The following is a 144,179-nucleotide window of genomic DNA, read 5'->3' on the forward strand; positions in this document are numbered from 1 at the left end:
GGTCCTGAGTTCAATCCCCAGTACTGGAAAAAAAAAAAAAATGAACAGGTTAAGTCTTGTAAATCTAGTAAATGTTATATTATTATTTTCCATACATTTCTATAGGTTTAAAACATCGGAAGATAATTATTTTTAAAGGAATGTTACTACTTGTCACTCCAATAATTTGTAAACAAAAAAGGCAGTTTTAAACTTCTCTATCATCGAGCAGAAATGCTCAATACATAGTGAGTTTGAAATAAATAATTGTTCATTAACAAACTGATTTGTAATTTATTTCAATGATCTTTCATTTGAGAGGACACAATACTCAACACCACAGGCCTTATTTCTCCTACCAAATATTCAGTCCAGGCAAGGAAACTTTGGAACTCGCTGCCTCTAGTACCCAGGTAGCTCCTCCTCAGCTTGCTGAAAGGCTGGTTGCTTTTTGTCAGTTGATAAGTTGGTTGATAAGTCCCTTTTCAGAGAAAGGCTCCCTGTGGTATTCAGCATTCTCTACCTAGAGTCCAACTTTATTATATCTTCTTTTTGCTTTTTTCAGTAATTACTATTTAAAATCATATTTACATTTTTCATCTGTAAAGATGACTGGCAAACAGTAGACATACAATAAATATTTGTTGGGTAAATGACTCAGTTGAAACTAATAGAATTTTACTATGCATTTCATTGTATTGACATTATCTATATAATTGAGGAATAAAAGATGAACTTGGAACATTTGTCAGACTGCAGCTATCAGTTTTTACCACAAGCTAAAATAATTGTAATCAGCATTTCAGATCAATTTCAAAAGAAACTTTTTAAATGCTTTTTTTTTTTTTAACCCAGAAGGGAAAGCAGTTAAACATAGAGTTATTTGGGGCCGGGGATTTAGCTCAGTGGTTTCGTCGCCTGCTGTGCAGGCACAAGGATCTGAGTTCGATCACCGGTACCAAAAAAAATAGAGTCATTTGGCAACTAGCTAATGCATTCTTTATATCCAACAAGGCAATGCCATCTCTTAAAACCATATTCCAAAACATATGAGATAATAAACTATAGGGATACCTTGAACGAAATAAACATTTTATAAAATGACTCGAAGAATAAATATCCTCTAAATTTTGCTAGTCTGAAAGAAGCCCTTTCTTTTTTTAATTCTTAATCTTAAATCATTTTATTCTTGTTTGAGTTTTTAAAAAAATCTTGTTCTCTCATACTTTTCCTCACAAACTGCAGTTCTTAGGGTTCGATTTTTTTTTTTTTTTTATGTAATTACTTCTCTCCGCACAGTAAACAAAGGCACTCAGCTGGTCTCATTTAAAAGTCCTCCCATATTCACAGGAAACTAGCGCCTTATACAGTGCTTTACATTAAACTAACAACTGTGATAGTCGTTAACTTAGTGTGATAATAGACAGTGTGCCCCATTTGTTTTCGTACGTATTAGAAGCTTGTTGCAAAAGGAATTCGCTGATTATTAACTGGATTTGGTTGGGAGTCAAGGCTCACTTTATTCATTAATATTTATTGGCTGCATATAATCAGCATGGCTCAGTCTTAAGCAATGAGAATTTAAAAAAAAAAAAAAAGACACTACTGTACCTCTCCTTTCAAGGGAATCAATGTCTACTGGCAGAGTGTGACATATGATTAGAAAATTGTCATACAATGGAGAAAGCAAATGACCAATGGAAGGATGTAAGTAAAAATCAAATTCTGAGGGTTAAAAAAAAAACTCCTTAGGTTATTCTATCCATAAAAGTTTAAATAGCTTGGTTCATCCCATCTTCAAAACAAAACAAAATGCAACAAATAAATACCCTTCTTGGTTCCTACATAGTCTTTCAACCACTGTCGCATATCTTTCCACCTTCCTTTATCCACATTTTTCTGAATGCGGTCTAGACTTGCTGCCACAATTTCATGGGTTTAGAGCATTTTCTTTCCACTTACTCCAAACCCAAGTCCATCCTCTCCATTTCATCGGAGTGGTCCACAAGTCATCAGCTCAGTAGATGTGATTTCAGCATTCATCCTACTTCCCTTCAGCAACATTTGACATTCGAGGACATGCTTGCAGACTTATACTATTTCCTTTTACCCTGGCCTTTATCCTGTACTGTATTTCTTACTCCTACCTTGTCTTATTCTCTATTTACTCCATGTATGCCTTCTCCTCTACTAACTATTGAATGTAGCTGTTCCTCAGGACTATACTTCCTGCCTCCTGGGTGGCCTTCTCCATCCCCTGGTGGCATCAATAACATCCTAAGGGCTCTCAAATTTGGATCATTAGCCCAGATTACAGTTCTAAGAATAGGATCTATTTATGTAACTGATTTCTATAACATCTCTACATTTAAGCCAAAATTCCTTCAATATAAAATATCTGTAGCAGTAGTCACACAAGCTTTCCCCCAAGACAATTGTTCAATCATTTCACTTTCCTTATCTCTCTTCAGAAAACTGCATTACAAGTTGAATGTAGTGATGCATACCTGTAATTCCAGCACTCGGGAGACAGAGGCAGGAGGATTGCCATGAGTTCAAGGCCAGCTTGGACTGTATAGTGAGCTCAAAGCCAGCCTGAACTACATAGTGAGACCCTGTCTAAAATTGAAAAAAAAAAACCAGGGAATATTGCATTACAATTTAGCCTGTTGCTTTGGAATGAAAGTTGAGAGCCACCCTCCAGAGCTCTCCCCACTCTTACCACCGCTCATACCAAGTCCATCACCAAAGTCTGTCTATCCTACCACCAAAGTATCTGTGAAACTGATTCATTTTCTGGCATTTCCTCGGCTACCACCATAGTGCATAACCCCATAACCTCATTCCTAGACTTCATTAACTCTCTTCCCATCTTGATACTTCCAGCTCTTTAGTGATTTCCTCTCACTACATGACGAGAACTTGCTCTTATAGCATTACTACATCACTATGTTGATAAAGCCCTTTAGTAACTTTCTGTTGCTATGAGACACAAAGAGGAGTTGGGTTTAGAGATATTTCTGAAGTACAATAAATAGGATTTGATGTACACAGTAATGAAGAAGAATGTAAGTTGTTTTCAAAATTATCTTGAGATATTAGATGTTACGGTTTGTGTCTAGATGTCCCTCCAAAGCCTCATGCAGTCATGGGTGGGTAGGATGGTTCTTTTCAGAGGTGGCTGGATATAAATTGTGTGGTGCTGGGATCAAGGATGTGTGATTACTAAATCAGTCCACTGATTAGTTTGGCATACTTCTGGCTAGGATTAAGGGCGTGAGTGCTACACCACCCTAATCCCCAGTAACTTGGTTATAATATAAGGAACGCAAAGAGGGATAATGTTTCTCCTCTGCAATGCCCCTCTCCCATGCCACTTTGTCTTGGAGCCAGCCAACTAAGGACTGAAACCTCTACAAGCTGTGAGCCAAATAAATCTTTCCTCCTTTAACTCTGGGTGTTGGGTATTCTGTCTCAGCAACGAGAAAAGTAACTAAGACATTAGAGTACTATAATTTCGAAAGAACAAGGAAATGTAGAAATGTAGAAAGAAAAAGGAAATGTAGGTTCAGTACCAGACCTACTGAATTTAGAGCATATATGAGAAATTGCAGATCAACAGCCAGTGGGAAAGTGGAAGCTAGAGACAAATTCAGTTTCAGAAGCCATAGGCATGAATCAAATTCCCAGGAAATGTTTGTAGAGCAAGAAATGACGAGCAAGACTGGAAGCCTGAGAAATATAAACATTCACCAGGGAAAGGGGACAGGAAACGTAAAGGAAAATAAGAATGAGAAGGGGAAAACCGAGACAGTTATTTGAGAAAAAGAATGAGGTAAAAGTATATGTTGTCTTTTATTTTACACTGAACTCAGCTCTAAATGATATCTTTCAGGGGAAAACATTGAACTGTGGCAAAAAATACACCTAGTAATTTATTTTTTTTTTAAATGGACTTTGTGTTTTTAGACCTCAAGTGAACAAGACTGAATTACACTTGTTTCTTATTTTATTATATATTACCATTAATCCATGTAAAGCCCTCTGCTATTTTATTTGTTTATTTATATATTTATTCATTTCCTTCTTAATGCCACATCACTGTTCTAATACATGACTATTCTGCTGTTTAGTGTATCCTGTTTTATATGTGTTCTTGTAAATTAGTCTCTGATTTATGAGCAGATATGTCTTTGGTTGGTTCCTGGTATTTTTCTTGGCTTTTTAATTTTTTCCCTATATAATAAAAACACAACCAGGGAAATTCTATTTCTAAATAAAGTCACAATTTGAGGTTCAGGGTAAAATGAATTTGGAGAGAGAAGGATACTCTCCAATGCCATGCCATGTCTTGCTTTAAGTACTTTTCTGATAAAATGACCTTCAGTCTAAATACTTACTAAATAAGATTGATATAAAAAAAAAACGATACAGCAAGATTTACTGTCCATATGTGTGTGACATAAGACTGTTGATTGCCTTCCCAGCATATAGCTGGGATTCATGTGCCATGAAAGAAGCAAACTGTAACTCTAAAATTAATCTTTACTGATCTAATCTCTATGATCATATTAATTTATTCAGACCTGTACATGTTATTTAACTGCAGACTACACACATTTGCTGAGAATATCTAAGAAGAAGCTTCACCGCTATTCTAAAAGAATCACAGAAGAGTCTCTCTCTTCTACTCAGAAGTAACTAAATTGGAGACTTACAGCCCCTTGAAGTTCCCAACACCCAATTATTAACATGGTGGAAACCAGCCTGGGAATTAAGTGGTACAAATTTGGCAAAAGCCTTGAGCAATGCAGAAAAATTGATGCTGAGTCTTAAATTTTGAACTTCCATTTAAGTTGAAATAATTTTTTCTATGTGCATAAATAGATTCTGAGTTCTACCACTCTCAAGCTGTATTGCTTTAGACAAGTTACTTGATTCTCTAAGATTTTCCTGTAAAATGGGATTTCCATAGTATCTAATTCATGTTTTATGATGACTAAATAAAACAATGCATGTAAGACAATAAAGAGTTGATCAGTTTTAAGCTTGCAATAATGCTTAAGATACTCTTTTATTGTATTTATTATTATTATATTATAATTTTTAGAACATCAGTGATATTATTATTATTATTAAACTATATGGTACTCTCAACTCAGAAAGGGAGGCTTCCTACATATTCAGCATAAAACCTGTAGGTCATATGTTAGTCAGAATTCATCACTACGACAAAATACCTGAAAAAAAGAAAAGAGAAAAGATTGAATTCAGCTCACAGTTTCAGAGGTTTCAGTCTATACTCACATGGCAGCCAGAAAAGGGGTGGGGGGTGGGGGGCAAAGACTGATTCACAATAATCAAATGTCAAAAGAGGCTAATGATTTTAGTGAAAGCTATTTCTCAATCAAGGTGATGATACCAGCCAAGTGGATCAAATCATCCTTTTTATCTGGTCAGAACATTTTGTTTCTTATAGCAAAATGTTTATGGACAAGCAATTACTTTAAGTGGGTTTCTTAGTAGGTGCTGAATCAAGGCAAATGGAATCATCAAGGAATTTTCTAATGGATAGAACTATTAAGCTTAGATAGCCTGATAGACTCATGCCAATCATGGAATAAAACTGACAAGGAAGCTAAGTGTACTCATTCTGCTGACAGTTTAGAATAATTCTCCCTGTATATAACTGGAACAAATGGATGTATTCTTACACTTCAAGATTTCTATTTTTCTACACTCCATGTGTAGAACAATGACATATATCTAATATATCCTTTATATAATTTATTCTATGCCATAAATGGTTTCTGCTACTACCCTCTTTATTGTGTTCCTGTCCTAAGAAGGAAGGCATCAGAGCATTAGATGACTGGGGGAGGTGACTGAATCAAGGCTGCCAAGAGAAGTAATTAATGATGTTCTCTCACAGTGGGTTTTCCTGTACAAAAGTAGAATATTTCCCACAAGACTAGGTATTATTAAAGAACTAGGCTGGCCCTGTCCTGTTCTTTTGCCTTCTCTCTTGCCATGCAATCTCTTCCACACGCACTTCTCTCCACTTTCACATGAGCTCCTGCTACATGATGTTATCTGTCATGTTGTGATTAGCCAGATGGTTTTTACCAATGACAAATAGATGGAGCCACACAATCTTGGACTTTTACCCCCTAAAATTGTGAGCTACATAAACCTCATTTCTCCGTACATTACCCAAACCTCAGTATTTTGTTATAGCGTATAAAACAGACTAAGATAGTAGCCATGATCCTTAGAGATTCTGAAGGAGATGATAGCTTTCAAAATCACCAGACAGCACATATCCACAGTATGACTATGTAGACATCACTATGTCAATCTCCCAGTCAGACCCTAAGAAAAGATGAAACTTTCACAGTGATATTCTAAGTCACATCTCTGTAAGATTCTGGTTTCTTTTACAACCTCTTTGAAACTATAACCACCCTCATCACCACACCATTCTTATGACAAAGGGTCTAAGGAAAATTTCTCCAACACAATCTTAACCTAGAGCATTTTTTTCTGCATCTTCCACAACTGAAAGTACCAATACATTCACCAAGAACTTAGGAAGATTGTAAATCACTCAAATTTAACATATCAGTGACATAGATATCTATGTCTCATCCAAAGTCCAGTGTGCTGGAGCAGTGCAATGGGTTTTCAAGATATGGTAGAAAATACACAGAGGTTGCTTTTGCAGTAGATAACGTTCGTTAAGGCTAACAGGCACCAACAGGAAAGCCCCAGGCTTAATTCCAACTTATTAGTGAGGGAGGGTCCACTAGAAGTGCATACTGGTCCAAAAGCACTTCCGGGTAAAAATCCCATGTTGGGTTAGTACAAGGTCAGCAGCCCCTCCTGGCCAGAATTCTATGAGATGTACAGACAGCAGCCCCTTCTGGCCAAAACCCCACAGGATATGTATACAGATCAACAGCATTACCCACAAAATCCGTGAGAGACACATACCAGTCAACAGTGTCATCCAGCAGCTTTAATGGCAGCCAGTTAGTAGAATTGCTCAGCAGCAACTCTAGGTTACTGCACAGAAAGGGTTTTTTGGATTGAACTATTTAGCAGTGACATCACTAGCACTCTTTGTCCCACTGTATGACCAGCTGACTTAGCACATGGGCAGAAGGTAGATGCTACAGATAACACTACTTTGCCCAATTCCCAGCATCCTTCAGCTAAAACTTTTCCAGACATTCTGGTCCCTGTCTACTTAGAATGCCCCTTGGCTTGACAAGAGTCTTCAGAATTTTTTTTTTTTTAAAAAAAAAAAGGTGTTTCAGGAACATGGTGTCAAATATCCTAGTTTTCCTCAAGGATGATCCATATGAGAAAAATTCAGAAAAATGGAAATTCTTGCAAAGCACTTATTCTCAAACTCCAATTTCTACATCATTGCATTGAAGTTTCCAGCACACTTTTTAACTTCATTTATTTATTTAGAAAACAGACAATTTTTGTTTTGTGCAATGAATTGGGGTAAGCATCAAAGACACAGTGGTGAAGATGAAAGATTAAGGAGAGAGGCATGGAGGGTCCCAGCTTAGGACACCATCCATTGCTAATGAGTCAGCAATCCAAGGATCCAAGAACTAGTCATTTTTGACTAGCAGATCAAGTAAATCAGGATTTCCATCAGGATTTCCATGTTTGGAAACCATTGTTATAAAGCAATTAGTTTGAAAATAACATGAACAAAAGAAACTAGAAAAGAACAATTATGGAAATTGTAGCCATTCAAAACCATTGTGCTTTGAAAAGATAATGAAAGATACCTAGTGGAGAAGGGGGGCTTTGGGACAGGGTCAAGCATATGCCCTTTCCAATTGAATACCCTCTAATTTTATTTAAATAATAGTTCTCTGTGATTATTATTCTGCTATTGCATGAGGACTCTGTAACCTTAACTTATTAATATTCCTCAATATAAAACAAAGCATTATACCTAAAAATGGAAATGTCAAGAAATAGGCACTTACTGACTTTGGTAAATGAGGTATATTCCAGTAAAATTCTGAAATAAGTTGATTACTTTTATGACTTACAAATAAATAACTTATTTTCTGTATGTGAATTTCCGACGGAAGTAGTATAAGTATTTTATCATAGATAACAAGTACATGAGAGGTAAAATGTTGCAGAAAAAGATGTTTGAAAACTGTTTTATTTTAGGAGGGGGCACGGAAGTAACAGAGAAAAACATTTTCTTCTTCACAAATGAAATAGCAAGAACTGAAACAAGCAAGCAAACAAAGAAAGAAAATGGGGGAAAATAAAACACACCTACACACCCTGAGGCGCAAGAGACAGAAAATCTATGTAGCCAATAAATAACATCCTTGTCAGAGAATCTATACCAGCCTAAAGAGTCTGATTTGGGAAGTGGAAACAAAGACAGAAAAAGCTGAATCACACGAGTTACTGAATAGGGAAAAAATCAACTTCTAAAAGACAGTGTGCACCCAACTGTTCTGTGAAAACGATTACAATTTGAATTTACAAATTTCCATATTACCAAGGAGTTTTGACTTAGGAGGCTTGAGATTAAGTAAAAAAGGAAAGACCTTTTCCTTACCTCTAGAGCTCTAATTCCTTTCTGAGTGGCCAGAAACTACCTCTTTGAGTTCCACCAAACAGCTTTTTCCCCTTTGTTTGTAGCACAGGGGATTGAATCCAGGGTATCACATATGCTAGGCCATTGCTTTACCAATGAGCCAAATGCTCAGCCCTTACAACTTCTGTCATTTTATGTCTAATCCCTAATTTTTCCTTTCCTGAACTATTGTGCCCCAATCTCTCTTGTTGAGACTTGTACTGTTTAGACTGGAAAGATGATAGGTAAAATAAAAGCATAAAGTGAAGACTAGAGAAGTTTCCACTAACTGCAGAGGAAAGAAGTGTAGGATTTAAGTGTCTCATACACCCTCTGTCTCCTTGTCACTGTAGTAATGACAATTTGTTTACTTGTCTGTGTGATAGTTTTATCTGTCAACTTGACCCACTAAGGGATACTCAGATAACCATTAAAATATTATTTCTGTGAGAGTGTTTTCAAAAGAGATTAACATTTCAATCGATAGACTGAACAATGAAGAGCCACCTTCAGCAGTGTGGGCGGGCATCATCCAATTCCATCAGGCCCAGTGGAACAAAAAGTCTGAGGAAGAGCAAATTTTCCCTCCCTACTCTTGAGGTGAATCAGCCTTCCTCTCATGCCCTTAGGCATCTGGCCTTAGATTGAAAATTATACCATTTATCAAGCCTTCAGAGGTGTGTTGAATTAACTGCCAGTTCTTCTTTGGATGGAAGAAAGAAAGCATTTGGTGGTATTTCTGGGCTTCCATAGGAGCCAACAACCATAATAAATGTATCTCTCTCTCTCTCTCTCTCTCTCTCTCTCTCTATATATATATATATATATATATATATATATATATATATATATATATACACACACACACACACACACACACACACACACACATTGTATTGGTTCTGTTTATCTGGAGAAACTTGACTAACTCGATCCATATCTCTTCTACATGTACACATCATTCTGTATAGTTGTTTATTTTCTTTTAATTATTGAATACTACCCAATAGCAAAGTACCACATAGATTTTATGATATTTGATATTGTGAGAGCGATCAGACTCCCTGAAAAGTACACCAAGTAAAGAAAATCTTTTCCTCCAAACTAACTATCCAGTACTTAAGAGTCTGAGTCGCATATTCACAATATCAATAAGTGCTTTCTGAGACCAGACTATATTACATTAAAATCCTGACTGATGGGCCAGGATTTAGTTCAGTGGTTCCGCCGCTTGCCTCACAAGCACAAGGACCCACGTTTGATCCCCAGTACCAAAAAAAAAAAAAAATCTGACTGATATAATGTACATGTTTGCAAAGGATCCAGGCAGGCCCTGAAAACTTTACAATAAAACAGAGAAATAAGATGAAACATGCAACAATTAACAAACTAGGCAATATTATACATGTAGATAGCAGATGGAAAATATAAGGAAAGTAATAAGTAATTACACTTTACACAAATTACATGATAAAGGGGAGGAGATTTTCCCAAGATAGAGCAAAAGTTAGATTGACTTGGTTAATCAAAATTTACACATAGCAGGAAATACCATTATATCAATAAAAATGAAATGAGAATGTGAAGTATCATTCTTCATGATATAAGTTTTGGTCATATTTAAGACATCCCAGAGATCTGCAAAAGTAAGGGGAAGACTTGTGACTTTATTAGGTGTTTGCATCTGGCAATAGCCTATTTATTGCCAACACATCTACCTTAATGATGATGAAATAAAAACCATTCTGGAAGAAAAAGATACATTTAAGCAGTTGGCCCTGAGTTTAACCAATAAAAAAACTTTAAAACACAACTATAATTACTATGGGTATCTTACACTTAAAGCACCTGACTAAATTAATATATTAGGGAATATATAGTAGAAAAATTACTGGACATCCTACATTTAGTAGAAAAATGTTCGTATATGACTAGCTTCCCATTAGTCATTTGACAACTATGTCCATTTTAGCCATTAGCAATAAACTAACTAGAAAAAGTAGATAGATTTATAAGAGAATGAAAAGTCCCAAGGGATAAAGTTGATGGGCAGTAAAATGAAGAATTTTTAAGATACTAGCATGAAACCAACTCAAACTCCAAAATTAATCCACAAGGGAAAAACAACTAGGAAACAAGATTATGAAACATAGTATTCTTAAGTAAAATACATAAAACTAAATGGGGCATGAGAGACCCCCAATTTAAGAAGGCTGAACTCTCCTTAACAAAGAGTTGGTAAAGTATTAGGAAAAATATATCCCAGATGAAATCACTTACAAAATACAGAAAATTGAATGTTTTGTTGAATGAAATTAATATCTAAATCATGTTCTTATCAAATAAATATCACTTTAAACTGTAAAACTCTCCAATTCCAGTTCTAGTCATGACAGAACAATCTGAATTGTATTTTTTTTGGTACCGGGGATCGAACTTGGGTCCTTGTGCGTTCGAGGCAGGCAGCAGAACCACTGAGCTAAATACCCAGATGTGTGAATTGCATTAATGTGCACCTTAAACAATTGTTAACCATGTGAATCAGACATTTTTTAAAAAATTACATGACAAATATACCAGGTGTGTGTTTTTTATAATAAAGGTACATGTAAAATGATCTCCAAATTGTAGCATAAAGAAATAACCCAAACAAAAAACAATAGTATCTCTGTCCTGATAGAAAGAGATCTGAGTTAAGGCCTCCTGAGATTTTAGAAACTTTGGGGGTGGGAAATGTGTAGAGAAGGCTCTTGAGATGTCTGCAGAGATGTCCCTCAAAATCCAATAGACTTTGGCCCACTACCAACCTGCAAGTACACAGGGCAAGACTCTGTGAGACATAGTAGAGCACAGCAACTGGTAACTGTGAGCTGAATGGAAGTCACAGAGATCAGACAGGGCTGAAAGATACTGAATTTCTGATTATCTATAATGAGGGGCAGCATTGACTTCCATATACATTTAGGTAAGAGTCCTCTCCCAAGAAATCATATATTAAGTCATATAGCTTTGGCTCTAATGTAGTGACTATTGTAGGTCTACCCAAACACAAACCATAGTGAAACTTTTGGGTAAATAAATTGGTTGGCCACCATACAACCAGCCCCAATGCCGAGGAGCAGAACTGCCCCCAGTGCAGAGGAGGTGAACCTTCCGAGCCACCATACCACTGCCCCCGGGGCCAAGGAGCAGAGCTGCCCCCAGCACAGAAGAGGTGAACTTTCTGGGCACACAACACTAGCCTCTTTACAGGTACCTGGTTCCACACTACAGAGGCACAGGGGGCATAAAGGTCATTGTCTTGAGCTGCAGAAGTAAACAAAAGAGAGAGGGGCTTTCTCAGGCTCCCTGACAAAAACTGAAGCCCACTGGAAAAGTGAAGAGAATCTCTGCAATAAAGGCACACCAGACCACCATACTTGGTAAGTGGGAGGGATCATCACCTTGCATCAGAACCTGGACTTCCTTTAGGGGAAAGGCAGCTGAAACCTGCAATAGAACTTTTCAGAGTGCAACCCTGCAGGAGGACAGGGAGCTCAACTTGAGACTTGCAGCCAGAAATCTGCCTGAAACTCACAGGTCTGGGACTAGCTTACTGAGACTCATTGACTTACACACTGCTCCCCACATTGTCTATCGTGACAGCAGACATATCCTGAAGGAGGCCCTTCATTTTTATTTGTTGTTTGTCACTTTCAAAATTATTACTATTTTTTTATTCTTATTTTTGATTTTTTTCTTCTTTTTCTAATATTTTAAAATTTTTATCTTTCTCACATTTTTTCTCTTTTCTTTCTCTCTTTCTCTCTCCCGCATTCCCTTGCCATCCCACATTGTTTTTCATCTCCCTTTGTGTTCTTCTTCTGGGCCTAATTCATAATTCTTCTTTATTTTTCTTTTCTTCTCTCTACTCTCACCTATGCCCTCTGGCCTCACTAATAACCTGCCTCTATCCTTCTATCTACCCATTCCTCCCTCCCCAACTACTTCTAACTCCCCATCCTGAAGGGTAAAGTTGCTATATTGAACAGTTTATCCAATATAAGCATATGTTGGGTTGGTCCTTGATTTTTATTTAATTCACACAGTTAAAGGGGATAGATAAATAACTATTACAAATTGTCATTTGCTAAGAGGTACTTGATGCTACTGTGTTGCTGATTGTATCACTTGGGCTAAGGTGTTGTGATTCATCTAATCAGTTGTCTTTCCTGGTATAATGAAAATGAGATAGCCTCAGAGCCATTAGACTCAAAACCTAAAGACCAGCAATATCTGATAGAAACCTCTGAGAAGCAATCATTCCACAAAGGTTCTAAATACATCAACAAAGATACTTATAATAAGCAACTTCAAAGTAACAGCCCAGGAAATAAACCAAGAACAGTACCAAAAACAAAAATGAGAAGACATTTAAGCAAGTCACAAACTCAGACTTCCACCCCACAAAAGGCAAATTCTGAGGGAAACAAGGTGAAAAACTCTGATAATCAACCACCTGGACACCATGAGGTAATAGCACAGGAAGTATCAAAAGAGAGGAATGAGGCTCTAGAAAAATTCAAAGCAGAAATAATCTCCCAAATAACCACAGACTGGGTGAGCAGAGAGAAAGACATGATTAGAGGCTCTAGAACAGAAACAGATAAAAAAAAATAGATGAGCTCAGAAACATGCTGGAAGCCATGAATGCCCAGCATAAAAAAGAAATGGAAACCATGATTGCTCAACATAAGAAATAAATGAAATCCATGAAATGAATTAAAACAGATATTCAGGAGATTAAAAACTCCACTGAGGCTGGGGATTTAGCTCAGTGGATCTGGTGCCTGCCTGGAAAGTGCAAGGTCCCAAGCTTGATCCCTGGTATCAAAAAAAAAAAAAACTCCATTGAAAGCATGCACAGCAGATTAAGGAAATCTGAAGATAGAATATCAGACATAGAAGACAGGATTGTGCTTAAAGACCATAAAAACAGATGTCTCCCAGCACCCAGAAGGAAGCTCCCCGCCTCCATCCCAGGCTCCTAGGGCAGAGAAGGTGAGCCGGTCCCACCACCCAGAAGGAAGCTCCCCCACTGCCATCCCAAGCTCCTAGGGCAGAAAAGGTGAGCCCCGTGGGCGCCAGAAGCACCCCCCCAACACACACCCCGTGGAAATGAGAAAGCACATAAACAAGCCTCAAAAACAGAGTTCCAGATCATCTACAGCAACCCCAAAGGGAAACAAGATGGAAAAATCTGATACTCAACCACCTGGACTCTCTGAACTGGCAACAAAAGAGGATCTGGGAAAAATGAAATCAGAAATAATTTCTCACATAACAGCAAAGATTTTGCTCATGGTGTAAGACATGATTAATAAATCTAGAGAGGACACAGATAAAAAAAATAGAGGATCTGAGGAACATGATGGAATCCCAACATAGGAAACAAATGGAATCGATAAAATCGATACAAAAAGATTTCCAAGAGATTAAAATCTCCATCGAAAGTCTGCACAGCAGAATGAACCAATGTGAGGATAGAATTTCACATATAGAAGATAAGATTGCAATTAGTGAGGAGGAAAAGCAAAATTGCTTTAAAATTGTAAGGGAACACGAGAAATCAATCCAGCAGCTGCTAGATGATGCAAAGAAGAATAACATAAGACTGATTGGAGTCAATGAAGAAAGAGGAGAGAGTGCAGATGACATAAAAAAACTGTTCACAGAAGTGATGGCAGAAAACTTCCCAAGGAGGGAGAAAGAACTTGACATACAGATAAGTGAGGCATATAGGACTTCAGCTAACTTTAATCCAAAAAAAATCTACACATAGGCATATAATAGTTAGGATTCCAGAATCCAACAGAAGAACAAAATTCTACAAGCTGTGAGAGAAAAGAAACAAATCACATACAAAGGAAAGCCCATGAGAATCACAGCAGACTTCTCAATGCAAACCCTCAAGGCAAGAAGAGCTTGGAATGATGTATTTCAAGCCCTAAAGGAAAACAGCCTCCAATCCACATTGATGTACCCTACAAAATTATCTTTCAAAATTGATGGAAAAATAAGATACTTTGATGATAAAGAGCACCTCAGGAACTTCATGAATACCAAATCGGCACTCCAAAATATTTTAGACAATACCCTAGGAAAACACAATGAGGATCACAACCCCAGGAAACACAGCAGAATGAATCCATTGGGCGTGACAAGTTAAACACAAAGGGGGAGAATCCAACAAAAAGAAAAAGTCATGACAAGGCTTTTAAAACTTTTAACTTCATCTCCCTAATGAGTGTATAATTCAATCTTATTATTCTACTGATTAGTATTTTTCTGATTCTAGAGTTGCACACCATTCCTTTTGCTATACTGGATATTTATCATCTTCTTATGTCTACATTTTAATTGGGTTGTCTATTAATGAGCTCTAAGAATTCTTTATATGTTCTGGTCATAGGTTATATGCATTGTAAATATGGTCTGTTTAAGGACTACTTTTCATTTTAATGATGTCATTTAAAGTTCTAAATTTTGATGGAATCTCATTTATCAATTTTTTTCTTTTATACATCATGGTTTTTGCATCCTAGGTAGTTCTTGCCTACCCTGAATTCAAAAATATTTTCCCTTATAATTTCTTCTTAAAGTTTTATACTTTTAGGCTTTCTTATCTAGGTTCATAGGTCCCTTCAAGTTATTTTCCTGTATGGAAAAAAAGGGTTGAGGTTAATTTTTTATATATGGATACCAGGTGTTCTAGTGCCATTTGCTGAAAACAGTATCTCTTCCTCTGCTCTTGAACTGAGTTTATATTCTATAAAATGCTAATGTTAAATAATCTTTCAAAACTCAGTGGACCATATATGTGTACTTCTATTTCTAGATTCTCTGTTTTATTCCAATGATCTATATGTCTTTCCTTACACCAACACTGCCTTGATTACTGTAGCTTTAGAAGAAGTCTTAAAATTAGGTACTAAACGTCTTCCAACACTGTTTTTGTTTTTAACTTTTCTAGGTCCTTTGTACTCCTACATAACTTTTAAATTTCAATATCTAATTCTTCATTTATAGCAAGTATACACAGACCTGAATTTTTATATATACCTTGTGTTTTCTAATCCTGCTAAATTTAAGTACAAGTTCTAGGGGCTTCTAGAAATTTCTTAGTATTTTCTCTGTAGATGATCATTTCATGTACATATAAAGATTTTGCTTCTGCTGTGCCAATCCTATACTAGTTGTTTCATTTTATTGCCAGACTATTTTGGTGGGGACTAGGTTTCAAAGTTTAATGGACAGATAAAGAGTAAGCATATCCGCCCTTGTTCCCCACCTTAAGGAGAAAGCATTGTATCTTCTCCATTTATATAAGACGTTCTCACTGGAAGTATGGAATCCATCTCTTTAAACTGTTGAGAAGTTTCTGTTCTACTTCTAGTCACCTGATAGCTTTTACCACGAACAGCTGTAGAATTTAGTCCAATACTTTTCTCCAACTAGTGACAAGATCATATGGCTTTTTCCTTTCCTCTGTTAAAATGATGACTTTTGGGGGTGGATCTTCCAATGCTGAACCAACACTGCCATCCCTATAACAAAACCACTTTCTACATCCTGCCAGATCTGACTTCCAACAGTTTGTTTTGTTAAACAAATTTCTATCTATGTTCATACCTTTTTCTTCTATTTTCTTTATCCAGTTTTAGTATCAGCACAATGTTGAGTTCCTAAAATGAGAGGAGAAGTGCTCCTTCTTTTCTCTGCTTTAATTGTTTGATATAATTTATCAGTCAAATTGTTTATGAGCCTGCTGTTGCCATATAGGTAGGTTTTCAAGCTAGGAATATACTTTCTTTAATAAGTGCTATTCAAATTTTATATTTCCTCCAGAGATAGTTTCATTAATTTGTCTTCCAATTTACTTCATACAAGTTGTCAAATTTATTTCAAAAATATTTTTGTAATATTATGTAATATATCCTTTTAAATTCTGTAAAAGCTGTGGTAATATCTCCTAGATCTCAATATTGTAATTTAAGAAATGTATAACTGATATTGTGTAACAGGAAGAAAAGGTCTAAACGATCAGGGGAATTGGGAGGGGTAGGGGAAGGGAAAAAAGGGAAAGAAAAAATATGAGAAGAGAAAAAAAATGGAAACAAGGTCTTTGCAAATAGGGAAGGGTGGAGGGGGTGAAAGGAGGGCAAGGGAAGGGGGAAAAGAATAAGAACCAAGAGACTCATGTAATGGTACAAGATCCCAATGATGAATGTAACTGTATTTTATACAGAAAATGTACCAATAAACTTAATGGGGAAAAAAACACACAGAAATCTCTTCAAAATAGTAAGAGACCCTGAGAAATCAATCCAGCAGCTGCTAGATGAAGCAAAGAAGAATAACATAAGACTGATAGGAGTCCATGAAAAAACAGGAGAAAGTGCAATTGACATAAAAAAAAAAAAAACTGTTCACAGAAATAATAGTAGAAAACTTCCCAGACAGAGGTGGGGAATTGGACACACAGATAAGTGAGGCATATAGAACTACAACCAGCTATGATAAAAAAAATCTACATCTAGACATCTAATAGTCAAGATCCCAGAAACCCAACAGAAGAACTAAATCCTACAGACAGTTAGAGAAAAGAAACAAATCACCTATAAAGGAAAGCCCATCAAAATCACAACAGACATCTCAGCACAAACCCTCAAATGAAGGACAGCATGGAGTGAATTATTTCAAGCCCTAAAAGAAAAAAACTTCCAAACTAGACTGTTGCATCCTGCAAAATTATAAGTTAAATAAATAGGACACACATGTGTAAATACTGAATAGTTTCTCTAGTGTAAGAAACTGAAAGTGTAAATAATGATTAAAATGAATAATTGATAATTTGAAATAGGAAAAGGTCCAAAGGTGTGTGGGTGGTGGGAGGGGAAGGGGAAAGGGAGGAAGGGAAAGGAAAAATTATGAGAAAAGAAAAAAACATGGAAACAAAATCTATGTAAATAGGGAAGGGTGGAGGGGGTGAAGGGTGCACAGGTAATGGGGGAAAAAATAAGAACCAAGATTCATCATGTAAAGGTACAAGCACCCAATGATAAATGTAAACGTAGTGTATACCTAAAATGTACCAACAAAAGAATTAGAAAGAAAAAAAAAATCTTTCAAAACCAATGGGGAAACTAGATACTTCCATGACAAAGAACACCTGAGAAATTTCATGAACACCAAACCATCACTCCGAACAATTCTAAGCAATATTCTAGAAAAAGACAATGAAGGTCACAACTCCATGATGTCCAACAGAGGGAAGCCACCAGGCAAGGTAAGAAACAAAAGGGAAAGGGGGAAAGAGAAATAAGAAATAAAAGAGCCAACAACAGTAAAACATCATGACAAGGATGACTCAATATCTATCAATTATAACTATCAATGTTGATGGGCTCAATTCACCAATCAAAAGAAATAGACTGACAGAATGGATTAAGAAACAAAATCCAACAATATGCTGTACACAAGAAACACACCTAACTCAAAAAGAAATTCATAGACTGAAAGTAAAAGAACGGAAAGCAGTTCTCCACTTGACAGGAACCCAGAAAAAAGCAGGGGTAGCAATCTTATTTGCAGACAAAGTAGATTTCAAACCAAAACTAATAAAGAGAGACAAAGACATTCATTACATCCTTGTAAAGGGAACAATCCAAAAGGAAGAGATGACAATCCTAAATATATATGCAACAAATAAAAATGCCCACAACTATACAAAACAAATATCAATGGGCATGAAAAATCAAATAAGCACTAATACAATTGTAGTGGGGGACCTCAATACCCCATCATCACAAATAGACAGATCATCTACAACAAAAATTAACAAGGAAATTCTAGAACTGAACCAAGCTGTTGAACAAATGGACTTAATAGATGTTTACAGAGTGTTCCACAAAATCAGAATACACATTCTTTTTGGCTGCGCATGGGTCATTCTCCAAAAGAGACCACATGCTAGCTCATAGGACATGTCTAAGTAAATAAAAGAAATGAAATTACCCCCTGTATATTATCAGACCATAGTGCAATAAAAATGGAGATCAATAACATAAGAAACTGCAAAAATTACATAAACACATGGAAATTGAACAACACACTTCTGAATAACCTATCAGTGACAGAGGAAATTAAAGAAGAAATGAGACAGTTTCTACAAGAAATGATAATGCCAGTACAACATAGAGGAATCTATGGGACACAATGAAAGCAGTTCTATGTGGGAAATTCATAGCAGTGAATGCCCATATTAGGAAAACAGAGAGAACTCAGATAAATAACCTAATGTAGAACCTCAAGCTGCTAGAAAAAGAAGAGCATAACAAACCCAAAGTTCTTACAAGAAAGGAAACTATAAAGATACAAGAAGAAATCAATTCAATGGAGACTAAGAGAATGATACACAAAATTAATGAAACAAAGAGTTGGTTTTTTGAAAGAATAAATAAAATTGATAAACCTTTAACCAACCTTATCAAAAAAAGGAAAGAAAAGGCTCAAATCCATGCAATTAAGAATGAAAAAGTTGAGGTCACAACAGTCCCAGCAGAAATCCAGAGCATCATCAATACCTACTTCAAGAACCTGTACTCTAATAAAATGGAAAACACAGAACAAATGGACAGATTCCTACATACATATGAATTGGCAAAGTTAAATGAAGAAGATATAGAAATTCTAAACACCCCAATTATAATAAGTGAAATTGAAAAGGTAATAAAAAATTTACCAACAAAGAAAAGCCCAGGTCCTGATGGCTTCACTGCTGAATTCTACAAGACATTCAAAGAAGAACTATTGTCATTACTCTTTAAACTCATCAATGAAATTGAAAGGGAAGCAAGGCTTCCAAATTCATTCCTGGGAGCAAGTATTACTTTGATTCCAAAACCAGGGAAAGACCCAATCCAAAAAGAGAACTACAGGCCAATCTCCCTAATGAACATAGATGCAAAATTCATCAACAAAATAATGGCAAACAGAATACAGAGGGTCATCAAGAAGATCACACACCCTGACCAAGTTGGATTTATCCCTGGGATCCAAGGATGTTTCAATATCCATAAATCAATAAATGTAATACACTATATTAACAGAATCAAGGACAAACAAACATATGATCATCTCAATAGATGCAGAAAAGGCATTCAACAAAATCCAACATCCATTCATGATAAAAACCCTAGAAAAATTGGCATGGAAAATCTTTATCTCAACCTGACTAAGGCTATCTATGAAAATCCAACAGCCAACATCATACTAAATGATCAAAAACTGAAAACTTTCATGCTAAAATCAGAAACGAGACAAGGATGCCCACTATCACCACTCCTGTTCAATATAGTTTTGGAAACATTAGCCACAGCAATTAGAAAAGAGAAAGAAATAAAAGGAATAAAGATAGGAAAGGAAGAAGTTAAACTGTCATTTTTTGCTGATGATATGAGACTTTCCATAGAAGACTCAAAAAACTCCACCAAAAGACTTCTAGACTTAATTGACAGATTCAGGGGAGTAGCTGGATATAAGGTCAACACTCAAAAAACAATAGCCTTCTTATACACAAAAAGCAGACTCACTGAGAGAGAAATTACAGAAACAATTCCTTTTACAAGAGCATCCAAAAAAATGAAATATCTAAGAATCAACCTAAGAAAGGAAGCAAAAGACCTCTACACTGAAAACTACAGCACTCTGAAAAAGGAGATTGAGGAGGATAGAAGAAAATGGAAAGACATCCCTTGTTCCTGGGTAGGAAGAACCAATATAGTGAAAATGGCCATACTTTCAAAACTACTATCTAGATTTAATGCAATGCCAATTGAAATTACAACAATAAACTTCATAGAACTAGAGAAAACAATCCAAAAGTTCATTTGGAATCAGAAGAGACCTAGAATAGCAAAAGCAATTCTAGGCAACAAAGATATTGCTGGGGGTATCACAATACCCAACTTGAAACTATACTACAAAGGTACTGTGATAAAAACAGCATGGCACTGGCAAAGAAACAGACCCCAGGATCAGTGGAATAGATTAGAAGACAGAGAAACAACTTCAGACATACTCAGCCACCTCATCTTTGACATAGAGCCAACCACCCTCATTGGAGCAAAGATAGCCTATTTAATAAATGGTGTTGAAAAAACTGGATTTCTACCTGCCAAAGATTAAAACTAGATCCATACCTATCACCATGCACTAAACTAAGATCAAAGTGGATTAAAGATATAAATATTAAGACAGAAACACTAAACTTGCTGGAAGATAAGTTAGGTAGAACTGTTGAAGACATTAATATAGGAAAAGACTTTATAAACAAAACTTCAATAGCACGGGAACTAGCAGAAAAAATCAACAACTTGGATCTCATCTTATTAAAAAGCTTCCGCACTGCAAGAGAAACCACCAACAGAGCTAAGAGACAACCTACCATGTGAGAAAAATTTTTTAGCAGCTGTACCTCAGACTAAGGACTACTATCTAGAATATATAAAGAACTGAAAATAATCAGACTCGCCAAATTCAAAGACGCAATTCAAAAATGGGCATCTGAATTTAACAGTCATTTCTCAGACAAAGAAGTAAAAACAGCAAATAAACATATGAAACAATGTTGAACATCACTGGTCATTCGAGAGATGCAGATGAAAACAACACTGAGATTCTACCTCACCCCAGAAAGAATGGCTGCTATTAAGAAATCAATCAATAACAAATGCTGGCAGGAGTGTGGGGAGAAAGGAACCCTTCTTCATTGTTGGTGGGAGTGTGGACTGGTGAGACCACTATGGAAATCAGTATATATATATCTCAAAGAACTAGTTCTAGAGGTCCTATTTGACCCAGGTATTCCCCTGCTAGGTATCTTCCCAAAAGAATTAAAAGAATCATATCACAGTGATATATGTGTACCCATGTTTATAGTGGCACAGTTTGTAATAGCAAAAACTTGGAAACAACCCAAGTGCCCATCAACTGGAGACTGGATAAAGAAGATGTGGTTTTTTTTATAAAATGGAGTACTACTGATCCATAAAGAATGAGAAACTAGAGTCATTTATAGCTAAATGGATGCATATTGAGGCCATACTCTTAAGTGAAATAAATAGGACACACGTGCAAATACTGAATAGTTTCTCTAATGTGAGAAACTGAAAGTGTAAATAAGGATTAAAAGGATTAATAACAAATAATTGATACTTTGAAATAGGGAAAGGTCCAAAGAGGTAGGGGTGGTGGGAGGTGATGGGTAAATGAAAGAAGGGAAAGGAAAAATTAAGAGAAAAGAAAAAAAATGGAAATGAAATCTATGTAAATAGGGAAGTGTGGAGGGGGTGAAGGGCGCACAGGTAATGGGGAAGAAAATGAAAACCAAGATATATCATGTACAGGTACAAGCACCCAATGATAAATGTAAAAGAATTGTATACCTAAAATGTACCAATGAAAGAATTTAAGGAAAAAAATAAAAGGGATAAAAGAAAAAAGTTTTAATTAAAAATTAAACTGCAGAGTGCAGTCCTACAGCTGAAAGGTAGTAAGGAAACAGGTAATTCTGAACTACAACTACACAGAACTGAATGCTCCAAAAATCTGAATGAGCTCAGGAGCATCTTCTGTGCCAGAACTTCCAGACAAAACTCAGTCCAACCAACAGGTTGATTTCAGCTAATGGTTAACCTTTTGTCACTGAGACCAAATATCTAACACACACAATTTAAAGGAGGAAGAGTTTATTTGGGCTTGTGGTTTATAGGGTTCAGTCCATGGACAGCTGGCTCCAAGGCAGGAACATCATGGTAGAAGGGCATGGCTGAGCAAAGTCGTTCAATTCAAAGTGGCCGGGAAGTAGAGCAGGGGAACAGAGCCAGACAGAAAGGGGCCAGGAACCACAGATAGTATTCAAGGTGACACCTCCATAGTCCACCCAGACACAGTCAGAAGTGTGCATTACTAATCCCTTAGGCAACTTTCAAGTCAACCAAGTTGACAATCCAGCTTAACTGTCATATAAGCTATGTGACAACCCAAGCATAAGACTCAGTTGAAGCTAGACTTCTAACACCTAACTACAAGTTAATAAATAGGTTTGGTTTTGAACTATTAAATTCATAATAATTAGTTAAGTTGAAATAGGATACTAATACAGAAGTATATTCTGTAAGGTTCTTTTATTATATGTGAAATAATTAGGTATTTAAAGGTAACTTGAATAATGTTATTTGTGATAAAGATAAATATGCATATTGTGAACCCTACAGTGATCCTACACATCAAAGAATAGTTAAATAGCCTGCAATCCAGTAGTCACGATAGAAATATTAAATACCCTCAATGAATCCAGAAAAGTGTTTACAGTCTCCAGAAAGGAGCAGGTATTTTCAGTTTACATGACCTGTTGTAGGACAAAGAAGAGTACCTGACCTATAGCAGACAGTCTAAACATTTGTGGCAATGAGTTAATGCATAAATAAATGGTCAAGTTCATGAGTGGAGCAACACAAATCCATTGCTGGTTTTAGAATCAAATACTAGATGAAGACACATTTTAGTCCATAAGTGGGATAATCAGAGGGAAATCATCTTTTAGGCAGAAAGCAGCAAAAGGTTGAGATTTATTATTTATACCCAATGTGGTTATTAATCTGGTTCTTAAACTTGGTTGATGCACCTGAGAACACTTGAAGTCTGCTTTAATAACCTACATGTGTAGTGACAATGAAAATACAGAACATCAAATATATTATATGTAAATGTAGCAGAATTGTTTAGAAATAAAAATAAAGCACATGCTAACTCTTCCTGTTTTTATAAGCACAATGTATGAGTTCTGGGCCCAGCGCTATTCAAGTGGGTTTTTGTCACTATTTTCCATACAGAAGGAAGAATGTCTGCACATTTGCACAAGTTGCAAATCTAATTATAATATGCAAGGTCAAATAGCAACACAGAAATAGAAACAGATTTAAAGAAAGAGCTTATATTTTCAACTATTGCACAGTCCATGAGACAAGGCAGCCTTTTCAGCAGAATCAGCTGGAGTTCTGTAAACTCCACATTGCTCATGTTTGACACACCTAAGACAAACCTTCTGATATCATAATGTCTAATAAATAGTAGGATAAAGGGTGAAGGCAAAGGAACAAATGTATCTAAAGCTCTTACTGTGGATAGGAGATGTTATTACTAGGCGCCTTAGTGAAGCAAATCAGGTATATTCTGCTCCCTTTAGGAAAATTTTTGGCACAGGGGTGCTATTCCTGAGAATGTAGACTAAGTGCTTGGAATTTTGGCAGTGCTCTAGTTTATTCTGGATGCTACTGCTAGAGATGTTTCCATTTTGCTGTAACTCAAATTGCAAACCTGAACATAATTGTGAAAACTGTTGTGACTGTTCATATATCCACATATTTCAGATAAGAATCTAAAATGGCTCAAGTTAACATAATATAATCTTGGAATCTTCCTTTCCTACCACTTCACCAATGGAAAAGTGGAAGGTGCATGTGGCTCTCCAGATTTCTGCAATCTTGGGCTCCCTCTGACCCAGTAAATTTGGAACACTAATTAACAATCAAGTGTTGAGTGTTTTACTAAAAAACAAAATGACTTGATTAAATGCAAGCTTTTGAACCAAATACAGTGGAAGAGAAACCTCTTTCAAAGTAGTCATTCTAAAATACCCCTTTTCCTGAGAATATCCTACTGGTAAAATGAACACAATCCTTAAGCAAACTCTACATTATTCACACTAATTAAACATGTAATTTATGAGTTTGAACTCATGACATCAAGTCATAAATTATGTAAAGGTTGTATTAACATCTTGTAACTAGAAACAAAGTAGTGGCTACTTAACATTTGTTTAATCCAGCAAACACAACCTGAAATCTCTGGTCACTTTAAATATTTAGCTGGTGGCTTGGCTTTTTTTAAGAGGCTGTTTACTCAATAGAAGAGGAAATCGACTGAGGAAACAACACCATGATCTTCACTTGGCTTGAACGTAAGAATCATACAGTAACTAATACATATAGTAATTTAACTGATGTGCCTAGAACTACATGCCAAATGTTGTGTAAGATAGTAGGGATGCAAAGATGAAAAAGATATGATTATTTCTCTCTGTTAATTCCAGTCTAGGGAGAGAGAATAGTGTCCAACAGCAAGTCCAAAAATTATCCTGGGTTCTTAAGGAACGATGGTGGGCACTTTCTTCTTAAGGAATATAACACAAGAGCTGGGGACTGAAATGTAATTATACTTTTTGCAGGCAAAGAAAATTCAGTGAGCAAAAGAAGAATTGTATGAAGCAGGAAGGCCAGTGTGGAGAAGCATATGGGAGAAATGAGTAAGTGAGCAGAGAAAGACTGAAGGTCACCCTTTGATGAGGCTGAGTCAGTAGGTAGATAAGGGTCAGAAAGCAAAGGGCCTCACTAAGGACTTGGGACTTTTTCCTGCAGGTAAATGGGAAATAACTAAAGAGCTCTAAACAGCTGAGCTGTCCAGATCATAGAGAGAATATCATCACAGCAGGAAGGAGAAAGGACTGGGGAATGGAAGGGCAATTAGGAGATTTACTGTAATCATCCAGGTGAGAGTTGATAAAGGCTTGAACAACTATTATTACAGCAGTGAGAATGAATGAGAAGAAAAAGTTTTGAATTGCATCCTGTAAATAATATTTCTAAGATTACTATTAATTATAGTTAAGGTCCTATAAATTCTTAAAGGTGTAGTTTCTATTATAAGTTCATTAAAAATAGACTTTAATAACACAAACTGTCTTAATAAAAATAATAATTATATTTGTGTATAATACTTTTGGAACAGAATTATTAAATAATAAGATAAATTTGATAATCTTCTGAAATATATTTTTAATGAATTCCACCTCTAAATTAACAAACCTTTATAAGATTCAAACTCACCCCATGTATCTTCTGTTAAGTGACACACATCTGCTAGTCTGCTGGATAGCAAAGAAAATAGTGAAGTAGTATGTACTAGTTCTCTAATTTAATCATCACAACCCTCAGAAATAGACAAATTATGGACTTTAAAATAACAACAAAAAGACACCCAGAGAAATTACAAAACTTTTTCAAAGTCACATACCTAATAAATAAAATGTAGTGCTTTGACTGAAGCCCCCAAGTCAGCACATTACAATAAAGATAGCATTCACTGAGCTTTCATTTGGGTGTCAGACATTGTAAGTGATTTATGTATCTTGCATTAATTCTTGTACAACTTAGCAAGTGTATACTAGTATCCTTATCACTACTGTATCTAAAAACAAAATAAGTTACAAAGTTTCCCAGGTCATACAAGTAACAGGCAACACCAGGTTTCAGACACAGACCTTGAACTACAAAGGTTACATCCACTCCAGCTATGCTGGCCTGACCCACACCAGCTGAACTCTCTTGTCCTGTAGCCAAAGAAGTTGACTACTCAGTAAACTAAACCTAGACATAATGTTGGATTATCCCACCAAGCCTTTAACTAAACTATAGGTTCTTGGCTTCCTCTCTACTAAAAGCTAAAACACTCTTTGCATTATCTGTCCATTTTTCCAGGATGATGCAATAACTTGCCTATTTTTCAAATAAAAGAAAATTTGTCTCACAGTAATTTTATTTAACTACTCCAAGGCTCTCGTGCTCCTACTCTGTTAACAAATAAAATAATTTACGGTCAGTTGCTTCCACAACAATCACTTGACGTAATATCATGTCACTGATCTTACACAGACTACTTTTTGCAAGGAGGAGAAATGGAAAAATAGAAGCTTAACAGAATCAAGCATTTAAAATACATTTAAGTGGGGCCAGGGATTTAGCTCAGTGGTTCCGCCACCTGGCTCGCAAGCGCAAGGTCTGAGTTCGATCCCTAGTACCAAAAAAATAATAATAAAATACATTTAAGTAATGTAAAAAAGATTCTAAAATTAGGTATTAATGGTTCTCATTATTGAAACTTTAAATTATATGAGAATCAACACATGTAGTGTACTACCCTTGATGCCTAAAAATTCAGCAACTTCTCTCTTTTTCAATATAAGATAAGCAAAATGCCAACGTGTACAAAGAATATAGACTATTTTCCTTCTAATTCCCTGCTCCCCAGCATATTCCCTATGGCTAATAATGATAAATAAGTTGTTTCTCATTTCATATATTTCTATTTACACACTTATTTTAAGGAAGTTTTGCAGATTCCAGAAATCTTAGCAATGAACAGAGGGACTGAATTTAGTGGGCCTGTGGATACACGAGAATTATAAATATCTCAGTGTGCTTGAAATGTACCTGAGGGTGGAAGCTGTTTCGCCAAATGAAGCCCCACTCCAGTGGGGATCCCCGCCTTTGTGCATCCCCTGCCCCCCCTTCTCTTGATCCTTTACCAGAAGTCAAATGGACAGAGAAAGCCATGGCCCCGGGATCCTGAAAGAAAATGAACAATCTGAAGAAAAAGAAGCACATAAGGAAGAATGCAGAAATCAGGACCTAGTGAGAATCAAAATGACCACTGAAGATGCAGCCAGCAATCTGCAAGGCTGACTCCAGGCCTTTTCAGAGTGTTATATCTAATGTATGACACTTAGATATCTTGCTTGTTAAAAGAATACCACTAGGCAAACTGCAAAACAGATTATTTTCTTTTATAATTCCCTTTTATTGTGAATTGTTTTCAATTTACAATAAGAACTTTAAAAAAAAAAACAGATTTTCTTTTAGATAAAAACAGTCAGTGGTGGTACAGCCTTCTGTCAGCACATACCTCCTGCTGCTCCCCACCCCACTTCCAATTCTGTGAGCCCCAGAAAATTCCTCCAAGCCCAAATCCTCAAGTACCTCTCATGCAAAGTACAAACAGCAGCAGGTCTATCAGTGAGTATGAACATGGCATTATGAACAGGCCAACCACGACACACTGTGAACCCTCAATAAATGTTAGAAAGGGGAGGAGGAAAAAGAAAATATAGAATTATTGTTGCTATATTTTCTCTTAGATTCTAGGTAGCAAAAAGATGGAAAGATTTCAGATGCCCAATTCTGACTAAGAATGCTAGTAGGCACCAGAATGCTTTTTAATTTGAAAACTGAAGGATTAAAATTTGCTCCAATTTAAAATAGAAAAAATAAGGCCGGGGATTTAGCTCAGTGGTTCCAGTGCCTGCCTGGCAAGCACAAGGTCCTGAATTCAATTCCCAGTACCAAAAAATAAAAAAATAAAATAAAATAGAAAAAATAATGAAAGGGCCAGACATTGACATAAAACATTCATTTTGATCAAATAAATTAGATTTTTCAAATATTAATTGCCTAACCAGAAAAGAAAAAAAAAAAATCAAGAACACTGAGGTAAAGTATTTAAAAATTTAAACATACTAGAAAAGAACAGACTTTTAAAGAAAACCAAAATGCTCATTTAAATCTAAGTAATGAATGGCCAAAAGAAGATATATGGAAATGGAAACTGCTCTGGGGGCCAAGAAACTCAAAAGTTGTACAGAATATTTCTTTGAGATTTGGAACCAAATAGTTAAAAAAGAGAAAGTGGATAGCTCTTGGTGATTTAGTGAAATGTCCTCAAAGTCCAAGGTTACAGGAAGTAAGGCAGACTAATCAAAAAGGATTATTATAAAAAACAATGGCAAGTGGGTTAAATGATGAGTTTCAAAAGATGCTTCACTCTGGAAATTTACCACCCTTTTGAAGTTCCTCTTTCTGACTCACCAGTTGCAGTTTTTAATAAAGCCTAAGAGAAAGAGTACATGAGTAATACTATGAGTCAGCAGTTATTAATAGTTATTTTTAAGAAAGGTGATATTAGTGACCTTTAACATTTTATGATACCTTCTATTCTAACTTTTTCTAAGAAATTTACCAAGGTTTACAAAAAAGTTGGCTCTTTTGCATGCAATGTGCGTGGTTAAAATGCAAAAGTTGGCAAAAAAATTTAGTTTTCTTAAAAGCAACAGTAAAACATTAAAAAGTTTAATGCTACTTGATTTTTATTTTGCTAAGATTGGACATAAGATTAATTTTCTCCATGAACAGTTGTTTCTTAAAGGTCCTGCAGATATTTGGCATGTGCTTCCAGCCGGGCTGAACTCTAATCTTAAACTATCTTTCTCTGAGGCTTCTCTTAGGACAAGTGCTTTTTAGTTTTCACAATTCTAATAAATATATGCAAGCAAATAAGACACTAATTTCAGTTTAACAGAAAATCCCTTTTTGCTTATAGTAGATATTGTTTATACAACCTGGGAAAGAATTTCACTTTTAGAATTTCCTATCTTTGAAACCATACTGTCAAAAGATCATAGCATTCAATGAATATTTAAAACTTACAATGACATGGCTGAGGGTGTGGCTCATTGGTAGAGTACTTGCCTAGCATGCACAATGCCCTGGATTCAATCCCCAGTACCACAAAAAATAAAACAAAATGCTTTGTGATTACAACCTAATCCACTGCACCAAACCTGGGACAATCCCATGTAGATACTGGCTTGTTTATATAGTAAATTTCTGCCTTATGATGGAATCTGGTTCAAAAATGCCCATTCATCTAGTGCTAAATTGTTTTCCTTACTACAGCATAAACCTAATGAGAGTTCTTTACAAAAGTGGAATCATTTCCAATCTTCATCCTTCATTTTATGAGATTCCTGGCAGGCTAGAACTTAAAAAGAAGATATGCAATTTATATTCTTATACACCTGCATACAGAGAGGAGCCCACAAATATATCCATATATAGAACATATCCATTTGCAAAAGAGCCTGTTGATTTGAAAATGTCAGCAAGAGGCTGCTCAAGATCCAGAGAAAAACTGCATTAACGTTCTCTATCAATTCAGGTCTCAAAAGTAATAAAGTCAATTCCAAACAAAATTTGCTGAAGTGCAAAGAAAAGTTAATAAATCCATTTCACTATGTTTCTAATTCCTTGAAATCTTTAAGAAATAACTTCTTTGTTTTATAACAAACCATCTGTTAAGTAAATGAAAGCATGATTTTTAAATTTTTTTAAATTGCCTTGGAATTCATTATTTTTTAAACAAATGAGGGAAAGTTGATTTTTATTATTTTATTCTGAATCTAACTTTTCTATGCCCTGAGCAAATTCTAACATTTTATGTATATAGACATAAAGAATATAAAAATTAAGTGATATTTGATATGTTTTTCCATACATATAGATTTATATACTGTATTAGGTATGGATTTTATCTGACTAATGCTTCTCTACCATAATTAAGCATCTGTGTAATGCTTCTACATCATGATAACTCAAAAAGCAGTTCTTGTAAATTGAGAAGAAAGGTTTTTTTAACCTAGAAACCTTGTCTGGGTTAGAATTAAGAGCAAATAAATAAGGACCAATCAATATGACCTCCCTGGAGGGCTTTCAAAAAATATAGATGCTGTTATCTGACATTCACTCATTTAAATGTAAGTCCTTAAGATTAGAAATGCTATTCTGATTTTTAAGAGACTCTATTAAAATTAAAATATATTTGAAATTAAACATTCTTAGAGTCATTGCTAGTTTAGTATAACCACTAATAGATGAGTGTAAATTAATTATTTGCTATACATTTAAATCTGTTTTAATCATTAAAAAATTTATGTTTTGAGAATTAATAGAAAAGCCCCTGATAACTTGTTCCTATAGACTATTCATGATTGGGCAGAAAACAACCTAAGAAAGAAAATAACAAAAACCCTGAGCCCTGGCACATAGAATAATCTCATATATGTCTACAATTGTCATCCCAAGACAGAGGAAAATGATGGTATCTTTATGGTAAACAAGCTATCTTTTCAAGTACCAACTCGTTCCTTTATTTTATGACAAAGTACTCTGCTAGGTGATTGTATTAGTCAACTTTCTTGTGGCTAAGATACAATATCCTACAATAAATTCTCAACTTTTAGAAGGAAAGGTTTAATTTAGCTCAGTGTTTCAGGATATTCAGTACAAGATTAGCTGGCTCCAAAGCAGAAACATCAACATCACAACAGAAAGACAGAAGGAAGAAAGCTACTTAGTTCATGATGATGGGAAAGCAGAAGAAAGGAGAAGCAGTGCCAAAGAGGAAAGGAAAAAGGACCATATATAGTATCCGAGGTCATGAATAACATAACTCACCCAGACACACTCAAGATCATGCTTCACTAATCTGCTAGGCATTTCTTAAACCAATGAAGTTGACATAACAGGATTAATGGTCACAACTGACACCTTGCAAACTTCACACCCAAGTACATTTCCTTAAACCATATAGAACCTCCAAATAAAGACAATAGCAAGTTCATAATTCCACCTAACATAATAAAACTATCTTGCATACAATCAGAAATGCAATAATCTCTTCCCCTAAATTTCAATAATCCTAGCATTTTTCAAAAGGCCAAGTCTAAGTCTCTTCTGAGATTCAAACCAAACTCTTCCCTGTGAACCTCTGTAAAAATAAAAACAAGTTACATAATCCCAAAGTACCATGGCACAGGGTAAACATTCTTATCCCAAAAGGAAGGAATGGAGGAAAAGAAAAGAATTGGACCACAGCAATATTTAAACACATCATGGCAAACATTAAGTCCTATAGCTTCATATATGGCATCTGAGACATGCACTGCTGGTAAAATGTGAGCTCCAAAGGGCACCGGTAGCCTTATGCCTATAGCCTTTCTGGTTGCAGCCCACACAGCCTCTCTCTTGGTCTAGCTCTACTCAACACCTGAAGCTACCCTCAACAGAGGTTCCATGTTGCTGGCATCTCCAACTTCCTGGAGTCTCCACTGCACATTTGGCTCCATTCCCACAGCTTCACATACTGCCCTATCAGAGGCTCCCTGCTTAAACCTCCAGGCCTTCCTTTGAAACCTTGGTAGAAGTCCACCTGACCCCACATCTCTTGCATTCTGTAAGGCAGTCAAGCCAACAACACATGGACAATGCCAAGATCTGCTGTCAGCAGAAGCAGTACCGGGCCCCTTTGTACCATGGCTGCAGAAGCCTTTGAGTCCCTGGATAGCTGAGTATGATAAACTAAACCCCAAGAGCCAATTCCTTCACAAACCTTTCTCAAGCAGGAGTCCCCGGGATTCTCTTCTCAAATGAAAAGTTGACACTTTTGCATCCTTCAATCTGTAATGGATGGAATCCTGCTGATTCCTGAGATACTCTCAAGGCATCTTTCTTCTAATACCTGTACAAAGTATTTGGTATCTTTTTAGTGGTACTAATCTCTTTAGTAGCCATACATCCTTTGGTCCCAACTTTATACATGGTTCCTTTTGGGCCATTTAAGTTTTTCACATTTTTTGTTCTGCCTTTTGCCCCAAATTTTCACTGAAAACCTAGCTAAAAGCAGGCAGCACTACCCATTCCACAGGTTTAATGTAGGACTGTTTTGAAATTACCTCCAACAGGTTAATTAGTCCACTAGTCCTCTTCTGCAGATTCTGAGAACAGCTGTAAAACATAGAAAAAAGCTTTGACACAGTGTAATAAATATGGCCTCTAGTCCAAATACCAATGGAGTCCTTGTTTTCAACTGAAACTTCCTGAGCCTAACTTTTACTCCCCACATTTCTTGAGCCTAACTTTTAGTCCCCACATTTCTATCAGTATTCTGTTCTTTTGAGATCTGACCAGAATTACCCATCAGACTCTGCTTATTTCATTCTAAGGCCTCACTAGCCCACACCTCTAAACCTTCCCAAACTCCTCCAACAAACCAAAGGCTTCTAAACCACATGGTCAACCACAGTTACAGCAAAGACAAAGATCACCACTTCTGGTACCAATTTTGTGTATTAGTCAAACTTCTTGTAGCAGAAACACAATACCCAACAACCACAAGTTAAAAGAAGAAAGGTTGAATTTTGCTCACAGCTTCAGGATAGTCAGTAGGTGGTCAGCAGACTCCAAGGAAGACATATCTTGGCAGAAGATGTAGATCATAGTAGAGCAACAATGCCTAGTTCCTGGTGGTCACAAAACAGAGGAAGGGAGCAGTGACAGAGAGCAAAGAACAAAGGACCGAACAGAGTAATCAAAGTCATGCTTCCTTGATCAACCCAGGCACATCCAAGAGCATACTTTTCTCATTTACTGGTGTTTCTTAATGCAATGAATTTGACATATCAGGAATAATAGTCAGAGTGATGTGATGTAAAGAATACCCAGATGTATGCAAGAACCACCCAAAGAGATAAAATATGAATGAAGATAATTTAGAGGTACAAAATATGATAGTATCCTACATAATCAGTAAACTTTCAGTTGTTAAGATTGCTTGTGTAGAGGACAGTACATAAATTTTACTTTTAAATAAGAGAATTGATAAATAAAAATGTAAGTTTTCAAATACATAGTACCCTTTTTTAACCTAAACACCAAAAGTTCTTCATTAACAATAATAAATTAAAGCACTAACACAAAACATGTTGCAACTGTTCCTGCTGTACATAAAAAAGATGTTCTTAAAGGAGTGTAACACAAAGAATTTACTTCACATACAAAGACACATCGCCTGAGAGAAAACAGATAGAAAATGATATCCCATGAAAATAGAACCCAAAAGAGAACAAAAGAGCCAGATATGGTGGTGCATGCCTATAATCTCAGCATTCCAGGAAGCTCAGGCATGATAATAAGTTGTAGACCACCATGGGCAACTTAGGAACTTAGCAAGACTCTGTCTCAAAAAAAAAAATGCAGGGTGGATGTATCTTATTGTGAAGGTGCTGGCTACAATACCAGTTGGTAAAGGAGAGAGAGACAGAGAGACAGAGAGAAAGAGACACAGACAGAGATAGACAGAGACAGAGAGAGAAAAGGATTAGCTAGTTATATCAGATAACAGAATTCAAGTCAAAAACTGTAAAAAAATTTAAAAGACAAAGAAGGCTATTATGTAATAATCCAGTGGTCAATGCAGCAACATGCTATAATATTTGTAAATATATTTGAGCCCAACACTACAGCACAACAATAAATAAGGCAAATATTAGACCTAAAGTACAAGATAGTAGGAAAATTTGACACCTCGTTTTCAGCAATGGACAGAACATCCAGAAAGAAAATAAACAAAGAAACATTAAAATTAGACTACACTCTAGAACCAAGAATATGTAACAGACATTTTCAGAACATTCCACCCAATGGCTTCCCATGAATAAAGTGAATGAGGTCACACCATAATATTTTTTATGAGCCTGCCTTTCCATTGAATGACACTCAGCATCAGCATTTACTGTATTTATTATCACTCCTCACAAAAACATGACAGAGGACAATCAAAACTGTTTCAGAAAGTGGCATGTATGATGGGATGTATTCAAAACAAGGAATATTTAGAAAGGGATTGATGGCAATACACATTTACCATAATAAAACTTTATATTTAAACAGTCATCATATATTTTGATCACACTTCATCAAAAAAAGTCAACAAAACAGGTTTTTTAAAAGATTAAAATGTCCAATTTCTACCTAGGTTAACTTTACAAAAAATTCAAATAAACTCAGAGAAAAAAGGAGGCATTACAATAAATATTATAGAGGCCATTCCACTGCTCTCAGGGCAAAGGAGGTGAGCCAATCCCAGTGCCCAGGAGGAGGCTCCCAGGCTACCATTCCACTGCTCCCAGGGCAGAGGAGGTGATCCAATCCCAGAGCCCAGAAGGAGGCTCCCTGCCTCCATTCCACCACTTCCAGGGCAGAGGAGGTGAGTGGCATGAGTGCCAGCAGCACTCGCCCCCTCCATGCTGTGGAAATGAGAAGACACATAAACAGACTTCCAGATCACCTACAGCAACTCCAAAGGGAAACGAGATGGACCAAACTGATACTCAACCACCTGGAAACCCTGAAATGGCAACAAAAGAGGATCTGGAAAAAATGAAATCAGAAATAATTTCTCACATAACAGCACAGATTGTGCCCATAGTGCAAGACATGATTAATAAATCTAGAGAGAACACAGATAAAAAAAATAGAGGAGCTGAGGAATATGATGGAATCCCAACATGGGAAATGGAATTCATAAAACAGATTCAAACAGATTTCCAAGAGATTAAAAACTCCATTGAAAGTCTATCCAGCAGAATGAACCAATGTGAAGATAGAATTTCAGATCTAGAAGATAAGATTGCAATTAGTGAGGAGGAAAAGAAAAATCGCTTTAAAATTGTAAGGGACCATGAGAAAGCAATCCAGCAGCTGCTAGATGATGCAAAGAAGAATAACATAAGATTGATCGGAGTCAATGAAGAAATAGGAGAGAGTGCAGATGACAGAAAAAAAACTGTTCACAGAAGTGATGGCAGAAAACTTCCCAAGGAGGGGAAAAGAACTTGACATACAGACAAGGGAGGCGTATAGGACTACAACTAGCCTTCATCAAAAAAAATCTACACATAGGCATATAATAGTTAGGATTCCAGAAACCCAACAGAAGAACAAATTTTACAAGCAGTGAAAGAAAAGAAACAAATCACATACAAAGGAAAGCCCATCAGAATCACAGCAGACTTCTCAATACAAACCCTCAAGGCAAGAAGAGCTTGGAGTGATGTATTTCAAGCCCTAAAGGAAAACAGCCTCCAACCCACATTGATGTACCCTGCAAAACTATCTTTCAAAATTGATGGAGAAATAAGATACTTTCATGATAAAGAGCATCTTAGGAACTTCATGTATACCAAACCAGCACTCCAAAATTTTTAGACAATATCCTAGGAAAAGACAATGAGGATCACAAACCCAGAAAGCCCAGCAGAATGAATTCATTGGGTGTGACAAATTAAACTCAAAGGAGGAGAATCCAACAAAAAGAAAAACTCATGACAAGGCTTTTAAAACTTTTAACTTCATCTCCCTAATGAGTGTATAACTCAATCTTGTTATTGTACTGATTAGCATTTTTCTGATTCTAGTGTTGCACACCTTTCTGGATGCTGTACTGGCTATTTATCATCTTCTTGTGTCTACTTTTTAATTGAGTTGTCTATTAATGAGCTGTAAGAGTTCTTCATACATTCTGGTCATAGGTTACATGCATTGTAAATGTGGTCTGTTTAAGGACTACTTTTCATTATAATGATGTCATTTAAAGTTCTAAATTTTGATAGAATCTCATTTATCAATTTTTTTCTTTTATACATCATGTTTTTTGTATCCTAGGATGTTCTTGCCTACCCTAAATTCATAAATATTTTCCCTTATAATTTCTTCTTAAAGCTTTATAGTTTTAGTCTTTCATATTTATGTTCATAGATCCTTTCAAGTTATTTTTATGTATAGAAACAAAGGGTTGATGTTAACTTTTTACATACAGATACCAGATGTTCTAGTGCCATTTGCTGAAAACACTATCTTTTCCTCTGCTCTTGAACTGAGTTTATATTCTATAAAATGGTAATGTTAAATAATCTTTCAAAACTCAGTGGACCATATATGTGTGCTTCTATTTCTAGATTCTCTGTTTTATTCCAATGATCTATATGTCTTTCCTTACACCAACGCTGCCTTGATTACTGTAGCTTTAGAGGAAGCCTTAAAATTAGGTACTAAATGTCTTTCAACCCTGTTTTTATTTTCTTTTTCTTTTTCTTTTTCTAGGTCCTTTGTACTCCTACATAACTTTTAAATTTCAATATCCAATTCTTCATTTATAGCAAGTATACATAGACCTGAATTTTTATATATACCTTGTGTTTTCTAATCCTGCTAAATTCAAATACAAGTTCCAGGGGCTCCTAGAAGTTTCTTAGTATTTTCTCTGTAGATGATCATTTCATTTACATATAAAGATTTTGCTTCTACCTTGCCAATCCTATCCTAACTGTGTCATTTTATTGCCAGACTATTTTGGTTTGGGCCTATGATTCAAAGTTTAATGGACAGATGAAGAGTAGGCATATCTGCCCTTGTTCCCCACCTTAAGGAGAAAGTATTGTATCTTCTCCATTCATATAAGGCATTTTTGCTGGAAGTATGGAGTACATGGCTTTGATCTGTTGAGAAGGTTCTGTTCTACTTCTAGTCTCTTGATAGCATTTACCATGAACAGCTGTAGAATTTACTCCAATACTTTTTCTCCAACTAGTGACAGGATCATATGGCATTTTCCTTTCCTCTGTTAAAATGATGACTTTTGGGGGTGGATCTTCAATGCTGAACCAACACTGCCATCCCTATAATGAAACTACTTTCTACCTACTGCCAGATCTGACTTCTAATAGTTTGTTTTGTTAAAACTATGTTCATACTTTTTTCTTCTATTATCTTTATCCAGTTTTAGGATTAGCACAATATTGATTTCCTAAAATTAGGGGAGAAGTGTTCCTTCTTTTTTCTGCTTTAAATGTTTGATATAATTTATCAGTTAAAATATATATGAGCCTATTATTGTCATATAGGTAGGTTTTCAAGCTAGGAATATACTTACTTTAATAGGTGCTATTCAAATTTTATATTTCCTCCAGAGTTAGTTTCTTCAATTTGTCTTCTAAGTTACTTCTTAGAAGTTGTCAAATTTATTTCAAAAAAGATTTTTGTAATATGCTTTCTATATCCTTTTAAATTCTGTAAAATCTGTGGTAATGTCTCCTAGATCTCGATATTATAATTTTAAAAATGTATAATTGATATTATGTAATAGGAAGAAAAGGTCTAAAGGAGTAGGGGAATTGTGAGGAATAGGGGAGAGGAAAGAAGGGAAAAGAAAAAATATGAGAAAAGGAACAAAATGGAAACAAAGTCTTTGCAAATATGGACGGATGGAGGGGGCGTAGGGAGGGCAGAGGAAGGGGAAAAATATAAGAACCAAGATACTCATGTAATGGTACAAGATCCCAATGATGAATGTAACTGTATTGTATACCTAAAATGTACCAATAAATTTAATGGGAAAAATAAATAAATATTATAGAAACAAAAAGGATCATATGAGACTGTTTACAAACAACTATATACCAACAAATTAGAAAACCTAGAGAAATGGATACATTTCTGAACATGTACAATCTACCAAAAGTTAATCATGAAGAGGCTGGAGCCAGCAGAGTGAGAGTTAAGAAAAGCAGCCATGGTGAACACTGAAAACTCAGTGGATGCAAAATTCATTAAAGATCTAGAAACAAAGATCATACATGGAAGCAAATCAACAGACTCCAGAATATCCTTAGATAATAAATACAAAATGGATTATCCTGAAATGAGTTTATGTATAATTATTAATAATAAGAACTTTCATAGAAGCATTGGAATGTCAGCTCAGTCTGGTAAGATGTAGATGCAGCAAACCTCACGAAACATTTATGAACTTGAACTATGAAGTGAGGAATAAAAATGATCTTACACATGAAGAAATTGTGGAATTGATGTGCAATGTTTCTAAAGAAGATCATAGCAAAAGGAGCAGCTTTATTTGTGTAATTCTAAGCCATGGTGAAGAAGGAATAATTTTGGGAACAAATGGACCCATTGACCTGAAAATATTAACAAACTTCTTCAGAGCGGATCTTTGCAGAAGTCTAGCTGGAAAACCCAAACTTTTCATTATTCATGCCTGACGGGGTACAGAACTGGACTATGGCATTGAGACAGTGGTTATGATGATGACATGGCATGCCAGAAAATACCAGTAGAGGCTGACTTCTTGTATGCATATTCCACGGCACCAGGGTAGTATTCCTGGTGAAATTCAAAGTATGGATCCTTGTTCTTTCAGTCACTTTCCACTATGGTGAAATTGTATGCACACAAGCTTGAGTTTATGCATATTCTTACTGGGGTTAACCAGAAGGTAGCAACAGAATTTGAATCCTTTTCCTATGACTCCACTTTTCATGCAAAGAAACAAATTCCATGTATTGTGTCCATGTTCACAAAAGAACTATATTTTTATCACTAAAAAATGGTTGACTTTTTTTAAGTTTGTATGCCAAGTGAGGAAACAATATATTGTATTCCCTTCTTTAATTGAATACTTCAGATGGTAGTTTGAATCATGCCATTTGCCCAGCAAAAGAACCACAATCCAGCTACCTCAGGCTCAAAATCAGGTAGTTGAAATTGAATTTGATTAGGAATAAATAAATATGGATATTTGAATAATCTTATGAAAAGATTATTGTAAGCCTTTCATAATTAGCAACATTTTGTGATGATATGCTATGAACTTTCAAGTAATTATGAGGAACTTAAACATTGCACTAATGAATTTAAGACTGTGCACTCCAGTTTTTGTTGAACTGTAGAAATGACAATGGGGACTAATGTATCTTAGACCTTGAGGATCCACAGGCATGGTCAAAGGTTTAAAGCTTTATTTTGGAACTGATGTATGAAAAAGAATCAAATGCATTTTAAAATCACTTACAGCTCATGGTTTTTGTGATGTTTGTTCTGAGAATGTGTTTCTTATAAAATAGTTCTGTTTACTATTGAGAAAGAATATTTCAGAGAAAGTATGAGTAAACTGAGTTGATTCTTTTAAGGCTAATATGAAATATTAGTGGAGAGAGAGTCATAACTATGAGGTACTAAGATCTACCAGCATGTTTCTTCTCATTTGTTCTTATGCAAGTCAGATGAAATTTACACACCAGCAAAATATCTAAAGATCTACTATGTAAAAACCTCAAACTATCACTAACTAGGATGATATGAAGAAATTCTACAGGAACATACTAAAGTATCATCTGCATAAAAAACAGTGAAATATAAAGAAAAAACAATGAATGGATCAGCTGGGCAAGCTGTAATTTGAGAGAAGATGGTTTGAGCCTGAGCAGAGATGTAGCTCTGTGCAAACCAGGAAGAGATGCCACTTCAGAAAAATCCTGCCAGATGATTCCTTCAGGTGCATACAGTGTGTGTAGAAGGTACTCCCAAGGGATGCGAGGAAGTAAACCAAGTGAGAAACTTCTAAAATGAAGCTTTTCTGAAGAGTCACAAAAATTGTAATATTCATTGTAGTATAATTTGTAAGCATTGTAATATAATTTGTAAGCAACTTCTGTTGAAGTTTACAATCAGTGGGAAAATAGTGGTGACATTTTGTACTGTTACCTGAAATGAAAGGACCACAGCACATAAGAGTTTAGAAGCATCCAATCAGAGCCTCTCTGGTGCATGTGGGGAAACTGCAGGCCAGAGCTCAGCCCCAGCCAGGGAGACCAGGCTTCAAGCTTCCTCAGTTCGTGTACGTGTTCAGCATTGCTGACTGCACCTGTGTGCTTCACCAGCTTTCAGACCAACCTAATGTTTCACGAGAACTTTCTTTTGGCTCAAAGAAAGGAACTGACATTTATAATTGACAACTATTTGTTTTGATAAGATCTATTAACTTTTTCTAAGTAAATGTAGCATGTAATGACATCCTAAGGTGAGTTTTTGTGTGACATTTTGTAAAAGTTTTTTAATTTGCATTTTTATTTCAGAACATAAATTCAAACTTTAAAAAGTTAATCATAAAGAAATAAAAATTCTGAACAGGTCAATAACAAGTGAAGAAAATGAATCAATAATAAAGTCTCCTATCAAAGGAAATAATAGAGCCTGATAGCTTCAATGCTAAATTCCATCAAACATTTAAAGAAAAATAATACCAACACTTTTCTAACTATTTGCAAAAACTGGACAAGGAATTCTCCAAAATATATTCTACAAAGTAACATCCTCATGATCCCCAAACCAGACACAGCAACAATAAAGAAAACTCCAGTCAGTATCCCTGATAAACATATGTACAAAAATCCTCAACAGAAAACTGAATTCAACAGCACATTAAACAAATCATTAATCATGACCAAGTGAGATTCTTCACAGGAACACAAGGATGTTTCATAATATGCAAATCAGTAAACACAACACATTAAGAAAAGAAAGGTAAAAACATATGATAATTTCAATAGAGAAAAACACAAGAAAATTCAACATCCTTTCATGATCAAAACTCAACAGTCTAGCTTTTTCACAATAGGTTTGCCACGAGAGCACAGGTGTGGTGAAAACCACCACTAAATCAAAGCCAACATGGGAAAGGAAAAGACTCATATCAATATTGTCATCATTGGACATGTGGATTCGGGCAAGTCCACTGCTACCGGCCATCTGATCTACAAATGTGGTGGCACTGATCAAAGAACCTATGAAATTTTTCAGAAGGAGGCTGCTGAGATGGGAAAGTGTTCTTTCAAGCACTCCTGGGTCTTGGATAAACTGAAAGCCAAGCATGAGCATGGTATCACCAATGACATCTCCTGTGGAAATTTGAGACCAGCAAGGATTATGTGACTATCACTGATGCTCCAGGACACAGAGACTTTATCAAAAACATGATTACAGGCACATCTCAGGCTGCGCTGTCTTGATTGTTGCTGCTGGTGTTGGTGAAATCGAAGCTGGTATCTCCAAGAATGGGCAGACCTGTGAGCATGCCCTTCTGGCTAACACGCTGGGTGTGAAACAACTCATTGTTGGTGTTAACAAAATGGATTCCACTGAGCCACCCTACAGCCAGAAGAGATATGAGGAAATTGTTAAGGAAGTCAGCACCTACATTAAGAAAATTTCCTACAACCCTGACACAGTAGCTTTTGTGCCAATTTCTGGTTGGAATGGTGACAACATGCTGGACCCAAGTGCTAACATGCCTTGGTTCAAGGGATGGAAGGTCACTTGTAAAGATGGCAATGCCAGTGGAATCACACTGCTTGGAGCTCTGGATTGCATCCTGCCACACACTCACCCAACTGACAAGCCTTTGCGGCTGCCCCTCCAGGATGTCTACAAAATTGATGGTATCAGTACAGTTCCTGTGGGCAGAGTGGAGACTGGTGTTCTCAAACCTGGCATGGTGGTCACCTTCACACCAGGCAATGTCACAACTGAAGTAAAGTCTGTTGAAATGTACCATGAGGCTTTGAGTGAAGCTCTTCCTGGTGACAATGTGGGCTTCAACGTCAAGAACATGTCTGTCAAAGATGTTCGTCATGGCAGTGTTGCTGGTGACAGCAAAAATGACCCATCAATGGAAGCAGCTGGTTTCACTGCTCAGGTGATTATCCTGAACCATCCAGGCCAGATCAGTGCTGGCTATGCTCCTGTACTGGATTGCCACACAGCTCACATCACTTGCAAGTTTGCTGAGCTGAAAGAAAAGATTGATCACCGGTCTGGTAAGAAGCTGGAAGATGGCCCCAAATTCTTGAAATCTGGTGATGCTGCCATTGTTGACATGGTTCCAGGCAAGCCCATGTGTGTCAAGGGCTTCTCTGACTATCCACCTCTGGGTCATTTCACTGTTCACGATATGAGACAGACAGTTGCTGTGGGTGTCATCAAAGCAGTGGACAAGAAGGCTGCTGGATCTAGAGAGGTCAACAAGTCTGCCCAGAAAGCTCAGAAGGCTAAATGAATATCACCCCTAACACCTGCTACCCCAGTCTTAATCTGTGGTGGAAGACTGGTCTCAGAACTGTTTCTCCCAATTGGCCATTTAAGTTTAATAGTAAAAGACTGGTTAATGATAACAATGCCTCATAAAACCTTCAGGAGGAAAGGAGAATGTGTTTTGTGGGCCATTTGTTTTCTCTTTGTGTGTGACAGTTTTAAGTTATTAGTTTTTAAAATCACTTTTTAATGGAAACAACTTGACCAAAACTCTGTCACCGAATTTTGAGACCCATTAAAACAAAGTTTAATGAAAAAAAAACCTCAACAGCCTAGGTGCAGAAAGAATACATCAACACAATAAAGGCCATGTATGACAAACATAACAAAATTTTTCTCTAAAATATTGATCAAGACAAAGATACCCACTTTCATTGCCTATGTTCAACATAGTACTAGAAGGCCTAGTATAATGGATTGTATCCAGATATTCCCCCAAATCCTCATGCATTCATAGGTGGGGCTTTTCAGAGCTGACTGGAATTAAGGTATGTGATACTGAGAGTAAGGGTGTGTGGTATTAGATCAATCCACTGATTAGAATTAGCATAGCTCTGGGTGTGGCTGAATGGATTTATGAAAGACAGAAGCCCCAAACTGGGTGTGAGTGGCAACACCCAAAAGGCTTATATCCTGGATGGAATAACAGGGAAAGGCAGGCTCACTTCTGCTGCTTCTTTGCTGGTCTGCTGTCTTCTGCCTGCCCTGCCATGACCTGATTCTGCTCTGTGATGGCCCTCTGCAATGCCACCTTGTCTTGGAGCTAGCCAACTAAGGACTGAAACTTCTAGAAATTGTGAGCTGAATAAAAGCATTTCTCCTTTAACTTTGAGTGTCAGGTGTTTTGTCTTAGCAATGAGAAAAGTAACTAAGACACATAGAGCCATTAGACAAGAGAAAGACATAAAAGACATCCAAAATGGAATGGAGAAAGTCATGTAGTCTGCAGATTAAATGATTGTATATATAGAAACCCTAAAGACTACCAAAAATGTTTTGAAACTAATAAATGAAATGAATAAAGTTGTTTGATAATCTGCATACAAAACCAGACACACATTTATATACTGGTAGCAACATCTGAGAAAGAAATCAAGAAAACCCATTTACAGTAGCTCCAAAAAAACTAGGAATAAATTCAACAAACAGGTGGAAAAACTCTATGCTACAAACTGTAAAACAATGAAAGAAAATGAGGAAACCATACACACATGCACACACACACATAAACACACACACAGTCCCTATTCAAGGATGCTGAAGAATTAATATTGTTAAATTATCCATACTACCTAAAGCCATCTACAGCTTCAATACAATCATTATCAAAATACTAATGACATTTTGCAAAGAACTAGGAAAAAATTCCTAAAATTCATACTGAACTACAAAAGAAACTAAGTAGCTAAAGGAATAATGAGCAAAAAGAACAAAACTACACAAGCACAAGGTCCCAAGTTCGATCCCTGGTGTCAAAAAAAAAACAAAACTAGAAGTATCACACTACCTGACTTCAAAATATACTTAAAAGCTATTATGATCAATACAATATGGTTTTGATGTAAAATATACACTTACACCAATGAGAAGAATCAAGAACACAGAAATTAATCTCACTGACACCTGAGTTTTGACAAGAGCAACAAAAATACACATTGAGGAAAAGAAACAATCTCCAATAAAGAGGACTAAGAAAGCTGGATATTCACCTTCAGAGTAATAAAAATAGACGCCCATTGTAATCCGGCTCCCGTTATTGGATCTTGCATTCCAAAGTACTCCACTCTTTGCCTTCATTCATTTTAAAGCAACCAGACAGATCCTTCACTATATCTTCATAGAAATAAAGGATTGGACATGGGATTTAGCTCAGTAGTTCTGCCAACTGCCTCTCAAGCACAAGGTCCTGAGTTTGATCCCTGGTACAAAGAAAGAAAGAAAGAAAGAAAGAAAGAAAGAAAGAAAGAAAGAAAGAAAGAAAGAAAGAAAGAAAGAAAGAAAGAAAGAAAGAAAGAAAGAATTGACAGTGGGAAATATAATAGAGCACCGTTCTGTCTTTAACAGGATTACTTTCTCCTCCTTTCCCCAATCTTTTCCTTAACCTTTTAATAACCCATCCTTCTCCTGCATTTTATAGTACTGGAAGGAAACAAAGTATTCACTTCACTCTGAACCATCAGTGTAGCTCCCTCTTTCTTAGAATCTTCATTATACAAAAACATGAAAGCTTGTGTTAAGGAATTTTATCTCATTTAGCTGATCTTTGACAAAACAATTTGAACTGTAAATTAGTATGATAATTTAAAGAACCACAAGGCAGCCACCTTTCACCATAATCTAACATGTACACAACTCATATGATATTATACTAGTAAATTAACTATCATTTAGTCATAGAATCATAGCTATAACACTGTCCAGTCAGTTAGTATGCAGCCCAGAGAACTCCTGGGTTGTATCAAAACTGAGTTACCTATCCCAGGAAGAATAGTTTTGAAAAGAGAAAGACAAAAACCCAAGCCAAACAAATGGATATTCTTCAAACAAATTTCCTGAAGGTTTTAGCCCTCTGACGCTTATCCCACCACAATTAGTACCCCTAAAACAGCATGAACAAAGTCCAAATGGCTATCTGATCCTGAGACAGTGGAGACAGCTTACTTCACACCAACCTATATGGCAGGAGGACCCAAGCAATGTCCAAAAGGCTTGTGCTAGCTCCAAATGGTGGAGATATAGGATCACTGGTGTGTCTCCTAGTGTGATGTATCCAAGCTGGAGCACATCAGCCCACCAAACACAGAGATCCTTAGGTAGAAGAGCTCCCTTTTGCCTCAGATCTTTATCTTAGAGTGTTCAAGGTTATAAACGACTTTTATGAGGAAGAAAAGGCACTGAGATAATAAGCAGGAAATTCCCACACTAGGAAGGGTCTTTCTCTGAAGAGTACCATCTCCATTTCCTTTTCTTCATCATAGACATGAATCAGAACCTCTACCTCTTGGGGCCAATATCAGCATTTTATATTTAGACAGATGCATTACTTTTCTGTAAATCAACTCATATGAGCCTCATATGAGCCTCATATGAGTGCGGAGAAGAGCAGGTATTACAAAGGCCTCTCTTTAGAAATTAAAATACCATGTGAAAGGAATCGATCATTAAAAGATTAGTAAAAAGATTGGGAAGGGGAAGAGGAAGTAATTCTGTTAAGGACATCTTCCTCAGGGATTTACTCAGTTACATTCCCTATTGTGGATTCTCCATTCCCTTCATATGAGAGGCAGGGTGCCTGATCTGTTTGGCTGCTTCAAGCAGAATGTGGGCAAAGAGTCAGACATTTTAGAGTGGAAGGTCTAATTTTAGGTGAGGCATTCGCTTTTCATCATCTTTTATCGTATTCAGAAATCAAGTCAAAATGGATTAAAGACCTGAAATTATGGATATCAAAATGGATATCAGACCTGAAATTATGAAACCAGTAAAAATTACACATAGGAAAAATACTCTATGACATTTGTATAGACAATGTTTTTTTGGATAAGAATTCAAAAGCACAGGCAAGAAAAGTGACAATGGACAAATGGGAGTATAGCAAACTAAGCTTTTTCACAGCAAAGTAAACAATCAATAGAATGAAGATACAACCTACAGAATGGTAGAAAAGTACTAACTATGGACTAGGCAAGAAGTTACTAACCAGAAAATAAAAGGATCTTAAATAATTCAACAAAAAAATCTTAATTAAAATGGGAAAAGACATAAGTTGGCATTTCTCCAAAAAGACATATAAATGGTCCACAATTACATGAAAAAATGGTCAGTATCACTAGCTTTCAAGGAAATGCAAATCAATACCACAATGCGATATTACCTTGCTACAATCAGAATGCCTACTTTCAAAAAGACACACCTGCCTCACAAGCACAAGGTAGTGAGTTCCATCCCCGGTACCAAAAAAAAAGACATAAGATTCAGATACTGGGATGGATGTAGAAAAATGGGAATCCTTAAATATAGTTGGTAAAAACATGAATTTTGTAGCACCATGACAGAAATAGTATGGAGATTCCTCAAAAAAAATTTTAAAAGAACTACAGTATTACTCAGCAAAAATACTACTGGGTATGTATGCAAAGGAAATGAAATCAGTGTATTCAAGACATATTTGTTCTGATGGCTAAGATTCACTGTCAACTTGGTTGGATTTAGAGCCATCTAGGGGATTAGGAAAGCACACTTCTGGATGTGTCTGAATAGCCACATAGGCTTGATTTTAGAGTCTTTATCACCCCCTTCCACCTTGATGTTCCTGCCATAGAGGGACTCTATGGAATGAAACCCCTGAAACCATGAGCAAAAATAAATTCTTCCTCCTTTAAGTTGTGTATGTTAGGTATTTGGTCCCAGTGATTAAAAAAACTCAGCAATACATCTGCATTCCCATGTTTACTGTGGCATTGCTCATATATTATAGCACTATTTATAGTATCTAAAATATGAAGTCAACCTGAATGTTCATCATCACATGAATGCATGAAGAAAATTGCATGTACTGTTTAGCCATAAAACAGTATAAAATGGGTCATTTGTGACAACATGAATAAAACTGAAGGACTTTATATTATGTGAAGTGAAATAAGTCACAGAAAGGTCAATAATGCCTGTTCTCACCTATTTGTGGAACTTGAAAGAGGTGATCTCATAGAAATGCAGAGTAGAATGATGTTTATTTAGAGCTGGGAAGGGTAGGGGGAAAAGAGGAAAAGATGAGATTGATCAATGGAAATAAAATTACATTTTGATAGAAATAAATTCTGGAGTTCTTTTGTGCAGTAGACTGACTATGGCTAACATTATGTTGTATTTTTCAAAATAATTAGGATTTTGAATGCTTTCACCACACAAAAAAATGATAAACATTTAATGTTACCTATATCTTTTGGGGAGGAAGGGGGTTTGTTTTTTGTTTGTTTGTTTGTTTTTGACACAAGATCTCACTAGGTAGTTCAAGCTGGCTTCTCACTATGTAACTCAGGCTGGCCTCAAACTCATGGCTATCCTATTGCCTCAGCCTCCTGAGTGCTTCGATTACAGGTATGTGCCACCACATCTGGCTTTGCGACCTGTATCTAAATACCTTGATTTAATCATTACATTACCCAAGGTATACATGTACAAAACATCACATATACCCCATAAATATGTATAATTATTACATATGAATTAAAAATAAAACCTTATACAACAATATCTTTTCCATTCAGCATTATCTTCTAAAAGCTATTCGTATCATTAGTTCGTTCAGGGATGCTTTTGTAAAAATGTTTAGATGAACTTTCATCCTACAAAAAGGTAAGTTCTCTCATTCCAAGTCTAAATTAATGTACCAATCCAGATATTAAATTTTATTCTGCATGCTGTGTAATTTACTACCCCTCTTAAAAAATATTGTCCATTAAACAATTCAGTGCCCTGAATATAAAACCCCATATGAGAAATTTATTTCAGAATTTTAACTTGAGGGAAATATCTTTCCTCAAAAACTGATATGCTTCCTCTCTTCCAATAATGGGGGTCATTTCTCTTTTTTTTCTTATTGCCAGAAACTTCAGGGCCTACTCTGGAGTGCAATCACAAAAATACAATGCTAACCTCATAGGTACAGTAACTAGAGCTTCCATTTTCCTATTAGCTTGCTTTTTATATCAATCTTTTTTATTTATGAAGAGAGAAGAATAGATATACTTGGTAAATTAAAAAACAAGTAATAATATACTGTACATATACACTGAGTCATAATGTTTTGAAATATATTTAAATTTAATGGCTCTAACTTTTGAAATAAATTATTGATATACAGTCTTGTTTGCTAAGCTATGTCAAAGTGGGCACCTCATTTGTATCTTAATTTCACTGTTGGTGCTTTCTCAAATACTTTAGACTTTTAAAAATATACAATCAGCTAAACTAGTTGTGTAGAAAGCCAGCAGCATCATTATAAATCACTAGACCAGCTGATCATGTACTTGAAAGAAAAAGCTTAGAGAAAAGAATACTTTGCATTGATGACAACCTGAATTGTTTGCACAAAAGTGAGAAAGCTGACCAATGTATCTTTCTGAAGTAATTCAAAGAACTAGTCACAAGCTCATAAAATAAGTACATTGATTATGCTCAATAAGGGCTTTCTCAGGAATGAATAATAAATGTGGAAATAAAATGAATAGTATCTATATTAATTTTGTGGTTTGTCCTTTATTCTTATGAATTACAACAATTACATTAATAATATAAGTAATACATTCAAACACAGTGAGCTATTTTAATAATATTATACTTGTTTTTCAGAGAAAATATTATGCAGCCTTGCAATTCTTGCTACTAAAATAGTAAAAAGTATAGATTGGCAGAAACTAAACAAATATTTTACATGTGTAGTTTATTTTAGCATTTCCCCTCATCAAACTATTTCTGGAAAGAAGAGTTACCAGAAGGAATGGAGTAGAATCTGAAGAAAGGTAGCCTCCCTATCTTTTCTGTCATTTTCTCTTCATTGTAATAATCTTGTAAGGACCTGGGCTTTTTCACTGGGACTACATACTTAGGAAAACACCCTTCTCTTATACTATTTATCACCTAAGACAAAGCCACACCCAGAAGCTCCCCTATTTACCTACTACCCCTGTAAGAACATTGAGAACAAGACCTTTAAAAGATCAAGAATCCCCCTGGCCAGATTCTGCTAGATTCATCTTCAAGTCCAGGCTGTCTTTTGGGTTTTCCTGCAATTTCTTCACTGTGGCCATTCAACTTTGGCTTTCTGGGTCATAATAATGAATCTATGACTTCTTCCCTTGGGTTTCTGCTTCAGTGTGCCTTCTGATGGAGAGTAACTTGTCACCCCATATTTCTTCTAAATAAACCTAAATTACAGTAACGGCTGATGTGTATAGCGCACAAGTGCTTCACAGGCACGCTCATTTAGAAAAATTTATTGTTTGCTATGTTCCAACCTTTACTATCTGTTAAGTATTGAAAACACAGTGCTATTTCAATCCAGACAAAATCTCTGCCCCTCCCCATGGAGCCTACAAGGACTCACACATGAATCAGAGTAAAGCAGGTATATATGTTCTGAAACAAGGAGCTGTTTTGCTAAGAGTATATCAAAAGAATTCCCCTCAGTGAAAAAGTATCAGTAGGTTTCCCCAAGCTGGGATGTGAAAGGTAAAAATGATGAATTAAGAAAAAGTGATACAATTATATTTTGACTTTAAAATGAAACCTCATAGGGCTGCAGGATTGAAGATGGACAGAAAGGATACAGCCACACCATTAGAAGAATATTGCAGTCATCCAGGCAAGGAATAATAGTATCTTAATCTAATAGTAGCTCATTTAAGAGAATTCATGTGCCAGATATATAAGATGTAAGCTTCATAACAGTACAATATATAAGAGACTGTTTTTATCTTTACAGATGTGGAAAATAGAGTTGATAGCTGTTGAGTGACTCACCAAAGCCACAAAGATAAGCAATAGGGGAGGAATTTAAATCCAGGTAAGACTTATGTTCATATCTGATGTTCATCTTGCTGACCAGAAAGTGATGGCAATAGATGAAAAAGAAGCACAGATTGTGGAGGTATCTGGAAGTTGAAAACACATGGCACAATGATGTATTCGAAATGGAGAGTAAGGATCCTATCAGTTGGGAGTGAGAAGGAGATGTCAAGGATGATGCTTAAAGGTCCGATTTATACAGGTGGATGGATGATGATGTCATTCACTAAAATAAGGACCATTAAAAAGAAGTCAGATTTGGGGGGATGGGGAGGTAGGTGTAGTACTGCAAGGAGACAATTTCAATATTGATCATGTTGAATCTGAGGAAATTTTGGACATCCAAACAGAAATATCAGGTAAGTAAATGGATATATGAAGCTGCAGGCCAAAAGAAATGCTTTGTTTGGAGATGTAAGTCTGCAAGTCATCAGCATATGGAAGATAATTGAAGTCATGGATATAGCTGTATTTACTATAGTACATTATCTTTCCCAAGTTCTGTGAAGCTCAAATAGTTGACCCATTCTTCCTTGCCCTGTGATATAAGTTCAGGCAGATCTCAAACATTTTCTGCCAGTTAATAAAAATTCACTTCCCAGTTTTAATCATCAAATCTAGTATAATGATCAAAACTCCAGACACCCCAACTCAGGACTGCCAGGGTAAACAGGGATATGGTTGTTTTGTTTTTTCTCCCTCAGTCCCATCTCCTTCTTTATTACTGGCTGTTGGCTTTTTGTTCCTCCTTATGAGAACCAAGATGATCAGTGAGGAGCAAGCATACCATCAATGTAGCTGATACAACTGCAATGTGGGATCAAGACCCTGTTGTGTAACCTATGAATTTTAATTTTAATGATTGCTCAATATCTCCACTTAGAGGTTTAACAGACACTTCAAACTTAGTATGTCCAAGATCAAACATGATTTACTGTCACTCACTAAAACTGCTTCTTCCACAGAAGCAAATGGCAACTACATTTCATCAGTTGTATGCGCAAATGACCTTCAAATCCTCTTTGCTCACATAAGTCATTTCAAGCCATCAGGATTTCCTGTCACTACCTTCACAGTGGTTACATTCTGTAATGTCATTGCAAACACCAAATTAGTAATACTGGATCATTGCTCCTAGAGGGTATACAGGCTTATATTCCTGTGTGCATTTGGTCACATATTTGACAACTGATCCATACATAACCTTCTCTGATGTGTGCTTCTAGTTAAAGACGCTTTATTTAATATATATTGTTGATTCATTAGCATTGAGCTCATGGCCAGCAGCACTAGAACTAATACCATTACAAAGCTTTTCTAACCCATATATTTTCTCTGTAGGTCACTTCACAACTGTCTTGTGCTTAGGAACCAGATAGTACTTCAGGACTATATCTAGAGCCATTTTAAACAGCAAAGTCACCACCAAAGGGCACAAAAATGTAAAGCAGATGGCACTTAGTATATTACAAAAAGGACACATGTTTACAGTATGAGCCCTGAAACAAGAAGGAAGGCATCATGTTTTTGGAACTCAGCTGAAAACCGTCACAGCAAACAGTTCAAGGTTTTTGCCACTCTGCGCACATGTATGTTTAAAAATAACCAGAAAAGAAAATGCCTCGGGTAATGGGCTTACAAACAAATTTCAGCACAGAACCAAGTTTGTAAATTAATTTTGAACATAGTTTAACTTTCCCTTACCAGGGGTCAGCCACCCCCTGACAGTTTCCAGATCTACACTTCCCCCTAGTTCCTCAAGGTGGTCAACTTAGATACTGCATGTGATGGATTAACTAATGGTCAAGGTGAGTGAGAATGTTCAGCTGAAGTGAGTCAGTGTGGTTCTGGGTTTGGAAGATCCACTTGTGGATTGTTGCCAGAATGTCATAAAAGGAGAATGGGAGGGGAAGATTGCATTCACTGATTTCCCAGGAGAAGCTTTGTTGTGGCTGGTTTTTCTAATATGAACTAGGCTGCTATCTTAGAGCTTGGGTCGTTACTGTTGCTGGGGATGGCTGCTCTTCTCTTAGAAGGAGCTCTGGTCTTTGCCTTGAGCATCACTTCCTGGATCCAGTGCAGATCCCTCAGCCTTCTGGCGTATATCCTTCATCCTGCTGCTGCAGACTTTCTAGCTTCCATCACTGGCCCTTGGGCATTTCTGGTGCAGATCCTTGATACAGACTTGCACAGGACATTGCCCTGGGCTCTAGGCCTCTGGCTGGACTTGTGCAGAACACTGCTGTGGGATCCAGGCCCTTGGCTAGATTCTTCAGGTCTCTAGTGTGTGGACAATCTCTTACATTCCTCTGCACTTGACTTTTTGGGTGAATAATGTAAGACACTTCTGTGAATTTATATGTCCTGTAGTAAATCTATTCCCTTGCAAACCCTGACTACAACACTGCAACTTACCTCTCTCTGCTCCTTGGTGACTACTCCTTCCACCACCCTATGGGACAGCTAGATGCAAGCTACTTGACTTGTCCCCAGCTCTCAGGGACTGCACATGACCAGTTATAGCATGGGACCCATGGGACCCATGCCTGCTTGCTTTAAACTTATCAAGTAGAAACTTCTCATCAGAAACCTGCCTGGGCAATCTCCTAGACCCTGACAAATGCTTTAGTCATGTTTCATGTTTTGCTCCTCGCACGTGTGGCCCATGTGGCCCATGTGTTCCAGCATGCATGTCTGGAAGGCTCCAGAGCCCTTCCCATTGGTCCTGTGAAGCCTGATGCCCACTGTTTTCTGGGATCTGTAAGTAAGAAAACTGTCCATTACTTCATTTGCTTTGCTGTTCCACCGCCTCCATGTCTCATTTGAACAACACATCCAAACCTAGCTTCTTTCCTGGTGAGGATTCAAACTGAGAGATCTCAAGACCAAACTGGAAAGAACTGATATGTACAGAACATGGTCTCAGTTTCCTTATGTCTCTGTTCAAATATGTCCCTATCAGAAATAGGCCTACCATGACTACCCTTACATAAGAGCACCTCATTACTTTCTCCTTGCCTATTTCATTTTTCTTGCCCACTTCATTTTTCTTCCCCTCACCACTTGACATATATGTACTTTCCATTGTTGTTCTATCTTATTCTTTCACTGTGTCCTCAGCACCTATAACATCTAGCACAATGTAAGTTCTCCATGAACACTTAACAATGGAATGAATCCCTAGCTTTCTCACAGGAAGCTCTTTTATGGATGACTTGGTCTGAACTGGGACTGAACTAGGCTAATGCTCTACCCCCAGACCTTAGACTTTAGGAAGTCAATTTTTCCTTTGGGTGCCCTAACCAGCATAAGCACCTCTTTACCACTTGAAACATTCCTCTTAGATGAATCCAACACTGGCTCCATTACAGCTGAAACTCACATCTAGTCTCCCAGAAGTATACACTTTAATCTTAATAAGAGAGAGAATTTTAGCAGTTGAATATGTTAAGCTCTTTTCCAAGCTTCCACATTGGTTCTTTACTTTGCCTAAAATTATCCCAGTTTCTACCCATCACCCCAACTCATCCCTTACCTCAATGTAAAACTTGCCTCCATCATCGAGCCTTCTCTGACATTACCCGAGGCTAGGGCCCTTGGTGCAACATTTCACAAATTTTAATGTGCAGGAATCACCTGGAGGACATGTTTCCAGAGTGTTGAGCCCATCTCCAGGATTCTGATTCTGACTGAATAGATGTGTGAATTTGAAGTTCCAACAAACCCATGTTCCAGAACCATGCATTGAGAATCATTGCTCTAGTGCTCACTTCAGCAGCACATATCCTAAAATTGGAACAATTTGGAGAATCACTGCCCTAGATTATACACACTTACATAGTAGTCATTACCTTCTTTTTAATTAGGTATTAAACCACATGTCTTTCCAGACAGAGTAAATTCTAAATGCACCTGTAAGTTGTTTAATACATACATAATTTTTAACAAATACCTACTTTGGAATAGAGGAATATGAAATACAGGCATTTAAGCAATTCTCCCAAGGTAAAAAACTATCAAAGGGAAGAAGAAAGAAGAAAAGAAAGAAGAGAAAAGGGTATAAGAAGAGAAGAAACTGCTCTAGTCTAATCTTGGAAATGGAAACATTCTGGAACAAAAAATATTGCTCTGGGGAAGTGGCCAATTTTAACCTGTAATTGAAAAATCTACAAATTAATGGAATAGAACTGAATGTAATAGAAGTTGAATTCTATCATGTTCTCCCCTTTCTCCCCTTTCCCTTTCTTTCCAGTGAAACATATGCACCTGCTTCTCTGTCAACACTTACTGATATCTTTAACATATCCAAGTTGATATTACTGTTTAAGAGAGGTCAGCTAAGAAGTTTAATTGACTTCTGAGCCATTAGAGACTTCTTTTAGAGAGAAAAAGATTGTGAGGACCCCTGAGGCATAACTTTGAAAGATCCCAAAGAAAAATAAAATTAAATTAAAACAATGGCCTAATAAACAAAAACATTCCTGTTTTCATTTTCCTGAAATTAAAATCCGAAGACGGATGCCAAGCCTTATCAGTTACATCCTCCTTATCAAGGTCATATTACCATTGCTCACAGTTCAGTGGGTGAAAACCACATAATAGATTTTTGGCAAATGAAGAAAAAGATTAAAAATGTGTATAATTTAATCTATGTAAATCTATGAAGTGTGGCTACGCTGGGGAAATATTTACCTCCTACATGTGATATATATACAGAGCACAGGAATTTTCATGTCCAGGAGGGAAAAAATTCTGACTATACTTTTTTTCTCTGGCTCTTAGCTGAATCTGAGAAAAGGAACTTAGCAAATGTGGCCTTTCCCCTTCTTTCTTTCAGAGGGGTCTGTGCTCACTGTGTTCGTGCATGCAATGAGCTTGCCAATAACACATTCTGAAGCCACAAGATGGAGGTTTACATTTTGGGGGTGAGAAAGTAAGGTCAGTACAAGGGAATATCAATTCGACCTCATCAATAATAAAGTTGACATGTTGGTCTCAGAGTGATCTGTGCTCGACTTCTCAACTGACTCTGAAATTCAGGAATGAGGTGAGCAGGAACTACTTATTGACCCTTAAATCCCAACGGCTCTCATATTCCAAACTTTCCCTCTCATCAGCTTTCTCTCCATCTGTCATTCTCAGCCTGCCACACACAACTTGCCTGTCACAGCTCACTTGCTTTCAATTCTGTGGAAATTTTCTGATTATCTCTAATAATTTTTCTATTATTGTACACTACACCTTACATGATAATAATTCTAACACTCCTAAAACATTAAGTATTTAGTTAGTTCTTAACTATGCGCTAAGTACTTTATACGAGTTACTTCACTCACTCTTCATAACCATGCTATGAGAGAACTGATGCACGGGTTGCAAAAATGTAATGAATCACCCAAAAGAAGATTTGAGGTTAATTGCAAAGTAGATAGTAGCTATTTTTAGTTATACCATTTCCATGCATATGCCTCATAGAGACGGAAAAAAAATTTTTAAGCCTTTATTTACCTCTAAAAATACTGGGCAGATTGATTATGCATTTCAATCCTCCTAACATTGCTCTTCAAAGAAAGTCAGTGTTTATTTCTAGAGAATCATTCTCCTATATGTCAGAATTTGGTCAGGAAAATAGAAGCCACTACAGCTATTATTTTGTGTAAGAAGAGGTTTAATACAAGCAATTATTTTGGAGCCACTGGAACATGGAAAGAGCAAATGTCTGTAGGAAATCTTTCAGAAAGTCCTTTCAAAAGGACAAAGGTCAATAGCAGAGAAGCTACTACTGGTGATGGTCTCAACTACCAAGCTACAAAGGTGATTCTCAGGACAATGGCCAAAAGTTAAAGCAAAGCCCCATATCAAAATCTGATGAGGGGGGCAGGCCATCCACAACTGCCATAGACAATGATGACTGCTCTTCTGCTTCCCAAATCCTGTCCTTAAGGCTGTCATTGACAGAACATCGCTGTCATTCTGCCAGCCAGAGAAAAGGTAGTTTCCAGATTGCATGATATTGTGTTAGAGGGAGTCTCAAATGTCAGCCATGAAACTGAAAATTAGTAACAATATCCCACATATTTTACATATATTTTGTATATTCAGTGTCCACAATATTTGGTCTACAGCTAACCTTACAAATAATATTAAAAATATATTTCCAAGAGCCACCTTTATGGACCACCTGGGCCACCAGCTGGAGGACATGCTGCTCTCCTGCAAGTACTGCGGCAAGCTCTGTGGCCCGAACAACTCCTCCGTGTGCTCTATCTTGGAGTAAATTTCCTGTCTGTCCATCTGGAACTAAAGAGGAGCTCAGGGCACCCAGGCTACATGGAGGCCAAGACCGGGGCAACCTAGACTCCAGCTTGGCCGTGCACTCAGGCAGAGCAGGCGCGGGCTGAGGGCACCCTGCTAGGTCTGGCTCTCTCCACCCACTTTCAACGAGGAGACACAGCGGCTACTTGGATCCACACTACAGAGGCACAGGGGGACAAAAAGGCCATTGTCCTGAGCTGCAGAAGTGAACAAGAGAGAGAGGGCCTCTCTCAGGCTCCCTGATGAACACTGAAGCCCACAGGAAAAGTGAAGAAAATCCCTGCAATAAAGGCACACCAGACTACTGTGCTTGGTAAGTTGGAGGGATCATCACCTCCCATCAGAACCTGGACTATCTTTAGGGGAAAGGTAGCTGGAACCTGCAGTAGAACCTTGCAGAGTTCAACCCTGCAGGAGGAGAAGGAGCTCAACTTGGGACTTGCAGCCAGAAATCTGCTTGAATCTCATGAGTCTCTGACTGGCTTCCTGAGACTCATTGACTTATAACTGCACACTGCTGCCCATGTTGTCTATTGTGACAGCAGAGACATACCCTAGAAGAGTATTTTTGTTATTTTCAAAATTACCACTACTGTTTTGCTCTTTTTTTTAATTTGTTTTCCTATCTTTTCAAGTTTTTGTTTTTCTTCTTTTTTTTCTTTCTTTTCTCTTTCTTTTCTGTCTCTCTCACACTCACTCCTTTGCTGTCCTATATTGTTCTTCATCTCCCTTTGTGTTCCTGTTCTGCCCCTAATTTGTATTTCTTCTTTATCTTTCTTTTCATCTCTTTCCTTCTCTTGCCTGTGCCCTCTGGCCTCAATGCTAAACTTCCCCTATCTACTTACCTATTTCTCCCTCCCCAACTCGTTCCAACTCCCCATCCCAAAAGGTGAAGTTGTTATATTAAAGAGTTTGTTCACTATAAACATATGTTGGATTGGTCTTTGACTTTGATTTAATTCACACAGTTACAGGTGATAGATTAATCATTACCAAAAATTGTCATTTTCTAAGAGGCACTTGATGCTATGGTGTTGCTGATTGTATCACTTGGGCTAAGGTGTTGTGATTCATCTAATCAGTTGTCCTTCCTGGTATAATGAAAAGGAGATAGCCTCAGAGCCATTAGGAACTCAAAACCTAAAGACCAGCTATATCTGGAAGACACCTCTGAGAAGCAGGCATTCCATAAGTGGTCTAAATAAATCAACAAAGAAATTTACAATAAGAAACTTCAAAGTATCATCCCAGGAATTAAACCAAGCACAGTACCAAAAATAAAAAAGAGAAGACATTTAAGCAAGGCACAAACTCAGACTTCCACCCCACAAATGGCAAATTCTGGGGGAAGCAAAGTAGAAAAGTCTGGCAATCAACCATCTGGACACCCTGAACTGATAGCACAGGAAGTAACAAAACAGATGAATGAGGCTCTAGAAAAATTCAAAACAGAAATAATTTCCCAGATAACTACAGAGATGGTGAGCAGAATGAAAGACATGATTAGAGGCTCTAGAACACGGATTAAAAAAAATAGATGAGCTCAGAAACATGCTGGAAGCCATGAATGCCCAGCATAAGAAAGAAATGGAAACCATGATTGCCCAACATAAGAAATAAATGGAATCCATGAAACAGATTCAAACAGATATTCAGGAGATTAAAAATTCCATTGAAAGTATGCACAGCAGATTAAGGGAATCTACAGATAAAATATCACATATAGAAGACAGGATTATGGTTAAGGACCATGAAAACAGAGACCTCTTCAAAATAGGAAGGGACCATGAGAATCAATCCGGCAGCTGCTAGATGATGCAAAGAAGAATAACATAAGACTGATAGGAGTTCACAAAAAAACAGGAGAAAGTACAATTGACATTAAAAAAAGACTGTTCACAGAAGTAATAGTAGAAAACTTCCCAGACAGAGGTAGAGAATTGGACATACAGACAAGTGAGGCATATAGAAAACTCCAACTAGCCATGATCAAAAAAAACCTACACCTAGACATATAATAGTCAATATCCCAGAAACCCAACAGAAGAAAAAACTCCTACAGGCAGTTGGAGAAAAGAAACAAATCATCTAAAAAGGAAAGCCCATTAGAATCACAGCAGACTTCTCAACACAAACCCTCAAATCAAGGAGAGCCTGGAGTGAAATATTTCAAGCACAAAAGAACATAACTTCCAACCTAGACTGCAAAATTATCTTTCAAAATCGATGGAGAAATTAGATATTTCCAGGAGAAAGAACAACTGAGAAATTTCATGAACGCCAAACCAGCATTCCAAACAATTCTAAGCAATATCCTAGAAAAAAACAATGAAGGTCACAACTCCATGAGGCCCAACAGAGGGAAGCCACCAGGCAAGGTAAGAAACTAAAGGAAAAGGGGGGGAAAATAAGAAATAAAAGAGTCAACAACACCAAAACATCAAGACAAGGATGACTCAATAACTATCAATTATAACTATCAACATTAATGGCCTCAATTCACCAATCAAAAGAAATAGACTGACAGAATGGATTAAAAAGCAAAATCCAGCAATACACTGTATACAGGAAACACACCTAACTCAAAAAGAAATTCATAGACTGAAAGTAAAAGGATGGAAAATAGTTCTCCAAGTGACAGGAATCCAGAAAAAAGCAGGGATAGCAATCTTATTTGCAGACAAATTAGATTTCAAACCAAAACTAATTAAGACAGGCAAAGACAGTCACTACAACCTTGTGAAGGGAACAATCCAAGAGGAAGAGATGACAATTCTAAATATATATGCACCAAATACGAATGCCCACAACTATACAAAGCAATTATTAATGGACATGAAAAAATCAAATAAGCACTAATACAATTGTAGTGGGGGACTTCAATACCCCACTATCACAAATAGACAGATCATCTAGACAAAAAATTAACAAAGAAATCTTAGAACTGAACCAAGCTATTGAACAAATGGACTTAATAGATGTTTACAGAGTGTTCCACTCCACAAAATCAGAATACACATTCTTTTCAGCTGTACATGGGTCATTCTCCAAAATAGACCACATGCTAGCTCATAGAACATGTATAAGTAAATGTAAAAGAATCAAAGTTACTCCCTGTATATTATCAGACCATAGTGCAATGAAATTGGAGATCAATAACATAAGAAACCCCAAAACTCCCACAAACACGTGGAAATTGAATAACACCCTCTTGAACAACCAATGGGTCACAGAGAAAATTAAAGAAGAAATTAGACAGTTTCTACAATAAATGATGATACCAGTACAACACACAAGAATCTATGGGACACAATGAAAGCAGTTCTACATGGGAAATTCATAGCAGTTAATGCCCATGTTAGGAAAACAGAGAGAACTCAAATAAATAACCTAATGCAGAACCTCAAGATGCTAGAAAAAGAAGAGCATAACAAACCCAAAGCTCGGACAAAAGAGGAAATTATAAAGATCAGAGCAGAAATCAATGCAATGGAGAATAAGAGAATGATACAAAAACATCAGTAAATCAAAGAGTTGGTTTTTGAAAGAATAAATAAAATTGATAAACCTTTAGCCAACCTTATCCAAAAAAGGAAAGAAAAGGCTCAAATCCATGCAATTAAGAATGAAAAAGTTGGGGCCGGGAATTTAGCTCAGTGGTTTTGTCACCTGCTGTGCAAGCGCAAGGGCATGAGTTCAATCCCTGGTACCAAAAAAACCCCAAAAAGAATGAAAAAGTTGAAGTTACAAGAGTCCCAACAGAAATCCAGAGCATCATCAATACCTACTTTGAGAACCTGTACTCTAATAAAATGGAAAACACAGAAGAAATGGACAGATTCCTAGGTATTTATGAATTGCCAAAGTTAAATGAAGAAGATATAGAAATTCTAAACACCCCAATTACAATGAGTGAAATTGAAAAGGTAATAAAAAATTTACCAACAAAGAAAAGCCTAGGTCCTGATGGCTGCACTGTTGAATTCTTCAAGACATTTAAAGAAGAACTATACCCATTACTCTTTGAACTCATCAATGAAATTGAAAGGGAAGCAAGGCTTCCAAATTCATTCCTGGAAGGAAGTATTACTTTGATTCCAAAACCAGGGAAAGACCAGCCCAAAAACTGAACTATGGACCAATCTCCCTAATGAACATAGATGCAAAAATCCTCAACAAGATACTGGCAAACAGAATACAGAGGGTTATCAAGAAGATCATACACCCTGACCAAGTCAGATTTATCCTAGGGATGCAAAGGTGGTTCAACATTCATAAATCAATACACCATGTTACACTAATCAATACACTATATTAAAAGAGTCAAGGACAAAAAACATATGATCATCTCAATAGATGCAGAAAAAGCATTTGACAAAATCCAACACCCATTCAAGATAAAAACCCTACAGAAAATTGCAATACAAGGTCTATTTCAACCTGATTAAAGCTATTTATGAAAAACCAACAGCCAACATCATACTAAATGGTCAAAAACTGAAAACATTCACGCTAAAATCAGGAACAAGTCAAGGATGCCCACTATCGCCACTCCTGTTCAATATAGTTCTGCAAACATTAGCCACAGTAATTCAAAAAGAGAAAGAAATAAAAGGAATAAAGAAGGGAAAGGATGAAGTTAAACTGCCATTATTTGGTGATGATATGATACTTTACACAGAAGGCCCAAAAAATTCAGCCAAAAGACTTCTAGATCTAATTGACAGATTCAGTAGAGTAGCTAGATATAAGGTCAACTCAAAAAAAAATAGTCGCCTTATACACAAATAGCAGCCTCACTGAGAGGGAAATTCGGGAAACAATTCCTTTTACAATAGCATCCAAAAAAATGAAATATCTAGGAATCAACCTAACAAAGGAAGCAAAAGACTTCTACACTGAAAACTACAGCACTCTGAAAAAGGAGATCGAGGAGGATATAAGAAAATGGAAATACATCCCTTGTTCCTGGGTAGGAAGAACCAATATAGTGAAAATAGCCATACTTCCAAAACTACTATATAGATTTGATGCAATTCCAATTGATATTCCAACAATATATTTCACAGAACTAGACAAAACAATCCAAAAATTCATTTGGAACCAGAAGAGACCTAGAATAGCAAAAGCAATTCTAGGCAACAGAGACATGGCTGGGGGTTTCACAATCTCCATCTTGAAACTATACTACAAAGCTACTGTGATAAAAACAGAATGGTACTGGCAAAGAAACAGACCCAAGGTTCAGTGGAATAGATTAGAAGATGCAGAAGCAACTTGAGACACACTAAGCCACCTCATCTTTGACAAAGGAGCCAACCACCCTCATTGGAGGAAAGATGGCCTATTTAATAAATGGTGTTGGAAAAGCTGGATTTCAAGCTGCCAAAGATTAAAACTAGACCCATACCTATCACCATGCACTAAACTAAAATCAAAGTGGATTAAAGAGCTAAATATCAAGACAGAAACAGCAAACTTGCTGGAAGATGAGTTAGGCAGAACGCTCAATGACATTGGCATAGGAAAAGACTTCATGAACAAAACTTCAGTAGCATGGGAACTAGCACAAAGAATCAACAGCTGGGACTTCATCTTATTAAAAAGCTTCTGCACTGCAAGAGAAACCACCAACAGAGCTAAGAGACAAGTCACAATGTGGGAAAAAAATTTTAGCAGCTGTATCACGGACTAAGGACTACTATCTAGAATATATAAAGAAATGAAAATAATCAGACCCTCAAATTCAAAGACCCAATTCAAAAATGGGCATCTGAAATGAATAGACATTTCTCAGACAAAGAAGCAAAAGCAGCAGATAAACATATGAAAAAATGTTCAACACTGGTCATTCGAGAGATGTAGATGAAAACAACACTGAGATTCCACCTCACCCCACAAAGAATGGCTGCTATCAAGAAATCAATCAATAACAAATGCTGGCAGGGGTGTGGGGAGAAAGGAACCCTTCTTCATTGCTGGTGGGTGTGCAGACTGGTGTAATCACTATTGAAATCAGTGTGGAGATACCTCAAAGAACTAGGGCTGGTGGTCCCATTTGACCCAGCTCTTCCCCTGCTGGGTATCTTCCCCAAAGAATTAAAAGAATCATACCACAGTGATATATGTGCACCTATGTTTATAGCAGCACAGTTTGTAATAGCTAAAGCTTGGAAACAGCTCGAATGCCCATCAACTGGAATCTGGATAAAGAAGGTGTGGGATTTTTTATAAAATGGAGTACTACTGAGCCATAAAGAACGAGAAACTAGAGACATTTATAGCTAAATGGATGCATATTGAGGCCGTACTCTTAAGTGAAATAAATAGGACACACATGTGTAAATAATAAATAGTTTCCCTAGTGTGAGAAACTGAAGTGTAAATAAGGATTAAAATGATTAAAATAAACAATTGATCATGTGAAATAGGAAAAGGTCCAAAGTGTAGGGGTGGTGAGAGAGGAAGGGGAAAGAAAAGAAGGGAAAGGAAAAATTATGAGAAAAGAAAAAAAATGGGAACAAAATCTATGTAAATAGGGAAGGGTGGAGGGGGTGAAGGGTGCACAGTTAATGGGGAAATAAATAAGAACCAAAATACATCATGTACAGGTTAATGTACCCAATGATAAATGTAAATGTATTGTATACCCAAAATGTACCAATAAAAGAATTTTTTAAAAAAATACATTTCCAACTAAAATAATGCAAGTATCTCTTTTATTAATAAGATAGATTTAATTTTTCTACTCCCCAAGAGACAAAATGTCTCCAAAAGTATTGCATCAATATCTCTGCAATGTTCATTTATTTTCCAACTCAGGTACAATTTTTGATAAATTATAGCGTAAACAATGAATAATGTTAATCATAACCAATACATATAAGAAATAGTAGAGAAAGGAGGAGAAAGAAAAACAATATGTTCAAATATATACATAACAAAGCAAAGATAGAAAATTCATAGGCCTCTAACTTCTTCATACATCTTTTAAGCACAGACACTGACAGCATTTATTCCAAGACTGTCTTTCCAAGAATAGTTGCGTAGCCAATAGCCTCTTAAGGAGGAGAGAGCATGTCCCTACAGAGAAAAAGGATAGACTTAATTATTGTCCTTTATGATAAAGACAATGTTTGTCACAGAAATAAAGGTCAGGCAGGTTTACTGCCCATTACAAAACACTGAGGTTTCCACAGCTCAGCAAGTGTCTCCTCTAGTGCAAGTCTTCCTATGTGCACCCAATCCCTGGCAATTTTGCTTTACCATTTCAGAACTGGTGCTTGAAGACCAATGAAAATGCTGACACTTTGTTTATTATTATTGTGGTGAGTAATAAAGTCCTTTTACAAAAGTGTCATGTCTCTGACATTCATAAAACTGTAACAGGCTAATTTAGCTTACAGTAAAATATCAGCTTTTCCACAAGTTTTAATATACAAAATTCTATACCTAGCAACCAAAACTTTTAATCTTGAAGGATCTAAGCTATGTGTGGTCCTAATTTGTGTTGTTATGATTAGTTTATTGCTGTTGTTGTTTTGTTTTGTTTTTGGTACAGGGATCGAACTTGGGACCTTGTGCTTTCAAAGCAGGCAGCAGGACCCCTGAGCTAAATCCCCAGCTTAAATTTTATTACAAGATGTGGAAGTATTAAGAGACATCCTAGAAATACTTTTATATTCTCAACACCTACTCTCTGTCTCCGTTAACAAGTTGTACACTATTTCCCTCTGATGAACAAAATCAATCACAATAACCACATTATTAAAGCATTTATTTATTTCTCATTCAATGACATGAGGAGGCCAAGTGATAGTTTCAACTTCCAATTCAATGGAACTGCTATTGATTTCCCTCTTAAAAGCAGCATTTCCTTGTTTTTTTAAAGGTCTCCAAACCAACAGAACCCAGGATGGAACAAAATTTTACAAGTGATCAGTAAGGGTTGAAGGAGCCATCTTTAATTTACTGCTTCCATCCTTTGGTTGGACATAGCCTCAAAAATATATCGTGTATTAGTTGCTGCTATGGACATCACAGAACATTGTAACTGAGGCTTAAATAGATCATTTCACCATTCTATCATGTCACTTGCTCCTGGGTGATTGAATATAAGGAAACACTGGTGAATTTCACGGACATGAACCTATTCATCAGTTTCTTTGTTACTTTAGTCAGTAGCAAAATTATGCAGAAAAACAAATGGTGAATAAAACACAGGATGATGATAAAAGCATTGTGCATAAAAAATAAATTCATACACACAGTAAATGTGTATTTCAAACACAGGTTTTTCCAGTTGGTACCACTGGAGGACAATGTCATACAGAAGCTCAGTATTGCTCTTGACTGTTGGCAAGATGATCACTCTTCACTCAAAGCAATAGGATGAGATTTGATGAAGGAAATTCTCTACTGTTGAAAATTTGCACTGCTTATATCCCCAACACAATAGTCATTTTTTTACATGCAATTACTAAGTTAGCATTGAGGTAACTGGAGAGAAAAGCTAACGGATATCTGTAAACAGGCTCTTGTCCAAAACTGGTTATTTGACAGTCTTCAATGGAGGTCCTGTGGTCACGAGATTCAAAAATCTACACTCTAGCCTTTCTGAGTAGTTCATCCACACATACCTCTGCCTGAAACTTTCTGGTCACCAAACTATACATTTTATTTCTTCCAAGTCTCTAATCATTTGGCCAAAATTTCTGCTTTATAACACAGTATAGATCTATACCTCACCATCTCTTTCTCTAGATAAAATAAAAAGCCACATCCATATTTGAACTTCTGCCTCTCTAGGAGGATATTCTATTACCCAGTATCCTCTGAGGCCATCTCTGAGTACAGCAAAATAGTGTACAACATTTTGTGTGTTGCTCATCCCTGTAATGTCACAGGGGTAAAGAAAAGAATGTCAATGCCACAAAAGAATGCATCATTTGAGTCAGAGCTACTTGCATCTCAAATGATTTAGCATGTGTCTTGGGATATGTAGAAACTCCACATCAATGTCACCTTGCAGGTCTTTAATCCTGAAATTTTATCTTAATAGATTAGAAATACTCACTCTCTTTGTGGTGGGTGCTTATAAAAACCAGAAGCCTGACTAGTTACTTAGGAAGTGGATAGGATCAACATACTCCAATGTACTACAACAATGCACATGTTGACCACTGCAATCCAATAATTCTGTCAATCATGTCAAAATCAAAATGAAAATGTGAGTACTTACTTGTAAGATTATTTTTTTACTTCTGACATTCCAGCAATACTGTATGCTCTTTATAGAGTAAACCAGAAAAAATATTTGACTGCAAGAAACACTACTACTTGATTCCTGTGAGAGTATAAAAAGATCTTGAAATCTCACATCTGCAGTCTCTTTTGAGAAATTACAAGAATTCTGCTAAATTTCAAGCAGAATATAGAATAAAATGTCATGGTTTACTTTCTGGTTCTCAATAGACCCTCTAACATAAGGTTAAATTGCACTGAAGCACCCTACAGCTGAAACATTTGCTTCCTGACCTTATCAATGACAATAATAGAAGTCATAATCCAGATACCATATTGAGATAATCATGTCTTTTGATTATAAGTACTTAAGTTTTTACATATATTCAAGTTTCAACAAATTCCAACGAATACTTTAGTGAGTAAAATCTATTATTCTGGATCAAATATGACTACAGGAAAACTGGTTTAGATGGTAGCATTAATGGCCCACTTACATACCACAATAGCATCATATTTTTCTCCACTGTGCAAGGTAATTGGAGTTCTCCAAAGTGATATCCTTATCTTAGAAATATAAAGTTAATGGCCTTCCTCATGAAATCTGAAGATTACTAATATTCTAGGTTGTTAAATAAATCATTGGATCTACTCCTTAGTGCATGCTTTTGATGCAAAGAAAAGAATAGGTCATCTCGGTTTATCATTAGATAAAACTTCTAAAAAACAAATTATCCTGTAATTACATCAGTAATGGGGAATGAGGCACTGATGTATAACTGGTTTTCAGAAAACTGTCACAATTAGAAGCTTTCTAAGAAATGATACTGAAATATAACATCTTTCTTTATATAGAATTGAAGGGATGTTTTTCCAGGACACCTGCTAGCAAGGGTTATTTTCATCCCAACCTATTGCCTTAGTGATTATGAAGTAATGAATACTGATCAGCTTACTAAGCCGAGAAAGAATTTCCTAAATTAAATAATTCTGACTGACTGAATCATATTTTGGGTGGGACATCAATCACAATTTGACCTTCTCCAACAGTGCTGTTTATAGACTACAGTCACCTTTCAAATAAGCATATAAAATAACTCATTCTTAAATTGTCTCATATCAGTGAAGTATGAGCGTGTGTTTCTGCAGAGAGGGAAAATTTTTAAGGAATTCATGATGGAGTATTGAGTTATAGTATCTATTTATAAAAATGAAAAAGATAACTCACAAATGGCTTACCCATGAAGATAAATGTCTTAACAGTGCATTTCATATAGATTATTGAACCTAATATTCTTTTGCATTCTTCAATCTTTAAAATTCATTTCCATTGAAATTTTTTCCATTTATGCACCAAAATATTAAAATAAACAATGATCACTGTACATAAGAGGAAAGCATTCAAAAGAAGTAAATCTAAAATAAAAATGGAAAAGCTCTGAAGCTGCTCTAAATGCCTTGGTTTCCTATGTGTAAAACAGTCATAAATTAAATTAACAATCAAAGAGTCCACTCATGTTAGAGTTGGTGTTTGTACCCCTAAAAAGTTGAAAGTAACAGTAGTAGGTTTTTAAAAACCTATTTTTCTTAAAAATTTGCAAAGGTTGATTAAAATGGATTGGGTATTCTAAATATGATGCTTTTTTGACAACTGTATTAATAAAAACATAAGGGGAAAGAAAGCCAACTGGCTTCTTTAAATAACAATACGTAACATAGTTAAAGGTTTTGATCTCAGAAAATCAGACATAAATAATTTCAAGTAGCTATTATTAAATAATCATGGCCTTAAAAACAATGATTTCCCTAATTGTAGCTCAGTATGAATTTCAATAAAGGTCTTATGCTCACCATTACCCACTTTTTTGTGTGAATCCAATGTTGAAGAGATATTTTTTCTTATTATTAACTTAAGTTTTGGGAACAACATCCTAAGATTTCAATTATTTAGGAACGAGACCATCATATACTAGAATCTTAAAAAGTCTTTAAGTGGAGGTTACTCAAGACAGTGTACCCTGCTACTTAAAAATATTTTTATTCTCCAGTGAATAACATTTCAGCAAGGTTGAAATGTGGTAGTAAGTGAAATCTTGCATATATGTTTAATAAGAAATCATGTTACAGTAGGAAAGAACTTAAGCATTACTTAAATGAACAGCAACAGGGGAATCCTCCCCCCCAAAATTCTCATTTTCAAAAGAAAGAATCAAAGTGGGTTGAATAGAAAGATTCTTGGGTTAAATTGTTCCATTTTAAAATACTTTTTTATTAGTATATATTTGTGATGCATCATGAATACATTCACCATGGGCATTTGGTACATAAACATATTGCATCTTAGTCCTTTTAATTTCCCCTTTTCCTCACCTCCTTTCCTTCTACTTGTATACTTTTCAAATCTTTCCAAAATATATTTATAAACTTATTACAAAAAGTAACTTTTTCACGTCAATAAATTCATTTTTATAACAAAATGGATAATTAAAGCCCTTATTATGCTTAAAGAATAAGATTACAGAGATTCCAACACAGCCAATTAGAGACAGAAGTGTCTGAGAGAAACTTGAAGGAGAAACCGTGGATGATGCAGGTATTCTGAATGAGACAAGTAAACATATCCAGAAATGGAAAATCAACTTCAGGGCAAATCCATTAAATGGAATCAAAATACCAGGGTTATTGAAGAAAAAAAAAAGGGAAGCATGTCTACTGCTCCTTCTACAAGCTTTATCCAGTAAACACACCATCTTGGAAGCAGTTCTAACTTCCTGAGGGAAGAAACCAGCGATGGAGCAGCCAAACTAGATGGATAGACTCCCTTCATACCCACCTTCTTAGCATGGGAATTAACTACAGACAGGACCCCAGGGAACCACAAACTGCAATCAGTGACACATGGGAGAGAAAAGGAGAGCCAGCAGTGTTAAAACAGGTAATCCCTCCTTCCCATCACCTGCCCAAACACTCGGCACCTTTGTAGTCTGGCAGCATCCTTAGCACCACCCATCATTTACGATTGGCAAGAGAAAAACCATCCCCACTGGGCCCTGCCCTAAGCATAGAGTACCTAAACACTGAGAGCCACGGGCAATGTAGAACTTGCTGGCAGAGAGTCACAGATCACTTTCCTGGAGATGTGGAGGAAGAAAGGAAGATTCAGCAGAGCCAGACCAAAGCAGACACTCTAATATTGCCTCCCCAAACACCAGAGAGATTTGAGATAGCATGAAATGCTCCCCACTGCCCACCACACCTTAGGGACTGCACCAAGTTCCAAGGTCAGAGAGAGGAGCTCTTGAGAAAAAGACAAATAAGGGGCTGTGGGTGGAGGATCAGGAAGTTGTATCTGGGTGAGAGGTCTGCTCAGGATGCACTAGGCAAAAGGTCTATGAAGGCAAAACAAGAAGACAAATGAGGGATTTGCTATGCAGTAAAGGGAGGAAGAGTGATATATCCCTGGCAGATGTGGATGGAGAATGGCATTGGGCAAACTACATTACATCATCTTCCTTCCAAATTAACTGAAGCAGACACAGCTTGGGACAGAGACAAAGGCCTGTAGTTAGCCAAGGCCAAAGCACACCTTATAGCCCAGAAGTGAGTCCAGAGAGGCATCCAAATAGGCAGCTCTCTGCACTCATATGCAGGCTTCTACACTCCAGTAGCTGCATGAGGATTTTGTTGTTGTTCTTGCTTCTTTATTATTTTATTATAAAGGTTTCCTTTATTCTTTTTTTTTTGTCTTTCTTCTTTTTATCTTTTTTTATAACTTTCTTTCCTCCCTATTATTTTTGGTCCTCTTCTCATTTTTTATTCCCTATCTTCCCTTTCTTCCTCTCCACCTTTCATACTGCATATACTATTACAATAGACAAAACTGAAATTCATAATATTATTAGTAACCACTCTAAAAACGTGTACTCTAAAAAATTGAAAAATCTAGAAGAAATGGACAGATTCCTAAACACATATGAATTACCAAATGAAATTAAGAAATAAAAACCTGAATATTCCATTGACAGACAATGAAATTGAGCCAGTAATGAAAAACCTACCATGTAAGAAAAGAGCAGGACCTGATGGAGTCACTGCTGAATTCTACAAGAACTTTAGGGAGGATCTAATGCCAAAAGTCCTCAAAATCATTCATAAAAATGAAAGAAAAGGGGTACTTTCAAACTCATCCCTGAAAACTAGCAATGTTTTGATTCCAAACAAGACAAGAACTCCGCTAAAAAGAAAAAACCTATAGACCAATCACCTTAAAGGATATAGATGCAAAAATCCTCAACAAGATACTGGGAAACAGAAGTCAACAAATCATAAAAAAGATCAAATGTCCTGACCAAATAAGCCTTACCCCAGGTATACAAGGATGATTTAGCATACGTAAATCAATAAATGTTATATGCCACATAAGCAGATGCAAGGACAAAAATGAAGTGATCATTGCAATACATACAGAAAAAGTCTTTGACACATCAGCCTCCATTCATGATAAAAAAAAAAACCCTGAAGAAGATCTATTGCCAGCACTATATTCAATGGGGAAAAGCTGGATGCTTCCCTTCTAGAACAAGGAACAAGGCAAGAGTATCCATTATTACCATTCCTGTTCAATATAGCACTTGAAACATGACCCAGAAAAACAAGCAAGAGAAAAAAATATGAGGTTATGTATAGTCATGGAAATGATCAAACCATCATTATTTCCAGATTACATGATCCTTTACACAGAAGATGCCAAAAAATTCTACCAAAAGACCCCTAGAGCTAAGAACCAAATTCAGCAATATAGCAGGATACAAAATCAACACACAAAATTCTATAGCATTTCTTTACATCAATAATAAACCTACAGAAAAAGAAATTAGGAAAACAAATCATTCACAAAAGCATCAAAAAATTACAAACTTAGGAATTAACCTAACCAAGGAAGTAAAAGACCTCTTTAATGAAAACTACAGTACTCTGAGAAAGGTGATTGAAGAGAATATCAGAAAATGAAAATACGGTATATCCTCTGTTCTTGGGTAGGCAGAACCAATACTGTCAACATGGCCATAGTACCAAATCTGAGTATAGATTTAATGCAATCACAAGCAAAACTACCAACAGCATTCTTCACAGAACTAGAAAAAAATCATAACTCATAAAAACAAGAAGAGACCAAAGTAGTAAAAGCAATCTTGGGCAATAAGAGCAAAGCATGAGGCATCACAATCCAAAAGTTCTACTTATATTACAAAGCTACAGTGGTAGAAACAGCATGATACACACACACACACACACACACACACACACACACACACACAGACTGACAGATCAATGGAACAGAATAGAAGATGCAGAAACAACCCCAGACATATTCAGCCATCTACTCTTTGACAAAGAGGTCAAAAGGATATGCTAGAAGAAAGATAACCTAATTAACAAAGGATGCTGGGAAAATTATTTGTACATATGCAGAAAATTGAATCTAGACCCATATCTATCACCATGCACTGTACCAAAATAAAATCAAAATGGATTAAAGATCTACATATTAAAACAGAAACACTTAAATCTGCTGAAAGATAAAATAAGTAAAACTCTTGAAGACAGAGGCACAGGTAAATAATTTCTTACTCCAATTGAAAAAGAAATAACATCAAGAATCAATAAATGAGATTATATCAAATTAAATAGCTTTTGCACAGTAAAGGAAATAACCAACAAAGTGCAGAGATAATCTACAGAATGGGAAAAAAAATTTACTATCTACTTATCATACAGAATAACTAAAACTTGCATTTTATAGAATATTAGGAAGTTAGAAGGTTGGGGTCTAAACAGCATGAGGATGTCAACAACAAAGTCTAATGGGAAAGGCAAGGAAGCTGTGACAGAGGTGGGGACTCAGCAGAACAAACAATATGAGTACACAATCTATTTGAATCTATTTGCCAGTGACAAGGAAATCTAGATGCCCAACTATATTTGGAATGGAAAAAATACAGAAAAATCTGCCTGAATGAAAACTGAAAGGGACTGGGATTTTAAGCCCCAAGAAAACTGGGCAGGGCCATAGGCATGTGCTGTTCTTAAAGAAAACCTTCAGCCCTATAGAGAAATGGAATCTCAGGTGAGGTAACTATGCAGACTCTATAGAGAATGGATCCAATGTGGGGAGCCAAAGGAGTATGGTGATGTAATATAAAAGGAAGTTTCTAGGACTGGTTATTGGTACAATATCCTTGGTAGAAGAAGAGTATATCAGAATTCTGCAGTTAAGACCAATGTCTTAGTCCTCATTCTGTTGCTATAACAAAATACTGAAAATAGGTGATTTTTAAAGAATAAAAGTTCATTTGACTTATGCTTCTCAAGACTATAAAATCCAAGATTATGGTACCAACATCTTCCTAGCATCTGGTGTGGGCTTCTTGATGCATCTTAATATGGCAGAAGGCATCACATGACAAGACAGAGGAAGCATACTAGCTCTAGTCTCTATTCTTACTAAGCTATAAAATCGTGGATGTCTTCATGAGGGCCTATTCCTCATGAACTCATTTAATCCTAATTATCTCAAAAAAAAAAAGTTCAACTCCAAACACCATCAATATATGAATTGTAGGACTAAGTTTCCAATACATAAACTTTTGGTGGACACATTTCAACCATAATCATTACTGAATATCTAATTAAGATCATAAATTTTACAGGAAGACTAAGGCCTCTAATACGACCATGCTCCATTTTCAAAGATTTTAATTAAATTAGTTTAGAGTGAGAGCCTAGAAGTGGAATTTTTTAATTTAGAGACAAACTTTTTTCATCTAGAGACAAAAGATATACAATTATAAGAAATAAGATTCTCAGGATATTTCACCCAATTTTTCCTAATGATGATATCTTGAAAAACTACAGTACAATATCACAAGACTATTGACAATGTCACAATCAGAGTACAGAACAATTATGTCACCTCAAGATCCACAACTTTTCCATCATGTGTCCTTTTATACCCAGACCTAGCTCTCCTTAATCTCTAGCAACAAGTAAACTGTTCATGATTTTAATAAGTTTTATAATTTTTTAAAATTGTAATACTACATTAAAAAATCATTCAGTGAGTCACTACAGGATTAAGCTCTAGTCAGTCAGCAAAATTCTCCAGTGAATTGTCCAAGTGGTTGTGCCTATAATTTGTTCACTTTTATTGCTGAATAGTAGTCAGTGGTATATTTGTGCCACAGTTATTAAACCATTCATCTTTTGAAGCATATCTGCATTGTTTCCAGTGTTTGAGTATTATTAATAAAGTTGTTGTAAAGATTCATGTAAAAGTTATTGTATAAACTTAAATTTCAAGTTCTCTGGGATAAATATCTGGGAGTGCAATTGCTGAATCATATGATAGTCACATGTTTTGGTTTTTAAAAAATTCCCAAACTACTCTCCACATTTTATAAACCTGCCAGCAAGATATGAGTGACCTAGTTTTTCCACATCCTCTCCAACATTTGGTTTTGTCACAATTTTTATTGCACATCCTCTTATAATTGTACAATAATATTTCATTGTGGTTTACATTTGCATTTCCCTAGTGGCAAATAATGTTTGTATGAGTTTATCATTCACATATCCTCATTGGTAAAATGTCTGTCTTTTGCCCATTTTCCAAATAACAAAAGTATTTGTGTTTTACCTGTTAAGTTTTGAGTTTGTTATCAAATCATTTGGATTGTATGTGTATACTTGTTGGTATAGCTTTCCATCCTGTTGGTGTATTTTTTTCACAGAGAAATAAGTTTAAACTTTGATGAGGTACAATTAACTTAACTTTCTTTTGTGAACAATACCGGTTGTTCCAAGTCTATACCTCCATTCTAAAGTTTTTCTCTTATGTCTTTTTTCTAAAAGTAGTATAGTTTTACATTTTACAAATAAATTTTGACTTATATTTATATAATGGTAAGGCAAGGTAAGGTATATTTTCTTGCCTATAGATGTACAATTGCTCTAGCATCATTTGTTAAGTCCATCCATTTAAATTGCTTTTGTTCCTTTCTCCAAAAAAAAATGAACATATTTATGTCATTCCATTTCCAGGATCTCTGCCTATTCCATTTATCTATATGTCCATCCTTCAGTGACACTACACAGACTCAAACACCATGGCTAAATCATGGATCTTGAAATTCAGTGACTCATACTTCCTACTTTATTTTTCTTTTAATAAATTTTTAAAGTTTGTTTACCTTTCCATATAAATTTTAGAATAATTATGTCTACCTACAAAAATATCTTACTAAAATCTTAATATATGTTGCATTAAACCTATAAATTTGGGGAGGATTAGTTTCTTTTAATCCATGAACATGGTATGCCACTTTATTTATATAGATCACCTATGATTTCTTTGGCCAGCATTTGTCATTTTCATAATATAAGACCTATATATGTTTTGTTAAATTTATGCCTAAATATTTGATTTTATTAATTATAAATAATATTGTATTTTTAATTTTTTTCCAGGTGTTCTTTGCAATTAAATAAAAATGTGGTTGATTTTTGTTTATTGATCTTGCTTTCTAAGACCTTGCTGAGTCTATAAATTAGTTGTAGGAATTTTTACAGATTCCTTGAAATTTTCTATGCTGTTACTTATGTAATCTAAAAATAGAAACAGTTTTATATCTACCTTATTTTTTTTTTGTACTGGGGATCAAACTTGGGACTTTGAGCTTGAGATGCAGGTGATGGAACCACTGAGCTAAATCCCCGGCCCCTCTTACTTGTTTTTCATATCAACATTATTTGCTTGTTTTTATTTCCTTTCGTTGCCTTATTGCACTGGCTAGATTTTCCAAGAATATGCTATTCCTGAAATTCTAGGAACATGGTAAAATGAATTGTGGGAGCAAACATTTGTGTCTCACTCCCAATCTTATGGCTAAAAACACGGTTTTTCATCATTCAGTATAATGTTAATTATAGGACTTTTGTATATGCACCTTATCAGGTTGAAAAAGTTTTAGTTTTATTATCATTTTTTTCAGATTTCTTATCATAGAGAAGTATTAACTTTTTTCAAATAATTTATTTGAAACAATTTATAAGATAATGTGATTTTATTTAGGCTGTTAATATGGTTAACTAGTTGAATATTGAACCACCCTAGCATGTTTGAAATAAATCCAATTTGGTCATGATGCATATATTTTGTAATGTATCATTGCATTTTGTTTGCTAATAAGATGGATAACACACAGGTAAATTTAAATAAGGATTTAAAAAATTCCTTCACAGTAATAAATCTATTTTAATTTATTATCACTAAAATATGCACTGATGTTAATTATATTGTTTTAATCTAATAAAACTAGAAGAATGAATAAGTCAAATATGGTTTTTAATCCACTATTAACAATCTGCCATTCTTTAATTATTCTGCCATTTTGTAGAAATTAATAGTTAGAAAAAAATGTTAAAGTTTTAATATATTCTACCTCAGGAACTTTTATAGGGTCCAAAAACAATAGACAGACTCTTAAGTATATATGACATGTATAGTAGCATGTCATTTGTGAAATTTGGTACAAGATTTTGAGATTGTGAATGGTAAAAAAAAAAAAAAATTGTCATTTAAAGCTGTGAAAGGTTTCTATTTCAGCAGTTTAAATAATTTTTTTTTCTTTGCCAAGCAATGTCTTTATCCTGAGAAAACCTCCTATTAGGCTTCCCAATACTCAATGTAAAAACAGTTATCCATTTTTCCTAGGGAAAAATTAGAACAACCAACCATTTGAAAGTTGTTCTTTCAAACAGGGAATCTAAGTGATCTTTCTGTTCAGTAATGTAAATTGCATTGGATGGAAGTTTTAAATCCCGAATTTTCAGATTTTATTGCTTTTAATGGGGAGAGGGAGGATAATGTTTCTGTAGGCATCTGGGTGAAAGGATTCTCTCTGGACCTTGAAATGGTTGAGTATTCCATTCCAGGAAATGGAGATGGGTTGAAGAATAAGAGGTTTTCCCCTTTTGCTTATTGAGGTCTGATTCGGGCTTAGAATTTAACAAATGCCTTATCCTGCAGGGAAAATATGGACAAAGTTTCAAAAGTTAGCTGATGATTCAGTTTTTAGTGAACTAAGGAAAGGTCCTGCTTCTAGATTGTGAAAGTGATTAGAGGACAAATAGCCCGTTCCTGCCATGGTTATAGCAGAGCCAACAATGAGGGAGTAAATCAGCTTCATGAAGAAGCCAAAGAGACCATGAGAAAACCTGTCTGTCAGCACATAGAATGCAGAAGTCAGGGAACTTCTCAGAAGTAAATAAGAGGCTTAGAGAACAACCAAACTCCCAAGGTCACAGGGTGCATCCTGGGGCTATCTACTTTTGTAACAAGTTTCTGGTTAGTTAGCTTTGGGAGCTATCCTATTGGAAGTCAAAAGGCATTGGTTCTCATGTTTCATGGTGCATGAAAATCTCCTGAGTACTTGCTAAATGGCAAATGCTAGGGCTGTAGTCCTGATAAAATGATTTACAGTTTCAATCTTAGTAAACACTCAGGTGATGTTGAGACAAGCAGTCAAGAGAACACTTTAAGAAACATTGCCTAAAAACTCAAAACAATGTTGTTGGTTATTACCATGACACTTGTAGAAGAGTCAAGTTATTTTTTTCTGTAAACTAGGCATTATAATTTAGCTCTTTACATCTTGGGCTAAGAACTAGCCGAACACTGATACTTCTGAGCCTTATTTTTTGGAATAGTGAACTCAGGTTTGAGTAGTAACAGCAATAAATACCAGTATACATTCCTGTTTTATATTTTTAAAATCAACAACTTTATTTTGTTCATTCACCCAAAAAATACATTAAATGCCTACTATGCACAAGAAATAAAGCATTATGGAGAACACAAAATTAATTTGTATAACAAACTTATTTAAGGTACTTTAAATTCAATGGATTTTTAGAATTAGTTGAACCAAACATATCTACACAGTATTGAAATATGTCTTATTCCACAGTTTTGAAATAAATGTTTTCCTAAATAATGATTGTGCACATAGCTCCTTCTTTTGTCTGCTGCAATTGATGTTGTCTTCATTTTACATTTCTATAAATCTTTTCCATTTGCTATTTGTTTGTGTTTCATAACTGCTTACAGAGTTTTAAATTTGTGTTTTGATCCAAGCAGATATCCAAGAGATTAAAAACTCTATTGAAAGTATTTGCAGCAGTATGACAGAATATCTGATTTAGAAGACAGGATTACAGTTAGTGATTGTGAAAAGAGAGATTTCTTGAAAATAGTAAGGGACCACAAGAAATAGATCCACCAGCTGCAAGATGATGCAAAGAAGAATAATATAAGACTGATAGGAGTACATGAAAAAACAGGAGAAAGTACAAATGACATTAAAAAACTGTTCACAGAAGTAATGGCAGAAAACTTCCCAAGCAGGGGGAAAGAATTTGACATACAGAGAAGTGAGGAATATAGGACTCCAACTACCTAGCCATGATCAAAAAAAAAAAAAAATCTACATCTAGACATATAATAGTCAAGATCCCAGAAACCCAACAGAAGAACAAAATACTACAAGCAGTTAGAGAAAAGAAACAAATTGCATACAAAGGAAAGCCCATCAGAATCACAGCAGACTTTTCAACACAAACCCTCAAGTCAAGGAGAGCCTGGAGTGAAGTATTTCAAGCCCTAAAAGAAAACAACTTCCAACCTAGATTGATGTACCCTGCAAAACTATCTTTCAAAAATCGATGGAGAAATAAGATAATTTCCATGACAAAGAACACCTGAGAAACCTCATGAATACCAAAACAGCACTCCAAAAAATTCTAAACAATATCCCAGAAAAAAAAATGAGGGTCATCTTAGAGATCACAATTACAATCAATATTACAAAAATATTCCTGAAACATACCTCTGTTTTGACTTCAAAGAAGATATTCACTTATGAGCTTAGGATTTGGTGAGTTATCAGATAGGAATACTAAATCAACATTTAAAAGAAATATTTTACTAAACTTTTTAAATAAGTGGTTCACAAAATTGCTTAATACATGTTCTAAGTATTTAATTTTTCCTTTTTAATTAACCATACTAGAAGTTGCCAAAGTAAATCACCAGCATACTACTTACTGCTGATCAGATCATAGGAGCAGTGTTGAACTATGAGAGAAAAGGGATCAAATGAAAGGTACAGTTAGGTATCTGTCCACTCATGGAGGAGATCAATAAAAAGATAATGTAGTCCATTCACTCAAACATGTGCAAAGAGAGAAAAGATATTTGTTTAAAATCTAAAGAAAAATATATAAATAGTGGACACTGAAGTTAGGCCATGGGAATTAGGCCCTTAGCAAAACAATGTATCAAGTCAAAACCAACATCCAGAAAACTTTTTTTAAAAGCAATTAATCTTTTCAAATATCTTTACTTAAAAGTGTCCTATTATCAGAAAGTTTTATTCTTTCCTAGTTCTCTGCATTTTGTGCTAAACCAACAGACTCCGTAAAAGATATAGGAGTGTAAGAAAATAGGTACATGCTATTTATAAATTTTTTAATAGTTTAAACAAGTTTATATTAAAAGGCTGACAAAAATATATTGTGAGGTATTGTGTTTTCTAAAAATTTGTTTTAAAATGATAATTTAGTAAAATTCTAATTAAAAGCACATTTACCGTGTAAGAGTGCTACATTCATTGCTTTGTGGCTTTTCTTTTGAAAGTTCTTGCTGGATTTTTATTTCACTCAGGAAGTAAAAACTGTAATGAATAAAAAATAAAAATAAAATCATATGATTTATTATTGATAAAGCTCACACATCACATGAACACACAAACTACTCTACTGGGAAAATATTCATCTTCAAAAACTTAGAAATTCTATTCCAAAGTGCTCAAGATCAATCATAATTCAAGTCCACATGACAAGAATCATTGTATCTCTATGCTATTTTAATAAAAACACTGTATATTCATACTCACAGGAGAAATCATTAAATAAATAAACACAAATTATTGTATAGTTAATATGTCATTAGGTTGCAGGTCTGTGATAGGTCTCATCTTCGGTTCCACTGAAGAATGATGTCATTCTTCTACTTCATTACTTTTACCTCAGCTCAGTTTTAAAATGACCCTCAACACTTTCTTCCCACCATTTCCTATTCACATCCTAACTTTTCTGGTCCCTCTATCGTATTTTATTGCCTTCATCATGGGGCAGACCCTGCTGGGAACTATTCACCATCCATTCTCCCTTCTTTTCTAACATTGATATTGGATGGAAAGTACGTGCACGTTTAACAGTGTTCAGCTCCCACGCTCCTGTATACCTGGAGACAAATATATGACTCAGTTTGGGCAAATGAACTACAGGCTTAAGTGAATTAAGTGGGTCTTACAAAAACTATTGCTTTAAGGAAAACATTGGACGCACCTTTTTGCTTTTCAGTCCCCCTCATTTACTTCTTACCTAGAATTTGGATGCAGTACACAGAGGTACAATGACTATCATTTCAACATAAATAATCAAAGCCAAGTGCCAAGGGCAGCAGAGTAAGAGGCAAATAGAGCCCATCAATTTCTTAAACAGCTACAAGAGCTCTGGACCATTTACCTATGACTTCCTGCTATATCCAGGACAAAACAAACAATCAAAAGATCCTGCTCTTTGTGTAAGCCACTATAAACAATTTTCTGTTATGTGGAATGAATGTGATATTAATCAATGCAAAAAGGAAACAAGTGTCCTCCTCTGTCCTTACATTAACATGTATATAAATATTTGCACTAAAATTATTTTTATCATATATCAGTGAGATTTTAGAAATAAAGAATGAACATTCCAAAAATTAAACATACACAAAGTGTTCAGAGATTCAGTTACGTTTTTTATTTTATTCTTTGTTACATTTCTTAACTCTTTGATACTCTTCACTCAGTGTTTGGTCTACACTTCTTCCTGCTTGAATTTCAGCAGTCTTGTGACTTGCCTGTAATCAACAGAATTTAGTGAGAGTATCTCTGTGATTTCCAAAGCTAACCCCTAGCTAGGGTAATGCATCCTCAACTTGTTTGCCTGAACATCTGTGTTGGAAAGGTTTGTGTTATCCAGTAAGAAATCCAAATTCGCTAGGGCCACCACTCTTCCAGGATGCCACATGGAGAGGACTCTTTTACAGAGTCCTAGTCTTTAAATGCCTTCCTCCTCTGAGTCAAACAAAAGAGTGAACAAGACTTCAGCCCCAGCAACTGAGTCCCTTTCAAACTTTGAGTCTTTTCAGCAGATACCAGACATAATAGGTAAGAGAGAAACACACCCCATTGTGACCTGTCCCAATTCCTGAGCTCCAGAATTTGTTATCAAAATGAAGTGGTTTGTTTAAATTGTTAAATTTGGGAGTTATCAGTTTTGTACAAATAGTAGCCACAACACTGGGTAAAAACATTTTCCCACATCTAGAAATACATCAAATGAAAAATTCTCAGAATAATAAACAAGGACACATAGTAATGACAGAAAAAGTACCCAAGAGTTTTGTGACAATAATACAAACATTATTTCACACTGGCATTGGGTCTTTGAGTCCATGGTATTCAGAACTCTTTACAAACCTAATACCCTTAACAAATTTCTTAAAAACCTTATGCAAAAATTCATTTTGAGCAAGAAGAGACCCAGAATAGCAAAAGCAATTCCAGGTAACAGAGACATGGCAGGAGGTATCACAATCCCCAACCTGAAACTATACTACAGAGCTACTGTGATAAAAACAGCATGGTACTGGCAAAGAAACAGACCTGAGGACCAGTGGAACAGATTAGAAGATCCAGAAACAATGCCAGACACACTCAGCCATCTCACCTTGGATAAAAGAGCCAAACACCCTCACTGGAGGAAAGATAGCCTCTTTAATAAATGGTGTTGGAAAAATTGGGCTTCAACTTGACAAAGATTAAAACTAGACCTGTATCTCTCACCATGCACTAAACTAAAATCAAAATGGATTAAAGATCTAAATATTAAAATAGAAACTCTGAACCACTTGGAACAGAGGTTAGGTAGAACCCTTGAAGACATCGGTGGAGGAAAAGATTTTATGAACAAAACCTCAGTTGCCCGTGAACTAGCACAAACAAACAACAAATGGGACCTCTTCTTATTAAAAAGCTTCTGCACAGCAAGAGAAACCACCAGCAGTGTGAAGAGACAATCCACAATGTGGGAAAAAATCTTCACCTGCTCTTGCTCAGACAAAGGTCTACTATCTCGAATCTATAAAGAACTTGAAAAGATCAGACCTCCCAAATTTAAAGACCCAATCCAAAAATGGGCATCTGAAATGAACAGACATTTCTCAGACAAAGAAGTAGAAATAGCAAATAAATACATGAAAAAATGTTCAACATCACTGGTCACTCGAGAGATGCAAATGAAAACAACACTGAGATTCCACTTCACTCCAGAAAGAATGGCTGCTATCATGAAATCAACCAATAACAAGTGCTGGTGGGGCTGTGGGGAAAGAGGAACCCTGCTCCACTGCTGGTGGGAGTGTAGACTGGTGCGAGCACTGTGGAAATCAGTATGGAGATACCTCAAAGAACTAGGACTGGAAATTCCATTTGACCCCGCTATTCCACTGCTGGGGATCTTCCCCAAAGAATTAAAAGAATCATACCACAGTGATATATGTGCACCCATGTTCATAGCAGCACAGTTTGTAATAGCTAAAACTTGGAAACAGCCCAAATGCCCATCAACTGGAGATTGGATAAAGAAAATGTGGTTTTTTTATAAAATGGAGTACTACTCAGCCATAAAAAATGAGAAATTAGAGACATTTATAGCTAAGTGGATGCATATTGAGGCAATACTCGTAAGTGAAATAAATAGGACACAGATCTGTAAATACCGAATAGTTTCTCTGGTGTGAGAAACTGAAAGTGTGAATAAGGACTAAATGTATAATAGGTCATGTGAAATAGGAAGAAAAGGGGCAAAGGGGAAGGAAGTGGGAGGGCTAAGGGAAAGGATAGAGGGAATGGGATTGATATGAGAAAATGGAAAACTAGGAACAAAATCTTTGTAAATAGGGAGGACTGGAGGGGTTGAAGGGAGGGCTGTGCAAGGGTGAAAAATAAGAACCAAGAGAGACTATGTAAAGGTGCAAATTTCCAATGATGAATGTCATTATATTGTATACCTAAAATGTACCAATGATTAGAATGAATAATCGATAATGTAAAATAGGAAGAAAAGGTCCAAAGGGGTAGGGGTAGTGGGAGAGGCAGGGGAAAGGAAAGAAGAGAAAGGAAAAAATGATGAGAAATGGAAAAAATGGAAATAAAGTCTTTGTAAATAGGAAACGGTGGAGGGTGTGAAGGGAGGGCTAGGAATGGGGAAAAAATAAGAACCAAGATGCATTATATAAAGGTACAATTCCCAATGAGAAATGTAATTGTGTTGTATACCTACAATGTACCAATAAAAGAATTTAATACAAAAAAAAAAAAACCTTATGATGTATGTAGCAGTTCCAAAATTCACAGGAAAGATAGTGAGTTCAAATAAAAAGAAATAAGAATCTAAAATCATTAGATAATGTTGAACTTTCAAAATACACTCATTTTTTAGTTCAGTTAAGAATATTCCTTTCCAGGATAATCAATAATATGATACTTAACTCCTCTTACTTCCATCTATTATGAAAACAGTAGAATCATTATCATCATGATGATCTTTATTTCAGCTCTGCAACCCAAATGCTAAAGGTGCAAATAATAAAATATCATAGATTTCTATATCATGTTATGCATTTCCTTTCCCATATTTAATAATGTTTGATTTCACCCCTTGTTGTTTTTGCTGTCTTCTGACACCATGAACTATTGCAACTCTGCCATGTGGCACCCTGTCTGGGAGCTAGCTGATTATGGACTGAAACCTTTACAAACTGTGAGGTAGCTAGATCTTTCCCCCTTTAACTTTGGGTGTCAAGTATTTTGTCTCAGCAATGAGAAAAGTAATTAAAAAAGAAAGTTAGCACCAGAAAAGTGGTATCGTTGCTGTGACTATACCTAACCATGTGGTTCAGGAGCCTTTTGGACTGGCTTGTAGGAAGAGTTTGGAAAGGTTCAGAGATGCCAGCTGAAAAAGTGGAGTTGGAACACCTTAGGCTATACTTTATGGGAGAGTCTAGTCAGAGCTCAGAAAACCAGAAGACTGATAGAATGCTGCTGGTAAAGACCAGGTTCAAGAGGTTTCTGCTGGGTAAAAGGACTGCATTGGCTGTTGGACTCCAGATGATGTGTGTTATAGCTTGGTAGAAAGTTTGTCTGCATTTTGCTCATGTCCAGAAACTTTGCCTGAGACTGAGATTAAGGATGGCAGACTAATTAATCTGGCAGAAGAAATTTCAAGGCAGTCTACTGTTGGGGTTGTGGCATGGCTACTGTTAGGGGCTTTTAGCCAGATTTATATTGAGAATCAAGAACAAAGAGACCAGCAGAATGATTTAAAACATTTTGAGTTTGGCCACAAGGAAAGCTCCAGTAAAGTTGCAGCCTGCAAACATAGAGCAGAGGAAATCTTGACTGTTGAGAAAGAACAGGAGAATAGAAAAGATGGCCTGAGGACATCATAAGAAGCAGCAGGATTCCACCCTTTTCAGTCTCAAATTGCAAAAGTGAAAAACTTTGCTTTAAGAAGAGTCCCAGAGCCCCATTGTCAGGAGCCATTTCACATAATTTTGAGGAAAAATCATTTCACAATTAAATTATGATTAGGCTTAGTCTTCTTGCCTACAGGCTAGCTACAACATGCCAAAACATAACTCCAGTTTTGCCTCTGGTCACAGCTCAATGGTCCCATGATGTGACATTCAAGGGCAAGAGTACATCAGCTGAAGATACCCTGGTTCCTTGAAAACTGAGTAGTAAGAGAAAGGTTTCACCTGGGAAGGGACAAATTCCTTATCATCTTAACTCATCCCACCTATTGTTGTAAGAACCTCTTTGCTCATCCTACTGTCCTAATCAATTTAAACTCCTCATTGACCTAAAATCCTCATGGTCATAAGATTACTGCCACCCTCTGAGACATCTGATACTTCCTCTGATTATAAAATCCTCATCAGTTTAGGATTATCATCATACCCTGAGTCATCTGTTACTCCTTATAAACCCAATAAATAGTAGTAAGCTCGGGATGCCTTGTTTTTGCTGCTCAGAGTAGCATTGGTCAAGCCCAGAACCCAGCTTCTTCTCTAAATCTCATTTCCTGTCTTTATTCTTTAATTTGCCTCATGCTGTCATGGCTCACAGGAGACCAGGACCCTTACCCAGTTTCCTACACACCATGTTCCAGAATGGCAGTGGCCTAGAAAAGTTGTTCCTCGGGATTTGGTTAATAGGCACTGGACCCCTATAGCCAGGAGAGAAGGAAACCTGGCTACTGCTCCAGCTGGTGGCAGACTTTGTCATCATCCACATGGTGTTGGTTTTATGTGCATGCAGAATGCAAGAGTTGTGGCATCAGGAAGGCCTCCACAGATTCACAGAATTCAGAAGAGTTCTGCAGATTTCAGAAGAAATCCTGGGAGGCCAGGCAGTGTGCCCCTGAGAGGACAATCTGTGAAGCTGTGAATACGAAGCCAAAGGTGCCGTTGAGACCCAGAAAGTTGGAGAAGCCAGGAATGTAGATCATCCAAAGAAAGGTCCAAGGAGTGAACAAAGCCAGCCACAGAAAGAAGCTATGGGAGGTACAACCAAGGGAGTACCATAGGGTCGGGGCCACCCAATCCCTTTGGAGTTCACAACTTGCAACAGATTTCTGGGGATGCTGGAAGTGAAACTATGGGATTTATTGTTTTCCCTGCTGGATTTTGGACTAGCTTTTGTCCCATTCCTTTGTATCTTTCTGTTTGTAACTTTTGGAATGGAAATGTCTATCTTGTGCCATTTAATGTTGGACATGTTTAACTTCCTTTTCATTTATACAGGGACTTGCAGCTAAGAATTTGCCTTAAATCTCTGAGGATTCTTGGGACTTGGACTTTTCAGCAAACCTGAAACAGTTAGGACTTTGGCAATTCTTAGAGATGGACTAAATGCCTTTTGCATAAAGGGATGTGCATAAGTCTTTGGGGGACCAGAGGCAGAATGTTAGGACTTATGTTTAGATGTCCCCCCAAAGCCGCATGCTAATGAGGTGAGGCTGTTTTGGAGATGGCTGGATCTAGAGTGTGTGATGCTGGAAATGATTCAAGGGCACTAGGATTAAGGGTATATGTTACCCACCCTAAGTAGTCCAGATAAGATAAACAGAGCAGGAAGATGTTATTAAGGTTCCCTTGTTTCTTTTGCTACTTTGTGCATGCCATGTTGTTTCTCCTCTACAATACCTGTTTGGTAGACCTCTACAAACTGTGAGCTAAATAAACCCTTCCCTCTTTAAAAATAAATAAATAAATAAATAAATAAATAAATAAATAATGTTTGACTTCCTCTATTCCCTTTTCAGACCACAGACTTAGTAAAGGCAGAACCAATGACATGAAAATTTGGTCTATTGCTTGAATTTACACTTAGCTGGACTATAATCATCCTGTAAGACCATGAGCCTCACCAACTGCTCTGAAGAGCTGACTACAGTGAGGATCACCTGGGAGGGAACACACCGGACAAATTGAGAAAGTAAAACAGACCTTAATTAGTCTGGCCAGACAGCACCCTCCAAGCACCAAGCTTAGAGAGGCGCCTGGCTCAGAGTCTGAGGTCCTTTTATAGGGGTCCCAAGAGGGAACTTGGCAAGCAACTGTACAGAAGTGAGACATTGGCGGTTAGGGGAGTGTAGCAACCAGTATAGAAGTGAGACATTCTGCTGTTAGAACATTTGTAAAACAATAGTTGATTAATTGTTGTTTCTAAGAGACTCTCTAAGGGGAGGAGGTTTCTAAGCTTCCTCCTTCTGAGTTCATCTGAAGGGCAGGCAGGTGGGTCAAGCAACAATGTTGAGTCTGTCTTGCTAACAAGGGTCCTTCAATCCATGTTGAAAACAGAAGCTCATTGCTTGAACTGTTTTCATCCTTCCTATTAAAAAGTTAAAGCATACTGTCTAAATATACTATTTTTTGAAATTTTTCACTATGCTTTTATTTTTATAACAACGGCCACATTTCCACAAAATGCTTACAAATCACATTGTGCATTTTGATCCAAAATTATCTGTCTTTTCTGCATGTTTTGTCTGAAGAGGCATGCAGACATAATGGTATGTTGAAAACAAAGTGTTGTAGAAGACAGAATCACTGACAGTCAGCCAAGTGCTTCTCTTTAAATCCTTTCTTTGAAACAGAATTGAAAATTATGAATTCTTCCTTGAGTCCTGACACTGTCCTCCTCGTAACGACCTTCTTATGTCATTGCAATGATTTTGTTTTCTGTCATGTACAGACAGCCCACATCCTCCCTCAGACATGAGTTGCTCTAATTATTATCAAAATTCATTCAATCCAGTACTTTGTTTTGGATGTGCTTGTAACTAAAATTATAAAGTGGACCTCCATAAGCTTTATACTGAAAAATCAAAATGGGGTCCCCTCTGCTTTGTTCTATACATTAAAAGAACACACTTTTTAAATATAAGCATCTATTTTTAATAACATGATTAATAGAAAAAAAATACAAGACAATCTGGTAAATTTATTTATATTAGCTACAACAGAAGTATTACAAGAACTGTTTCTCAGTTTTCACAGTAGCATGCTATAGGTTTGCAAAAGCACACCAATTTTGCCAAGCTCAACATGCCAAGATAATTATTCAAAAGTATCCGATTCCATACCAATAACAAAGTTTTATATACACTTATTTCTAATGTTCACTTTTTTCTTCTTCTTCTTTTTTTTCAGGCCAGGGATCGAACTCGGGACCTTGCACTTGCGAGGCAGGCGCTGGAACCACTGAGCTAAATCCCTGGGCAGATATACACTTATTTCTTAATATTGCATATATTTATACTTGACTGGTCACTATCTGCTTTGGTTTATTCCTATTTTGAATATTTCCAGTATCTTTTTAAAAATTGCCTTCTCTGTATATCAAGGAGAACTTTTAAAATAGTTTTTCAAAGAAAAGTTTTTAATAAACATAAATAAGATGGACTTATTCCTCTTTGAATAAAATGGGATTAGTGTATCATGTTTTGTATCTGGGTTGATTTCCAGTATATCAAATGCCTTGTGCTGTCTAATATTATTGTCAGTTGTCCAGTAAGTCATCTGTTGGCATTATATTTGAATCTAGGAAACATGACTAAGTATATGGTTATATATCATGAGTTGATTTTGCAGAAAGAAAAACACAAAGTAATTAGGGAGTGTACAAAGACTTGGATGATTATTCAGTTTTCTAGCAGATTGAGTATAATGGTTATGGTAGCCAGCACTCTTGAGATCTGTGTGCTGTGTAATGGAAATATCTACTTAAGTTTTTGTTGAGTGTCTTCCAATGCTTTGTAAGTAAGGGTGTACTGCTTTGACACTGTGCCTAAAACAACACAATAACATTGTCTTATAATAAAGGCCCTGACCGCCAAATATAATTTCAAAATTTCTAAGTTCTGCCAAAAATATCCAATCAGAAACAAAACTAACAAGTTCATACATATAAGATAATTAAGATGGTTAATATTTCTGAAGTCTGGATTTGTAAACTTCCTTAGATACCCTTCTCAAGTCCTTAATTCACCTACTCATACTTACCATGCCTCAACATTTTTATTTATATCAGTTTTTCCTATTTACATTGAAGACTAATCACATGGAATTCATTTTGTATGCAGTCTGGCTGTATCAAGACTATTAGAAGTTATTGAAAACAGGGCAAATTTTACATCTCTGTACTATATCTGAAATAGGAAAAGTATTAATATATGGAAATGAATTGGAATACAGTGTTGTGGAATAAGATCCTTCTACTTGGAGGCATGATTTTTTAAAAAGTCTGTTTGAAAGTATATTATTTTCAGGATCATTGATTGTACCCAAAACATATGTCACAAAGAGTTTCTGAATGCTTTGGCTTTATCAAAAATTACAAAATTTTATGAGTTGAGTACTAATTAAAACCATAATTATTTCTAGCACCATTTTGTATTGTTGAGAGATTTACATTTCACAAATAAATTAATAATATTAAATGGACAATATATATTACTTTTCAAAATAACACTACTTGCTTCTACACTGTGATACAGGGATTTATTTTACCCTATTAACTTGTACAAATAATATATGGCAATCAAAAAATTTAAATATATGTTATGGGTCATTTTGCTAATCACAGAAAAATTAATATATACATAGAGTTAATCAGTAAGTAAACTAAACTAGATATCTGCAATTGTCAGAATAAAAACCTGGTCAGGGAGATTATGTCACAACACTTTACAGTTGCAAAGCATAACTTCGAATACAAATGTTGGTCATGATATAACATCAGTAGGATACTTGCAGAAAGTCAGCAGATTTAGAAAGTATAAGTTTCACATTAACTCAGGCCTATCTGTCCTCCTTAGATTGCAGAAAGGGATACAAATTCTTTGCTTACACATTCAAGGATGCGGCTGAAATTTTATTAGTTATGTTACTCAATTCATTCCACTAGAATAAAGTCTAAGCCATGTCACAATTGTTCATCTTAACTAATCCTAATTTTTGAGAGAGAGAAATGTTAATTTATGAGTGTATCTAGGCTTTCTCTTTATTCCACCAGCTGAAAAAAGGCTTGGAATGACCCACTGGATCACTTCTGTGTCTCATCTCTTTTCCACTGAGATCAACTCTTTCTGGATTAGCTTTGAAAAACTGGGTGGAAACAGAAGATGCAAAGGGAAATGATGCTTCAGAGTTAAGGATGGGTGGGAGTTCTCAGAGAATGTGGGATGTGAGGCATGGAAGCTCTCCCACCTAAGGAAAACAAGATGAAATAGTTTTCCTTTTCCAGTGTTACTATCATTTACTTATCCCAATCCCTTCACAGTTTTTAGATAATCAAGTAAAGAACTCTGAGGTTGGTGAAGTCTAACTTTTAAGAATTACAGTATATGGCATAATACTAAAGACCAGAGGGTTTACATATTTAGTATCAAGCAAGATTGTCAGGATAGAGTAGATCCTATGAGACTTCTAAAGAGTCAGTGTTCTACTGTACAAAGAAATTCATGATAATGGGACCAAACTTAAGTTTGACACCTAGTTCTCCCACTTACTCCAGCAGAGCTTCTGCATCCACAGATCCATATCTGCAGATTCAACCCATTGCAGATCAGAAATATTCGGGGTGAGGGGATTCTTGTGAATTGAACATATACAGACATTTTTTTCTTATCATTATTTCTTAAGCAATATGGTGTAATAATAATATGTTGTACCTGCCATATACATTGTATTCAGCATGGTAAGTAATCTTGAGATGATTTTAAAACTACTGAGACTATATAGGTTACATTTAAAAATACTATTCTGTTATATATAAAGGACCAATATACACAGATTTTGTTATTTACAAAGGGTCGTAGAATCAATTCAATGCAGATATCAAAGGACAAGACTATACAATATTGGCCAAGTTATTCTCTTTCTCTGGCAATAATACTGACAAAGCTAGATTGTATAAAAAGAGCTCAACACAGCATGTACTCAGGTTGTCCTACAAATGAATTCTAGTTGTCAAGTATCAACTGTACTATTTTCTCATTGGCCTTTTTGTCAGTTACTAATAGTATATATAATATATATACAATATATATAATATATATACAATATATATAATATTATATATAATATACAATATATATAATATATATACATTGCATTTTTTATGCATTTGCAGCATTAAAAAAGCTTTTATAATTTTTTTTATTTGCGCCTAACCTCAATGCTGTTAGGACTGTCTCGATATTTATAGCTCCAACATACAAATTAACTGAGGTTCAGAGGATTGAAGAAGTTTGCACAAAGCCAGATGGTTAGTAAGTAACTGAATTCAAATCATCAGAACTTAATTTCTACTATTTCCTCTAACCTTCCACTTTGCAAAGAGACATTCTATAAAATTCAGTAAAGACAGAGAACAAGTCCGTTGAGAAGAAGCTGATTGTAATATGAACATCATATCAAAGGAAAAGCTCAATGTGAATACTTTAGTCCTTTCTAATGATATATGTGGTGAAGGAGGATGATGGTCGTGCCAGACATAGGTGAAGGGGATGGTTAATTCTGCCTGAGAATGGTGGAAATCATCACATAACAGAAATTCTTTGAGTTCAACACTGAAAGCCAAAGTTCCCCAGACAGCAAAATGACTGATTTACTGCTGCTTTACATGCCATTTATTGAAAAGTAAACTTTATTATCTAGTTAAAATCTAAAATTTGAAAAATATTTTTATTTAACAACAATATTAACTTTAGTTGTCATTTTTTAGTTCCTTGGTCTCTTCTCCCATGAAGGATACCTTACTTTTTTCTATTTTCTTTGACAAAAACAATATTTGGAAAAGGTAGGGTTTTATCTTTATGGAGTAGATTGTTTTTGCTGATGTTCAGGAAAAGAACTAAAACTGCGCTGGAAAATATGAAGTAATTTTTCTTCTCTATTTCATAAGATTTGCTTTGGCTCTCAACTCAGAAGAGCTTGAAACTGTAAACTGATCACTCCAGGGACCACCCACTCATCTTAACAAGGCTCACATCTGGTTTTGCCAAATTTTTATTTGAGACTACGTCTAGTCCTCCACGGAGTCATGAGAAAGTAATGATAGGAAAAGGGTAATGGAAAATCTGACCTATTGTATCCATAGAGTATGATAGGAAAATAGGAGTCACAAGGATGATATGAGATAAGCTAAATATCACCTTGCTAACCTTAGGTATCAAGCTCCCCAGCATGATTTCTACCAGATATTAGAGCTCATTCTATCGCCCACACCTCTTTGGCAAATTCAAGGAAGAGGCTCATCTTGCAAGAGTGTGGCTGCTGAGCATGCAAAAGAGTTAACAAAAAGTGGTGAAAAATATCTGTGAGCGTGTCACTCAAAAAAGACCTTGACAGAGCCAGGGATTAAGTTCAGTGGCACCGCACCTGCCTTGCAAGTGCAAGGTTCTGAGTTCAATCCCCGGTACAAAAAAAAAAAAAAGACCTTAACTCTTAAAGGTAGTGAAAGTCAGAATTCAGAGGACAAATAACTTTGTATGATTTTGCCGAGTTTCTGAACTATGTGAGGAAGAAATGATATACTCAACTTTATACCTCTGAAATACTTGTGCTCCTTTCCACTCCAGATATCACTGTGTTGAATATTTTTCACAAGGGAAATTTAAACCAAACCTCCAAAAACAAAGAAACTGCATTTCAGGATGATATCAGGAAAATCACATCCTAAAGTAGATCTTTTGATCATTATTGTACTATACAGCACTAATCTACATTCTCTTAGTGGAGTAAGATCACACATTTATCCCTTAACTACATGCAGAAGACAGTAAATGAAACATGCTCGGGTCAGGCTGACCAAGAATTCTGCAAGCCTACACAAGAAAGCAACACCTGTAGAGCTGCTGCTGACACCAGGGCTCTCCATGATGTCATAATACAGTTCAATGCTAAGGACAGGAAACAGCCCTGGAGAATTTAAGATAGCCACCTAGTTAAAATGATGCAATGCATTGCTAAAACATTAAGTAAATTTCAACATGTTGTCATCTTGATTTTAGATGTTACTCTATTTGGCAACATTTGATAATTCTTTAAAAAACATTCCAGTCAGCAAAACAGACTCCTCTGTCCATCAGGATTTTCCAAATAAGCTGTGACTATAGCAAAAAGTTATATAAGTTGTTTGGGATTCATGTGCACAGTGTATGACATTGTGATCTTCATTAAAATGCTACAGGTCCAAACAATGCTCCTAAAAATTCACAGTTAACTTTTGAAGGATCAGACACACATGAACTTTCACTTTTTAATTCCACAAAAAAAATTGGTATGAACTTACATAAATACATACAAACCAGACCGCAGTGGGAAACACAAAAAAACAAAACTCCATCCCTCAGAGAAAGACAAAATGTATATGATAGCACACATATCATAGAGTCTGAAGTATCCAGGCTTAAAAATTTTATTTCATTGTTCTATGTAACTTACTGTTTTCAATACTATCCTTATTATATGTGATCTATATGATATATATATTTTGAAAGAGTAAATCAACAAGTTATCAAATTGCAGTGTTCAAAATGATTATTTTCAAATGCTAATGTATCCTAATGAAAAAAGGCAGAGAATCTCACTGCTACCCATCTACTGAAAACCTAGAGTTCAAGATAAACATTCTTCAAGCAGACATCAACTTGTATACTTTTGACTGGGAATATAATAATCATAATAATTTACAAAGCTTTATAGTCTTCAAAGAAACCACATTATCTTGTCTTATTCTAATGAGTCTATAAGACCAATATAAACATCCTGTACTAAAGTTGAGAAAATGCCTACTCAAAACTATTTATTTACTCTTTTATTCAGCCTATATTAACCACTTCCCAATCCAATTATTTAAATACAAGATGACCCAAATTGCATATTTTTCTGTTAATTTTTATAAGATAACAGGAAGTATAAAAACAACAATTTTAACAAATTTATTCAATACAAGAATTGACTGGTTGAAATGACACCTGCCCGAGCGAACTTGAGTATGTAAATAGTATGTAAACAAACAAGCTAATAAGCCATAGCCAGAGTAAACTGTTAAGTGGTCAGCACCTACTGTGTTCCAGGCATTGTTTGGCAAAGGTGATGTAACAGCTTAGGTCCTTGTTTTCCTATAGTGTACCTACAAAGCTACTAAAACAGACAATAAAAGGCAAACAAATATTCATGCAATGATAAATGCAATATTGACAAAAAACAAGGTGATGTGAGGAAGCAGCAGGTGATGGTAGTACTTGCAAAGAAAAGTGTGGATATCATGATACAGTACCTATTCTGAGACTTGAACAATGAAGAGGAACTAGGCATGTGAAGATCTGAGAAAAGGGGATTTCAGGGAGAGGCAATTGCAAATTCACACAATCAGTAAATAGTGGAGTGAAAAATTAAACTCAGTCTTCTGCCCTCTCCAAGACAGGCAAACATCCTCTTTTTCACTTGGAATGGCAAACTATAACCAATGGCTTAAAAAGATACTTGTAAGATCACAGTAAGATTTATCTGCAACTTTAAAAAAAAATCACCATTTAAATTGTTCACATATTCTAAGCAAGAAATAAAGTCTTAATTTTTTTTTTTGTATTGGGGATCGAACTTGGGTCCTTGCACTTGTGCAGCAGGTGGCAAAACCACTGAGCTAAATCCCTGGCCAAAAAGTCTTAATTTTAATCCACAAAACTAATTATAATAGAAAACAATATTCATGTCCTCAATAAAGTATGTGTTTGATATTTAATTTTGAGCCTCTGTTTTTCAAAGTATTTTTATTAAGTCATGTTTATTTGCTTTCTGGGTAATATGACAATGAGTATCCAAGCTTTCAGTAAAAGAGAATTTCCTTACTGTGAACCTACAATTGCTCTAAAAAATAAAACCCATTTTAAAAACTTAACTAGCACTGGGACTGTCAAAAAAATATCCAGTGCTATAAAACATCTTAATGTTAGATTTAGGAATCCCAAATTCTATGGTATGAAAACCCCAAATTGCTAAAATTGAAGGGTTGACAAATATATAGAAATATTCCCATAAATGAACATTATTTTTATTCTTTTTAATTTTCTGTAATTTTATAAACATTTTAAAATACATAAATGTATAAAAATGTTCCAGCGAAACCCATTATTTTGTGCAATTAATATGCATTAATAATTATTTTTAAAAGCAAAAATATATAGCTAAAGAAGAATGTGTATTATAGCAAAAATAATCTGGTATTTCATTCTCAGTCTAAATTCTCTAGATTTGGATCCGAATTTGTCCTTGAAGGGAAAAAAAAGTCAAACACATACTACTACATGCAAAATAAAAACCGTCAAAAACACTTAGTGGGGGGCCGGGGATTTAGCTCAGTGGTGCCTCTGCCTGCCTCGCAAGTGCAAGGTCCCCAGTTCGATCCCCTATACCAAAAAAAACCCAAAACCAAAAAAAACAGTAAGAACATCATGGAGGGATAGAGACCCGTAGGCAGGGAAAGATGAGGGACCTCCCCACCCCGAAGGAGTTTTCCATAGGTGGTAGAACAGACTTAGCCATCTGTGAAAAGCTGACAGCCTGCTGTCACACTTCCTCTTCACACCTTACTCTGCAAAGCTTGGTTTGCTAAGATCAAGAAGAAGAAAAAAAAGAAAGAAAGAAACTTGACCCTAAGGTGTGAAAGCCCCCAGGATCCTTCCCTACTAAGGAGCCATATCAACCAATTAGCCAATCAAGTAGGGGCGCCCTCAGCCCAGAGCCAGGGTGGGCCCTTGGACCCTATAAAATAAACCCTTGAGCCCCCTTCAATGGTGGCTCCCTTTCGGGCACCCCTGCTTGTCTCGCTGAGAGAAGGCAGCTGTACTCTTGCATGCTTGTCGAATAGAGTACAACTTTGCTTCTGCGCTTTCAATCTCTATCTGAGTCTTCCACAACCTTCTGCTTCGTCGGGAGAGTCAGGCACGGGACTGCCGGGACTCTCCAACCATCTCCGCCCGCGACAATCAAAATCAGAAGTTCTAGCACAAATACACTTACAAGCAGACAGCACTATGAAGAAAATAAAGATCTGGACTGGGAGAATGTACATTTGGCTTCTCTATTGACTTTGTGGGCACTCAGACTTGTAATCTTAAAAATTAAACTACTTAAATGTCAGTTTTTTAATATGTAGAATAGTTGTAAAAATATTTGTTCTGTGTTCTTAGAATTGTTTTGGGGATCAAATGGAATAATGTAAATCAAAGGATTTTTCAATGGGTAGTACCATACTATTCAATTAAAATAATAATAACTTACACAACCTTAAAAAATATTGTTTAAATCTGCATGGTGTGTTCTGCACCAGTTGAAAAAGATAATGTATTAAAATATTATTTTTCAATTTCAGCTACAAAAATGAGTAGTTACCCATTATATTATAAAGTTTATGAATTTATATTTCATGATACACACTAAAAAGCTCTTCGCTAATTAAAGCAGAATGATTTAAAAATTAAATTTATTTGTCATCTCAGGCTGCTGCCTTTCTAAAAAGAAAAGACCTAAAATATTTTCAAGTCTCCATATTCAACATTTTTATTAAAAGAACTTCGTTTATTTACTATATACAATCACTACTAAGGTGAACCTGCTTGTTTTATGATTTTGTTCTCTTCCACATTCTACATGCTTATCAGTCATTCTCACGCCTCATTACCTGGAAAGATGTGCCTCAGAATACACAATAAAGCATCTCTCAGAGGTGCCTGACTTCAACAAGCAGCAAGTCAGTGTTTTCTATTTCAAGTGGAAATCAGTGTTATGTTAAAAATGCTGGGCAATACTGCCTGTTATCATCAGTCTTTCATGGACAACATTCAAGACCAAATTAGAGTTTGTCCTCGCCTGGCTAGTCTTTCTTTTATTTTAGATAAATTGTGTAAGGAAATAAGTTTAGAACTTGTTTTTCACAGAATTTTTTTAAACACTGAGTAGCAGTGAGCTATGTTTTGTGAAAGAGGCTGCTAAGTTGATTAATTGTCATCGGTTTTAACTGAAGAAGACTTTTATTCTTTGAATCCTCATAATCCTTTAATTCTAAGAATTATGTGAAGACACTATGAGGTCCTTAAAAACAAAACATGCCAGGTGAGGTGGCACATGGCTGTAATCCGAGCACTCAGAAGACAGGCAGGAGGATCTCCATGAGTTCAAGGCCAGTCTAGGCTACATAGTGAGTTCAAGGCCAGTCTGAACTACATAGAGACCCTGTCTCAACAAAAATAAAAAAAAAAAAAAAAACACATATTTTGAGCATATTAGGTATGTTTAACACCTGATCCAAAGCTTGTCATGTTAGTAAGCATCCTCTGGTGATTTCTTGTATAATTTAGGGAATCCTTGGCATTAATTACTGAGGTAACTTCCTGACAAATAATCTAGGTTTCTGTCTTTTCATATTTTTGTCTTAATGAGGCTAAAATTTTCAGTTAATGTATATGCTGAGGGTAAAGACATAAACTTATTGTATTGTGTCAACCATCTTCGTTGAGAAAGTTTGGTACTGAGTTTAATGATGTCAATTTCCTGGAAAAGAAAATAGCAATGTTTTCAAGTGCCAATTATCTTTTCTAGGGAAACCCCCTTTTATTCAATATTATTTATTCATGATTTATTGTGATTTATGACTTATGTCACTTTTTATTTTTTATTTATATACTGAAAAGAACTTCCTCATATCCATGATTTTTCCCCCCTGTACAAGGGATTGAACTCAGGACCTTATGCTTGCCAGGCAGGTGCAGCACCACTGAGCTACATCCCTGGCCCTCCATGATTTTTAAATGGGTATTCTTTTAATTTAAAAAAGTAATTATTTCAGTTACAGAAAACAATGCGTGGTACCCTGTTGGCCTGGATAACGTGGCATAAAATGACCCTGGGATCATACCCGGTATATGAGATTTCGGCTTTAAACTCAGCATCACTACCATCTCCCCTAAATACCAACCAAATTCCCTTCCCCACATGGCTCCAGGACAGTGTTATAATAAAAAGTTTAATGTCAGTTTTGATGTTTGCTGACAGTTTTAAATCCACGACTCATAATCCCCATACTATATCGTAGAAAGCTAAGAGAGCCTGGGTACCAGTGAGAATTTCAAACCTTGTAAGCCCCAGCTTCCATGTAAAGAAATCATGACACACTAACTACAAGAAAAGTGAGGCTGCATTCCTTCCTCTTTTGGACCTGCCCAGGAATCTGCCGTACTCTCCCCAGAAAGCCACCTTATGTAAATAATAATCCTTTTCATGCCCTCTTGATACATGCTTGGATATCTTCAGCCTTGATATTCATAGGAAATTGTGGCTGGCAGAAGCATTTCATTTTTCCAAAATGACCACAAGTGTGCTAGGGAAAGGCTGCAGTTCTCAGAGGCAGATGCAGCCATGTGCATGAGTAGAAATGAGATTCACAACAGCTTCTGAGTAAACTTCACCCATTTTCAATTCAATACTGTATAACAGGAGAGTCAGTGGAAGCTTTCAAGAGAAGCTTGGTATTTGCTGCTGCTTCCAGCTGAGTCTGAAGAACCACCTACCTCAACAATGCAGTAGCAGTGGCTTTCATACCCTTTGTTCCACAGCCCTTTCAATAACTGCATAAACCTCAAATTCCCTATTAATTCCTTCCTTCTTGGAATATATGGGAAATTTTAGTTTTCTTGACTGAAATGTGAATAATACACTCAGTTGATAATAGGAACAATTGAGTCTCAGACTGCACAGAGATTGCCATTCAATAAATATTTATCACAAGATGGTAAACTTCCTCATTATCCATTAAATCCTGAGCCAGCAAAACATGGTAGCCAAAGGAAATCTGATGCTAACTGAGAAGAGGATGTTATCATAGGATATCAATGGAGTAGTTTTTTTGGGTGAGGAATTTGGGAGGAAACCAAATATTATTACATAGATGAGATCAAACCTAGACCCACAAATGAAGCAGAAAGGTAATGAAGGAATAAAATTCATTATGGGTTAGGGGAGGAGATTCCTTTTTTTTTCAAACAAAGTATATTTTTGACTAATTTGTTGTTTGTTAGAACAACTTTCATTGAACTTGACTGTTTTTGCACTTCTCTTTCATGTATCTTCAAAGAATCACATGGCTCTCAATCCACTTGACTTTGAATAGTAAGACCGGGTGGAACGAAGAATACAGATGTATCTGGGAGAAAAGCCAGTCCTAGGTGCCCAAGGAAGCAAAGGCAACTCCAAAACCAAAAGGGAAATGAGGGTCTAAACCTTATTCCCAGAAAGCAAAACTGAGAACCAAAGGATTTATGTGTTTCTATCATGGAACTGCTTTACTCTTATTGCAGAAATTCCTTGAACATTATATTGTTGTCCAAATGGGCTTTAATGCTCACAAACCTCACTATGCCTAAGATTCTTTCAAGCTGAAAATAACTCTTGACATCATTTCCTAAGTTTTATCATGTTGACTATAGGTCTGCAAAAATCAGCACCTCTCATCTCACTGCAACTCCTCAATTATGGAAACTCTTACTGCTACTATGACTAGTTATGCTAATAAATATATTAGTATCAAAAAATAATGACTCAAATTTGTACTTAGTGTGGTCATGTAAATAGAGCTAGAATTTGCCTGCTTATCATATTTTTCTGACTCCTCTTCTAATCTTTAACTATATCTGTTTCTTCCGATCCTGGAACTATTCCAATCTTAGGCTTCATTTCTCTCCAAAAGGAAGAAAATACTAGCATGATAATGTTCGATTCACTCTGGTTTTCTTTTTAGTCATTATCTAAAATAAAGAGAAGAGACTATAAATTCCAAGATATTTTCATAAATTTGAAATTTACTGAAATAACTGGTATGAGAGAACTGTGCAGGGGACATATTTTTCTTACTACAGGCTAAACTCAACTTGTAAGCCTTTGAATAAAATCATAAAATAGAAGCTAGAGGCATCATGCTATCTGACTTCAAAATATACTACAAAGCTACAGTAACCAAAACAACTTGCTACTGGCATAAAATAGACACAGATCAATAGAACAGAATAAAGAAAATAGAAATACATCCACACACTTTAACACCTAATTAATTTTTGGCAAAAGTGTCAAGAACACACAGGATTAGTGTCTTCAATAAATGGTGCTGTAAAAACGGGCTCTTCATATCCAGAAGAATGAAGCTAGGCTGCTATGTCTCACCATATATAAAAATCAACATAAAATAGATTAAAAACTTAAATGTAACTGCTGAAGGATTATAAAAACTTAAATGTAACTTGCTGGAAGAAAGCTTAGAGGAAATATTTTGTGACAGTGGTCTAAAGAAGAATTATTTGGATAGGAACTCAAAAGCGTAAACAACAAAAGCAAAAAGAGACAAGTGGGATAACATTAATTAAAAAGTTTCTGCACAGCGAAGGTAACAGTCTATAGAGTAAAGAAATAGCCCAAAAAATAGAAGAAAATAATTGTAAACTATGCATCTGGCAAGAGACTAATATCCAAAATATAATAATTCAACAGAAAAATAGCTAAATAATTCATTTTTAAATGGGCCAAAAAACAACTTGAAGAAACATTTCTCAAAAGAAGACATATGAATGGTCAACAGATATAAGAAAAAAAATGCTGAAATCACTAACCATCAGGTAAATGCAAATCAAAGCCAGAATGAAATATTATCTCACCTCAAATAGAATGCTTATTATCAAAAAGAGAAATGATAACAAATTCTAGCACAACAAACTAGAGAGACTGTAAATCAGGACAGCTATTAAGGAAAACAGCATGGAGGTTCCTCAAAAAAATCAAAAATAAAACTGCCACATGATTCAGCAATTGCACTACTGACTATATAACAAAAGGAAATGAAATTAGAATGTCAAAAAGACATATGAACTACCATGTTTATCCCAATAGCTAAGAAATGGAAGCAACCAAACTATTCATCAATGAATAAATGGATATAGAAAATGTGATACATATACACAGTAGATTACAATTCAGCCATTAAAAGGACAAAATGCAATCCTTTGCAGCAACATGAATGAACCTAGAGGACATTATGTTAAGTGAAATAAGTCAGGCACAGAGAGACAAATACTGTGTGATCCCACTCTTTTGTGTAATTTGAAAAAGGTGGTTTCACAGAAACAGAGAATATAAGAATAGTTACCAGAGGCTGGGAAAGGTGGGGGGGAGGGGGAAGAAGGATATCAAGAGATTAATTGGTTAAGCAGTATAAGGATACAGTTAAATAAAAGGAAATATTTCTGGTGTTCAGGTGGTTAATAATAGTATATCAAATATTTCAAGATAGCTAAAGAGAATATTTTGAATGCTCTCACCACAAAGAAATGACAAATGTATGATGTGATAGGTATGGTAAGATATTAGGTATGCCAAATACCTTAATTTTATTATTATCCAATGTATAGATGTATTGAAACATAATACTGTATGCCATAAATATGCATAATCACTGTATGTCAATTGAAAACAAAAAATTCAAGATATCCTGTTAAATTTCAGATGAACAACAAATCAGCTTTTAATATAAGCATAGGACATAGAGCATTAGAAGATGATTCATTGTTTATTTGATATTTAAATTAATAAAGCCTCCTGCTTTTTATTTTCTAAACCTGTCAATCATATCAGAAAAGTCAATTACACAAGAAGAAAAGGACAAGGGAGGAGAAAATATTCAATATTAAATGTGCAAACAAGTATAACCAAGAACAAAACATAAACTTTGGTTGGTTTCTGGGTTGAAAAAGACACAAAGCTATGAGAAACATTTTGGCAACCTAACTGTACAATGTAATATACACCATATATTAGATGATACTAGAATTATTATTTTTTCTTATGTGAGATCATTGAATTCCTTGTGAAAGTGAATGTCTTTATTCTTAAGAAAAGTAAAATGAAATATTTAGGGATGAAAGGTCATGACTATTTTAATTTACTTTTTAATGATTCAGGAAAAAAAGTAGGGAAGGAAATGAAGAGATGCAGATAGGAGGTTCCAAAGTAGCAGTACTTAGGATGAATGAATCTAGAGGTCAAAATAAAAGAGTAAGCAGTGACCTTGTAACTATAAATTTTCTGCTATTAGATACATCTCTAGTTTTGTCCCTTTTGCTTGGGGATAAAGTTGACACCGACTAGTATTTCTTTCTAATTTCTGGTTAAGCCTCAGTCTGGGATCTATGAAGCAGCAATGATATGAGAAACATTTTAACTTGGTTAAGGAAAGTGGTCAAGACAGCAGAAATCTAAGCAAGACACTAGCAATTAACGTGGTAAGCAAACGTTTGAAACAATAATGCAACAAAAATAATAAAGACTATAACTTTATCCAGTTGCGAACCTAGTCACTTGTGTGCCCTTTGACATAGGTGTATAAACACAGTCATGCTCACTCATACTTACCCTTTTCCTCACATACATTCACATGTGACATATATCGGCCAAAGTGGGTTCAGAAATGCAGCTCCCCAAACTTTATTGACTGAGATTGACAAATCCCCAGGAGAGAGCGCACACACACACATGGACATTTAGGCCCACGCCACCCCAGCATGCACTCTCACAAACATACTATAACTGTGTCCGATAACATTCAGAATCCCTCAGCCAGGAAAAAGCTCACTGTCTGTCACATGGACTTATCTGCAATGTAATTGTGTAATGTAATCAGTTTGGTCCTTAAGTATTTTTGCCTCTTTTTACTGATTAACACTTAAATTCCCTTAGAAATTTATTTGACACTCTTATTGAGGAAAGAGTCACAAGAAAATTGAAATAAAAACTGAAGCACACTTCAAGTTGCTGAGTGCAAAATATTGAATCGTCTTTTACTACCATGGAATTTCCAAGTTACAGCTTAGTTTCCTTCTAGTGCTCTTGTGAAAGTTGAATTTTCTTGAGTACTTTTAGAACAGAGCAGCCATTTGACTGGCGGCATTTTCCCCTTTGCTTTGGATTATGGTGTGCATAAAAATGCTTTGAAAGCTAAGAACTATTTCAACACTAATTACAGCATATAAACACTTCAGGCCAAGTGTAGACCTGTGGTTTTAGGAATAATGAAGCTTAAAGAAGAAATAAAAACTTGTGCCATTATATAGTATATGATTGAAAGAGTTATGGAATAAAAGGTTAACATATAATAAAATATATTTGGGGAATTCAGAAAAAGCCCACAAACTTACAGAAATAAAGATCTTCAATTATAATAACCAAGACCATTGACATAACAGTGTTTAACCAAAGGTCTTTTGTAAGGTTCATTCTAGGTTTTGCTTTATATTTAAAAATGGAATTTCATATATGTTAATTATAGTATCTCCCTGCTGTCTTTAGCATTACTGAAAATTCATGAAGATCAATGTCCTTCAAAACAATGGAGATTTCAACCTTCAGTTCACCTACTGACGTCACTATGTCTCTTAAAGGAAGGCAAAATTAACCTCAAAATCCAAAGCCCACATATTAATTTTATAGGCTGTTTAACACCTACATGAAAGTTAGTCTGATTATAAATTATATTCAGAAGCTTCCCTCTTGCATATTTTCAGATTAAATGCCTGTTATAAGCATGTCAAAGTTCATGGTTGGTAAACCCCTGCATTTCAGTACAGTCAGTGAACCATAAAACTGCTGTTAGACACAAATTGCTTTGTGCATTGATAAAAAGTAAGACCTGTGTCTAAAGCAGAGGTCCTACTCAGGAATGTCCTATCTACATCAAGAGAAATAAAAAGATTAAAAGATAAAGTAACTTGAGCCAGGTGTGGTGGTGCACACCTATAAACCCAGCACTCATTAAGACTGAGGCAGGAAAAGGCCATGAGTTTGAGGCTAGCTTGAGCCTCATAGTTCAAGTCTAGTCAGGAATACACAACAAGACCCTGTCTCAAAAAAAAAAAAAAAAAAAAACCAACACAATTTAAAAAATAAAAGATCAGGTAACCATTGCAATGTAAACTAGCTTTCTGTTCTCCAGTCCACCAAATTAGAAGATTAAGAGGATAACTATTATGACATTTGAATTTTATAATAGTATTATCTTTATGGAATAGCTTATTCAAATCTCTACTTATTTTTGCTTTCTAGTTAAGAAGCTAGAGAACTAAAATGTATATTTTTCCAGACTCCCCTGAATCAAATTTCTATGTGCAAATTAGGTTCTACCATGTTAGTATGCTCAAATAATATATGGTAGGTAGAATTGAGGTAAGGATTATCTTCCTATGACTCTTGACTATTGCTATTATAGTCATGGAAATACAAGGCTGCCTTAAGAAACTTTACATTATCCATTTTCTAGCTTCCTGGGCATCCAAAATCAATAGGAACATCAGGAGATTGCTGATTTAACATCCTTGGATAACAATTTTGATTGTCTATTCTCTAGATTCCTCAGACAGTTGAGAAAATGGTGGATGTAGTTCTTGCTCTGATGTAGCTCAAATGGTAGTCCAATGGTGATATTACTGCATATTTCTAGGACTTACCCTAGAACCTGCTCTTTTGTTCCTTCCAATAAATTTGTAAGCTCCAAAGTCTCTAAGTCCCTGAATCTTACTTGTTTAAAATATCTAGAGTGGTGTATGTTTTTGCATTGAACCCTGACTGACACCTTATCATTTTTATGTTCCATATAGTTTATAATAAAATTGTGTGGTAAAGTGAAAGAATGGCCTTGTATTGAATTTAAATCTTGATCTAAACATGTATTATGTGTGACATCAGTTATATTGTCCCTGCTTCAGTTTTTTTATTATAGAATAGTAATAATAATAATAATAATAACCCCCAGGGTTAAATATAGTAGGTTAGATAATACAAATCAAGTTCCTTTCCCAGAATCAAATCTATAGTTCATCTCAAAAAGTTAGTCCTCTACTCTTTCACATATATCAGATAATTTGTATTATGTCAGATTTAGTGAATGTTAAATATTGAAAAAAATTTCTTTGTTCCCTCTTCTGTTCCCATATATAATCTCATATATCTTATATTTTTATTATAAAACAAATGTTAGTCCTGTTATAAATTTATGAATCTAAGCATCTATCAGACATTAGGTTATAGTTTACAAATTTGATTAGTCTATACCAAACCTTATCAAAAAAATTATCAGTTTATCATATTGACTCATGGACTTTTTTATGCACCATGTGAGAATGTCAAGGGAAAACTATCCAAAAGGCCAACTTTATTTTTTTCCTTACTGAGGATTGAACCGAAGGCCTTTACATTGAACTATGCTCTCAGCCTTATTTATTTATTTATTTATTTGTTTAGAGATACAGTCTTACTAACTTGCTTGGTATCCCAGGCCAGTCTCAAACTTGCAATCCTCCTGCCTCAGGTTTCCAGAGTGCTGGGATTACAAGTGTTCACTACCATGCCCAGCATCAAAAGACCAACTTTTATAAGCCAGACACCAATAAGCACACAAAACTCAGCTTCCTAACCACTGGAATACTGTTTACTGTGAAGACCTGAACATGAGTGCTTGCTGCCTTTTTTCTGATAGTTTTTATACTTTAGACCTCATAACAACCTCTGAGGTAAGTACTAGTCAGTAATGAAGACTCCTGATGGGGTCCAACCACTTCTAATTATGTGACAGTAGACAGTTTTCTAGTCTCTTTGAACTTCAGTTCCACCACCTACATATGAGGATCATAAAAATTCCTATTTGATAGGACTTTTGTGAGAATCAAATAAGCCATTTATTGTTATTCCCCTTGATATTCTATACTCTGGAATCTCAGGTTCCTTGTCCTAAAAGATGATATTATAATACAAAAACCAGGTTTCTGAATCTCCTTTGTCTCTTGAATTTCACTGCAATCAAAGCCTTTCTACTTGTGCTGTGAACCTGGAAAAATACAACTGCTTTCTTTAATTTTCTCCTGTCTCTCCTTTCTTCCCTTAAGATTATGAATTCAATCTTGAGTTTCCATCCAAGAAACCCATCTGCCCTTAGATCTTCCACTGTTCAGCAGACACAGAACAAAAAGGGCATCTGTCCTAGCTGATTTCTCTTGCTTTCTGCACTAGAGAATGCCCCCTAGAGAATGCAGCTCAGAAGCCCATTATATGATCTGTGCCTCATATGTTGTCCTTTGGCAGGCAGCTGGGTCAAATTCCCCATTAGCAATTTCCAAGGGGTAACCCCATCAATACAAGACCAAATGAGCATTTGTCTTGATAAATCAACCTTGTTAATTTTCTCCACCTGGTAAATACAGCCACTATGTACTTACACCTTCAATGTTTATGGGTGATGGCTTCAACAGCAGTTACAGTAGCCTTCGAGTATAAATGGGCAAATAAAGGGGTAGGAGTACACCTCAGTGGAAGAATATCTGCTTAGCATGTACAGAGTCCTGTGTTCAATCCTCAGCATTGCAAAAAGAAAATGGTCAATAAGATATTTTCTCTAGTCTCACGTAGGTCACAAACCAATATGGTCAGTCTTCAATAAACAAAGCCCTACCTTGCTGTACCTTCTCATCGGAAATAATATGTCTTCACCTCTGTTTTGTTGGCCTTATAAATTTCTAAACACAAACGATACACATCGTCAGAACACAATCTTTTTTACTCTTTATGTTTCCTGACTAGGAATACTCTAGAATAACATTTGCTCTGTGGCTGTTGTTCTGATAAAAATCTAGAAACTTCTTTCTCCTTTAAGTGGATTTTGTTTACACAACATTTACAAGAGCTATCATGTAGAGTACTTTTTATGCCAAATTCATGCTTCCCACACTTATCTAGAATCCTAGCCTTCCCACCCCCAACCTCTATCAATTTAAACTGGACTTAACTCTTAAATCTGTTGGTTTCATTTTCCTTAGGGCAAATCTTATCTAAAGAAAACTATTCTGAGATCAATACAGAATGATATGGGAGTTACCAGGACGATTTTAAATACACAAAACTATGTTTTTTTTAATCTATATGTTATAGTATCTCACATTTCACTACTAAATACTCATTTTGAGTTGGATTCTTTACGATCTGCTTTAAGTACTGGCCATATCACATTAATTCACACTGAAGAGTCAAAAGGTTATGTTCCAGCAAGGACTTCTCTGCTATTGGATGCTTTCATGAAGATTTTTCTTCATTCATTTTAATAGTGCTATCAACCACTTATTGATTGCCTGATGTGTAGTAAGTTACCACAGACTTCACAGTTCTATTTCTTAATCTGTAGAACAACCCTTAGGACAGGTGTTATTATCATCTGTATTTTACAGATGAAGGGAAGTTTAGGAGAGTAGTTAAAGAACACTCATTCTGAGGAGAGATCAGCATAGTTAAGATTTCAAATTCATTACTTTCCAACATTGTGTCCTTGGAAAACTGACAATTCTTTTCCCTGTAAAACAAGGGTAGTGGTACTCTCCTCCTGTGTTTGCTACGAGCACATAAAAGCCTGACTTGGGGTAAGTCTGAAATGTAGGCACAATACAAAAATAGATAAGGAAATGATGATCAGAGGTCAAGCAGTTTGCCCAAGTCACCAGCTAATCAGATGCCTAGAGTCTGAACTACCTCCATTACAATCTGATGGTTTTTTACAGAGAGTATGCATGACTGTCTTTGTGCCTCTGAATTGTTACAAAACAATTTGGATAAATAAATGCAGGACAGGAAGGCAACAGTCACTATAATAATAACAACAATACAAACACTGCAAAATTAACTGATCTCCCCCAAAATGGCTCATCTTTCTTATCCAATATGTAAGGTCAGCTAGGGATTCAGCAAAGGCATACTTCCTTCTTTTCCCTGGCTTCATGTGGATTAGTCCACCAGTCAGTGTGTGACTCTAGCTCTCATCTATTTCAATAAGCTCATGTATTTCAGTAAGCTCCATGAGTCAGTGCCAATGCCCAAGCTGAGTCATGTTGGCTAAGCAATGATGCAGTCCTGAGACACTAGAGACAGCAATTAAAAATGATCTTTGTTGGGGAATTAGGTATCTCCAGGCTCCTGGCTCCATACCTTCAAATTAGCATCAGCAAAGAAGGAACTGAATAGTTCATGAGGAGAGAATTTAACTGTAGAGAAAAATAAGATTATAAAACTGAGAAGAAATAAAGAGAATGAGGCTCCTAATTATATGATGATTGGAATTGAACATGACCCTTCCATTTTGCTTTCTTGTTTTTCATCTTGCCACAACAGTTGTTTATTTCAAACTCAAATTTTTAAATGCTTATAAAAAGAATCTCATTTAGTAGTTTATAACTGCCCCCCACCTCATCTTTTGTGTCTGATATTTTGTTAGAACTATCAAAACACTCATGCATACATTTAAAGAAAATTTTTCCATCTTTATATTTTCTCCTTTTGTCTTCTTTTGTCTTCACTATCAATTATAGGCTATTTTAACAAGACCCTTTTTCCTTCCAACAGCAAGGTAGAGTTATAATATTCCCTAATGCTATTCCTTAGGCCTGAACAAGTCTGATAATTCAGTTTTCAGAGTAAGAAAAGGAAGTAGAAATCATCAACCAGCTTTCTCTTTACTGAACATTCTGTTTTTTGAAAAAGAAAACCTTTCCTTTGGTGGAAAATGCCAGTTGGTTCTGACAAACACTTGGGAAACTTCTGTCTTCTTGAAAATAGCAAATATCTAAAAATTCACAAAAATTTTCACAGATTATAAGAAATTAGTTGGAATAGGTGTGCTCTTAAAGGCCAAACTTCCTGAGCTCCAGCTCTGCTTTGCCAGCTGTCTCTCACCATCATCACATGGAAGTCCTGCCAACACTTCACATTCAACTCATTCCAAACTGCAACGCTGGCCATGCTCAAGCCTTCCTCACACAGAAAAGGGTGTCCCTAACTTGCCTTGCACATGTCTTCAGGCTCTCCTGACCCCTTCTCACATAAGCCCAGCTCATCACCTAATGCTGCTGGCTGCTCTCATCAGGAGCTCTTCTCTGACTCTCTTAACACCCTCACTGCTCAGCCCCTTGTCATCTCTCAAACAACCTACTGTTGAATCTCGTCATGGTCTCCCTGCCTCTTGGATGCCTTTCACCCCATCATGAGCATTATCTTTCTGAAACACAGGAAGTTATTCAAACATAGCATGGAGCCTTCCTTCCTCCCTTGGCTCCATCTCTGTCTGCACTTTCTCCCAGCATGAGGTGGTCTGGCCACACAGGAAGATACTGTTGCCCAAACATACTTCATACTTCCTTGACTCTTTTCCTTTAAGGATGGTGCCTCCTTTCCCTGAAATAACTAACTTTCCTATCTCCTTGGTCAGACTACTCTTTCCTCTACCCTTTTTCTAACTTTTGCAAAATAATATTACTATTTCCTTAGAGCCAAGTGAATGTTATGTTTCTTCATAGCAGCCAGTAAGGTCTTTTTTACAAAAAAAATCAAATAGTATCATTTCCTTACTTAAATCTTTAGGGTCTTAAACTTAGAATAATAAATTACATACTTTTAAGTGTGATATACGAGGCTCTGCATTTTTAGGGGGCCTCCTGTCTACATCTCGATCCCACATGAACTACTGTTCTCCCTCCTTCCTATGTTTATCTTAGACAAGCTCATCTTCATTCTTCAAATCTCTTGATTCTTCCCTGTGCATTTACTGCTCCCTCTGCCTGGAATAGTTTTCCTACACATTTTTTTTTGTATTAAATTCTTTTATTGGTACATTGTAGGTATACAACACAATTACATTTCTCATTGGGAATTGTAACTTTACATAATGCATCTTGGTTCTTATTTTTTCCCCATTCCTAGCCCTCCCTTCACCCCCTCCACCCTTCCCTATTTACAAAGACTTTATTTCCATTTTTTCCATTTCTCAGCATTTTTCCTTTCCCTTCTTTCCTTTCCCCTGCCCCTCCCACTACCCCTACCCCTTTGGACCTTTTCTTCCTATTTTGCATTATCGATTATTCATTCTAATCATTGATACATTTTAAGTATACAATATAATGACATTCATCATTGGAAATTTGCACCTTTACATAGTCTCTCTTGGTTGTTTTTCACCCTTGCCCAGCCCTCCTTTAAACTCCCCAAGTCCTCCCTATTTACAAAGATTTTGTTCCTAGTTTTCCATTTTCTCATATTAATCCCATTCCCTTCTATCCTTTCCCCAGCCCTCCCACGTCCTTCCCCTTTGCCCCTTTTCTTCCTATTTCACATGACCTATTATACATTTAGTCCTTATTTACACTTTCAGTTTCTCACACCAGAGAAACTATTCGGTATTTACACAGGTGTCCTATTTGTTTCACTTAAGAGTATTGCCTCAATGTGCATCCACTTAGTTATAAATGTCTCTAATTTCTCATTTTTTATGGCTGAGTAGTACTCCATTTTATAAAAAAAACCACATTTTCTGTATCCAGTCTCCATTTGATGGGCATTTGGGCTGTTTCCAAGTTTTAGCTATTACAAACTGTGCTGCTATGAACATGGGCACACATATATCACTGTGGTATGATTCTTTTAATTCTTTGGGGAAGATCCCCAGCAGTGGAATAGCGGGGTCAAATGGGACTTCCAGTCCTAGTTCTTTGAGGTATCTCCATACTGATTTCCACAGTGCTTGCACCAGTCTACACTCCCACCAGCAGTGGAGCAGGGTTCCTCTTTCCCCACAGCCCCGCCAGCATTTGTTATTGGTTGATTTCATGATAGCAGCCATTCTTTCTGGAGTGAAGTGGAATCTCAGTGTTGTTTTCATTTGCATCTCTCGAATGACCAGCGACGTTGAACATTTTTTCATGTATTTATTTGCTATTTCTACTTCTTTGTCTGAGAAATGTCTGTTCATTTCAGATGTCCATTTTTGGATTGGGTCTTTAAATTTGGGAGGTCTGATCTTTTTAAGTTCTTTATAGATTCGAGATAGTAGACCTTTGTCTGAGAAAGAGCAGGTGAAGATTTTTTCCCATATTATGGGTTGTCTCTTCACCCTGCTGGTGGTTTCTCTTGCTGTGCAGAAGCCTTTTAATAAGAAGAGATTCCACTTGTTGATTGTTTGTGCTACTTCACAGGCAACTGAGGTTTTGTTCATAAAATCTTTTCCTACACTGAAGTCGTCAAGGGTTCTATCTAACCTCTGTTCCAACTAGTTCAGAGTTTCTATTTAAATATTTAGATCTTTAATACATTTTGATTTTAGTTTAGTGCATGGTGAGAGATACAGGTCTAGTTTTAATCTTTGTCAAGTTGAAGCCCAATTTTTCCAGCACCATTTATTAAAGAGGCTATCTTTCCTCCAGGGAGGGTGTTTGGCTCCTTTGTCGAAGGTGAGATGGCTGAGTGTGTCTGGTGCTGTTTCTGCATCTTATGATCTGTTCCACTGGTCCTCAGGTCTGTTCCTTTGCCAGTACCATGCTGTTTTTATCACAGTAGCTTTGTAGTAGAGTTGCAGGTTGAGGATTGTGATACCCCCTGCCATGTCTCTGTTACCTAGAATTGCTTTTGCTATTCTGGGTCTCTTCTTGCTCCAAATGAATTTTTGGATTGTTTTCTCAAGGTCCATGAAGTATGCTGTGGGGATCTCAATTGGAATTGCATTAAATCTATACAGCAGTTTTGGAAGTATGGCCATTTTCACTATATTAATCCTTCCTACCCAGGAGCAGGGAATGTCTGTCCATTTTTTGATATCATCTTCAATCTCTCTTTTTAGAGTGCCATAGTTTTCAGAGAAGAGGTCTTTGATTTCTTTTGTTAGGTTGATTCCTAGGTATTTCAGTTTTTTGGATGCTATTGTGAAAGGAATTATTTGCCCTATTTCTCTCTCAGTGAGTCTGTCATTGGTGTAGAGGAAAGCTATTGATTTTTGTGTGTTGACCTTGTAACCAGCTACTTGACTGGATTTGGTTATTAAGTCCAGAAGACTTTTGGTGGAGTTCTTGGGGTCTTCTATATACAGTATCATGTCATCTGCAAATAATGACACTTTGACTTCTTCATTACCTATCTTTATTCCTTTTATTTCTTTCTCTTGTCTAATTGCCATGGCTAATGTTTCCAGAACTATATTGAACAACAGTGGTGATAGTGGACATCCTTGTCTTGTTCCTTATTTTAGTGTGAAGGATTTCAGTTTTTGACCATTTAGTATGATATTGGCTGTTGGTTTTTCATAGATGGTGTCTATCAGTTTGAGGTAGAGACCATCTATTCCAATTTTTTGTAGGGTTTTTATCATAAATGCATGTTGGATTTTCTCAAATGTTTTTCTGCATCTATGGAGATAATCATATGGTTTTTGTCCTTGGCTCTATTGATATAGTGTATTACATTGATTGATTTGTGTATATTGAACCATCCCTGCATCCCTGGGATGAATCCCACTTGATCAGGGTGTATGATCTTCTTGATGATCTTCTGCATTCTGTTTGCCATTATCTTATTAAGGATTTTTGCATCTATGTTCATTAGTGAGATTGGCCTATAGTTCTCTTTTTCAGTTGGGTCTTTCTCTGCTTTGGGGATCAAGGTGATGCTTGTTTCAGGAATGAATTTGGGAGTATTGCTTCCCTTTCAATTTCATTGAAGAGTTTAAGCAGTAGTGGCAGCAGTTCCTCTCTAAATGTCTTGTAGAATTCAGCAGTGAAGCCATCAGGGCCCGGGCTTTTCTTAGTTGATAAGTCTTTAATTACATTTTCAATTTCATTGGTTGATATTGGGTTGTTCAGAATTTTTAGGTCTTCTTCTTTCAACTTTGGTAATTCATATGTATCTAGGAATCTGTGCATTTCTTCTGTGTTGTCCATCTTATTGGCATATAGGTTCTGGAAGTAGGTACTGATGATCCTGTGGATATCTGCTGTGTCTGTTGTAATTTCGCCCTTTTCCCTCCTAATTGCATAGTTTTGGCCCTTTTCTTTCCTTTTTCTGACAAGATTGGCTAAGGGTTTGTCAATTTTGTTGATTCTTTCGAAGAACCAACTCTTGGCTTCATTAATTTTTTGTATCGTTCTCTTAGTCTCCATTGAATTGATTTCTCCTCTGATCTTTGTAATTGCCTCCCCTGTATCAGCTTTGGGGTTGTCCTGCTCTTCTTCTTCTAGAAGCTCGAGGTTCAGCATCAGGTTGTTTAATTGAGCTCGTTCTGTTTTCCTAATATTCGTATTCACTGCTATGAATTTCCCTCAAAAGACTGCTTTCATTGTGTCCCATAGATTCCGATATGTTGTATTGTCATAGTCATTTAATTGAAGGAACTGTCTGATTTCTTCTTTAATTTCCTCTGTGACCCGTTGGTTATTCAGAAGTGTGTTGTTCAATTTCCACGTGTTTATGAAATTTTTTGAGTTTCTTTTGTTATGGATCTCCAATTTCATCACACTATGGTCTGATAATATAGAGGGCATAACTTCAATTCCTTTTCACTTACTTAAACATGTTCTATGAGTGAGTATGTGGTCTATTTTGGAGAATGACCCATGTGCAGCTGAGAAGAATGTGTATTCTGATTTTGTGGGGTGGAAGACTCTACAAACATCTGTTAAGTTCATTTGTTCAAGAGTTCGATTGAGTTCTAGTATTTCATTACTTATTTTTAGTCTAGTTGATCTATCTATTTGTGACAGTGGGGTGTTGAGGTCCCCCACTACAATTGTATTAGTGCATATATGACTTTTCATGTCCCTTAGTGTTTGTTTTATATAGTTGGGTGCACTAGTGTTTGGTGCATAGATATTTATGATTGTCATCTCTTCCTCTTGGATTCTTCCCTTTACAAGGATGTAGTGTCCTTCTTCATCTCTCTTAATCAGTGTTGGTTTGAAATCTACTTGATCTGCAAAGAACATAGCTACTCCTGCTTTTTTTCGGGTTCCTGTCGCATGGAGTATTGTTTTCCACCCTTTAACTTTCAATCTATGAGTTTCCTTTTGAATTCAGTATGTTTCTTGTATGCAGCATATTGTTGGATTTTGCTTCTTGACCCATTCTGCCAGTCTGTTTCTTTTGATTGGTGAATTGAGACCATTAATATTGATGGTTATAACTGAAATGTATTGACTTGTCATTGCCTTTTTCTTTTTGTTGGGTTCTCCCCCTTTACATTTAATTTCTTGTCATGCCAGATGGGTTCATTCTGCTTTGCTTCCTGGGGTTGTGATCCTCAATGTCTGTTCCTAGGATATTGTGTAAAATTCTTTGGAGTGCTGGTTTGGTATTCAAAAAGTTCCTAAGGTGCTCTTTGTCATGAAAGTATCTTATTTCTCCATCCATTTTGAAAGATAGTTTTGCAGGGTACATCAATCTGGGTTGGAGGCTGTTTTCTTTTAGGTCTTTGAATATGTCACTGCAAGCTCTTCTTGCCTTGCTGGTTTGTGTTGAGAAGTCTGCTGTGATTCTGATAGGCTTTCCTTTGTATGTGATTTGTTTCTTTTCTCTGACTGCTTGGAGAACTTTGTTCTTCTGTTGAGTTTCTGGAATCTTAACAATTAGATGCCTATGTGTAGATTTTTTTTGATCAAGGTTATTTGGAATCCTATATGCCTCACTTATCTGTATGTCAAGCTCTTTTCCCATGCTTGGGAAGTTTTCTGCCATTATTTCTGTGAAGAGATTTTTTATGTCATCTCCACTCTCTCCTGTTTCTTCATTGAACCCAATCAGTCTTATGTTATTCTTCTTTGCATCATCCAGCAGCTGCTGGATTGATTTCTCATGTTCCCTTATAATTTTGAAGCAGTTTTTCTTTTCCTGGTCACTAATTGCAATCTTATCTTCTATATCTGAAATTCTGTCCTCACATTGGCTCATTCTGCTGTGTAGACTTTCAATGGAGTTTTTCATGTCCTGGAAATCTATTTGCATCTGTTTTATGGATTCCATTTGTTTCTTATGTTGGGATTCCATCATGTTCCTCAGCTCCTCTCTAGATTTATTAATCATGTCTTGCACTAGGGGGACAATTTCTCCTGTTATCTGAGAAATTATTTCTGATTTCATTTTTTCCAGATCCCCTTTTGTTGCCAGTTCAGTGGGTCCAGGTGTTTGAGTATCAGAGTGTTCCATCTCATTTCCCTTTGGGGTTGCTGTAAGTGATCTGGAAGTCTGGTTTTGAAACTTATTTACGTGTTTTCTCATTTCGACTGGCGCGGGGGTTGTTAGCACCTGCACAGATTACTTCCTCTGAGCTGGGTGAGGTGGGACAGGGGCCAGGAGAAGTGGTAGGGGTGGTGACCCAAAAGCCCTTTCCTGTGGGCTGGGAGCAGCAGGAGGGATGGTGGCCTGGAAGCCCCTTCCTCTGGGCCAGGAGCAGCGGGACAGAAGGTGGCCCAAAAGCCCTTTCCTCTGGGCTGGGATCAGCAGAAGGGATGGTGACTGGGGAGCCCCTCCCTCTGGACCAGGAGCAGTGGGACGATGGCTCAGAAGCCCCTACCTCTGGGCCGGAAACAGCGGGACTCAGTACCTTGGTCTGGTGTCCTCTGCGTCTTTGCAGTGTGGAACCAGGTGGCTGCTTGTCTGCAGGGGTGTGATTCGGTGTCTTCTGCGTGACTCAGGACCTCGGTAAGGTGTGCACAGACCTTCCTGTGTGCAGCGGGCTGATTTGGCGTATTCCACAAGACTGGGGACCTCGGTAGGGCATGGGCAGACCTGCCTGTCTGCAGCGGGCTGATTTGGCATGTTCTGTGCAACCTTCCTACACATTTTAACATAGCCAACTTCTCAGACTCTCAGAAGGTCTTCTTTCTAAAGTAGCCGAACACCACCATTACAACACTTAGCAATTTCTTTCTGGCATTCCTCTATATCTAAATTATTTCATGTGTATATTTGCTTTGTATTTCTTGTTTGTCTGCATCCAACAACATGTAAGCTTCTTGAGGACAGGTTGCGGTTGTTTTGAAAACCACTAAATTTTAGCACCCAATACAGATCCTGATACATTGATAGATTCTTTTTATTTTATCTAAATGAAAACCACAACATTTATGTATATTATCATGTATTTCAATAAGCTGTGTCCATGTCCATCTTTCTCTTTATTTTGTAACCTTCTTGAGATTAGGGCTATGTATTAAGTACATTTATATTGCTCTATGGGACCTAACATTCACATATCAGATTATCATTGTAGGAATTCAATAACATTTTCTGATTGGAATTGTATTAAGTAATTCTTTCATTGAGCTATACTTATCTCCCCAGTGTAAGTGGCATTAAATCTAAGTGAGCATGTAGGAAGTGAAGAAAGGATTCCTCTTACCAGCCATGGTTCTTTTGCTACATTGTCCTACAGTCCTTTTCCATTTTAAGCCAGGGTCACTAGTCTTTTCTTTAATACAGTGAGTACCTTGGATAGCCTTCCAATAAATTGATTTTGCCATTAAGCTTGTCTGTTTCTGTTGCTAACTTAAACAGAACCCCAACTAATATAATATGCAAAAAGAAAAATTGTGTGAACATAATTTACATGAATTTTCAAAAAAATGAATAATCTATATGCTTATGACTCATCTTTTCTCACATAAAATAATGTAAAATAGTAAATGAATGTAGCTAAGTGCTACATTCAAATACATCACAGAGAAGAAATGCCACAAGATAGTACTATATGTTAATTGCCAAATTAATAGTGAAGGCTGTGAACGTTGGGTGAGCTCAGAGGAGAAAACAACACAGCAAGCTGGAATGATCCAGGGGCCTCCATAGCTCAATAAAGACTACTGGATAAATTCCTGATTTCATTCCCTATGGTAAACTTGAACAAACTAATGAGTGCAATTTTTCTCTAGGAGACAGAGAGACCGAGGTGTTAGAATGATTCAGCATTTCATCATTTGAAGTACTCTTCTTCAGGATTGTGCAACTCAACACAGACATGTTATAGAAAGATAGAATTCTGACATGGCAGTCATAAGTGCTTTGGTCAACAAACCTACATCAGGTGACCCCCAGGGTTCCAAACATCAGTCGAGGTGCTATGGACACCCAGAGAAGTTACATTCAAACATCAGGAGTGGCACCTAAGTGGAGAGACACCAATCGAGCAGGGTAAAAACAATATGTAACTGCAGATAGAGACTGCTCAGAGCATGAGGAGGTGTTCAGAAGAGACACCTTACCCAAGTACTGACCAGGAAGAACATCTAGAGGAGAGTTGGCAGGTCTTAACAGCTGGACAGAATTGACAATGGAAGAAACAAGAGGTGAGCATTCTAGGAAGCAAGGCTAATATAAGCAAGTCATAAAGCATGACCACCAGGATTTATACAAGTGTAATGTGTGAGGCAGGAACTGACAGGAGGTTAGGCCCAGAAGAAAACGGGAGATGGATTCTGGAAGGGCTGGTGTTGAACAACACTCTAGATAATGGGACATAAAACCATTGACCAGATTCAAGTCTCTTACCCACCTTTGGAGGCTAGAGAGGAGGAATCAAGTGTTTCCCAAACCACTTGAGTTAAAAGTGGAAAGGAAGATACTCTTGAGGGGAATCAGGGAACTAAAGAAAAGGCTGAAGTGGCTTCATAGCAATCTATCAGGCCTAAAAACTCAATGATAATTAATTTAAGTTTCACAACACATACAAACCTGTATGCATCTGCTAGACTGAAAGCATCATAAAAGACATTGTCTTGCAACCACCATGACTAGTACATAATAGGGGCTCAACTATTTGTTTAAGAAATAAATAAATGAATGACTCATATAGTACCTTATCGCATGCTCACCATCAATTTCATAAGGTAAGTGTTTCAATTTTAATTGCATAAATACATAAATTATACAGTTAATGCAATTTTTGGTAAGGAAATATGTAACCAGATTATTTAGTTTTCTGACCACTAAGAAGAAATGATTCAAAATCTAGAAGACAGAATTTTAATTGTATTTATTAAAAAAACTTCTTAACTTTAAGATTACAAGTACTATCCCAGAAAGACCAGAAATCTACTCAAAGACGTTTCAGGCCAAGTAAAACATTGGTTTAAATGACACCCACCTTCCTCAAAGCAGAGAGATGAGTGCATTGAGTTATAACAAATTAGACTATAATTTCTCTTGTAATGTGTAATGTTTCCTAGAAAACAAAAAAAAGTGTCATTTTTAGTGGCTAGTTTCTTTTTCTATAGTGACACCTACTGGTTTTTTTCTGCTGTTATTAGTACATGTACATAATGATTACATTCACTGTAGGGGATTGGTACATGTACATAACACATTTCAATTCCTACTATTATTTCAAAAAACATTTTAAGAAAGAAATGGAAAATAATATATTTAGGCTGTTATAAAAGTTTACTCATTCATTCCCTCTTTGACCTCACTAGCTAAATCAAAGGCTATTAATATGAGTTTTTGTTTTCGTGGTTTAATTTATACATTTTTATAATGGTTAGAAAAGTTGAAAGAAAGTGTATATAATTTATAACTTATAAATATGTTGAAAAGTATTATCAAATGGAAATACAATTTCCATTAAAGTATTAATTTAATAAAATAGTCATTACCATGTCTACATAAAAGATATACACATATACATATATAAACCATTAAAAGACTAATTCAAATAATTTAAAAGCTTGGAAAGCTTTAGATGCTGTCAACTGGAAAGCCTTCTGCATTACAAATGCGGTATTAAAATAATGACATATTTACTCTAAAATGTTCAAAATAATGCTAAAATGTCCATTTTGAATTGCATTACAGATAGTCTATATACTCATTTATGTTCATTGTAATAAATTCTAATTCTAATTTTTTCTCTTTTTCAAAGATTCTGAGAGGACACTGGGTCTATATCTTAAGAGTCTAGGAGACTTACTTCAGAAATACAAATAACTCTTCAATTTCCATAGCTCTCTGAAAATGGAAAGTTGACATCCCCCTCACATTCTATATATCAGTATTTTTAAAACATTTTCTTTGTGTTTTAATTTTATTAGTATAAATATAATAATCTACATAAAGTTGCCTAGGTTAGGAATGAGCTGCCATTTCAGCTAGTGTGTTGGTTATTTACTTAGGATGTGACCAGGTTGTGCGAAATGCTTTACTAACATTATCATAATGCTCTCAACAGCCATGAGAACCTATGACTTTATAATGTAAATAAGGAAACTGAGACAGGAAGATGTCAAGTAACTTGTCCCAAGTGGAAGAACTAATAAGTAGCAGATGGTTCTACTAAACCCAGGGCAGAATTCCAGAGGCCAAAGACCAACCTAATATCACTTAAATATATTTTGCCACATGTAGGATAGAATGCAAATTAAAGGAGAGAAGAGAAAATTGAGGAAAGCCGAAGTCACATGTAAGAGAAAAAGCCTTGTACTAATCAGCTTTCCATTACAGTAACAAATGCTTGAGATATTTACCTTAGGAACAGAAAAGGTTCATTTTGGTTCATAGTTTCAGCAGTTCCAGTTCATGACCAAACAGACCTATTACATTGGGCCTGTGCCAAAGCAGCACATGGTGGAACAAAGATGTTCATCTTATAGTCAAAAACAAAAGACAGAGAAACAAACTGACTGGGATTCCACTATTTCCTTCAAGGACAAACCCACAGTGATCATATGACCCTCTACCAGGCCCCACCCCTTGAAGTCTCTACCACTTCACAATAGTGACAAGCTGGGAACTAAGCCTGGGCCGTTTCACGACATTGCAGATCCAAACTACAGCAGGCCTCAACACATCTATACTGTCCCTCATCAAACATATATGTGCCTTCCCTCTGCAATACTAGCCCAGTGTCCTAGGACATAAACTAAGTGAAAAGCACTTGGCTCAGAAGGATTAGCTTCAAACATCTGGGAAAACTATGGTACAATTTTTACTTGAACAAAGAAACACTTCTTACAAAAACAAATGGGTACCATAATCAAACAATACAGAAATAAATAATAGTATAGAAACCATGAAGTAAAACACCAACTTATGATGATGATTATCAAGCATCCATCATTGAACCATGATTAGATGATGTTTTCAGGGACACAAATTAAGAATCCAAGTTGTAACCACAACTCCAGATTTACTAAGAAAGCAATAGATAAAATTCTAGATATTTGACATCTAGGAATGAGGGAAAGAGAAAAATTTGGTGAAAAGAGAATTCAATCTATATAAGTCATCTCCCAAGGACTTTGCAATTCATCATGTGGGGTTGTTCTGTCATGGCTTTCCCAATAGCTCTCAACTTTACTCATTCATTCCCTCCTTGTCCTCACTAGCTAAATCAATCACTTGCCCAATCAAGTTCTTTATAAAACTTACCACTACCTGAAATTCTATTATGCCATTTTTTTTAGTACCTTATTTTCTGCCTTGACCTAGAATGTAAGCTCCCTGTGGTAGCCACATTTTCTTTCTGTTCATCATCACATGCTATAGCTTTTCTAAAGATATCTGTTGAATGGATGAATGACCATATATCCACATTGACGTTCTAAAATTACACACAACTCAGAGGTGCACGCCTGCCTGGCAAGTGTAAGGTCCTGAGTTCAATTCCCAATACCAATCAAAACAAAACAAAAAGTAAAATAAAGTAAAATTACACAGAACTGAGTTAAATTTCTTATTCAACCATTTACAGGGTTGTAGTGAACAAGTACTTTTATTCTCCCCACCATTTTTTACAGAATGTCTATCCCTAGGCTCAGAAATCACACCTCTCCAGCTCTAATGGTGGTACCTAACACAGGATAGATTAGCCAGAGAAACCAGTTATCCTGGCCACAATGGTTGGGTATTAGCATAGGCAAGTAATACTAACCCTCAAAATGTTCTTAATTGGAACATATCTTCATTACAAAAGACAGGCTAAGGAGAAAAAAAACTTGAAGCAACATCTATTTCATATATACATGGGAGATGCTCAGAGTGTCTTTAGCAAAGAACAGTACATTTTTAGGAAAGTAACAAGTCAGAGGAAAACCAACTTTGAGCTTCTAGGGGTAGCAACTTGGAAAGAGGCAAGTAAATGACAGATACAGGTCAATTATAAAGTTTGTCAATATAAACTCTTCTGACACTATCTCCAGATGATAAGTGTCTAAAGTCTTCAGTGGTTAACCTTGTTCTTTTGTGGGGTGGGGAAGATGCAAAATATTTTTTCTTTGTAATACTGTACTGCTTTTAGGCAAATGTAGACAGGGCAGAGAGAACTTTTGTATTATTTCTTAATGGGACTTAACAGAACAATCCTTCATATTTTGGGGAAGTAGATTCTAATGTGTTGGCATGGAAGCCAAAGTAGGTCAATTCAGATTCATTCGCAGAAATATGTCCAGAGCTGTCCGATCAGGGTGTTCTTTGGGATTATTGTAAGCAAAATGTAAACTCAAACTAGCCATTTTTTGCTACTGCATGGGAAGTAGCTGCCAGAAAATGAATCCAACAGGAAGGGAAAGCTGAGAGGTGTGAAAAAAAGAAACAAATTCCTGATGACATTGTTTTAATCCCTGGATCCAAACAGACAAAAGTTTAACCTTTTTAAAAATTGTTAGAAAATGACACAAATAAAAATCCTTATTTAAACTAGTAGGAGTTGGATTTCTATCACAAGAGAAATAGCACTGATTAGTGAAAATTGTGAGAGATTGTCTAAGTCTCACTTCAGTTATTTGCAAACCAGTGATGCTGACACCCACCAGGTGTGGAAGTAATGACCATTTAAATTATAAAAATAAATAACAATGATAACAAGTCCCCCACAGATAATAGATAATAAATAGTCATAGTGGCTTATGACATCATTTAAGGAAGATGCAGTAACAAGAGCAGGGGCAGCAGAGCTCAGATTGTAGGGCATGACTGTTAAAGTTCAAAATAAGCAATGGGAAGCAATTTGATGTCAGGGCTGCCCACAGGAGAGGGGAGTGTTCTCAGCTAAATTTGATGATCACTACAAGAGAAATCTAAAACAAGAATCCACACCAGAAGGGAGAAGATAAGACATAGAGATACAGACTGGATGAAAGATATGAGTGTCAAAACTGTCCATCAGCTCAGCAAACTAAATACTGTCTTGATGGGAAGTTAAGAGAAAAGTCAGATTTGAAATAATAGAATCAGAAAAAAATTGAGATATGCAGTAAGTGAGGGATAAATACAGAGATACTATTGCCAACTGTGTTTTAGTCAACTTAGGCTACAATAACAAAATATGGTGTGCCCTGCACCCCCAGTGACCAGAGAGCAGATGGTGAGGACTTCAACCAGTAGAGTAGGGCTCCGTCCCACCCAGGCCCCCCAGAGCCTACAGCACCCAACCCCTGACTGCCCCTCTGTCCTTCTGGCTCTGCCGGTACCTGATTCCACACTACAGAGGCACAGGGGTTCATAAAAGCCATTGTCCTGAACTCCAGAAGATAGAGCAGAAGGGAACAACAGAAAAAGGGCCTCTCGCAGGCTCCTTGATGAAAATTGAAGCCCACAGGAAAAGTGAAGAGAATCTCTGCAATAAAGGCTCACCAGACCACCATACTTGGTAAGTTGGAGGGATCATCACCTCCCATCAGAACCTGGACTAGCTTCAGGGGAAGGGCAGCTGGAACCTGCAGTAGAACCTGGTACAGTTAGACCCTGCAGGAGGACAGGGAGCTCAACTTGGGAATTGCAGCCAGAAATCTGCCTGAATCTCATGGGTCTGCTACTGGCTTGCTGAGACGCATTGACTTGTATCTGCACACTGCTGCCCACGTTGTCTATTGTGACAGCAGAGACATACCCTGAAGGAGGTCCTTCATTTTTATTTTTTATTTGTTATTTTCAAAATTATTTTTTTCTCTTATTTTTAATTTTTATTTTTTATTTTTTTCTCTACTCTTTTCAAATTTTTCATTTGTCTTCTTTATTTCTTTTCTCTTTTCTCTCTCTCTCTCTCTCTCTCTCACACACACACACACACACACACACACACACACACACTTTCTCATTCTGTCACTGTCCCACATTGTTCTTCATCTCCCTTTTGGTTCCTGTTCTGGCCCTAATTCAGATTTCACCTTTATTTTTCTTTTCTTCTCTTTTTTCTTCTCTTCATTTCCATTAGTTTCAAAGGAAAGTAAATACAGTTTCTAGCCACCCTAGTGCTGTTAGGTTGTTCTGTTCTCATCTTTGTTCTTTCAATCTGTCTTTCCCTCTTCTCTTCTACAGTTTCTTAGAGTTGGCATGATCTCCCTGTGTCCTCTGGCCTCACTGCTAACCTTTCCCTATCCTACCTATCTATCCTTCCCTCCCCAACTACTTCTAACTCCCCATTCTGAAGGGTAAAGTTGCTATATTGAAGAGTTTATTCACTATAAACATATGTTACACTGGTCCTCGATTTTGATTTAATTCACACAGTTAAACATGATAGATTAATAACTACCACAAATTGTCATTTCCTAAGCTGTGCTTGATGCTATGATGTTGCTGATTGTATAAATTGGGCTGTGGTGTTGTGATTGATCTAATCAGTTGTCCTTCCTGGTATAATGAAAATGAGACAGCCTCAGAGTCATTTAGAGACTCAAAACCTAAAGACCAAATATATCTGGAAGACACATCTGAGAAGCAATCATTCCATAAGGGTTCTAAATATAAGCAACAAAGATACTTACAATAAGCAATTTCAAAGTATCAACCCAGGAATTAAACTAAGGACAGTACCAAAAACAAAAATGAGAAGACATTTAAACAAGGCACAAACGAAGATTTCCACCCCACCAAAGGTAAGTTCTGGGGGAAACGAGGTGGAAAAATAATAAACAACCACCTAGACACCCTGAACTGATACCATAGGAAGTAACAAAACAGATAAATGAGGCTCTAGAAAAATTCAAAACGGAAATAATTTCCCAGATAACTACAGAGATGGTGAGCAGAGTGAAAGACATGATTAGAGGCTCTAGAACAGAAACAGATAAAAAAAAAAAAATAGATGAGCTCAGAACCATGCTGGAAGCCATGAATGCCCAGCATAAGAAAGAAATGGAAACCATAATCAACCAACATAGGAAAGAAATGAAATCCATGAAACAGATTCAAACAGATATCCAGGAGACTAAAAACTCCTTTGAAATTATTCACAGAAGATTGAGTGAATGTGAAGATAGAATGTCAGGTATAGAAGACAGGATTGTGGTTAGTGACCATGAAAACAGAGATTTCTTTTTTTTTGCGGGGGGGGGGGGACTGGGGATCGAACTCAGGACCTTGCAACTGCAAGACAGGCACCAGAACCACTGAGCTAAATCCCCAGCCCAAGATTTTTTAAAAATAGTAAGGGACCATGAGAAATCAACCCAGCATCAATCAATCCAGATAATCCAAAGAAGAATAACATAAGACTGATAGGAGTCCACAAACAAGCAGGAGAAAGTACAAAGTGGCATAAAAAATTGTTCATAGAAGTAATAGTAGAAAACTTTCCAGACAGAGGTAGAGAATTGGACATATACAGATAAGTGAGGCAGATAGAACACCAACTAGCCATGATCAAAAAAAATCTACACCTTGGGCTGGGGATTTAGCTCAGTTGTTCTGCCACTTGCCTTGCAAGCACAAAGCCTCGAGTTCAATCCCCGGTACCAAAAATAAAAATCCGTACCTAGACATAAAATAGTCAAGATCCCAGAAACACAAGAGAAGAACAAAATTCTACAAGCAGTTAGAGAAAAGAAACAAATCACCTGCAAAGGAAAGCCCATCAGAATCACAGCAGACTTCTCAGTGCAAACCCTCAAGTCAAGGAGAGCCTGGAGTGAAGTATTACAAGCCCTAAAAGAAAATAACTTCCAACCTAGACTGTTGTATCCTGCAAAATTATCTTTCAAAATCAATGGGGAAGTTAGATACTTCCATGACAAGGAACACCTGAGAAATTTCATGAAACCCAAACCAGCACTCAAACAATTCTAAACAATATCCTAGAAAAAGACAATGAAGATCACAACTCCATGAGGCCCAACATAGTGAAGCCACCAGGCAAGACAAGAAACTAAAGGGAAAGAGGGGGAAATAAAAAATAAAAGAGCCAACAACAGTAAAACATCTTGACAAGGATGAGTCAATATCTATCAGTTAAAACCATCAATGTTATTGGCCTCAATTCACCAATCAAAAGAAATAGACTGGCAGAATGGATTAGAAGCAAAATCCAACAATATGCTGTATACAAGAAGCACACCTAACTCTAAAAGAAATTCATAGACTGAAAGTAAAAGCATGGAAAACAGTTCTCCACATGACAGGAACCCAGAAAAAAGCAGGTGTAGCAATCTTATTTGCAGACAAAGTAGATTTCAAAGCAAAACTAATTAAGAGAGAAAAAGATGATCACTACATCCTTGTGAGGAATCCAAGAGGGAGAGATGACCATCATAAATATATATGCACCAAATACAAATGCCCCCAACTGTACAAAGCAATTATTAATGGACATGAAAAACCAAATAAGCACTAATACAATTGTAGTGGGGGACTTCAATACCCCACTATCACAAATAGACAGATCATCTACACAAAAAATCAACAAAGAAATTCTAGAACTGAACCAAGCTATTGAACAAATGGACTTAGATATTTAAAGAGTGTTCCACCCCACAAAATCAGAATATACATTCTTTTCAGCTATACACTGGTCATTCTCCAAAATAGACCACATGCTAACTCATAGGACATGTTTAAGTAAATGTAAAAGATTTGAAGTTACCCCCTGTATATTATCAGACCATAGTGCAATAAAATTGGAGATCAATAGCATAAAAAACCACAAAATCCCCACAAACACATGGAAATTGAATAACACCCTCCTGAACAAGCAATGGGTCACAGAGGAAATTAAAGAAGAAATTAGACAGTTTCTACAAGTAAATGATAATGCCAGTACAACATACAGGAATCTATGGGACACAATGAAAGAAGTTCTACAAGGGAAATTGATAGGAGTGAATCCCCATATTAGGAAAACAGAGAGAGATCAAATAAACAACTTAATGCTGAACCTCAAGCTCCTAGAAAAAGAAGAGCATGGCAAACCCAAAGCTTATACAAGAGAAGAAATTATAAAGATCAGAGCAGAAATCAGTGCAATGGGGACTAAGACAATGATACAAAAAATCAATGAATGAGTTAGTTTTTTGAAAGAATAAATAAAATCAATAAACCTTTAGTCAACCTTATCAAAAAAAGGAAAGAAAAGGCTCAAATCCATGCAATTATGAACAAAAAAGGTGAAGTCACAACAGATCCAGCAGAAATCCAGAGGATCATCAACACCTACTTTGAGAACCTGTACTCTAATAAAATGGAAAACACAAAAGAAATGGACAGATTCCTAAATACATAAAAATTGCCAAAATTAAATGAAAAAGATAGAAAAATTCTAAACACCTCAATTACAATGAGTGAAATTAAAAACGTAATTAAAAATCTACCAAGAGGGGGTTACCCAAGTGTGGTCGGTGTGGAGGAATCTGGGGTGAATAGAGCACGGTGCTGAGACCCCTCGGTGAAAAAAATGCCCACCTGAGGAGACCCACAAGTTCTGTGTGGGGACTGCAGTCTGCCTGGAGAAAGGCAGCTGCCAAGCCCACCTGCGGGGCCTGAGGAAACTTTCACTGGAGGCTGGACCTGCAAGAAGTGACAAAAGATGAAGCCTCAACAACAGTGCTTGGCTGTGATAGGGACCGACAAGGAGCTGTGCGATCTGCTGGACTTCAGTGTGGTTTTCCCAACCTGTTAATAGTGGGAAAACCAGACCGAGGACACTGGGAAGCAGGCAGTTCAGTGGATCAGGCAATGCTACACTCCTGTCTCTTTAGCAAAAGGAATTTCCAAAGGATAAGAACAACAAGTACAACAAAAAGACAAAGCAAACTACACTTCAAGAAAAATTAACCATAGTCAGGGCCATTGTGGTGGGGAAAAAAACCTGCTCAGGAAACTAGAAGCTTGATAATTATTATTATTATTTTGGTAGGATTTGGGCTGGAGCCTATCAGTTATGTGAAGGGGCTAGAATTAAATTCTCACCTTGGTGTGCTGGTGCATGACTGTAATACCAGAACTTTGGGAGACCAAATCAGAAGGATCACAAGTACCTGGGCAACTTAACAAGACACTGTCTTAAAAGAAAATAAGATGGGCTGACCCATAGCTCGGAGGCAGAGTACCAACATTTCCACCAAAAAAAATCTGAATATACAAAAATTTACCAACAAAGAAAAGCCCAGGTCCTGATAGCTTCGTTGCTAAATTCTTCAAGACATTTAGAAAAATACTATCACCATTACTCTTTAAACTCATCAATGAAATTGAAAGGGAAGCAATACTTCCAAATTCATTCCTGGAAGCAAGTGTTACTTTGAATCCAAAACCAGGGAAAGACCTAACCAAAAAAGAGAACTACAGGCCAATCTGCCTAATGAACATAGATGCAAAAATCCTCAACAAGATACTGGAAAACAGAATACAGAGTGTCATCAAGAAGATCATACACCCTGACCAAGTCGGATTTATCCCAGGGATGCAAGGATGGTTTGACATCCATAAATCAATAAATGCAATACTCTATATTAACAAGAGTCAAGGACAAAAACCATATGATCATCTCAATAGATGCAGAAAAAGCATTTGACAAAACCCAATACCCATTCATGATAAAAAAAAAAAAATCCTACAGAAAATTGGAATAGAAGGTCTTTATCTCAACTTGATCAAAGTTATCTATGAAAAGCCAATAGCCAACATCATACTAAATGGTCAAAAACTGAAAACTTTCATACTAAAATCAGGAACAAGACAAAGATGTCCACTAGCACCACTCCTGTTCAATATAGTTCTGGAAACATTAGCCACAGCAACTAGACGAAGAAAGAAATAAAAAGAAATAAAGATGGGAAAGGAAGAAGATAAACTGCCATTATTCACTGACAATATGATTCTTTACATAGAAGACCCAAGAAACTCAACCAAAAGACTCTTAGACTTAATTTACAGATTCAGTAGAGTACCTGGATACAAGATCAATACTCAAAAAACAATAGCCTTCTTGTACACAAATAACAGACTCACTGAGAGAGAAATTAGGGAAACAATTCATTCTACAATAGCATTCAAAAACATGCAATATCTAGGAATCAATCTAACAAAGGAAGCAAAAGACCTCTACACTGAAAACTACAGCACTCTGAAAAAAGAAATCAAAGAGGATATAAGAAAATGGAAAGATATCCCTTGCTCCTGGGTAGGAAGAATCAACATAGTGAAAATGGCCATACTTCCAAAACTGCTATATAGATTTAATGCAATGCCAATTGAAATTCCAACAATATATTTTACAGAACTAGAGAAAACAATCCAAAAATTCATTTGGAACCAGAAGAGACCTAGAATAGGAAAAGCAATTCTAGGCAACAGAGACATGGTCGGGGCTATCACAATCCCCAACTTGAAGCTATACTACAAAGCTACTGTGATCAAAACAACATGGTACTGGCAAAGAAACACACATGAACATCAATGGAATAGATTAGAAGATGCAGAAACAACTCCAGGTATACTTAGCCACCTCATCTTTGACAAAGGAGCCAACCACCCTCACTGGAGGAAAGATAGCCTATTTAATAAATTGTGCTGGAAAAACTGGATTTCTACCTGCCAAAGATTAAAAGTAGACCCATATCTATCACCATGCACTAAATTAAGATTGAAGTGGATTAAAGATCTAAATATTAAAACAGAAAAACTAAACTTGCTGGAAGATAAGTTAGGTAGAACTCTTGAAGTCACTGGCACAGGAAAAGACTTTATGAACAAAACCTCAGTAGCATGGCAACTAGCACAAAGAATCACAACTGGGATCTCATCTTATTAATAAGATTCTGCACTACAAGAGAAACCACCAACAGAGCTAAGAGACAGCCTACAATGTGGGGAAAATAAATTTAGCAGCTTGACCTCAGACAATCTAGCATATCTAGAATATATAAAGAACTTAAAAAAATCAGAGCCCCCCAAATTTAAAGATCCAGTTCAAAAAATGGGCATCTGAAATGAACAGACATTTCTCAGACAAAGAATTAAAAGCAGCAAATAAACATATGAAAAAATGTTCAACATCACTGGTCATTCAAGAGATGCAGATGAAAACAACAGTGAGATTCCACCTCACCCCACAAAGAATGAAGAAATCAACTAATAACAAATGCTGGTGGGGGTGTGGGGAGAAAGGAACCCTTCTCCATTGTTGGTGGGAGTGCAGACTGGGGCAACCCCTGTGGAAATCAGTATGGAGATACCTCAAAAACTAGGACTAGAGGTCCCATTTGAGCCAAAAGAATTGGGCTCTTCCCAAAAGAATTAAAAGAATCATGACACAGCAATATTTGTGAACCCATGTTTATAGTGGCACAGTTTGTAATAACTAAAGCTTCGAAACAGCCCAAGTGCCCATCAATTGGAAACTGAATAAAAAAGGTATGGTTTTTTTCTAAAATGCAGTACTACTCAGCCATAAAGAATGACAAACTATATATTATAGCTAAATGGATGCACGTTGAGATGATACTCTTAAGTGAAATAAATAGAATAAACGTGTAAATACCGAATAGTTTCTCTGATGTGAGAAACTGGAAGAAGTAAATAAGGATTAAAATGAATAATTGATAATTTGAAATAGGAAGAAAAGGTCCAAAGGGGTAGGGGAAGTGTGGGGGGGGGGCGGATAGGAAAGAAGGGAAAGGAAAAATGATGAGAAAAGGAAAAAATGGAAACAAGGTCTTCATAAATAGGGAAGGGTGGAGGGGTTGAAGGGAGGACAGGGAATGGGGAAGAAATAAGAACCAAGATATATCATGTACAGGTACAAGTACCCACTGATAAATGTTAGGGAATGATAAATTTAAGGGAAAAAAATAACTGGCTTACAAACAACAAAAATTTATTTCCATGGCTCTACAGGCTAAAAGTACAATATCAAGGTAGATTTCGTGTCTGGTAATGCCCTCCTTCCTGACTCATCTATAGCAACTCTCACTGTGCCTTCACACAGTACTAGGGCTAAACAAGTTTCCTTAGACCTCTTCTATAACAGCACTAATATTACTCATGATACTAAAATATTATCATGGGGGTTAGGATTTCACCAAAGGTATTTAGAGAAGGGGACATAAATACTCAGATCATGGCAAACCTTTTAAAGTACAATGATCCTTTCTCAGAGATTCTAGCTTGATTCACAGGACCAACAGCATATCTTTGAAACATCAGAACAAGAAATGGAGGAGGAGAGGAGCAAAGGGCAAGGGGATAGGATAAAAAGGAATTAAAAAATGGAAGTAGAGCTTTCGTAAATGGGAAGAGAACCAAGAGTTGGAAGGAATCAGGAGGATTGGGAGTAGTAGGGGGAAAAGAAAAAAATTAAGGTAAGTTATATACACATACTAACTCCCCACAATAAGTGTAATCATTATGTACTGCCATCATGTACTAATAAAAATAAATAAAAAAGAAACTTTGTGTATTATACCCTGAAATAATGTACCCAACTAATAAATCCCAACTAGACACAAACATTCTCTTTTTCTGTTTTTTGTGGTTGGTTGGTCGGTTGGTTGGTTGGTTGGTTTTGGGAGACAGGATCTCTCCATGTAGTTCAGGCTGACCTTGAACTCAGCTAGATATCCCCTTGAAATAGGAATACCTTCTTTCTCAAGATAGGAACAAAGAATAAAACTTTAGAATGTTACACATACTCTGGAAGGGACAATAATTATCTGTACATGACTTGAAAAGAGCCAGCCCTGGAAATGCTAATGGATCGGGATAGTGTCCAGTCCTCTGCATTATTTGACTTAAAAAGGTAGCTGAGGGACCTGGGATTTAGCTCAGTGGTTCCGCCACCTGCCTTGAAAGCACAAGGACCTGAGTTCGATCCCCAGTACCAAGGGGAAAAAAAGGGTAGCTGATCATTTGACATTTTTAATCACATAAATATTGTTGAGCATTACAGTTCCAAACAAGTATATGAGCAGTCCACAACAAGATGAATGTATTTCCCGATCATGTGTTTAAATTAACTAAAAATAAATTATATGTGAGCAATTTAATTTATGGACAAGTATTTTCTGATGAGTAATTTGATATTTCAAAGGAAAACACATCATAGAAGACAATTAACAGCAGCTTGAAAGAGAGTCAGAAAATTTTGAAGGGAAAGAAACATAGAGTTTTCCAGTGAACCCAGATGGAAGCCAAAACCTCACTAATTCTCTGAAAATCAGCCCAAATACTACTTCCTTTAGAGGGTCTTTTTGGCACCTGAAGAGATGATCTCTGCCTCAATTGTGTTTTATTCAAAAATCTACTATACAATTCTCCACTGTAAAATAATTCTTTGATTATTTTTCCCCAGCCACCTACATTATCCCAAAGATCTTCTTATAAAGCATGTCTCTACCCTAGAGCCTAACATACAGCCTGGAACTAGGCAGGTAAGCAAAATAAGAATGACAATGGGATGAATGAGCATAGTCTGTTTGAGATGTTCAACATTGCTCCTCCAGTGAGTCTATTCCAGTCAACTTTACCATCATCTTTACAGCTGTCAATCAACCCAGTTCACAGAAAGGAAGGTGATTGTTCCAGCATTTACTAATCCTGAAATTTCTCATAATTTAGAAAATGCCATCAACTAGAAGCTTCCAATAGCATTTTCTCCTATCACTTACAGAGTATAAGCTAACTCATGGATGAATGAAAAACATTTTTATCATCTTTTAATATATTTAGTGAAATTTAATTTCCTATGTGCTTAGCTAAAGATAGCAAAGCTATTCTGCTGTGATGTTGAAGAACACACCCTGAGGAAGCAGAGTTACTGTATGGTCATATTTTTAGCATTTTCCTCTCACCAGTGTTCCCTCATTGATGCAACTAATGTACCAAAATGTTGATCAAAATATGGAGTGTTATTAAGCCAAGTTCTATGAAAAGTTGATTTATCTGAAGGAATAGCATGAGAGTTCTAAACTCGTTATAATATTAAAAATTCAATTACTGTGATGTTGCTTATACCTAGGATTCCATTCAGTGTCAGATATCATAGAAAATTTAGGAGAAAGAAAGTGTGACCTGAGGTGACATCTGCAGAACTCTCACTATGGAATAGCAAGCAGTTAAGATCACAGGCACTGGGGTTGATTTGCCTGGGCTGGAATGTACCACTTGCAGGTATGTGAGCTGAAATTTATCATCTTCATTATCTGAAAAATGACCTTAACAATTATAACAGCATTATCCTGGTTAAATTGCATAGTACATGTTAAATATAGTATGTTTTTAGCTAATGTTATTATTATACTACCATATAATTTATAATTCTTTATAAGAACTTTTAGACTTGAGACTTCTGTCTACCTAAAGCATCCTGACATATATGTTAAAATCAAAAGGGTTATTCCTGCTTCATACCCATCAATAAACTCCAAACCAATGAAGTAGACATGTGATTCCTGAGTGAATAAAGCATAAATAATATAGAATTGGATAATGTTAAGAGATGAAATGACATAGGCAAGTATACTGAGGAGGAAAAAGGGAGGTTCTCTAGAAGGTGAGATAACCACTTGTTAGAAGTTACCTCAGGTCACAATTGCAGAACAGAGAGCTGAGTTTAGTAGTAACTCTAAACATTGCCCTGAAACTTGCTTTCTTGAAGGATTAACTAATGGGGGGCGGGGGGCAGAGACAGAACATCCACACACAAACACAGGCTTAACTATTTAATAATTTCATCTGTTTTCATAGAAGAAATATAGATTGTACAATTACAGGGCCCCAAGACATGGTTACCAGATTTAGCATTTTTGGATGGAAAAATCATACAGTGATTGCAAGAAGAAGCAATAACTCAACCTGAAAACTATAAGATGTCCCATGTCATTATTCCAAACATACTTGAAACAGAATCAGCCTTTATTGAATTTTTAGCAAGATAGACTATTTGTACATTTTTATGTGGTACCCTATGATATAATTCAATACATGTATACAATGTGAATGATCAAATCAGGATAATAAATACTTCCACCTTTTCAATCTCCTCACACTCTTCTATATTTTTTAAGACAGGATTTTGCTTTGTAACTCAGGCTGACCTTGAAATCTTCCTCCTAAATTCTGAGAATATAGACTTGAATTACTGTATCCAGCTTCACACTCTTCATTTCTATGTGTTAAGAATTTTCTCCTTATCTCTTCTAATTATTTTGAAATATATTATAGGAGGTTAATATACTGTGTTACAGAAAACCACTACTAATTCATCCTTTTTAGATATATTTTGGTGTCCTTTATCTTATTCTCCTCCCTCATACCCTTCTAGGCTCTCCATTATTCCACTTCATTCTTCCACTCCATTGGCCAAATGAAATTTCTAAATGCACAATTGAATTTGAGTTTCAGATAAACAACAGACTATTTTTAGTATAACTATGCCCCATGCATAACCTCCCAGATATCTTTGAAGGTGAGGGTTCTCAACATTAAGTTAATAACTTTGAGCCTAGACTTTGCCATGGGCTTTGTATGTTGGTCTCTAGTTCCCTCAGGCTGAGAGCACAGACTCTTCAGCCTTCCAGTGCAGATGCTCTGACTTTCTGACACAGATTCACAACAGACACTGCAATAGCTTTTGACTTTCTACTGGATACTCGGCTCTCCTGCAGGAAGATGGTGATTCTGCTTTCTTCTGCCCCTGGCTCCACAGATAGCCATTGAAAAAGATTGTGCTACTGGTCCCAATGCTCTTGGCCCAGAGGAAGGGGCTTCTGAGCCGCCATCCCACCACTCCCAGCTCAGAGGAGGTGAGCCCCTCAGGCACCAACAACACCCATGCCCACCCCCACCTACCATACCACCCCCGGTCAAAATGAGAAGATACATAAACAAGTCACAAAACCAGACTTCCAGATCACCTACAGTAACCCCAAAAGGAAATGAGATGGAACTCTCTGATACTCAACCACCTGGACACACTAATCTGGAAACAAAAGAGGATCTGGAGAAAAAGAAATCAGAAATAATTTCTAAAGTAACAGAAGAGATTGTGCTCCTAGTGCAAGACATGATTAATAAATCTAGAGAGGAGATGAGGGACATGATGGAATCCCAACATAGGAAACAAATAGAATCCATGAAACAGATGCAAATAGATTTCCAGGAGATAAAAAACTCCATTGACAGTCTACACACCAGAAGGAGACAATGTGAGGACAAAATTTCAGATATAGAAGATAAGATTGCATTAGTGACCACGAAAAGAAAAATTGCTTCAAAATTTTAAGGGAACATGAGAAATCAATCCAGCAGCTGCCAGACAATGCAAAGAAGAATAACATAAGAATGATTGGAGTCAATGAAGAAACAGGAGACAGTGCAGATGACATTAAAAAAAAATGCTTTACAGAAGTAAAGGCAGAAAACTTCCCAAGCAGGGGAAAATAACCTGACATACAGCTAAGTGAGGCACATAGGACTCCAAATAGCCTTGATCAAAAAAAATCTGCACATACACATATAACTGTTAAGATGCCAGAAACCCAACAGAAGAACAAAGTTCTACAAGCAGTTAGAAAGGAAACAAATCACATACAAAGGAAAGCCTATCAGAATCACAGCAGACTTCTCAACACAAACCATCAAGGCAAGAAGAGCTTGGAGTGACATATTCAAAGCCCTAAAAGAAAACAGCCTCCAACCCAGATTGATGTACTCTGCAAAACTATCTTTCAAAATTGATGGAGAAGTGAGATACTTTCATGACAAACAGCACCTTAGGAACTTCGTGAATACCAAACCAGCACTCCAAAGAATTTTACACAATATCCTAGGAACAGACATTGAGGATCAAAACCCCAGGAAGCAAAGCAGAATGAACCCATCTGGCATGACAAGAAATTAAATGTAAAGGGGGAGAACCCAACAAAAAGAAAAAGTCATGGCAATGACAAGTCAATACATTTCAGTTATAACCATCAATGTTAATGGTCTCAATTCACCAATCAAAAGAAATAGACTGGCAGAATGGGTCAAGAAGCAAAAGCCAACAATATGGTGCATACAAGAAACACACTGAATTCAAAAGGAAACTCATAGACTGAAAGTTAAAGGGTGGAAATCAACACTCCATGTGAGAGGACCCCAAAAACAAGCAGGAGTAGCTATCCTCTTTGCAGATCAAGTAGATTTCAAACCAACACTGATTAAGAGAGATGAAGAAGGACACTACATCCTTGTAAAGGGAACAATCCAAGAGGAAGAGATCACTATCATAAATATCTATGCACCAAACACTAGTGCACATAACTATATAAAACAAATACTAATGGACATGAAAAGTCATATATGCACTAAAACAACAGAAGTAGGGGACCACAATAACCCACTGTCACAAATAGATAGATCAACTAGACAAAAAATCAAACTACTTGATAGATCAACTAGAACTCAATCGATCTCTTGAACAAATGAACTTAACAGATGTTTACAGAATGTTCCAGCCCACAAAATCAGAATACACATTCTTCTGATCTTCACACAGGTAGTTCTCCAAAATAGATCACATACTCACTCATAGAATATGTTTAAGTAAGTGCAAAGGAATTGAAGTTATCCCGTGTATATTAGCAGAACATAGTGCAATGAAATTGGAAATCCATAGCAAAAGAAACAGCAAAAACTTCATAAACACATGGAAATTAAGCAACATGCTTCTGAATAACCAAGGGGTCACAGAGGAAATTAAAGAAGAAATCAGACAGTTCCTTCAATTAATTGACAATGACAATACAACATATCAGAATCTATGGGACACAATGAAAGCAGTCTTATGAGAGAAATTCATAGCAGGAACATACATATAAGGAAAACAGAGCAAGCCCAATTAAACAACCTGATGCTGAACCTTAAGCTTCTAGAAAAAGAAGAGCAGGACAACCCCAAAGCTCATACAAGGGAGGAAATTATAAAAATCAGAGCAGAGGTCGCACGGAAGACACCAAATCACCTCGCTGCAGACAGGCAGGTCTGCCCACACCCTACTAAGGTCCCCAGTCATGCGAAACACACGCAGAATCACCCCGCTGCAGACAGGCAGGTCTGCCCATGCCCTACCTAGGGCCTGAGTCGCACAGAACACACCGAAGCAGCCCGCTGCAGACAGGCAGGTCTGTGCATGCCATACCAAGGTCCTGAGACTTGCAGAAGACGCCTAATCACCCCACTGCAGACAGGCAGGTCTGCCCATGCCCTACCCAGGTCCTGAGTCACACAGAACATGCTGAATCAGCCCGCTGCAGACAGGCAGCTCCGTGCATGGCCTACCTAGGTCCTGAGTCGCTCAGAAGACACTGAATCACCCCGCTGCAGACAGGCAGCCAACTGATTCCACACTACAAAGATGCAGAGGACACCAGACCACCAGACCAAGGTACTGAGTCCCACTGTTCCTGGCCCAGAGGTAAGGGCTTCTGAGCCGTCGTCCCACTGCCCCTGGTCCACAGGAAGGGGCTTCCCGGTCACCATCCCTCCTGCTGATCCCAGCTCAGAGGAAAGGGCTTTGGGGCCACCTTCTGTCCCACTGCTCCTGGCCCAGAGGAAGGGGCATCCAGGCCACCATCCCTCCCACCGCTCCCGACCCAGAGGGAGGGGCTTCTGAGCCACCATCCCACTGCTCCTGGTTCAGAGGAAGGGGTTTCCTGGGAACCAACCCTCTCGCTGCTCCCAGCCCACAGGAAAGGGCTTTTGGGTCACCATCCCTACCGATGCTCCCAGCCCCTGTCCCACCTCACCCAGCTCAGAGGAGGTAATCCGTGCAGGCTCTAACAGCCCCCCCGTCCCAGTGGAAATGAGAAAACATGTAAATAAGTCTCAAAACCAGACTTCCAGATCGCCTACAGCGACCCCAAAGGGAAATGAGATGGAACGCTCTGATACTCAACCACCTGGACCCACTGAACTGGCAACAAAAGGGGATCTGGACAAAATGAAATCACAAATAATTTCTCAGATAACAGGAGAAATTGTGCCCCTAGTGCAAGACATGATTAATAAATCTAGAGAGGAGCTGAGGAACATGATGGAATCCCAACATAAGAAACAAATGGAATCCATAAAACAGATCCAAATAGATTTCCAGGACATGAAAAACTAACTCCATTGAAAGTCTACACAGCAGAATGAGCCAATGTGAGGACGGAACTTCAGATATAGAAGATAAGATTGCAATTAGTGACCAGGAAAAGAAAAATTGCTCCAAAATTATAAGGGAACATGAGAAATCAATCCAGCCGCTGCTAGATGATGCAAAAAAGAATAACATAAGACTGATTGGGCTAAATGAAGAAACAGGAGAGAGTGCAGATGACATAAAAAAATCTCTTCACAGAAATAATGGCAGAAAACTTCCCAAGCAGGGGAAAAGAGCTTGACATACAGAAAAGTGAGGCATATAGGATTCCAAATAGCCTTGATCAAAAAAATTTACACATAGGCATATAATTGTTAAGATTCCAGAAGCTCAGCAGAAGAACAAAGTTCTCCAAGCAGTCAGAGAAAGGAAACAAATCACCTACAAAGGAAAGCCTGTCAGAATCACAGCAGACTTCTCAACATAAACCAGCAAGGCAAGAAGAGCTTGGAGTGACATATTCAAAGCCCTAAAAGAAAACAGCCTCCAACCCAGATTGATATACCCTGCAAAACTATCTTTCAAAATTGATGGAGAAATAAGATACTTTCATGACAAACAGCACCTTAGGAACTTCGTGAATACCAAACCAGCACTCCAAAGAATTTTACACAATATCCTAGGAACAGACATTGAGGATCAAAACCCCAGGAAGCAAAGCAGAATGAACCCATCTGGCATGACAAGAAATTAAATGTAAAGGGGGAGAACCCAACAAAAAGAAAAAGTCATGGCAATGACAAGTCAATACATTTCAGTTATAACCATCAATGTTAATGGTCTCAATTCACCCATCAAAAGAAATAGACTGGCAGAATGGGTCAAGAAGCAAAATCCAACAATATGCTGCATACAAGAAACACACTTAATTCAAAGGGAAACTCATAGACTGAAAGTTAAAGGGTGGAAAACAATACTCCATGCGACAGGAACCCGAAAAAAAGCAGGAGTAGCTACCCTCTTTGCAGATCAAGTAGATTTCAAACCAACACTGATTAAGAGAGATGAAGAAGGACATTACATCTTTGTGAAGGGAAGAATCCAAGAGGAAGAGATGACAATTATAAATATCTATGCACCAAACACTAGTGCACCCAACTATATAAAACAAATACTAATGGATATGAGAAGTCATATATGCACTAATACAATTGTAGTGGGGGACCTCAACACCCCACTGTCACAAATAGATAGGTAAGCTAGACTAAAAATAAGTAATGAAATACTAGAACTCAATCGAACTCATCAACAAATGAACTTAACAGATGTCTACAGAGTCTTCCACCCCACAAAATCAGAATACACATTCTTCTCAGCTGCACATGGGTCATTCTCCAAAATAGACCACATACTCACTCATAAAACATGTTTAAGTAAGTGCAAAGGAATTGAAGTTATCCCGTGTATATTAGCAGAACATAGTGCAATGAAATTGGAAATCCATAGCAAAAGAAACAGCAAAAACTTCATAAACACATGGAAATTGAGTAACATGCTTCTGAATAACCAAGGGGTCACAGAGGAAATTAAAGAAGAAATCAGACAGTTCCTTCAATTAAATGACAATGACAATACAACATATCAGAATCTATGGGACACAATGAAAGCAGTCTTATGAGAGAAATTCATAGCAGGAACACACAGATAAGGAAAACAAAGCAAGCCCAATTAAACAACCTGATGCTGAACCTTAAGCTTCCAGAAAAAGAAGAGCAGGACAACCCCAAAACTCATACAAGGGAGGAAATTAGAAAGATCAGAGGAGAAATCAATGCAATGGAGACTAAGAGAATGATACAAAAAAGTCAATGAAGCCAAGACTTGTTCTTGGAAAGAATCAACAAAATTGACAAACCTTGAGTCAACATTGTCAGAAAACGGAAAGAAAAGGCCCAAATCCATGCAATTAGGAAGGAAAAGGGTGAAATTACAATAGACACAGCAGAAATCCAGAGGATCATCAATACCTACTTCCAGAACCTATACGCCAATAAGATGGACAACACAGAAGAAATGGACAGATTCCTAGATACATATGAATTACCAAAGTTGAATGAAGAAAACCTAAAAATTCTGAACAACCCAATATCAACCAATGAAATTGAAAATGTAATTAAAGACTTATCAACTAAGAAAAGCCCGGGCCCTGATGGCTTCACTGCTGAAATCTACAAGACATTTAGAGAGGAACTGCTGCCACTACTGCTTAAACTCTTCAATGAAATTGAAAGGGAAGCAATACTCCCAAATTCATTCCTGGAAGCAAGCATCACCTTGATCCCCAAAGCAGAGAAAGACCCAACTGAAAAGGAGAACTATAGGCCAATCTCACTAATGAACATAGATGCAAAAATCCTTAATAAGATAATGGCAAATAGAATGCAGAAGATCATGAAGAAGATCATACACCCTGATTAAGTGGGATTCATCCCAGGGATGGAGGGATGGTTCAACATACACAAATCAATCAATGTAATACACTATATCAATAGAGCCAAGATCAAAAACCATATGATTATCTCCATAGATGCAGAAAAAGCATTTGAGAAAATCCAACATGCATTTATGATAAAAACCCTACAAAAAATTGAAATAGATGGTCTCTATCTCAATCTGATAAAAGTCATCTATGAAAAACCAACAGCCAACATCATACTAAATGGTCAAAAACTGAAATCCTTCACACTAAAATCAGGAACAAGACAAGGATATCCACTATCACCACTCCTCTTCAATACAGATTTGGAAACATTAGCCATGGCAATTAGACAAGAGAAAGAAATAAAAGGAATAAAGATAGGAAATGAAGAAGTCAAAGTGTCATTATTTGAAGATGACATGATACTCTATATAGAAGACCCCAAGAACTCCACCAAAAGTCTTCTAGACTTAATAACCAAATTCAGTCAAGTAGCTGGTTACAAGGTCAACACACAAAAATCAATAGTTTTCCTCTATCCAAATGACAGACTCACTGAGAGAGAAATAGGGCAAAGAATTCCTTTCACAATAGCATCCAAAAAACTGAAATACCTAGGAATCAACCTAATGAAAGAAATCAAAGACCTCTTCTCTGAAAACTATGGCACTCTGAAAAGAGAGATTGAAGATGATATCAGAAAATGGACAGACATCCCCTGCTCCTGGGTAGGAAGGATTAATATAGTGAAAATGGCCATACTTCTAAAACTGCTATATAGATTTAATGCAATTCCAATTGAGATCCCAGCAGCATACTTCATAGACCTCGAGAAAACAAATCAAAAATTCATTTGGAACAAGAAGAGACCCAGAATAACACAAGCAATTCTAGGTAACAGAGACATGGCAGGGGGTATCACAATCCCCAACCTGCAACTCTACTACAAAGCTACTGTGATAAAAACAGCATGGTACTGGCAAAGAAACAGACCTGAGGACCAGTGGAACAGATTAGAAGATGCAGAAACAACACCAGACACATTCAGCCATCTCATCTTTGACAAAGGAGCCAAACACTCTCACTGGAGGAAAGATAGCCTCTTTAATAAATGGTGCTGGAAAAATTGGGCTTCAACTTGACAAAGATTAAAACTAGACCTATATCTTTCACGATGCCCTAAACTGAAATCAAAATGGATTAAAGATCTAAATATTAAAATTAAAACTCTGAACCAGTTGGAACAGAGGTTAGGTAGAGCTCTTGAAGACATCGGTGTAGGAAAAGATTTTATGAACAAAACCTCAGTTGCCTGTGAAGTAGCACAAACAATCAACAAGTGGGATCTCTTCTTATTAAAAGGCTTCTGCACAGCAAGAGAAACCACCAGCAGTGTGAAGAGACAACCCACAATGTGGGAAAAAATCTTCACCTGCTCTTCTTCAGACAAAGGTCTATTATCTGGAATCTGTAAGGAACTTAAAAAGATCAGACCTCCCAAACTTAAAGGCCCAATCCAAAAATGGGCATCTGAAATGAACAGACATTTCTCACACAAAGAAGTAGAAATAGCAAATAAATACATTAAAAATTGTTCAGCATCACTGGTCATTTGAGAGATGCAAATGAAAACAATGCTGAGATTCCACTTCACTCCAGAAAGAATGGCTGCTATCATGAAATCCACCAATAACAAATGCTGGCAGGGCTGTGGGGAAAGAGGAACCCTGCTCCACTGCTGGTGGGAGTGTAGACTGGTGCAAACACTGTGGAAATCAGTGTGGAGATACCTCAAAGAACTAGGACTGGAAGTCCCATTTGACCCTGCTATTCCACTGCTGGGAATCTTCCCCAAAGAAGTAAAAGAATCATACCACAGTGACATATGTGGACCCATGTTCATAGCAGCACAGTTTGTGATAGCTATAACTTGGAAACAGCCCAAATACCCATCAACGGGAGATTGGATAAAGAAAATGTGGGGGTTTTTTATAAAATGGAGTACTACTCAGCCATAAAAAATGATAAATTAGAGACATTTATAGCTAAATGGATGCACATTTAGGTGATACTCTTAAGTGAAATAAATAGGACACACGTGTGTAAATACCAAATAGTTTCTCTGGTGTGAGAAACTGAAAGTGTAAATAAGGACTAAATGTATAACAGGTAATGTGAAATAGGAAGAAAAGGGGCAAAGGGGAAGGAAATGGGAGGGCTAGGGGAAAGGATAGAAGGGAATGGGATTAATATGAGAAAATGGAAAAATAAGAACCAATTCTTTGTAAATAGGGAGCACTGGGGTGGTTGAAGGGAGGGCTCTGCAAGGGTGAAAAATCAGAACCAAGAGAGACTATGTAAAGGTGCAAATTTCCAATGATGAATGCCATTATATTGTATACCTAAAATGTACCAATGATTAGAATGAATAATCGATAATGTAAAATAGGAAGAAAAGGTCCAAAGGGGTAGGGGTAGTGGGAGGGGCAGGGGAAAGGAAAGAAGGGAAAGGGAAAATGCTGAGAAATGGAAAAAATGGAAATAAAGTCTTTGTAAATATGGAAGGGTGGAGGGGGTGAAGTGAGGCTAGGAATGGGGAAAAAATAAGAACCACGATGCATCATGTAAAGGTACAATTCCCAATGAGAAATGTAATTGTGTTGTATACCTACAATGTACCAATAAAAGAATTTAATTAAAAAAAAAGAACCAAGATACATCATGTAAAGGTACAAGTTCCCAATGAGAAATGTAAATGTATTGTATACCTAAAATGTACCAATAAAAGAATTTAAGGGAAAAATTTTGATCCTGCCCCATAAGCAGAGGTAGAAGAGAAAATGAAGTCCATAAAAACATTCTGTTAAATAGGCCCTCCAAAAAGATGTCATGAGGAGTTAGGGGTACAATCACAATTGTATCAGCTAACAGGGACTGCATGCCTAGATAGATATGTTTCAACATTTATAGTACTCTTAGCTTTGTGAGACTACAAGACATCAAAGAACTTCAAGATTTACATTATTAATAATAGTAGTTCTCCAGAAATGCACTTTATTCAATAATTAGAAACAAAAGTATTATATTTTCAGATGAATTCTCTTCTCAAAACAAATCACAATCAACTCTGTGTTCAGCAGGTTTTGAAAAGTTGGCAATTGTCAATGGCCCTTAAATTCACTGCTTGCTTTCATATCTTTGTATGAAGGTTTTAAAAATAATTTGCTTATCTGTATCTAAACATCTTTATGCCCCTGCTGTTCTATGACTAGAATCTTTCAAAATCATTTTCCCCAGCCCTTTAATGTTCCAAATGAAGTCAAGCTTAAGCATTTATTAGTGAGATTAAATTCCCTGAATGTTTTTGGCATTGCTGAATGCTGTCATTTTTTCATCACTGTTTGGCATGAATGCCATTGGATAAAGTAGTTTTTTTAAAAGAGATGAAATATTCCATCCAGTGAATGATATGTGCGAGACAGAGCTGTAATAGTGACAGAGCTTGAAGCACTGTCTCACTCACGACAACAGAGCAGATAATGCACCTGAAATTGGGCCCTGTGTAGTGACTAAGAGTTTCAATTTTCTGAATTTTATAGAATTCTGTATTATGTTTGACAGCTCTGTTTCACACCACTGGTTGGTTCTACAATGCTAACGAAGTACAAAGATGAGAAAATGTCACTAAAGAAAGGAAAAAATGCAAAAATGTATGCAAGTTTCAGGCTCATAAAACAATTTCCTATGGGAAATTATCATTTTTCACACTGTTTTGACATTTTCAGTATGCTGTATCTGCAAAATTTGGCCCTTGCCCACACACATATTGAAAAGTTCATTCAAGGGTATATACTAAGGGTGGGGAAGGGGTGAGGCAGAGTGCTGCCAGAGCTGCCTGGGATCCCACAGGTATTTTGCTCCCCCTAACCCCATTCTACACTCCCCATCTGTTGTTAAAACCTAGGATTGCCACGTCACAGAAGAGATTTTTTTTCCCTCTCCAATCAGATAAGATGAGGTTCTAGCAAGACTGAAACAGATGACCAATCTCATTGGTCATTTCTTCCAGCTCCTCCCTGACAACATCTGTCCATAGTGAGGAATTTAGTTGTCTTTCCTTTACCTAAAAAATGATAATCCAGCTCACTTGCTGATAATTTTTCTCCTCCACTACAATTTCTGCTTCCTTTCTCTTCCTTTCCTCCATTCCCTGCCTCTTATAACTTATTCCTGGTGGTATTAGCAGTACACAAAGGTCAGCCCCCATAGCTCCCAATGATTCTCCCAGCAGGAAGGTTCCCAAGGACAAGTAAAGGGCAACAGGAATCAGAATCTTTTAACCTACTCCATGTTCCTTCTATCTGCTTTTCTTTTACCAACTTCCTTCCTTCTTTGGCCAAAAAAATACTGGCATTGTAGATTTCCCTACTTTTCTGGCCTCTTAATTCACAGCTGATCTCCTGTACAGTGTGTAGCTAGCTTCCTTTGCTTTATCTCAGGATCTTGTGAGCTGTTCTAATAGCCAGCCCAGGGGAAAGGTTTCTGTTGTTTTCTGGCTCTCATGCTTTTGGTCTCACTCCTCTGGTCCCAAAGGGTTTGTTGTCTAATTCCTAACAGTAATTTCTCATATTAGAAAGTACTTTTTAATGGCATCATATGTGATGATGTACAGAGCACAGGTTTGAAATCCTAACTTAGGACCTGATTAGACAGAGTCCTTGGCAAATGTACTTAATTTTCCTGATCCTCAGTTTTTGCATCTGAAAAATGGGGGTACTGATTCTATGCTCATAAGGGGAATTGTGAAATGGAGACTCGGATGCTATGTATTGAATCCATGGCCCCAAAAACTAGTTTTCTGATTACAAAATACATTTCATTTCATACCTTACTATCTCTTTCCTTCTTTTGTGAAAGAATAAAGGAATGAAAAGTTTCTCTTATCCATCTGTAAAATATGCTGCTATGAACATTTTTGGGAAGATTTTTGAAGTAGTACAAGTCAAGAAGAAAACTTTCCTGTAGTATATATCATTGCCCCAATGAAGACATCTGTGTTTCTGGAATTCGCTGGTCTCCTGGGTTTCATGTTTTTAAGCTAATATTAAATGTAACTGAAATCTACCTACAAATAAAAAGTTATTCATTATTAAAATACACAGGTGTTTTATTTAAAAAGAAAGGACTGGTGGCTGCCTATGGGTATGTTTATGTGATCTTCCAAAGTCACTAAATTCAGATGCATGATGGCAATTCACTCTGTCACATTACTTTTGTATCCCCATCTGTGCCACTCAAAGGTGCACAGAGGTAAAGTCATTTGTAAGTCATGCTTCCACAGAAATCCAAGCCAAAAAGCACATCAGCCATAGCATGTAATAATGATACAGTGATTGGTTGCACTGTTCAGCTGCCAAAACATTGCCTTCTTATAGTTCTTTCAAATGCTTAAGGGAATTTTGAGTGTCTAGGTTCTAGGTACTTGTCACCAATGACAAACGATGCCCTCAGGACTCAAGACATAGCCAGAAACTAGCCACAATATTCCTTGCTGAGAAGTTGTTCCCAGAAACATTTCTTAGAAAGTGGGTTTCTCAAAATGGAAGTAATCCAAAATATATTGCTATTGTTACTTATTAATGTTAATAACTCTACCATATACATTATGCTACAAATGTTTATTTTTTATAAGGTGACTTCCATTAGTTCTCTATCCTAACCAAGAGTATTTGAAAGCTTACTTGATAGGGCTATAAAAATCAGAAGAATGATGATAATAATAACTTCCATTATTGATCATGTAATATATAGTAGACATCCTTTAATGTAATCCTTACAACAACTTCAAGGTTAGGAGCTATTGTTATTTCCATTTTGAAAATGACAAAACTGAGACTTGCAGATGTTAAGTAACTAATATTTATAGCTAATATTAAGTCAAATTCAATTTCAGGTTTTAATAGCAGAGCACAACTACTAATCAGAATATGAGTGTCATTTAGACAGGCAGTTCATCCTCTATACTCAAGCAAGGGCCAAAACTGAAATACTTTCAAAGATCAGGCAGAAATATTTTAATAAGTCCTAGAGTTAAAGCCATAGAAAATAGCAGAAATGGAGAGTATGGGTTTTCTGTGAAGGTATTAACATTCTACACTTTTTAACACAGTAACAATTGAACAAGACATAACCAGTGGCCAGATTCAATACACAGATGCTACAGTTCGGATCCTGAGGTTGGCCTCCCGAAGGTCACGTGATAATTGCGTAGCTTGACTCTAGGGAAGTAACTGAAACCTTAATAGTAGGGGCCTAGTGAGACGTTTTCCATCGTTAGGGGTGCCCCCACAAGGAATTGTGGGACACTAGCTTCTTTCTCTTTTTTGCTTTACTTCCTGGCTGTCATGAGGTGAACT

General features: G+C 36.5%; 1 long non-coding RNA gene and 2 pseudogenes across 4 annotated transcripts; 2 read left to right on the forward strand and 1 right to left on the reverse strand.

Annotated features, from left to right (window-relative positions):
* Positions 1 to 22,897: 22,897 nt before the first annotated feature.
* Positions 22,898 to 80,152, reverse strand: LOC147824191 (uncharacterized). 4 transcript variants are annotated; one of them, XR_015442766.1, is made up of 7 exons: positions 77,991 to 80,152; positions 77,447 to 77,476; positions 32,585 to 32,678; positions 32,112 to 32,163; positions 31,769 to 31,897; positions 26,980 to 27,114; positions 22,898 to 25,634 (listed from the first exon to the last, which is right to left on the reverse strand). It is a non-coding gene; the product is annotated as an uncharacterized LOC147824191 (long non-coding RNA). The 4 variants fall into 4 exon arrangements; XR_015442768.1 differs by lacking the exons at positions 77,447 to 77,476; positions 77,991 to 80,152 and adding exons at positions 43,869 to 44,078; positions 46,834 to 74,620; XR_015442767.1 differs by lacking the exons at positions 77,447 to 77,476; positions 77,991 to 80,152 and adding an exon at positions 43,869 to 62,686 and having other exon boundaries at positions 22,898 to 25,637.
* On the forward strand, positions 37,787 to 38,614 carry LOC101723312 (caspase-3 pseudogene; annotated as a pseudogene).
* Positions 40,741 to 42,405, forward strand: LOC101722965 (elongation factor 1-alpha 1 pseudogene; annotated as a pseudogene).
* Positions 80,153 to 144,179: the final 64,027 nt, after the last annotated feature.

This window comes from Heterocephalus glaber, unplaced genomic scaffold (assembly GCF_053883595.1).
Source record: "Heterocephalus glaber isolate CG9 unplaced genomic scaffold, H.glaber_assembly_v1.0 deba00001553, whole genome shotgun sequence".
Lineage (NCBI taxonomy): Eukaryota > Metazoa > Chordata > Mammalia > Rodentia > Bathyergidae > Heterocephalus > Heterocephalus glaber.